This window comes from Anas acuta, chromosome 1, assembly GCF_963932015.1.
Source record: "Anas acuta chromosome 1, bAnaAcu1.1, whole genome shotgun sequence".
Lineage (NCBI taxonomy): Eukaryota > Metazoa > Chordata > Aves > Anseriformes > Anatidae > Anas > Anas acuta.
This window is the reverse complement of record NC_088979.1, coordinates 27784435-27901312: the sequence shown is the minus strand read 5'-3', so window position 1 is coordinate 27901312 and position 116878 is coordinate 27784435. Positions and strand designations below refer to the sequence as shown.

Below are 116878 nucleotides of genomic sequence, written 5' to 3'. Positions count from 1 at the left end.
AAATGATTACAAATCTGCTAGTTCTGTGCTTAATTTGTACTTAATTGTACTTAAACTGTACTATGCTTTTTGAAAACCTGGTCCCAAACACTGAAATTTCAATATTATTTTCATTTACAGGTTCAGTACTCTTTATAGGAAGAATTACAAATCCTTCATAATAAATGCTAGTCAATTACACTGTCTTCTGTTCCTTCTATGGTGAACCTTCCTTCAATGAAATTAAAGGCTACATTATGCATATATTTAATAAAATTGTTTAAAACAACAACACTTGCAAGGAAAAGAGTAAGTCTGCCACCTGATTACTTCATACACACTACAGGAAGCAGCTGTCTAGGAATCATTAGCACCACAACTGCAAAGATTGTAGGCATATACACATTTGAGGAAAAGCTGAACAGATTTTGCCACCTAAACGTTTAATAATCTGAGCCACAGCTTCTGATCAACTTCATCATGCTAGCAGGTAACTGACTGAAGTCAGCTCACTCTGTTCAGTATCAAGGTTATCTGAAAGTATCCTCCAGGAAGGCCAGGTTTTCAAGCACAGCTTTATTTCTCTTTCCTGAGGTCTTGAGAACAAAACTGAAGTTCAGTCTAGTCCCAGACTTAGCTATAATCTAGCTGAGATCGGAAGGTAACAAGGAAGCAGCAAAAAGCTGTGAAAAGTTGAAAAGTTGTTCCAAAACTGGCAGAAGGCAGGTAGGAAGTAGATATACCACTGAATTAGTAACAAAAATATTACTACCAAAAAGGTAGTAATACCTACCTTCACTATCTTTTTCTTTTAAATGAACACAGCATAGAACACATTCCTGAAGAACACAAAATGAAGCTAACAGTATATTGAAAAATAGCTTTTTCAGCACCCTATTAAAAGCTAAGATACAGTGTTTTAGTACAAGTCATCAACTGATTACACGATGCATCAGAAACCCTGCCCATAAAGATTTTAGGTGAAGATCACAAACCAACCCTTCAGAAAAGTGCTGCTCCCATTGAGTCAAAGCTTTCCAGAAGTTAGCGAAGATGAAAGACAGAACCAATAAAGTATTCAGTAATAACTCACGTCCAAGATTGCTGGACTGCTCCATTTGTAAACACACAAAAGCTTCTGACACAGAAGTGTGCAGAATTCCTCAGAAGCTACTGACCTCTGCTTTTCTACCCTGTATCTTCATAAAATTGTCATTGATGTCAATGCACATACAGTAAGTTTGTTACTCTATTCACTAAACAGTAAAGCACGAAGTACACAACACTAAGATCATCATCCTACCATAGTCATGACTCTTTTGCTTTTCTTTCGTTCTGATTAATAACAGAATATCCAATGATACAAAACTGCTCATCGTTCAGTATCACGCCAACACTAAGGCACTGTGAAAGGAAGGCAGAAGGAACCATTCCAAGTAAAAAATGTACTCAGTCCTACACAAAGATTAAAATAGAGCTTTTATTGATGGAATAACAAAAGTGCTTTTCTTAAATATTTTTCAAAATACATTTATACAACTTACAATAATATATCCAAAATAACTGTATATACAAAACATTACCTTGTTTTATGTATGTGCTTTTTTTTTTCTGAAAATTACAAAGCAACTTTTTGGCAAAGTTCAACCTTAAGAGGTGATAATTTTGAAGGTTGGATTAAGAAAATAGAACCTGAGGGAAAGTGACACTTAAGTCCATGACAAGCAAGGAGTTCTCCATTTAAATAAAAATGTTTTCGTGATATTTTTCACATTACAAAAATAACAGAAATGAAGAAAAAAGATGATGGATACTTTTCTCATCATTTTATAAAGCAGCTTCTCATTCTTTCCGATACAGAACTTGAGATAAGAGTGCATGTCAAAAATGAATGCAAGTAAGGACAGCAGTGCCCTGCTGTGGCTTTCTCTTGTGTGCAGTTCCTTAGCTGCTGTTGATATGGTTGACCTGATTGGATCTGCGATGGATTTCTTCCAGGAAACTCTCTAGCTGTTCTATCAACATTCGTTTTTTAAACCTGCATTTAAAACAAAGCATAATAAATACACATGGTAGTAAATAAAACATTATTCCCAAACTTTTACTGAACCCTGGAATCTTCAGTAACTATTTTAGGTACAGTGCATGATGACATTACATATACTGCTGTCTCCTCAAGTTCTGTTAAGCTACTAACTTGCTTTCAATTTAGTGAGAATATAAAACTAGGGTTACTCGAGTCTATTCTAGTATGTAGAACATCACTCAGCCTTCAGAAAGCCAGAAGAAATTCTTAAGTGTTCACTATTTCCATCAGTGAACTTCTCAAGTACAGAAATAAAATATATCCCAAAACTACAGTCCTAAAGCTAGCAACAGCTTTTAGGGATTATTTGCATGCCTTCACAGTGCATTCACAAAAGCCAAGTGATTTTGGTACTGGTGGAGAAATAGCCACTGCACACTGCAGAGCAGATATCAAGAAAATACAAATGAAGTTTAAGAAACTAAAGAGAACACAGATTTACTCCATACCTGGAGTCTCTGCACTTCTATTCCTTATTGACTATAGAAATATGGGCAGCAGACCATTTTGTCTCCTTTGCTTGAACCCACTGCAGCATTACTGTCCATCGCTGTTTCCAGCGAACCCTAACCCCCGCAACGTTTCTGCATCTGAGAAGCAATTCTGACTGACACTTTGGCAGCTGTACACATACTCTGTGACAAGCAGCAATGCAAAGATCACACACTTTCAACTCAGCACTTTTCTGAGCTGTACTCAAGAGTTCAGTCCTATGATCTTATTGTCCTATGATCCCAGCCAGGCCTCCCAGTCCATGCTCACAGCTCACTTATAAGTCCTAGTAACTCCAAACAAATCCCACACCAAGTACTGATTCCCCTCCATTCTTTACCACTCTTCATACCTGATCCCTGCTTGTTGAGAAGTACCAGCCCAGAAAATAAGCATCTACTCCTTTTCATTTGCTCTAATAGAAGCCAAATGATTTAAGCTAATAACGAGGTGTTTTACTATAATACATCTTAGTGAAAATTCAGCATGCTTATATTCTGTGAGTAATGTTACTTTTCAGAATACCGGTAAGTACATTTGAAGCAGGATACATTTCTTAGAAAATTAAAGCCTAATGGAAGGTAGGAAAAAAATATATTAACTGCTATCACAATACATCAAAACCCTGTGCCAACATGTGTCACTATGTCAAGTCCCACAGTACATCTCACAAGCTTTTCCAAATGCTGAACACCACAGGAACAAGTTTTCAAGGCAAAAGAACTTTTCATCATAGCAAATGACACTAATTAATACAATTAAACATTGACTTACTTATTTAACTGTCCAACCTGCTAAGAAAATCAGTATTCCTAGTAAAACTTCCTAGGGTAATTGTTGTTATTGAGCACTAAGGTTATTATTTCAAAACTGTATTAATTCTTTCTAGTGCTTTTATTACAAGTTGATATTTCTTAGCATTTTGTCTAGGTACACGCTTTATGCTTTGTTATGTAATTAACAGTTCAAAGCTCTCAGTTTGTAGAATAAATAAAAGGGAATTGAATTTCTGATACTGAGAATTGTCGATTTGAAGAATTTTCATTCATGTTTTCCTGTCAGCTTGTGCTAGACTATTGGGCAAGGTGCTAGATAGTCTTATCTAGGCTCCCTTTTCTCACAAGAGGTTGGAACTATTTTTCAAGGCCCTTTTGAACCTAGGCTGTTTTACAATTCTATGTTTTTATTTAACAGAAAGTGAAAAACTTCTTTCTGGTAGGGCCATAAGTGGCTTGCTATGCCAACTCCAGAAATATTCAAGACCTCTCTAGCCAACTTTTTCCACCAGCATATACAAAAAAGTGTCAGCTACATCGACAGACAGGATTCAGTTCTGGTGCATCTAACAACATTCAACTACTGCCAAGCCTTGTAAGGAAGAAGTCAGCTCAAGATAACTAGAATACAGAAGCAGTGCAACAGAAGTAGTGCAACAGAAGTAAGAATTACAGATCTCAAGAGCCACATTCAGGGGTACAAATACTCCAAACCCACTAATGACTGCCAAAGACTACAGGAGCAATAATATTATATGGATTTGCTGAGATAGTGAGGAAGTATGTACAATCTACAGGCTAAGGAACAACTTTGACAGGTGATAAAGACAGATCAAGCAAAAGCATGATAATAACAATTGTTGTTACAGGGAGAGCATGACCTATCTGACCAATTATGCTGGCAGTAGAAGGCTAGAGGAGCCATATGAACCATGTCCTATGGTCAGTGTACCTTCACCTCGCAGCATGGTTTTATGCTAAAATCACCTTTTATTTCATAATGAATTTTGATCAATAATGCCATAGGAAAAAAGCTGCCTTCAACAAAAACATAAAATCAACTATTCACCAAAGTAAACCTTAAAGTTATATTTACAGTTGAAAAGATGTTGGAATTTCTTTTAAATCTAACAGTCTTGGTTCCAGTCAGCATTACGTTTCTCTTTTCCTTTCTGAGTGGTCACGTAGTAGGCTAGGCAAGTAGTCTGAAGATGATGTAAGAACAAGTGTCACTGGATTAACAACATTTTAAAACCCCAGCAAACCCTACCTCTGTCTGCGGCTGTGGAAATAGGACTTACTTCAGAAGGAAGTAAATCTGAAGAGCAAACATGTTTACGGAGCAAACCTGAATCTCAAAAACTATTTTTAGAACAGGATTTTGAGTTGAAGCAGAATAATGAATTTAAACTGTTTCTGAAAGCTTAGTTCTCAGTAAAATGCAGTACCTCCAGTTCTTCAAATTAGCAGTACACGCATACCTGAGCTCTGGAAGTTGATTTTTTTAATTACCATTGTGCACCTTAGCAGTTAAAGCTAAGCTAAAACTGAAGATGTGATATGAGGCAAAAAGGTGAGCCTGAGCAAATAACACATCAGGAAGCTTACCTATTTCTGTGTTTTTTCCCCCCCTCTAGGAGATTACTTGCAATGCAAAGCTCTGTGTGGGAAGTTTCAAACAACTGCATGGTTGTCAAGCAGCTATGAATAGCAATACACGATGGTGTCATTATACAGGATTAATACAATTCAGTTACCTACCTTGAAGCTTCTTTAATAACATTTTGCAAAAATATCAGACGGGTTTGTAAGCTTCCTTGTACATGTTTCAGTAAAAAGAAGATTCTTTCATACTCTTGAAAAAATAAGAGCAAAAACAGTTTAAGAGATACCAGGCAGATACCTGTTGCAACATTTTGCTTCATGTGAGCAAAATGCAACGTATTTCGTTCAGCTTTCATAACCTTTTAGGATATATCACCTAACAACCAGGCTCATAACATAGTGCTTTATCAATATTAACATTAGCAAATGCAGTATACTGAGAGTTCAGGATAATACTGGAGCACCTAACGTGCTAATCTTAATACCAAGAACATAAAAACCATGACTTCCATAAACACTGATATAGAAAGATACAGCAATGTTTTAATCACTCATCCACACAGTTTTTAATCAATGTTTTAAAAACAAGTCTTTAACTTTAGAAAAATACTAAATCACAAGACAAATTTAAATAGTGATCTAATATTAATTCTTTGTCTAGCTCTCAAGTCAATCATCTGATGAAGATATTTGGTATACTTACTCCTTCCTGGTTTTCGGATTTCTTTCATAATTTGTGCTCTTAGCTCTATGTTAATCTCTGTGGAACTCCTGCAGTGCACTGCTTTTTTCCCTTTACTGGGTGAAGACATTGGCAAGTTTTCCTCAGTACTTTGTTCTTTACTATCCAATTCCTCATGATTCTCCAAAAATCCATCAACGTTCAAGTTATTCCCTAAATGTTCATGGCCTACATCCTCTGTATGAGCTGCTGGTCGATCCAATGAATTGAATGGAGAAGAGGACATTGAGAACTCTGAATCCATGGCATTTGGGAAAACATCCGACGAAAGTGGGTCTATAACATGATTCTCCACCACATCATCCATTGCAATCTCATTATTAGTTTCTGACACTAAAAAAAAACAGATTACACTTGTAAATTTTTTATTCCTTATAATCTGATAGAGGTCAGTGAGCCTATTGAATATTGATTAAATTCTTGGAAAGCTATGCTCCAGCTTGTGTAGTCTACCATATATGCTATAGTCTATCATACATGCCAGACATACAAAAATGTTTGTGGGTTATAACAGTAAGCACATCAGTTTATCTCCTGGCAATTAATGGCTTAGATCACAGGTGTACTCTTCACATGGGAAGGGAAATCACTACGTGTACTATCAAATGGAGCAAAAAAACCCTGTAAAATGTACTTATAACATGTTTCTCTTTTCCCATTAAAGGGACCTAACAAATTTACTGTAGCGCTGAACAGTGAGCAGGACTGTTGCACAGCACCTCAGCTCCACACTAAAGGAATTGAATTCACCCCAATGCAGTGAAATTCAAAGTGACTTCATGCAGTGATACTTTCAAAGCATCCGAATTCCCAGGAAAAAGGAAGAACATTCTACTGTTTACACTGTCTCCTCATTTAATTCAGGAAATTCACTGTTTATACTGGAAAGTTCCTATGAGAGAGACTTCTGTTTGAAGGGCTACATTAACTCTTTGTAATTAGTCCCTGGTGCACACTTAAACACTTCATTTTCAAAAATTGCCGTATTTGGGAAATCAGCCAATGGTACTCTCACATAAACAAGCTTTTTTTTTTGCATAAATAAAAACTGAACTCTCTGAAAACAAAGATTCACTTACTTTTGTGAATAGGAATGGGTTTAACAAGGTCAGGCTGTGCTTGTGTGGTTGGTATCGGTGGCCCCTTTCCTCCAATGTGGTTATTCACAACTGGAGGAGTTTGTGGTCGACCTCTGAGCAGGGGTGACATACAGCGACGTCTTTTTGGAATCCCTTGCATATTTGGTTCTCCGGGTCTTTTATGTTTATTCTGAGGTCCTGATACAAATTCATCTGCTTCATCTATCATCATTCCCTGTATTAAATGGGCAGAATAAACTTTAAACCAGAAACACATAATGTAAAACATAGTGAAAACTTTGATGTTATAATGATGTTTACCATGTATATGGCAATGTACAACATGCCATCGTGTATTGACTTAAGTGTCAACCAAAATAACAGGAGGAAAAAGATAAGAGGGCTGTCAAACTTTTCATAGTTGTAGAATGAAAAAAATAAATATTGAAGGGAAAATATTTAAGTTATATTCACAATTTACTGAAGTCCAAGACAGATGTGGATGAAAGGGAAAGTCCATACTCTGCAAGGTATTTCATCTATACAACAGCTTGAAGGCACAATGCTGGTTTCTAATAAAGACCGTCCTCCATACAGTAATGTTGATGGAAAAACATTTGAGGAACTTTCTTATGGATAGTGCCTTTCCATATACTTGGAAGCATTTTTTTTTTTTTAACCTATGCATGTTCTTTGAATGGCCCAATCAGCAGACACACACAACAACACAACTTAAGAGCAGCATTATAGAAAAGTCACCTTTTTGTCCAATTTGAATGGATTGCCAAATGTATGGAGCCTTCGTGGTTGATCAGGATCAAGTTCTCGGAGCGGAGAGGGTATCTGTTTTAGATACTCCTGGTAGTTTCCCATTTGTGCTATAGGTACACTGTGAACTTGATCTGTTTCAACAGAAACATTTATTAATATACAATACTGCCCACCTTACAAGAATTTAGCCTATATCCACTTAACTCCAATTTTCAGTCTTTTATCAAATACATTAACAAAATAGATGTGCGAAACTCACCATTATTCTCACCTAACTGGTATTTACAGCATCAAGTTTGGAGTGTAGAAAGCTTGCTTAAACGAATCAGTATGTGTCTTGAGTTCCATCATGACATGGAAATAGAAATAGTTGTCATGCATGGATTTTAGCTTTCCAGTGTCCCATAGCTTTTCAACGAGGTAGATGGGTAAAAAAATAATTGCAATAAATTTTATCTAAAACATTACTACAAAGAAAAACTACATTAATGCAAAGTAGTAATGCCAAGCATATAGATTTGAAATAGAACCATCTGAATTTAGCTAATCAAAATTTAATTGTTGAAACTAGCTTGACCTTGAAGAAGTACTGATTTTTGACCACTGGAATTGATAAGATTTTAAAATCCATAGGACATGAACAATTCTGATGGATTTAAAGCTGCCAAGCCTTTAGTCAAGTAGCATATATACTACCAGAAACAGCATGAAAAAAACCAACATTTTTGATGTGGTTTAACCCGAAACAGTAACTTTGCTTTTCAAACAATATTAGTTATGTATGAAAACATAACATACACTTTCACTTGCACTGCCCTTCCCATTTTCTCCACTTTTTTCATCATCTATGTTAGATACCATAAAGTAGCACCTGAAGACACGGCAAAAAGAGAAAGGAGTAAGAAGTATGACTAGAGTAAGGAACAAGGTGGGTAAGGAATAAGTTGTACTACTGAACTATTCACTGTTGGCCTTAAGGGCAAAAGAATCACACCAGTAGCACCCAGTAAGCCAGCTTGCCTTTCTATTGTTCACAATGTACTTATTGTATGGAGAAAGATCATAATGTTCAGAACTGTCCTGAGTTTGTTAGGATTTATCATGAAGGTTGGGGAAAAAAGATGAACTAAGAATCCTAAGCAAATGACCAGGTCTCCTCTGGATAGACTAAAGGATAGACCAGTGAATTTATCTTCTCTATCCTCAACTATTTTTCTTCCATTAAGTTATTTAAGGAAAAAAAGTAGGTGTCTGTTGCCATAATCTCCTAAGGTTTTAAGAACTTATCTATTTTTTTTTTAGTTTTCATTTTTTAGTACAAGCCATATCACAGGTAGGCAAAAAAAAAAGTTATCTAACCTTCATCTTGTCCTTTGAGGAGCTTCCGAGTACTCTTCAGTAAATTAGATCTCATTCGTGTTAACTGATCCAAAAGATTTCTTCTAGGTATGTCATAAGCATTTCTAAAAGTCTGAGGTTTCAAATCCTGCGGTTTCAGCAAATAAAGTTTCAATTAATACAATGTATGAAACAATATCTAGCATTTCAATGGTAGTATATTGAAAATAACAACATTACACACAGTGGTGCTTACCTTATTCAGCAAAGCTATTTGGAACCCAGCATACTCCTTCATATTGAGGTCTAGAGGTCTATGAGGAATTTCCCCAGTAATCCCCTGTAGCAGATGTTGAAAATCGTTCCTATGTGCCATAGACAGGTTGTGTGATCTGCTTCTGACCTTAATTCCAGTCTCTTGCGCTACCTTTTTGCCTACAGAGCCAATGACTCTATCGGACTCTATTTTGGCCTTAATTTGAAATAAATAAATAAATAAAATTGACAATATGCTCTTAAAAGGATTAGTCAGACTTATTCATTTTAAATTCCTACCTAGAAGATTCAACAATGTGCTAATACACTATGACGACCATAACCAGGATGAGTGCTTAAGGAGTGCTTAATACAAAACCACTTAATGTTTACTACAATTTCAAATATAGTGAACAGTTTGTGCCTAGTTCTTCTGCATATTTCTCCTCTGCTGCCCATTATGGTATCTAAGCACCAATATGCATGCAATGCTTTTATTTTCACAGAAAGCCATAATTTGACTAGCAACTCTCAGCAAATCTATCTGTACTCAAACTTTTCTGCTATAAAGCTAAACACTAACTCTCAAAAGACCAATTCTCCCACAACTATAGTTGTGATCTGTCATACAATGGTATCAACTTCCTAAACGCTCAATACAGATAGTCATAATAAGTAAGAAATGAAATACATAATGCCCAATCCTGTTTGACTAGACAGACCTAACCCCCAATATTACATTAGATTTGTACCAAAATTAAACATGTTCATAAATGCCAACTCTTTGGCAGAATACAACTGAACAAAGAACTAAAAGTAATTTGGTAATACATCTGCCAATGCTTTTTCATTTTCACAAATGTATAGATTACTTAAAATCCGAATGTATTTAAGAATACTTCTGTCTCTAGTGGCAGATTTTTTTCAGAAGTTAGAAAAGCTTTAAGAGCAATTTGCAGTGTACATCACTGAACTTTAGAAATGTAAAAAGGCTAAGTTGAGAGATTAGTTCACTTAGCAAAATACTGAGCAATGTGACCATGATTTCCTAAAATATACTCTAGACTTTAGACTTCAAGAAGCTTGCATCCTCCTTCAAATAACACTTCATATCAACGTTTTAAGAAAGTGTTTCCATAAATATTTGTTAGCTGGGTTAGAAGTACTTGCACTACTATTTCTTACAGTTTCAAGCCTATTGCATTCTTTTATTCCTGAACAAGAAAGCTTAACATGCACAATTCAACAAGTTAAAAGTGGAGGTAGCAAGACTGAAATGCTTTAGCTGGTGCAGGGGACCACCAGCACTATTCTGTATAGTCAACAGCTTCATAATTTTTCAAAAGGTCACTTGCCACTTCTGTCTTTCCTATTTGAGATTCTGAATTCTGTCAGTTTACTTTATATTTACTGAACGCTTCCCATTTCACAGGACACTGATTCAGATGCACCTAATATAAAACCCTATTTTCAGAAAAATGCTAGAACAGCTTTACAATCTAAGGTAAGACAACATGTTTTCTTTTGGACAAAAGTATAATACTAACTATACATGTAAAAATGTTCCTTAAATATAAAAAATAGTTTGTACCTCCATACCTATCTTTATAGTCCAGTCTATAAGTCTGTTTAAATGCTTTCCTTCAATTTACAAAACCAAAATATTTTGCTAGTTGCTTAGGGAATGCATTAACTTGATCTTTCTGCTTTTTTCCTTCAAAGCCATTGAACTTGAATATTTTAAGATTATCCTGATATTACAAGTTTTTACTGCTCTTTTGCTTCAACATTACCTGCTGACTCAACTTTTTGAGATATGAAATGACACTGTAACTAAGTCCATATTCCACATTGTCAGCTATAAGGTTTGGTGCTCCCATCATTCTCACAGCTTTCTTCAAAGGCTGAAACATGGAATATATTGTAGAGTCATATTTAACTTTACAAAAGTTATAAACATATTTCAACTAACTATATCCATTTCATACAGAACCTGAAGTCCTTAAAGACAGAAAATAAAAGCTTTTCAGGGCAGGGTTTTGCTTATAAACATCACTGTACATAAAAAGATTAGCCATTCTCTCAAATTAATATACATTTTACTTGAAATAGGGAAGAAAATACCCATAAGTAGAAAGATAACTAAAGTTACATAATAAAATAGAAACATGAACACAGTAAGTCATCTTACCCCAAGATAATAAGGAGGCATTGTCTTCAAATAGCTTTCAAATGACTGCAGCCATTTTAATGTTGGCTTTGCCTTGTGCACTTTAAACAAGTCATCTGATGGTTATAGAAAATAGAAACAAAATGAAATATGTCTATACATGTTTTTCTAACAGAAGAAATGCTCAAGAGAATGTTAATTCCTCAACTCTTGAATACACTTTAACATATATGCAATTAAATATGAACAAGAGATTAAAGTTGCAGCCAAAAGATGGAACATGACAAATTATTTTATCAAACTGAATTGATAATGAGACAGACTGGCGAAAATAGCTACTGAAACAGTAAAGAAGAAGACTACAACATATCTGAAAGAACGATTACATTTTTCTTACACTTTGGATGTGATTCAGTATTACTCAACTATTTACTAGTGAAATGAGTTAACAATATAATACATTGTTCAACGTTCTAGATTTCTACAGGCATGTGACTAATACTGTCATTTGGAGTAATCTGTTTGGATCAGATCAAATTTTCAGTTCTCTACTAAAGGATTTCATGAATTGGTATTTACCTAGCAGTGGAAGGAGGACTGGATAATTGTAAGGCATCACAAATAAATTCACACAATTCAGCGCTGTACTAGCTTTCAAGTAACCAAAAGGATGACCAAGTTCACTGTATTTTGCACTATTGCTCACATATACCTGCAATAAAGCACATTATATGTAAATCCAAAATATTGTGTTTAAATTTTACATCATATTTTGTTTCTAGAAAAAGTTTATGAAAAACATGTTTCTTTAGATAAATGAATTTAAGCGTGTATTCTACTTGCCTGCCAGCAGGTCTGAGGAGATTTCCTTTCCAGGATAAACTGGGTCAGTGGTGAAGGCTCTAACTCGTATTTATCAAAAGGCAGTTTGTCAATGACCATTGGTTCACAGTCAGTGCAGGAGAATTTCACCACAGGATGAGATGTGCGGGGTGGCTAAATAGAAACATTCTGCTGTTAACGAGTCTGCACAACAACTAAAATTTAATTGTACTACAACTAAGGTAATACAGATTCTTTGAAAACAGACATTTAAGGAGCCTATTCAATACAGTATTCATACTTATTGTTAATAAGCCCTAAATACTCAATTTATGGCATCAGCACTATCTTAAAAACTGATGGAAGTTAATTTTCTAAATACATAGTAGTCACTTTACGAAGTCTAAAACAGTAATATTTACTGCATATACACAAACTTCACATATGGAAATAAATCCTTGTGTGGACAAAAATAATCTTCAATGCTACCCTGGGGCATGCCCACTTTTATTCACTGTAGAAGCAAGCACTGCAATTTCTCATTTGCTGACTTCCTTTAACATTACATTTCCTGGAAAAAAATTTACATTCAAAATTTTAAACCTGATTGAGAACAATTTATATAATATGAAAACAAGTTTTACAAGAACTCACATTTCAACTGCAACAGTGAAAACCTATTTCAGTTCAGGCAACTTTTTCTTTTTTTTAAAATCAATCACAGGGAAGATGCTGTGATTGATGAAAATAAGAATTTAAGTATAAATTGATAATATTTGAAGTTTCTTTTGCTTAAAGCAAAAGATCCTGTTTTAAATTAGGAAAATTGGAACTATCTGCCTTCTGTTGAAGGGTTTTCAGAAGAGGAACTTAAGCTTTTAATACTTACCTTTAACCTTGTTCAAGCCCAATTGGGAAGCCTCCTTCCACTTAGTCTCTTTACAAGAAAGCAACTAATACATAAGATGAGCTAGGGAAATGGGGTTTCTTGAACCTTCCTACCACCTCACCTTGAAAGTAATTTTTCTACAAACCTACAAGTTCTAGCCTCTTCCTTTTAGGATAAGCAACACAACGTTATCTGCCCACAGAGCTGCTCTTGCCTTGAGTGTCTCCACTCTGAGGAAGGTGTACTGTCCAAGTGCACACAAAACAGGAGGCCCAACCAACTGAAGGAACTGCAATTCTCTTCAAAGAAGATGCCTCCAATAAATAGTTGTGGTGGAGTTTCTGACCAAGCCATGAAGCAGTTATACTAGGAATAAGAAGGCTGCAAGAGAAGTTGAATGCTAAGACTTCAGAAGTCCAACAAGTTTTGTCTGGACAGCAGATTTATTTATTTATTTTTTTAACCCCAGCAGTGGGAGCAGCCATTTAAATGGTGTACCAATAGAATTATTAGCAGACTTTCACACACATTTAAGAAAGCCTTGATAGTACTGTAGTACTGTCTACATTATACGGAACAGTTGTTAAGGTAGGACTGTTTTTGATAACTCCACTTTGGAGCAGGGGACAAAATGAAAAATAACCACAAATTGTTAAGTCGATGTTGTAACTCTTGGCTAAGTTTTAACACTATATTTTCAGTAAAGACAAAAATAAAAGTCTTGGAACTATCAGCAAATGTAGCTCCCCCACATTGCGTAATGAAGTTTGTGAAATTCCAATTGACATCAACAGAAATTTATCTGCATGTGCAGTAATTCAGTGGTTGTACAGTTACGAGAACTATCCTTGCTAGAAGTGAGGCAAATATTTTCTTATCTTTCACAGTTTAGGTGAGTTAAAATTTGTAATTTTTTTTTAACATCAACTTTTCAGTGGATTTAGAGCCATAACTCTTCACTTGGTAAAATCTGTTTTAGTAATCTCAAGACCTACTGCAGCAGACAAATTCTGAAGACTCTACACAGTGAAATGATGCAGATATACCATTGATAACTACAAGGAATACACAGGGTAGTTCTCTTACAGAGCAGCTTTTCAATACCCAATGGACAATGGCTTTTTGCTTTTTAAATGACTATACAAGATTTACTTTTATTCATACATTAGTTTGATTTGTAGTTAAGAACAGCATCTGGATCTTTCACTGAATGTGGCTATAGATGCCAGCAATACCCAAGTCTATAAACATGACTTGGGTATATATGTAAACATGACTTTTATACTTGTATCACTCTGGAACAACCTGTATTTCAAAGGACTCATTTTTTCAAGGGATATACAGCTCAAGAAAAGCTCAATGATCTTGCTAGTCAAACTAATTTCAGATCAAAAGAACATGAGAGGCAGGGAACAATTCCACTTTAATGATTTTCAAAGATAAGCAGAAATACAAAAATATACTAGAGATTAGCTTTCATATCCAACAGAAGGCATCAGCTTACTCTTATGAAAAAAGAGCAATGACAACTAATTCTGCAGGCAGTATTTTAGGAAAAATCAAGTTTCTCTACTTGGGATAAATTAAAAGTATAGTTCTACCAAACAACATTAGATTAAGTTGCATTCAATTGATGCTGTGCATACAGAACTATCACAATGATTCAAAACTTGGAAGATCATACTATGTTCTTTTAACACTAAGTAATAAAATTTAGTAGTCCATTATCAAAATGCCACCTTATTTCTGGTATTATATGTTAAGAGTTCAAAAAGAAAAGCTACGTGATATACAACCAGTTTCTTTATGCTTCAAACTGAACACCATATTATCTCAGATTACTTATGAATAAGTGCTCACAGTGACATTGTCTTAGTTCACACAGCTTTTATGGTGCCCCCAATGGAGTACATCTCTCAAGACTTTTTGAAGTAATAAAATAGGAACTCCTGGAATATTTGCCCACGCATAAACCTTTTGCTTCATCTAACTTCAGTACTTACCAGCGTTGGAGAATTTTGATCTGGCCAAAAGGATTCAGGAACAGGCCAATGACCTATAGGAACCCCAGTTTTAGGGTTTGGTCTGACATAAATAAGTTTGTGACAGCTGTGCCAAGGTTGGGGTCCAAAGGGCCTAGCTATTTCCACCTGTCCATCTACAAAAGAAAAAGGCTTTATAAGTCAAGATAGTGTTAAAGCTCAAAAAGCATTAAGCAACTTCTGTGAAGAGTTCAAGAACTACAATCCTAGGGAAGCGTTTAGTTAATATTATTTCTACTGATGTGATAGCTGTTAACAAGCATTTCTGCAAAAAGATAGAAACGATGAGAAACCAAATAAGCACCGAATGTCTACAGTATCAGAGTTGAGAACCAAGTATCTCAAGCCCTTCATAATGTCTTTCTCCCATTGTTATTCCCAGATAACCTTCAAATCTCCATCCTTATAGACAGTATTTAATGCACACAGCTGAGACTGCTGAGCTAACTTCTTACTGCAAAGCAGGTTTAGAAAGTCTCACAAAAACATGTTTCTCCCAGAAACATCCTAAAAGGGTCCTAGGTTTTCATTTAGAATGAAAAGTTAAGGATACAAAATCATAATTGCTATTTTAAATCTTAGTGTGTACTTTACTACATTAAGCAAAGAGATAAGCATAAAAACGCAGTATCTTCAACATCAAGCTATTTGCATTTCTAGGTGGTAGCAAACTACTGCTTAAAACCCATGAACCCATTTTTATACACTTGAAGAGAATAACTGCATTTAAGACTACCTCAGTAACACTACCAAACGTAGAGGTTTTATAGTGTCTAATAGCTACATTGCCAGTATTTTGAAAGAAATTACAAACATGGTAGAACCTTTTTGTAGCAATGTCTTTGAAATTGCTAGTTTTCCTTTTGTTTTGACAGCTATTAATATTAACTTCACTAAACTATATTGACAGTTATCACTGCTGTTTGCTAACAGTATAAAAATTTCAAGTACCATCAATTGGTGAGGGATCTGGTCCAGCTTTTTCAAAATTTATTACCACTCCACTTTGCACTTTTTGCACCAATGATTCGAGACACTGATTCAGCATTCTTGGAGAGCATACACAGTATGATCGACCTAGAACGAAACAGCCAAGGTTAAGGTTGCTCAGTGTTGCTGCCCTTATTTTCAGTTAAATCATTCAAAAATTGTTGCCTTGCCACATCCAATGACATCTGTACGGATTACTGATCTAAAGCATCTACCAAACATCCTCTTTAAGCAGCAAAGCAGCCTAGCAAAGCAGTGGCAGTGTTACATGCACCTCATCCGAAACATTTGGGTTTTAGCCCCATAATGACATTATCTCAAATTCTTGGTTGGATTCATGGAAAATGGGCTCCCCCTTGTGACAGACATCAACACTCAACTGTCCACAGATCTCAACACACCAGTTAGGATAACCTGCATTAGTCAGAAAGTAGTTGAATCAGATCCTTTTGGAATGCTTTTTAAAATCACTTTGCTTATTTTCAACCACATCCCCTCCAATGCATCATAAGAATCATTATGCTTTTAGAATCATTATGCTTTTAGTATGTGATGCAATCAAAGCCTTTTACAAAGGAATTATAGAACTAATGCCTGAGTTTGATCTTGAATATAATTTGAGAGATTAAGAATACAAGTTATGATGGTGAGAGAAGTATCAATTTTGCAGAATTCTGCATTTTGCAGTGCAGAAATTCTGCATTGCATTCTCTGATAAAAAAGCATTTCCCTCACTTTTGGCTTACTTATAGTACGGTTATGCTAAATTTCTGGCATACTCTAAAACGGACTCAATTGTTACAATTTCTAATATCAATTGAAACATGCTGGGAAAAAAATAAGTTCTCTGATAATAAATTTATAAAGAAAATAAATTCATGCTCTTCCGAAACAGGTTACATTAAATTATCTATAGCTTTAATGCAGTAAACATCATGAGATTTATTATAACTGAGTTTTTAATAGTTACGCCACCACACATACCTGATTAATAAAGCTAAGTTCAATTCATTTCCAAAAGCACGGTTTTATCAAAGGAAGCCAAGGCACCTACCTCCTGTGACTTCACACATCGGTGTAATTGCAGAATCATCCACTGGTACCCCTGTCATCTGCTCTGATTCTGGTGATGTGATACCAGGCAAACGAAGAACTAAAGCAAACAACCTCTGATCCCATCGAAAGGGTTCCTTAGTCAACTCACTTCCAGGAAGAGGGGAATTGAGAGGTAAGTGGAGCTGAAAAGGAATTAAAATCTGTGAATACACTGCTTTTAAAAAAAAGAGCTACATAGTTATGGCAATTCACTCTATTTAAATACACCTGTAATCTTTCCACAGATATTTGTCATTTTCTTCAGCTACCATACATTAGAAGCGGAGACATTGTTATTTAAACAACATTTTTAACATATTTCAGGGCAACACAATGCCTAAACTTGAGAACTACAAACCAAATATGAACAAACACCTTTTGTACTAATACAAGCTTCAGAACCTACAGGATATTTTCTTTAGAATTTCAGCAGTAACAACCGCTTTACTGCAGCAGTCTCTTGTTCAAATAATGTTCTGCAAAATAGGCCCATTCTCAGCTCAGTCTTTCCTTGGATTCTTGGAGATAAAAAGGCACAACCAAATGAAAAGGTAATTTTAATTTAAGACTCCTGCAGAAGAAATCTGTCTCAGGTACAGTTGCTCAAAGAAATCCAGCTGCCATGATCATCTTCAAATAACACAGCTCCAACAAGCAAACTAATGTGGTAGTTACATTACAGCATCAGAAAGCACAGATTTTAGGTAAGTTGGGCATATCCCAGAATTAAACTCATGCCTCCTCTGTTCTCTAAGAAAAAAAAAAACACTTTAAAATCAATACTGAAGTGTAAAATGTATTCTCACTTTTACATAATCAGTAACAGCTACAGCTATCTATACAAGAATCGCCTGCCATGTGCCATTGTGTTGCCTCTTTCTGGGAAGAGCTACATAAATTTTAGTTTAAAATATTACAGATGCCATGCTGGGACATAAAACACACAGGGGCATTTCGTTTTCCTTTAATTCCCAGAAGAAATAGCAAATATTCAAAAGCTTCTGGCTTTAAATGTAGTGCACTAAAGATAGAGGAACGGTCAGGGCATTATTTATTAGCCACCAACAGCCACAGAGACCAACAGAACATTAATTCTACAGGTAGCCCTAGGAATTTTATAACTACGTAAATATAAAGAAAATCAGTGCTTTAGCTTCTCAGGAACCAAACACTTAGATTGTAGTCTCTGCTTTTGCCTACAGGTTTTTCCCCACTGATCTGTGTGAACAAAGTTTATCAAGGCATTCAACTCTAGAAACCCTGTATACATGTAGATATACTGGGCTCATAACAAGTAACTACAAGTTTCAGAAAAAAATGATAAACCCCTGTCAGATGATACCATTGTCAGTACAAATAAAACCCTTGTTTTTAAATCTGGAGTACTGCAGCCATAAAGACAGGACAAAGTCCCCAAGCAATGACACGAATGGTAGCAACAGTTCTACTACCTGGCCTAATTCAGGGGTTAGGCACAACAGCAGAAACTCAAAAATGGCTTCTAGGATGAAACTTTCTCACACAGCATTCAAAAATTTCAAATCTAAATCTTATCTGTGCCAGCAAAGGAAACCATTATTGATGCAAAACTTGATGCAAGTTCACAAAAACACACTTTTCAGTTCATAGTGGCTGGTTAACAAGTTTGCAACAATTTGTTTTTAAAGGAGATGAAGCCTCAGCTATTCCTATTTACGGAACTGCAAGCATCTCATATTGGGAAAAATACATGTCTTTGTGCTTGAAAAATAATTTATGCAGACCCAGGATCAAATATGACAGAGCCACTCACAACATATGAGCAACAACCAGAACATTTTGGACTTCTTGGTACACCTGATGCTTCCTCCTGAATGTGTTTTTGCTGATGCAAGCAGACAGCACATGAGAAGAGCAAGATTTTCTCCAAATGTTTCACATCAAGTTTTTCCAAAGGCACTCGTCTATGTACATGTTTTATTACTGATCAATATGCAGGTCCCTCCACTTTTTGAACAAGCAGCCTCCAATGCCTGTCTGGCAAAGGTAACTTGGTAAAAAGAACAGCCACATAGCTCATGAACAGACAGCCTTGATCCTGACTGTAAGAGGATCCAATTGCAAGCAGCACTGTCATCATCTGCAGCTATTTAGGAGTGCCACTCACCAAACTTTGCTACATAGATCTGAGCCAACAGGCAATGCTTAGAGGCTCTGCAAAGCACATTTCATCTACAAAACATACCTGTGTTGCAGCACTGTACCTCTCCAGCAGCACACACATTATAAGGATCCCATCAGACCCTGCCCCAGTGCTATTCTGAGTTCAGCTCATCTCAAACTACAAAACCTTTCTTTGGCTCATCCAGTTATAGTGAGTTTTTCTTGATGGGATTTTATAGAGAAGTTGCAGATTCAAACCAGGCCTCAATCTCCACCTGATAGTAACTCGATCTTTCCACACTGTTTTTTGTTTGAAAACTGGCACTGTATTACTGTAGCAACCACACACCTAACAGAAAATAAGACAAGCCCAGAAACATACAACTAGCCTTTTATTTCTTTCCCCACAAATTTCACATCTTTTCCTCTGCCTTGTCTTTCAAATTGGTTGTTGAGCTTAAGGTAGAATGAACAAGTGTAAAGGAGGTCACTTACCAACAGTGGTCACCAACATGTTGAGTATGTAAAATCACGCATGAGAGCCCTCACAACTCAATGCTAGAAAACATTTGTTTTGTCTCAAAACTTATTGTAAGAGCATGCACAAGACCTACCATTCCTAATTGCCATAATGCTACAATAAGACAGCAGCATGTGCCTTATGGCCCTCTTCTGTCTTCAAATTCACTGAAATGTACAGGAATCTAGTGGAAGAGGTTAGGGGTCAACCTCTAACATGACAATATGATAAAGAAAATTTATTATTGGTGAGCTGATCTTTTGTCTGAGCACTCATCTCTACACAGTCGTGCAGCACAGCCTGAAATCCTCAAAATATCAGAGGACCTCTAGGTTAAATAAAAAGTAAATCACCATTAGAGAACTGTGCAGTGACATGGTAGCTGGTGAAAACAGTGCAAAGCACTCTTGGCAATGACTGAACAGAGACTCATGTTACAAGGAACAGCACTAGTGCTGCTTAAGCTTTAGCACACAGGTAACTACAGGCAGCCACATCATACTGAAACTGATAAAAGGAAATGAGTGCTCTTATTGTTTTCTATGCAATCATTTGCAGTTACAAAACAGACAAAACCACAAATTGTTCTTCCAGAGGAAATAGTTTCAGGTCACAGAGACACCAAGCCAACAGACAAACCATGCTAATGACATGATTGACTTTGCCATCCTGGTAACTAAGCTGATAGTTGCACAGTATTCACAAGTCAGGAGCTCCAGGACTCAGTGCCAAATACTGTGATCCTGGAAACTGCTAACAGGAACAACATGGATGAGGAAGGATGGGAACACAGTGAATGGGATCTGCCACATACTTATTACACTATTTGATTAGAAATCAAGTCTTGAGCTGGAAGAGCTATTATTAAAAAGATATGGAGTATTTCTAGTTCTTGATTACTGTTGAAAATAAGGAGGATCTTGCCACTTTTTACTTTTGTTACAGCTAGGGTGTGAGAAAAATCCTGGAAAGAATCAATGGGACAATGCTGATGGTTCATGGATAAGGGGTTCAAAATCACTGATACCTTCCACAAGAGTCTCCTGTAACATGAAGATCAGAAGAATGGCAACAAACAGAAGCAAAAGAACATCCCTCATGTGATCAATGGCTCAGTTATCAATGGATCAATAACCCAGACTTGCAAACAGGAGTTTAATGCTTTTAATAAAACGGAGTGCATGTAGAAGACATAGGGAGATGGCCCAAGAGATGCAAAACTGGAGAAGTGTGACATCTGATTAACTAGCCATGAAGTTACTGCATCTCATATTGCAAAGAGAAATCCTTTCAAACAACTGAAAATTTTCTAAAGAAAAGTTAAGGAAAAGCCAAGACCAAATTTGGAGGACCATGACAGAAGCAAAAGCCGATTCCAAGAGGAATTTATAGCATCAGACCAATCATTAATGATGGTATTAAAGGTATGACCCCATCTTTCCTCAAGTTACTACTATGACAAGTGAATCCAAGGAAGCATCTACTCAACACACCACGCTGAATGTGGAACTGATGCTGGCACTCCGTGCTGCTTCATTAGAAGCCAGTGCCAGAAAGGACAGGACTGAAAGTCCTATTAAGTGGTGCTGGTGGTAATTGTACAGACTGCACCATTTTTGTCTTCAGCCTGAGACAAGGTAGTGCTGAATGGGTAGAATCCTTATCTGCAAAAAACATTAAACTCCACAAAAAGACAGGACATCTGAAAAATTCAGCCAGAGCTCCAAAACAGCATTGAACTCGACTGCTTCACACCAGGGCAAATGACAACGTTCCCACAGTAATAAAGCCGATTTCATTGGCAAGAATGCAAATGTCCATCTGAATGACAAAGTTCTGAAAAAACTTATCTCCAGCTTCCATACTGGTTTCAAGGCTTTCCAAAAGCAAAGTTTTGTCAGTTCTCTTGCACAGAAGACTTGAGAACTATAAATATACTGCCTTAGTCCATAAGAACTTTCCACGGGAAGTAAAAGCACTCTTGTCATCGCCACTCAGGGGGATATGATCACTTCCAACACTGTAAAGCCTCTCCAAAGTCAAACCCAAAGAACATCAGAAGCATTTCAAAGAGATCAAAAATCTATGTTATTGAAGAGAAGAGCAACAACAGATCTCAATCTCCTGGGTGATGTTACTGTAATTGTTTCATTTCTGCATGTCCAACTTGAGAGGCAATGGTAATAGGACATTCAAGCTAGACTAGAAAAAATTCTGATCAGTAGGAAACACATTGACAAAAGCAAAAATCATCCATGAAAGACAGAAGCACTGCTGGATGTTAGCCTACTCTTTGGTAGTGTTAGGACAGTTCACACTGGTACAGCGGCAGCAAAAAAAAGTCACATCCAGTGCTGGGTACTAAATATACACCCTCTAAACATATGGAAATACAAAAAAAGCAGTCAAAAACTTGCATTGCACCTTTCAGGAAGTAACAAGTGGTCACTTTCAGAAGACAACATGTCTAATGTGTTCATTTACCAAACAAAATCATTAGTGGAACAGATTCTGCATCTCTGATCATCATAAAATCCTGTACCATTTTTGGCTAAATGTCATGTTCATGCCACTGTGACCACTATGATCCACACTGCTCCAGTCAGTACTGTTCAAGAGCTAAGTTTAAATTTAGAAAGTAGCCATGAGAAAACCCATTTCCTCACCACAACACAGAACCATTTAAAGATGTGAATCTGTGACCAAATGGCTGCCTGACAGTAAGAAGTCCTCTTGTGAAGTCTAAAGGTGAAGCAGTTGTACTCACATTTGAAGGAATACAAACCCAAGTAACTTGCTGGCTACAAAAAAATCCAGGCTCTTATTGTAAGAAAGAGCTCATGACAGCCAATAGATCTTTCTTACCTAAATCATTTAAGATAAATGAAGATGAAAGGAAATAGTGTATAATGAATTTAGTACATTAGAAGGGGCATGTCAAAGTTTACAGAGTCCAGAGCCTTCCATTTGCTCGGGGGTTTTGTCCAAACAAGTTTTGAGCATCTCCAATGATGGAGATTTCAAATGTCAGTATTTAATCAGCTACATAATTAAAATTTCTATTAATATCCAGAAGGGTTTTCCCATGTTCCATCCCAGCCCTGCACACCTCCAAGAAAAGTCAGGCTCCCTCCACCATTGAGCAGTTGCAGGCAGAGGTGGGATTCCCCCCTCACACACACACCACCCTTAGGCTTGTCTTCTAGAGACTGTACAGAAACAGCTCTCAACCTCTACCCAGCTGACAATTGCTTCACCCACTGATCACATTCCCTCACTCCAGGATGTCAGGGCCTGATTTTACAAGTCACCTGATAGCAGAGAAACTCCTTATCCTCAAGGAAGGACTTACACAGCTGAGCGATTACCCAATTTGCTCTTAAAAAACACAGTATTGTGCTGTTAGCAGTACTACATGGTGAGAGCTCTCAGTGTCTACTCTTTAGTTAACACTTGCTCACTGAGCTTCAGGGTTAATATCAAGTTGCTACTCTTCTCAGTATTTTGGACTACACTCAGTTACTTTTTTGCTGGAAATAGCTTGCATGGTTAAAAATACTATTAAAGTAAGGTTTTATAATGGTAACCTACTTGATACCTTAAATCCAGGCATTCCCTGTCAGTTACCAGCTGTGACTCTTCTCAGTCCATACAGAATTTTCAAGTCTCTCAATTTTCTTCCTCTAAGTCAAATATGTTACAAAAGCACTCAAATATCACTTTCTAAACATACAACTTCTGTAATTGCTCTAAGAATGCAGTATAACAGAGTAGAAGTTCAAGTAGCTAATGAACACTGATATCTGGCAAGTTGACCTGTATGCATAAATGTGGCATACCACATGGAAAAGTCTGAATCTTTTCCTTAAGTTTCAGGATGGACCTTTGGATATTAACCTTTTCCTGAAAAGGGAATAAGCTTAGGTTTTTGTTTTTCCTACTGCACAGAATGGGCACTGAGGCTGCCAGATGAAGCCTATCCCTATTGACCTCTTACATCTTTTTAAGGAAAGAATTAAATGCAGTCAGTAAATTAAAAATAGTTCGGTGCCTCTGCATTTGCTATAGCTCTGAATCTGCTAGATGTCTGATCAGATACTCCAGTATATTAAAACCTGGTGCTTTAAACTGCACTACAGATTTCATTTGAAATACATTTCTTCAGCTTTTATTTTTAGATAAGGGCACTAACTGATCCTAGTTCAATCACTTTAAGACCCCTTTGTGAAAGATGTATGTACTGCACATACTCCCTAGCAGCCACTTCCTTTGGGAAATCACTACATTAACTTGGATCTATCTATATGTAAAGAATTTACATCTCTATCAGTTAAAGACATGCATGCTTTACAGAAATGAATTTCTTCCACTAACATTTGAAATGCAATGAACTCACACGCTAGAAATAGTCAACTAATGAGTCTAAACAGATTGACAGTTGTACTACATGCTTCTGTCACATGTGATGAGAGCTATTTCAATTTTTGCAGTACTATTGCATAAAATTACCCTAAGTAAAAGGAGAAAACATGCGAGTTTAAGCTGTTAATGAACATACTTCTGAGGAGTCATCTAGGATCATGTTATAAAACAGCATTTGACTATGTTTTTAATACATATCACTACAAACAGAGGTCTGTTCTTACCTCTTCCTGTATTCCACTGGTAGTAGTTAATTTACTTCCATCAGTAACTGTTATAATTATTGCTGGCTCCAGAAAGAATGGGTTTCTTCCCTAAGGGGGAAAAAAAAAAGTAATTTCATTTAAAATGCTCTAACAGATTTGTAAGCTTCTGTTCAGTCATTACACAGTCACTGATACCCACTGACAAAGCAACAGGGCCTGAGGAATGTACTCATATACTACAGAATAGTGCTACGTATTTCTTAGCCTTTTTGTAGTTTGGTCATGGAAAGCTGGACATTTAATATCTCTATTCAAAAAAACATACAAAAATACAGCAAAAATGGTTAACATGTGACCAAGAATAACACATACTTGAATATTCAGATAACCTTGCAGCTATTTAGAGGAGCAACTTGCTCTTCAAACCAAAAATACATCCTGCTCCCCATTCCAGAGTTGATTTTATTCTCAATTTAATTAGTGTAATGAACTAAATCATTTTCACAGCACCTTGTGATCACGATTCTAGGGTTAACAACTGATGTTTACATATTAAGGAAAATTTTGAAATTAATATTCCCAGTTACATTTTTACCAAAGGGGTTCAAGCATAACCATTCAACACACAAGAATACTTCAGAAAAAACTTCCTATAATTATTTAAGATACGAACATACACAAGCTAAGACATTAAGCAAGTTCAGTTGTAACAAGAGAAGAGTCTTGGTTTGCTATTGACACTTCCTTTGTGCTACTGTGAGTATGCTAACAGCCTTCATTCCCCCTGAATAACAGGATCCCAAATTAATCCCTTGACACTTCAGCTCCAAATCAAGTTAGTATGTTATATCCTAGCTGGGGTTAAAGACAGAACAGCACAAAGGCCACCACAGGCTTTTGTTTAACAGGTCCTACTCTCTACTGCCAGTCTTGAAGCCTCATTTTTCTTCTTCAGAATACAATAGATGCCACTAGACCCACAGCCAAGTTCCATTTACAAACACAAACTCTCATGAATGTTAGTAATTTACTCTAAAATAATTGACATTGAATTAAGTTTTTAATAAAAAACTTTTTAAAAGCATTTTTAAAAGTTAATTACACAGGATCATTTACCTACTACCTAGTGTTTAAAAACAAATATCACTACTGAATTTGAACTCCATTTGGAGAGGGTTACCCATTTTTAAGTGTCAATGTCTTTACCACAGACAAAATTTAGTTTAAGACAGCAGAAGAAAAAGTTATTTGCTCTGTTCTTCTTTTAAAACAGCACACCACCACTACAAATACTAGGCAAAAATCAGAAATCAATCAGTGAAGATCCACTTCTTCCACAAAAGGTAAGCTAGTTCATAATCCTATTTAAACAATTACAAGAATTTAAGGATTCTCCAAATACAGTTTTAATTAAAATAATTTAAGAATATTTAGCCTTACTTAATTCTGAAGAACAGTTACAGTACGTTATTCTGCCAACTAGTACTTCACCCCAACTGCAAAATATCAGCTGGAAGCTAATTATGTTGCACTGGAGTAATATTTAAAACAAGAGTTTCTACTAGAGGAAAATATTTTTCTCATGAATATGGAATATAAAATACACTCATCCTAGCACTACAAAAAGATTGCGAAGGGGAATAAAAATACAAGATTTTAGATTTAGAACATTATAGGCAGTGTTCTTCCAGGTGAATGCTCTGCTTCGATTTGAAATCTAATTATTAAAAATTTAGTCTAACCTTATTATCTATATTTCCTCATTGTCTTAAATGCTTTTGTGTAAACCAATTATCACTTCTCTCAATTTTTCCCATCTAAGATTTAAGCCTTAAGTTTAAATGCTTTGGACTCAGAACTATAAAATGATAAGGATGGAAAGCAAAATTCAACCCCCTTTCTTTCCTTCCTACAGTCCAAAAAAAAAAGTCTTTTTTTTTAGGCAGATTATCTAGGAGGAAGATTATCTGAATGACGACTTCGACCTTACTCTTTCATAATTTCACAAGTATTTTACTTGTAAAATAGATAACCAAGATACCATCTAGAATGGAACTAATAAAGCAACATATTTACAAAAGCAAGACTTTTTTTTAAGCCAGAAAAACAGCAACATTCATTTATGGCCAGAGTAACAACGTATTTGCAAAGCTCTAACCCCAACGACCAAGTAACCCATTTTCACATGTATAACCCACATGTTATCTGTGGAAATAATTGCAGTGCACTGCTGCAGAATATTTCATGTATATAAGTAATAAGGAAACGTTTCCCCTTGAAATCTCATCTCCACTTGTGGAAATTACTTGAGTAATCTTGAGTTCGTCAATAGAGCTATAAATATTAACCTTGCTAGAAAGGATGTATGAAATCAAGTCAGAGTACACAATTCATCAATTAATTATTTAAAGTCACAAGTTCGCTGAGCTGCACTTAAGTTCACAGTTCCATGCAATTTAGAAGCATGAAATGAGTATCTACATTCCACCTAGAGGAGCAGAAATGTAATTTAAATATACCAAGAAGGAATAATTTCAGATGAAATACCAATTTTTGAGGTTTACTATTTTTGACTAAAAAATACCTTAGAATTCTTAAAGAACACCACAGATTCTTTCAAACTTCCTCAGCCATACAAAGGCACAGAAAACCAGTACTGTCAGGCATTCCTAGAAGTACCCTCTTATAAGCTCTTAAAATTCAGAGGTGTATTAAAGAGTCTGAAAAAATTAAATTACCGAGGACTTATATTTATAATTTCCTTTAAGTAAGATGTAGCAGTTTGTCAATTACTAATTTAGAATTTCATTTCAAACTATTAACTTTCCATTGCTTTTCCTTGAGAAGTATACAATTTATTAATTTATACCTTAGAAATATTGCATTCTTGAAAACACCTGACATTCCTATACAAGAAAGTCAAAGATAAGTGTGGAAAAGTCAGTTCTTGAAGTAAATACGGTAAAGATAGCTCTGCCTCAGTACCAATAACCTTGGAAACAAGAACCTCACTCTCTATTTAAGCTAGTGTTATATAGACCTATTCTAACTAGCATACAAGCAGATATTCCTGTTCTTGGGTTCTCTGTGTTCAGACTGATTATAACCACTTATAGGGCATTAACATTTCACAATCTAGAAACTCAATTGCTACATTTGAACTGTGCCAGTTTGAGTCTCAATTTACTGCTCAGGTTACAGTAAATAGAGAGATATTTTCAAGTTTTATTTTAAATTCTTATTTTTGAATAAATTTGTTCAGAGAGAAGCACCTTGGAAAAAATATTTTTCTAGCTGAAAAATCAGTGGCAACTACCTCCCTCAGGGACTTCAGCTAATTGCATGATATCAGTAAATTCACTTGATATCCTTTTTAGTTCAAATAAGTTGAGTTAACTGACTGCAGACTCTTAATACAGTCTTCTTTCTGAGGGCTCCTAGCAGTGGTGAAAAATGTACTGAGAAACAAGCACCAACATTTTTAATAGTGATCTGTTTAACCCCCAAGTACTGCAAAGTGGCACAAGAGGTTTTTTTTTTTCTCATTCACCTACAGTTTGCATTTTTTAAGAAAAGATATGCACCAAAAAGACAAAAAAAAGCATGTTTTGGAAGGAAGTTATTTAAAAATGAATATAAATACCAGGGCTGTCTTGTAGGTTTACTAGGCTAAAATTAGATAAGCAAGAGATTCAAAGTCCTAAAAAACTAACTTCTGTGATGCAACATGCATACTTTTGAACAGTTGATAGCTAGGAGACTATTTGTTCCAACTCACAACGCAACTCCAGTTACATTAGACATTTCTTGTGTCCAGATGAAGTAATTCTGTGCTCACATCATGCAAAACAACCAAAAAAAGCTGTGAACACCACAGCTTCTGACCTCTCCCAAGTCACAGCAAGAGGCACAGCCAGCCCACACTGGCTGATGTGACATTTTTGGTTATAAAGTTATCAAATCAAATTGTCTGGTTACGACCATCAGAACTAAAACCTCAATTTCACAGGTAAGTCCACCAACCACTTCCAACATGATTAATACATTCACGGATCTTTTTCTTCGAAGTGCACATCCAAAGCAATTCAAGAGCTACTGTGACTTTTGGATGAGCAAACAGTATTTTACGTTATTACACATGCAGTAAGCCAATATTTACTGACAACTATCATGCATACATTTAAATATTAATCTCAGTGTCAGAAGTGTTGAAAAATTTAAGAAATAGCTGAAGTAGAAATATGGCAAAAAAGCCACGTCAGTACTGAAAATAGCACGTTCAACAAGCAGCTACTATTAAAAGTACAAGATAGTGCCTAAGAAAAACACATGTAAATTGCAAAGGCTTCAAGTGGAAAATAAATGCAAACTGAGCTAAAGTAAATACTTCTAACAGAATATATTAGTAATCACTGGAAAAGTTTTCATGGAAAGCCCTTCTCACACATTTTCAGATTATGATCAAGTCTCTGAGAAGTATGCATCCATTTTAGTAAATCACAGACTAACAGAAAAACTAAACTTCTGTTGTTCATCTATCACATATTATTGCAGTAACCCCTTTTTATTTTCAGAAATACCAGCCCTAACTGTCAGTAAAACGAATTTAGTCATCTGACCAGGAAATACAAGAGTGCACTTTTCAATTCAGTCCATTTTTTTCAGAATTTAAAAGGTCAAGATTTTCATAAATGGTGATGAGAATCTGTGAACAGCCATGTCTCAAAAATGACTGCTTAAAATGAACTCTAAAAAAGTCAGAGTTATGGTAGAATTATTACTAAAATCGGAAGATCTGCACATTTTAAACTGGTAACAACTTTAATAATATTAAAAAGACTGAACCTGAATTATAGTAAACTGAAACAGATGATCCAAATCTATCATGTTTTTTCCTCACTTATCTGTGCAATATCAGTTGTGTTCTAGCAAAATTATGAAATGCCCCAAACATTAACACTTATTAGAGACTTCACCCTTCAATTACTCAAAGCAGAACATCATTAGTCAAGTAGACAGAGGTATTTAAGAGCTGTACTCAGAGCAATACAAGCATTCACAGAAACTTTGCCTGTAAGATTTTTTCAAGTCTCTGTAGCCATACTATAGATAATGTACATGGACATACAGACTACGGTCCTCTGTGGCCAGGCTGAAAAGTGCAACTCTGAACTGAATCATGGTGTTATCCAAGCAAGTGAAGATGCATGATGAAGCCAGCTTTGAAATTGGATTTGTTTGTTACGGAGGTCTTAGAATAGAGACTGATCCCATGAAAGTTGGGTAAGTGTTAGACTTCTGTAATTTCAGCCTCAAGAACGAAGAGTTGAGGAAGGCACTGGAATTCTGCATGGGATTAAAATCTGACATGCAAGGCTTCACATGAGAAAAGAACTGCTAACTCATCTGTTTTGCTACCCGTAAGAATTTGCTATATTCCCTTGACAGTGTTGATCATTCAGTAGACAGTACAGCTTTGTAATAGTAGCAACTGTTTCACTATTACAACATCAGGTATTTGTACAGCAGATGAATTTCAAGATGACATTCAGAAGCCTTACAAGTTTCAGGAAAGCTGAACTGGTTTGAATTTTACACAGGATATAAGTGTTTTGAAGTCCATTATGACATTTCCCTTGATGTCTGCTCAATAACAGAGATAAACAATGGATCAGTAAGAGACCGGGATCTTAAGAACCTAACGAAACACTACTCCAGGAATTCTCTACCACAAGGAAAAAGCACCCAGCATTTTTCAGAAAGGGATGCAGCACAGAAGTAGGATTCTTACCATTACTCTAGCTCTATAGTCCAAATAAGCATCTGCAGTATGGATATCCACTCTCAAACACAACACAAATCTTTGTTCTCCCCACAGTATCCAAGATGGGAGGATTTACACTCTACCTTCTGTTCCTGACAGGCAGCTGGGAATACTACTTCACCCTTAAAGACAGGTTTCACGAACAACATAGGTAAAGCAATCATGTCTTAAAGGTAATTTGAGACTCCTTACTAGAGCACTCCACATCTGGAGGAGAAAGTGAATCAGAAATGCAGATGACAGTAGCAGATTTTAGAAGCTCAATGCATAGCCCTCAGTAGTCCCAAGAAACACAGATCTAGCTCTTCTGTCAAGGAAACAATTTAACAAGTCCTTACAGATTTCATGCACATGGTAGCTAAAAAACACCAAAGTGTCTTTGACAGAAGGATGTGGGAAAAAAACAAGTTTGATTAATGCCAAAGGAGTCTTGACTGAGCCCACGACAAATACAGTATGAAGAAAACTCCCAGCATCACCACCGACTCCCACAGATTGGGATTAACAGGTTTTTCATTACACTTTTACTCCCATGGGACTGATTTATAAATTAGCGTTTGACTAAAGTAGCCTGAGAGTAGTACCTAGGCAAACTTTTTTCACTTTGCAATTGGAAAGCTAGCCAGCAGAGGGGGCACAAGTTAGTAAAATTTATCCTCAGGAGGTGATTGAGGAGTAGCGATATAACCTGAGGCATGTTCTGTATGAATACTGTCTCAAAATATATAGAAAAGAGCACTTACCTGTTGCTATGATTGTGTATACCAGAAAAAAAAAAAAAAAAAAAAAAAAACAATTGAATAAATACAGAGAAGAAGCAATCAGTCACTTGACCCTAGTCTCCTGATCTATGTTTAGCTCATGATTTCTAACACAAGGAACAGCACACAAAATTAATAGTTTTTTGTGGGTGTTTTGTGTTCTTCCTCCCCCCCCTTTTTTTTCCTGAAGCTAACAGATACAAAGAAACATACCTTCTGGAGAAAGCCTTAAGAATCGTATTAAGAAACATTCTTCTAGAATTTATCAAGGTGAGAGCTCATACTTCCATTAACTCACCATCTTTTCCCTCAAGGCATGGGAAAATGCTGTTCCAGCAGACTTGTTTTGTCCTGCACTCATTCACACTCTGGAAGTCGGGGTATTGATGCCAATGATTTTGCAATAAGGATGGACACCACAAAGGATCTTTCCTCCATGAGGTGAAGGGAATTCAAAACCCAAATTGAGCTGTGTACAGCTATCCTTCCCTATAGGCTACAGCAAGGTTATTAAAGACAAAGTAATTTTCTGTTTCCTAGGCAATTCTTCTTTAGTTAACTACATCACAAATATTTAAGAGTTACTCATCCGATGCCCAATACATGCAATAACCAGTTTCTTATTTGAAGTGTCTGAAAAGGATTACAAGGTAGTTACATGTGTTTTGCTTCATTTCTTACTGGAGCTACAGAGTAACAGATTTAAGTGATTTTTGCACACACAGTTAGGACACTGACTCTATGGTAAAACTGAAGCTTTTTGTATTTCTGGTGACTGGAGCAAATAAGTTGCAGGTTTAAAGTGCTAATATGAAACAACTGGCAAAAAAAGTTTTTCAAAGGAGAACAAGTGTAACAACAGACTTTTCCTAAAGCCAGGAAAGAAATTACACTCAACAGCACACCAGTTACAGGCTACAGAAGTAAAAGGTGCATTCTTGAAACAACTGCCAACTCCATAACATCAGTTACGCAAATTCCACTTAAGAAATGTAACATACTTAAGAAAATTGGATGAAAAATAACTTTCTCCAGTATATTTTTGAACAGATCTTAAAATTATTTTAACTATTGAAGCTCCAAATATACACTACCATATATTTTTTCTAGCTAACCAGGAAGCCCTAGAGCAAGAATTCCAAGGCCCAATCAGGTATTACTTAATTACAAGTATTTCAGGGACAAAACATCTCAATTGCATAAGAGATATCAAAACCTTTGAAAAAAGTCACAGAAATGTATTTAAATATGTATTATTATATATCAAGCATATCTGCTTGAACTTGTGAGCATACCTGAACTTGTGAGTTAGATAGCCAATAAATTCATTGCAGATCCATCTCAAAATGTGCAATGAAAGCTCTGTGATGAGCATCGTTTTTATAGATGCTAATAACTTTACAAATTCTGGGCTCCAAAATCTGGCACTAAATGTACTGAAGACTGATGTGTTAAAGACTTAGTTGTGCAACTTCAGTCATCTTAGAAAGCTAACAAAAACATTTGCCCTAAGAACAAAACCAAGACAAACAGCAAGAAGCACCAAAAAAAAAAGCTATACAAAACAGCCTAAAATGGAAACTCAGAACTAAAGATGATCATTCTGTAATAAAAAAAATCTCTCCATTGAATAGTGCACATGTGAAAACAGAAGGAAGCATTTTAGAGACCATGTTCATGCTGAGTAATACAGAAATGATGAATACAAAGTAGGATGTACTAAGACATCAGACTTCAAATCCCGGGATTCATTGGTGTTCTGAAGTTTCTAAATCACTCAGATGCAAACATTCCTAAATCAGCTTCTAAAACACTCCATTATAAAGCTTTGTTCTGTTCCTTTCTCCTAAGAACAAATTTAATTGAGTTCTAAATAATACATTATGTAAGTGATAACTTCTTGATTAACTTCTAAGTGCTCCAATTTAGATTAGGTCCTTGATAAGTTTCTGAAACAATTCACTCCTTAAACCTCACAATTTATGACATACCTATGTGACATTCTCAAATAAATTGAAACAAAACAATGTTCTTTGTGACCCAACACATGAACTCCAGTAAGGAACTGAACATGAAGAAGCAGCAATGAAATGAAGAACAAAAAGAAAAGCTACAAACGTTTTCAACATGTAAGCACTGAAGTTTATGAAAATCACAAAAACAGAAAAATTACCATTTCTTTGTATGAAATTAATTGGAATATATAAGCTGCAAAACAACTGTGATTGCATCTTGTACCTTAATTTTAAGGTAATGGAAACAGTTGTTTAAAAAAAAGATGCACCTTATCAGTTAGTTACAGATTAGCAAATGAATCACTCCTGGAATCACTTAAATTGGATAAATCAGCCAACAAATCCTGGTGGTTTCCAGAGCTATTTGGCAGAACACAGTAAATACAAGCTGCTAAAAAAATACATTACATTTGAGCTTTTACACCCTTTTAAAAAACAGCTAGAATAACTATTCATACTAAACATAACTACATCTTCAGAGCCAGCCCCAAAGAATCTGGGTTTGAAGATGATTTTGGTCATATTTTCTAAAAATATTTCCGAATGTTTTATTCCAAAAATAATTGACCTTGTCATGCTTTGGACCAAGTCCCTAATTACTGCAGCTTTTCTGCCTCACATCAGTGATTTTACATAGCTAGTCCTGGCTCAATCTGTGGAATTGAGAGCGCTAGGCCAGGCCTCTGCTCTTCATATACTGGAGAAGGGTAATGAATTTCAGAATTGCCAGCATACCAAGCAGGGAAACATCAAATAACCCAAGTGGAAAAGCCAAAGAGAGGGATGTATACAAAATTCTCTACCCTTCGGGAGGTTATCAGCACAGGGTACTGACAAACTGACTGAAGGTAGCTTATTGACTCATGAATATAGGATGATTCTGCTGAATGATTGCTACCCCAACGCTTCCCAATGATTCTCTCGCGGAGTTTATCGCCACTTCAGCAGGAGCAACCTAGCTGTTAAAAAATTGATTCTGAACCACTTCAGTTCGCAGTCCAGCTTATTAAGGCACCTGAATCAATCATTGGTTTAATTTACTACATGAAGTTGCAGTCACAACTTGCTTCAGGTTCGGTATAACTACGACCTTGTGAGAGGCAATAAGCTCAGGAGTGGAGGAGAGCAGAGCACTAGGATGGATGTCACTTCAGCAGTCCTACAGTAATGCATGCAATTAAGCTGGTATTCTGGGATCCCAAGCCCCAGGGGTGAGGTAGGGCATTTGGTGAAGGAAAAGACAAACATACAGAGTATGAGAAGTGGCTTCTTCAACAGAAGCAAGAATGTCACCTTATGTTGATTCTAATGACAAATATTCTAGATTTGTTCAGTGTAGTTTTTTGGCTTGACATTGACAAAATGCACATCGTATTCAAGCCATTTATCCTCAAGCACTGTTAATGGGTTAAATTAGATTAACACTCAGCTCTCCACAAGCAGTAGCAATTGCATATAGACTGAAAAATGCACGCATTTAAGGAAACAAGGGTGGCTACACTGGACAGCCACCAAATATGATTATTCCGGTAAGTTTCCTGGCCAAGTTAACAACAGGACATTAAACATGATTTTCAGTATGTACATCCTTGAATTACTGTCAGAACCACATATTAGAGAACTAAACTGCACCAGTTTCTGCTAGATCAGTCTTACCAAAGGCTTCTGCCATTAAAGCCGTGTAATGTCTAGCATAATTCCTTATCTATTATTCTCATTACCTACCACTGCAGTGCTGCAAGATCCACATTTCAGAGCAACTAGAGTAGAATCAGATTTTGTTAAAACCTCCTGTCCTCTCCATACAACCAGAAGCCTTTTCTGTTCCAGTTTCCCAGTCATGCTCACTCATGTTTCCCCGACTAATGTTAGTATAATGCCTTGCAGACAGCAACTTCTTACCTATTTCTAGTCAGCTATAGACACTAACCCAGTTTTCCCACTGGAAAAATGTAGGCTTTTATCTATAGTAGACTGTAGGTTTATGTAAGCTAGGACAAATCAATTAACTGAGGCACAGACACTATCTCTAGAATGAAAACAGGTACTTAACATATTTGAGTTCTCATTATTGTAGGATTGAAGTGGCCTATACATTTTTGAGAAATCTAGTCCATTAGGGGTCAACATTACAGTACCAGAATGATTGAATACATCCCTTCCATGTTAACTTTTTAAGATCAAGTATACAAGCAATGGCAAAGCACATATTTGCTATCAGTGTTCAGAAATATACTAGCACAAACATGTTAAGACATCCAAAATATTTCATGAACATCTGATATTGTTTGTAGAGAGCATTATACTATAGGATTATCAGCAATGTCCTATATCTTGTATGTTTGTATCATTGGCTAGTCCCATTTAAGAAAAACAAGCAAGGATCTTCTAATATGTAAGATTTACCCTAAATACACACAACCACCATCTCCTGTCTGAAGTAGTTTTTGTTGAAGTGAGCCTGGCACACACTTGGACAATTAAACTTAGCACCACAATCACACAATGCAAACTGTATACTCCGTGGAGATCTCTATTAGCCAGATGCTAATGCTCACAAATTATATGAAATTCCAATCTATTGCATAAGCAGATGAAAACAACTTGAATAAAGGGCCACACAGTATGATGCTAAAAAACACATGAAGTGCAAATATGAATGTGTTCAAGCGGTAGCTGCATATACAGACATACTCCATGAACTAAAGGACTCACTCACTATGTTGTTACAGGCACAAAATACACTCCAAAAAGAAAAGCAACAGCAAGCAGGACTCTCAAGCAACACAACCAGTTTCAATTGAGCCTCAGTCAAGTAAAGTCAGATGCATAACAAGTCACAGCTCTTCCCTTCAAGCTTCAGGGGTACAGACTGTCTACCACAAAACTCCAAGACTGAGCATAACTATTCAGTAAGAAAAGGAGAAAAATTTAAAGAGAATAAATATAACAAGAGACACTGGGGAAAATAAAAATACTTGTGCTTCACAAAAAAAAAAAACCACTCCAGGCTCTGTATCTATATGTATTTGCTTCACATCCATGACAAGTGGCTGCCATTTGCCAAGTGCAAACATTTCCCAAAAAAAAAGAATACTTCAGCTATGGGACACATACCTTTAAACACCTAAATAAGAAAGCTAACATATTCAAGGAGTCTATGACTAACAGAGGCTGTTACACTGCTCAAGGCATAAAGGCAAGAGATACAGTTTTGCAACTCCAAACTGTCCTCGGACTTTCTCTGCTGACTTTTTAGTGAGGCCAAGTATCAGCCTGAGACAGAGAGCTGTATCAGCTGCTTAAGCATTGGCAGCCTGCCCCCACCTGATCCCTAAAAGTCAAAGTCACTGCAGACATGTTATGGTAGTGGCCCTTCCAGAACTGATTTATTGAAAATAAAGCACTTAAAGAACCAAACTGGCCAAAGCACACTTGATATTCAAAACATGGGGATGCATCTCACTTCTTTCTGCTAACAAAACAGATGGATGAGATCATTTTGGCCAAGAAAAAATATAGTGCTTTGTGTAAGCTTGTTTTAACTTTTTGTCTCTTCTTTAAAGATACATTGCATTAGAATTAGACAAGTGATTTTAATAACATCCAAGTCTGATGTGATTATTACTCTTGAGACTCAGTGAACTTGGTTGGTACGGGACAGCTGAAAGCAACGCAGTTCCACCTCATGTGGAAAATGTGGGGAAAAAGGACGGTGTAGCTCTCATTAAAGGATACCCTGAAACAAAGCTACCTAAAAATTAAAACATTTTAACAGTGAACAAGATGGCAGGTTTGTAAGTTACAGTATAAGTTGTATATATTAGGAAGCATTATTCTTAATTTCATCATGTATTACATGAGGATTGATTTTCATCAGCACTTCACATATAGACCTTGGACATAACAGGCATGTAAATTTACATTAAGACCATTTCTAATCTACAAAAAATAGGCAACTACAAATAATCCTTTCTTCCATATTTCTGCTATTGCCATGCTTCAGCTTGCTATGTTGTGCTCTGTTGCCTGAAGTTTTCCCATTTAGTTTTGCTGGGGCAGGGGAAAAACAGAGGACTGGAGAGCTACACTAGGAGTGCAAACCTCTGCCTCTACCAACATGAAAAGCAAACTGCTTGTGCAACCATGCCAGGATGACAAAGCAGGAAACCCTAATCTAAACTTTAGTTCCAAATTTGGATGCACACCCAACACAGGCCATTCCAGTGCAGTGTTTATGGCCCCAGAACGCCAAGACAAAAGTCATGCTTGAAGGATTTTGACTTTAGAAAGCAAGGAATTCCAGTAACAACCCTCAAAAAAAAAGCAATCCAAATATAAAACTGCTCAAAATAACAGGTCACACAAAGCATAACATATACAAATATTGTCCCCGATATTTGTATATGGGTATTCTGTTTTTTAAAGCTCAGTGTATCTTAGATGTAGATATGCACATAAGCAAGGAGTTAGTCTGCAATTCATGACATAAAACTAAAGCTGAAGTGTGCCTAAATGCACAATTAGAATTGATCTCCTAAGCATGTTATCTACGTGTATTTCAAATATTAGAATATTTAAGCTATTATGGCAAAACACCCTGATCTCTAGAGACCAACGCTAAGCTTTACTGTGTGAACACATCAGCAATACTGTAGCTACAAATTAGTCTAACCATATATTCAGAGAACTATAAAGTAGCAGTTAGCCTAAGATTAGATTGTTTGATGCTCATATATGGTGTGACTAAAACCTTCAGAAACCAAAGCAATATTAAAAAAAGTCATCCAATGCAGGACACCTTTCAACTTCCAGGTCAGAAATAGGTCTTTCTAGCCTTCTGCATGTTTTTGAAGTCTCAAAAGATCCATAATCAATTTGTTTCCATTTGGATTTTAGTTTGCTTCAAGATTCGTTTCACTTTTCCACATACATGAAATACATTGCCAAAAAAAGGCTCTCACCAAGACTGGGCACAGCTTGGTAAGCCCTCAAAAAAGTACTTCTGCTGTTACTTTAAATACAGAGTGTACCTTTCCCAACACTGCAAATGAAAAATACCTATCTCAAGTCCCCTTGGATTACAGAAGCATCATAGTTTGCCTCTTGGTTTCAAAACAATTATGTTAGCATGTGCTAACAACTGTGTAATATATGTTTAATATATTTAGTTATATTTGTTTAACAAGACCAACTCACCTCTAAGCAGGTTTTACCATACTGATACTTACAATGCTGAAGAATATGTCCAAGATACTCTAGTTAGATAGAAAGCTCAGAAAAAGCTTCTGCTACTGAAAAGAGCTGTTTCTAGTGGCAATATTAAAATGAAGTTTCATCCTGAGAAAAACTGGAAGAATAGCTTAATACATCAACACTGAAATCCATTAAAATAAGTACCAGTAGGTTCTTATTTTATCTTCTCAAGCCGCAGTTGATGCAATACTGCACACAAAAATCTAGTAACAGACCCTCATTATACAAATAATAGGGAGGGTGAAACACATGGGGTTTCAGGTAAGTTTTAGAAGTTTCAGACATCCATCAGATTCATTTTGGTAGAGCTGCAATGGTGCTTTGCATGTAGGTTTCAGAACTCCAGTGATACATTTTTACCTACCTGAGTTTACATCTCATTCTTAGAAACTTTGCTACAGATTGCAAGTCACTGAAGTAGATACTTAGTTCCACTCAGCCACTTGGTTACATTTTACTGTATTACATAATAGCCACCTTCGTGTTTTCTGTTTACACAGAAAGAATAATTCCAGAAACATCTATTAGTATTTAACCCTTCCATTAACTCTAACAACCTGCATCCATTTGCCTTACTCAAAAACACTCAGTTGAATTGTGACTGCATGCATCCTGCTGAGCAAGCCATATCTGTCAGATGTAGGAGTGTATTCCAAGAGGAAGGAAAACCTGCTAGTTATAGGTTTGGTATTTCAGACCACCAGAAATAATGGGGAAGCTGAACTGGGGAAAATATGGCAAAGTCAATTAGCTAAGTGCAGACTGAGCCTATAAAGTGTTTTATGTGATGACTGTGAGTTTACTGAACTTAGCATGTTTAAATTGCATTCTTCCTGAACACATCCAAATCCTGTGTTTTCTTCCAGCTTTCTGTAAAAAAATGCAGAAGGTGAAGAGGACCACTATTTTTAGCAAACAAAAAGCTGACACCTTATTTGAAGGTTCATTCTTCTGCTATCGTAATCAGCACAAAACACAGTATGCAGACTCAAGAATAATACAGAATTTATCCATCTGGAAGTGCAGTAAAAATTGAAATAGTCACCTTAAAATATATAAGCTTCCTAAAATCCTAATAAGCTGACCTCTAAGAACGTCACATGATTTTCCTTTTATCTGTTTTACTGCCTCCTTGCACATTTCTTGTGCTGTTGATAAAAACCATCAAAAATGTAGATCTAAAAAAAAAAAATCCTAGGTAAGACAAAGGGTTTAGAGGAAAAAATAATATAGCACTAATATCAGAAACACCTTCTGAAAAAATCTTCCAGGTTCTTGATAATCTAAACATGTTGACAGTGCCCCTTTAAGACCTGAATGTGAAATACTGTAATCAGCTAATGTAGTTGTACACTCGATCATTATCAACTCTATGTATTTACTGAAAAAGTAATAGCAGTAAATAGTCATATTAAAAATATGAACATCAATGTTGCAAGAACATATGAAGCAGGAGATTTTCCTCAATTTCAGAATGACCATTCACCCACCACAGCTTGTTCAGGAGCTGAGCTGATGGAGAACTCTGGTCTACTTTGAAAGAAATCAAGTATAGTGAGTCACACTGCCATTTAAACAAACAGTTCAAAGTTAGCAGGGGGACAAGACATCTTGCTGTTGAATGACATAACCAGGCAATCCCACTGAGTCCGTATCATGTCTTGTCATTTTTACATATGTTTTACAATCCACATGTGAAACAAATGGATCTTAGCAAATACCGTAGAAGCTTGTCAATGCAACCAAAAGCCAAGCACGTTAGTAAAAAGATATTAAGCCAGATCATTTTTCCAGAGAAAAGCTTAATAAATGTTTAGATTTATTACTTCATGCAATACCACACCTAAAATAATCTGTCGCATTTTCTAAAATTATCTGCTCCTCCCACTCTGAGATAATCACTCTTCAAACATCTGCTATATTGAAGTAAACTACTCAGTTGTTCATGGACTTAATATTTTAAACTGCTTAAGAAGTGAATCTGAGTGAAATATTTTCAAATGTAACTGAGCATTCCGATCATTTTTATTACCCTGAATTTGTAAGTTGCTCATACTGTGTATGTTTAAGATCAGATTTATCTTAAGCTAATTTTAGGTAGTAGACTTCAACGATAGGAAGTTTGACAGATATGACATTGTTCAAAGGCCAATGTGAATCTGAGGCATCTTAACTGCCCTGGATATCATCCTGTGAGTGCTGATGGACCAGTTAAGTGCTTCAGAATTTAATTTTATTTATGAATAATCTGCTACTTTGATCAGTAGAGCCAGAATGGGAACCAGAGACTTCAGCAGCAGACGATTTGGCACTTGCAATCCATCCATCTACTTTTGCAGATGCTAAAAGAGGGCAGAAGTTCTGTTCAGTCACTTGACTGAGCATTTGAACACCTCTCCAGCAGTCTGTTCAACATGTGGACAGAACAAATAGCACGCATAACCATGGTGGGTTCAAGCTGAGAGAGATTTGTAACCAAAACAGACCGGACAAGAATTGCTCGACGGACAAAACAGCAACAGCCCACAACAATGAAAACTAACTAGTCAAGAGAGTGACAAGTCAACTTGCCTACTTGACAGGGCTGTTGAGCACAGCTTCGCTCAGAGCAAGCTTAAATACTTGGGTTTAAACACTGTATTATCACTAGCAAGAGCAATGGTAAAGAGCAAGTATTCCTTGTACATGCCTACAATGGTAAATGTTCTAAAAAGCTTCACATAGCTCACGTAACTAAAGAAAAATGTCATAAAATGGGAAAGGTTAGCACACAGATGTACAAGAGGACAGCAGATGGTAATAGACAAAAAAATAGCCATGTGTGGAACTAGCACTTTTTTTTTTTTAAAGTTTCATCACCAAACTGGCATTTTAAAAATGTTTAGACTCACTTGATCACCTAGTGGCAAAGCCATACAATGCAACATGAGAGAGAAATTTCCTTCCCAAACAAACATGGCATGTTATCACAAACTCTGCTCAGACTGGAAAGGGGAGGGGGAGAGAGGGGGCTTATTTTCACAGCCACATTCCCATGTTAAATACCAAGAGCAGTAACTAATCCTCAGATAGCAGATGATGCATTACATGAAAAAAAAAAATCAAACAAATGAAAAGGGGAGATTCAAGTTAGCATGTCCCATGTGAAAAATACATGATATACTTTGCCCAATACTAATAACGTGCTTTATAAAAAACAAATCCAGGGTTTGATCCAGTGCCAGAAAGTACTGGATACTCTTCCTAAAGCGCATATTTAGGCTAGAGTCACTGGCTTATAGGAACTCACTACTGAGCAAGAGAATTCAGGCCCACCCCAAAAGAAGTCCTGCTTTAAAGGGACAGCTGCAACACAGATATTAGGAAACCACAGCTACTCGAGGCTCAATACAACATGCAGGTCTATAAAAATACAGGTATTCAGAGAAAAGTTGTAGTAATCTCATTAGAAATAGTGTTTTGAAAAAGGTGTGCTCCACTCAGTACTTTTGGAACATGCAGTGCTGCTCAAAAACCAGCTCATCTCCCAAACCGTACTTATGTGATCATACAGCACGGTATACATAAAGCCAAGTTTTCATGACCCCCATCAGGCTCATCAGTTAAGGTTCTGAAACATAAGACTTGCTGGAAAAAAAATTACAAAGTTTAACTGAGAAGATCAACTTGGAGGCTACATCACCATTTAAGAACTGAGTAACTGGGGGGGTGGAAATAAACAGTCAGGTACAAAACTATCAACATCAGCTACACTTCTTCAAACTATCTGATCTCTGCTTACTTTTGAAGAAGCCCCCACATCACGTATTTCACGAAGATGCCTCTTTGGACATTTAGTTAATAGCTGTCCCTGAGAAGTTTGTGTTTTGTTTTTTTCCACCTATTAACAGTCAACCTACCTGCCCATAGTTGTCTATGCCAGTTACTAATCTATTTAAGTTTAATAAATCAAAAGCTGTCCTTAGGGACTGGCCAAGAGTCGTAAGTCCTTCAGCTTGAAGGTTTTTCAGTTCATTCATAAACGTTGCATGGTTTTCCTTCCAGCCAGCCTGAAAAGAGAAACGTGAGAAGGCATTCTTCAGACAGAAGCTTTGTAAGGAATCAGGGTTTTCTGTTCAGCAACTAAGCAAGACACTTTGTAGGTGCATGCAGCTCAGCAGAAAGGCAAAATACCTTGGAAGTTATGAGTATTTAATGCCATTATGGAAAGCCTCAAAACAGTTTGAAATCTTCCCGAACTGTATCTACCTGATGTTCCAAAGGGCGAATTTCTGTGAAGCCACCCGTGAATAGCCCTCGCAGCTATCTGAACTCCTCTGCCCAGCCTTGAAGCGATCTCCAACAGGTTCACAGCCCTGTGTCATGCGGCCCCACCACCCCCTCGCCTCGCTTCCCCCCCGAAAAGGACAGGACAGAGGGAACCTTCCCCCCCCTCCAACCATACAAACTCTCCTCGGAGTTGCTGTCACTTCTCCCAACTCGAATTAAATATCCCCCACAGTTCATTGCTGCTCACAAACCACACAGGGGAGGGACAGAGGAGGGGTGGGGGGGGGGAAAGAAAAAAAATAATAAAATGTCGGCCATGTTGATGTCAGCGCTGCCGCTGCCAGAGCCCGGGCGTGCGCTGAGCTGCCCGGCCGGGCCGAGGGGGCAGGAAGGAGGCTGGGGAGGGAAGGGAAAAGGGAAGGGAAGGATTAGCAGGGGAGGAGGGGGGGGGGGTTACCTTGATAGCGTAGGGAGGCTCCTCGAAAGTGACCAGCATGTACCTGTCTCCCCTGCTGGCCGGGTCCCGGGCTCGGAGCTGCGGTGTAAATGGTGGTGGGGAGAGGGGGGGGACACAAAGCAGAGGGTGAGGCGAGAGGAAGAGGAGGAGGAGGAGGAGGAAGGCGGGGGTGCAGGAGCCCCCCCCAAGCCCCAGCCCTCCCTCCTCCCCCTCCCCTCCCTCCCTGGGTGCCCGCACACCGCCGCCCTCGCCCCCCGCAGCCCCCCCCTCCCTTTTTTTCCCCTCTCCCCCCCCCCCCTCCCCAATTCGTTTCTCTCCCCTCCTCTCTCTCTCTCTCTCTCCTCGCCTCCTTGCAGCCGGTACCTTCATGAAAGTCTCTACAGCGCCTTTGGCTATGTCCAGATAGGTGGTGCCCAGGTGGGTGCGCTGGTTCATGGAGGCGGACGTGTCTATCAGGAAGAGTAAGATGGGCATAGTGCGGAGGGGCCGGCGGCCGGGGCGGCTACATGGACCGGGGCTGGGGGGGGGGGGGGGGGAGGGGGGGGAAAACCAAAGGGGGAGGAAGAGGAGGAAGAGGAGGGGGGAACGAGTGGCCGTGAGTGCTGTGCACGGGGAAGGGCGCCTCCCCGCCGCCCCTTCCCTCAGGGTGAGGGGAAGGGAAGGTGGTGGGGAGGTGGAAGGGGGGTGGGGGGGGGCAGCGCTGCCTGCCCTGCCCTCCTTTGTGTGCGGGGCCTGCTCAGCCCAGCACGGGCTGGCTCATGAGGGAGCGGCGGGGAGGGCTGCGCCGCTGCTGACCTTCCCCCCCGCCGCCGCCCCGACCACCACCACCACCACCTCCTCCTTCCTCTTCTTCTCCTTCCTCCTCCTCCTCCCCTCCCCCTGTTGCTGCTGGTGCTGCCGCCCCCCCCCCCCTTTCCGAAGTTTCGGGCGGAGCAGCCGCAGCACCTCCGCCGCCCGCCCCCCTCCGCCTCTGACTGAGGCGCTGCCGCGCTCGCCGCCGGCTTTTATAGCCGCCTGGGCTGGGCTGGCCACGCCCCCCGGGCACGCGGCCACGCCCCCACGTGACGGCCTCCCCGCCCCGCCATTGGGCCGCCGGGCGGTGCCTCGTTAGCATATTCAAATTAGGGGCGGGGCGAAGGGGATGTGGGGGGGAGCGGGCCCGAGTGGTGCTGCTGCGCATGCGCAGTGTGTGTGTGTGGGGGGGGGGCGCTGGGTGCGGGCAGGGGGGCGCCGCTCGTCAGAAAATGGCGGGGGGGGGGGTGGGGGGAGCGCGGGGCGGGGGGTGCCGCTCGGCAGAAAATGGCGGCGGGGGGGCTGCGGTGGGGCTGAGGGGAGGGAGGCGGCTCGGCCCCGCCGGGAACGGGCGGGGGAGCCGCGGGGTGAGGGGAGACGCTCGCCTTGAAGCTGAGGGGGGGAGCCCTGATCCCGCTGAGGGGCTGCGAGGCGCCCCCTGAGGCAGCGCTTCCCCCGTCTTGATGGGGGGGTGGGGGGAGAGGCCCCATGAGGCGCTCCGATCCCCAAATTACCCCTCGGGACAGGAGGCCGAGGGGGGGAAACCCAAAGTCGGGCTGAAATCCGCCGGCCTGGCCGAAGGGGGGCTCGTTTATCAGGGAAAAGTTCAGCCTCTGGCAGCCCGACGTGTCCAGCGGGGTTCGGCGTGTGGCGGTGAATTCCGACAGGCTGGGTCTGATCTTTCTGTGTAAAAATAAATAAATAAACAAATAAAAATGTAAAAAAAAATTGGCCGGCCCTCGCTGTGACCTTTTCCCCTACGTGCAGGCGGAGATGAACGTTAATGTGCCTTTGATCCGTGCTCAGGCACTCTTTTGAGTTTACTTCCTATAAATCATACAATCGTGGAGCGTTTCCAGCCAATTAACGATGAAGATCTGTCCTCGGTTTTTGTTTGCTTGTTTTTCCCCAACAATTGAGTCTCTGCCGCTTCTGCTCCGCTAGCCTTCGAGCGCTAACTCCAGAGCCATTTTTTAGCATAATCTGTTCAGGGGGTTGCTCCGCATCCTCTCTGCCTGATGTTTTTCCCCCGATCCGGCTGATGGGCTCCCACAGCCGCTGCTCTCGAAGGTACGAAGCCACTGTGCTCCCTCTCTCAAGACAAAATTGGCAGTGGCCTGGTTTGATTCATTTTGTTCTTCCAGGCAACGTTTCTGTCTTGTTAGGCAAGAGCTGTTTCTGGCTTTTTTTTTTTTTTTTTCTTTAAGACTAATGAAAGATTAGCATTTAGTTTCTAGGAAGGCTGGAGAGAGAGGGGTGGAATTGTATTTCCATTGCAGTTTTTAGGCATTCTTAGGCCTGTGAGCGTGGTATTTTGATATTTTGGCTTGCCTGTTGGCATCTGCGGCCTGTGCCATCCGTTCTGAGGCGCTGGAGCAACCCCAGGGGTGCTTCCTTTTATCCCAGGTCACCCCTCGGAGTCCTTCTGAAGGACTTTGGGGGTTGGGAATGAAACTTGATTTTTGGAGTGGGTACAGGCAAGTTGTGACAACTGTATTTCTTCAGAAGCAACATCCTCTGCTATGAGTACTCAGCATGGATCCTGCGGGCAGCGATAAGCCCAGCCAAGCTGGTGTGAGTCTGAAGCCGCTTGTATCTTTCCAGCCTTTCAATTTCGGAGCTCCAGTGGTGGGGCTGTGTCCTGTGACTGACAGCAAGGCTGTGCTGGTCCAGGGTCTACTGCTTAATCTGAGCCCCTGCTGCTAGAGGAAGCAAACCAGCAGGTGCTGCTGAGGCCACGTTGCTGGATTGCCCTGGAACCCAGCTGCATGCCAGCCCCCATTGTACAATAAAATAGTTGGTCTGTTGGAGAGCCTTGGTACAATACAGTCTCTTCCTGTCTACATCTGTGTTTTGGGATGCCTTTTGTCCCCTCGGCTTTCCACAGAAAGTTGCACGCGTCTTCTGGCACCCTGTTCAGGTGTGCGGCTCCTGAGGAGGTCAGCAAGGTTACCTACTGCTAGACTAGTAATTATCTCCCTAAGGTGGTGGGATTTGAGTTGTTAAGTAAAGGCCGTGATGCTACTGTAACAAGTCATGCCTTGGGATTTGTAGCTCCTTTGGGGAGTCATGTTGAGTGAGTGTATGCTGTTGGCCTCTTAATTGGCTTCCTTTTAAATCTCTTAGACAGGCACGTTCCTCAGACATGCCATCTTCTCTCCTATGTGTAATATCATTGATGTTTCATTGACTGGCCTAATAAAAGAGCACCTCTTTTATGTGTCAAGCATCCATCTTCTTGGAGAGCATTGTAAAACTCGGAAACTTCTGGAAAGTAGCCTTCTCCAAAGTGCAGGGAAAAAAAAAAAAAAAAAAGGCATTTTAGAGCACTCGCCTTACTAGGAAAATGTTGTGAAAGGCAGCCTGGGACATGCATGGAGACTTCACGTAAATCCTGGAAGGTCATTTGGAATTTTTAATTTTTCTGTTTGTTGCCAGTAGGGGGGGCGGGAAGAGAGGGAGGAAGGCATTAACTCTTCGTGGTAGACTCGGTCATAAACCAGCTTGAATTCTGGAGTCACCTTGAAAAGTGGATGCAGTAGGCACACCGTGTTTTTCTCACCAATGTGAGGGGAAGGTGGGACCGAAGCAGCTGGGCCTCTCCTGCTCCTAATCCCCTCAGTCCAGGGATCGTCACTGATAAAGGAATCCCACCGACAAAACTTATATACAGCTCCAATGGGATTTATACAAGCAAAAACACTTTATGAATTCTGTACGTACTCTCTTTTTGCTATTATCTTTGAAGCCATTTGGAACATTCAGTTCTCCCTGCTCCCGTGCATGTTATATTAGATCCATATTAGATCCCCTATAGGGCAGAATCAAGGCTGGTTTTGTGTTGTCTGTGGTAGGCATTAGTACTTTTCTGCTGGGAGCTGGCCAATTTGATTAATATTGAGAAAGATTCTTTCAAAGAAAGATAATCAACCCAAGCCTAAGTCTGTATCAGCCTCTTAATGCGAGAGTCATAATGGCTAGTGCTGCCATCAGAGCCACATTTATAAATCTGTACAAGGGATTTGCTATGAAGGAACAAAACCCAGTGATATTAGTGCTTATGCTCATTACTGGGAGAGCTGATGCAGCTGAGCAGGGAGAGAGCTTGAGACTATCACTGAAAACAGATGCGTTTTTGGATTCAGCCCTTTTACATGGTGGGCAAAATTATACCCCTTGTACAGGCTAAATGAGGCAGTTCTGTCTTTTCTCCTAAATCTAGATGAATTATTTCAGCATGGTTCTGTCTGAAGGAATACCTCTGCTGTATTGATAATGCAAAGGATAATTACAAAGGATTCCTGCATATATCCTGCAAAGGATTCTTTCATACATGATTTTTGATTGTTGTTTTTCATGCATCCATGAGGGAGCTTGAACACAAATCTATATCCATGAACACCCATTTTCTGATCTTCAGAGTGGGCATTGTCCATTTGAGGACAAATAAGACAGTATTAAAAGTGCAAATTTCACTTAAAATTTAATTCTAACTCAATAAAGCAAAATATGAGGATAAAAATATGCCTGAAAAAACATCATTTTAAAAAACAACTTTGGTGTCATTTAGTGTTATTATTTTTATATATATTTATTTATTTATTTATTTTTGTCTTGAAGATAAACAACAGCTTCTCCCAGTTGATAGCCGTGAAATTATTGTTATATTATCAGATTGTGTTAGGCTTATTTTGTCTGTTCTGAACCACAGGCCTGAACTAGAACTGGCAGTTCAGCTTTGATTATTTTTTTTTAATTGGCTTTCTCCTTCAGACAGAATTGTTTCACAAAGATACAAAGATCTTGATCAGCCCACGTTCTAGTGACACAGGTAAATTTTTCAGAGCCCCCATGGGAATGCAATTCCATAGCTTTGTAGATTATCATCATTAAACATTTTTTTTTCCATTCTTAAGAGTCTTAAATATTCCATTGGTTAATTTTATTCTACTGTTCATCACTATGTATATATATATCATTCTGAGTATTGTTATTTTTTAATACTTGTATCCTACTCCTTTTAGCCTTCCTTCAGCCAAGTTCTGTGCATTCAACTTATTTGCTTTCTCCATAAATAAAATATTATTTTCCACTTGTTTTGGACTTGAATAAATGAGAGCTTAAATTGTGGTTTGGGGTTGTTTTTCGTGAGTTTCTCTTCAGTGATTTTTGACCCTGCTTTTTTTTTTTTTCCCTCTCCCTGAAATTGTTACCTGTAATTCAGGTAGCTTAGATACATGTATAGAACTCCTCCTAGATGAGTAATTACTGAGAAGACTGGGATCACATAAGTTGTAACCCTCAAAATTTTTCAGAAAAGTGGCATTGAGAAAACTGGATCTCAAATTTTTGTGTGTATTCTAGGACTTTGCCCATTTTTTCTTCTAAAATTTGCAGAAGCAGCTGTCTGCCTTTGAAACCGTCTAGCACCTTTTAGAAGTCTGTACTTTGGCTTTCCCAGCACCAGAACACGGCGAACCTACACCGCTTTGTGGAACGATGACCCCTAAAAGCAGTTGCTTTCTGGCTTCTGTTGGCCCATCTTCAAAGACAGCTTCGTTTTCATTGCCTGGAGATCGGGAAACCCAGAGGATAGCCTTTGAAGCTTCCCAGGGATTTTTGTATTCTCCACCACCGCTTCAGCCATCCAAATCCCTTGCTGTTTTCTGGCTCAGTAGTTGGAAGCAGAGTGAACAGCGGTGTGCCATCCAGGGGCAGCATAGCTAATGCGGGTTTGCAGGGAAAGCGGGATTAGAGTAGTCTGAAGTAGTTTGTTTTCTAAATGTCCCGGCTGAATGTGGGCACTGAGAGATGAAGTTCATGAATATTTGTGAAGTACTTAAGCTCTTGGAAAGTACGTTATGGTAGAAGTGCACGGTAAGATTATTTTCAGAGGAAAAACTAATCTCTTTGAGGACCATCTGTGCTGTGACAGTAGAAGTCAGTCAGTTAATGATTGAGAGGTTGGAAGGCACCTGAGTAGAAGAGAAAGATAAAAATCAAATTAAACTGTATATTTGATACACGCTTTTCCTTTGGTATTACTGGCCTTAGATTGAAAGGTCTTCTAGGCAGCGTGTTGTCTTCATATGTATTTAACAGTGTTTAACAGAGCAGGACCTTTTCTACCTGGTACTGGGAGGGAATATGAAATTTAACGTGGAGATAACTGCTTAAAACAAACATGGCAAAATTTGAGTTTTAATAAGGTAGCGCGTGTGAGAATTCAAATAGATTTACTGTCTTCATATATCCTTCCTGATGCTTTACGTTGCTCCTTTCACTTAAGGTAGGATCCTGGTCAAGAACAAAAACCTGTCTCAGCTCTGAGCCTTTAAATTTATTCTGCCCCTTGGGTATTTCAGCTGGCAGTGTCAAGACCCAAAGAGAACAGAAAACACTCCCTAGCATATAAAAGCTAAGGTATTTTTACCTTTGTTTTTTTTTTCCCCCTCCTTTCTTCTTAAACTTATTTTCCATCCCTGAGATGCTGGTAGCAGCAGGCAGCAGCAGCCCACTTGATTCCTGCTAAGACCAGAGTGCCCAGGGAAATACAGGTACAGACTTCTCATCTTCCCTCCTCTCCCCAGGCCATGAAAACAGGAGGAGGCTTCTGCACTTGCTAAAACAACAGGTCTGAGGAGACCTTTGCTTATTATGCCAGGGAAGTAAGAATCCTGTCATCGGTGTGGCCAGAGATAATAGTTACATCAGTCGGGTAGGCTGAGATTGCTTGTAGCAGCCCAGCCTGGTTGTGTTTGGTTTTTCTCATCTCATTTTTGCAGCCTGGGCTGAAGGCTCCTCTGTGTATCCTAACGGGTTAATTCAGCCCTTCCTTCGCACAAATACATGCAACACACGGTGTTGCCATGTAGGCTCTCCTCAGGATGTCAGGAACAGAACTAGGATAATCTTCCCCCACAACACCATTTTTAAACAATTTTATTTTTTTTTTCAGAGAGCTGTTAAACCTTCCAGGAGGAAAACTTTCCCCGGGAGGTCAGTGCCCTGCCCGTACCCGCCGATCTGCCTGATCCCACTTGTCGCCGTTCCAGAGATTTCTTTTGTTTGCTCCTTTAAGCATTCTTTCTTGCCTTCACTGCAAAGTTTCAGTAGCCCCGGAAATCATATCCTTTCTGAAGGGTTGGACCCTCCTGCACATTTCATAGCATAGCAACGTAACTCTATTACCATGGATCCCAGACACAGGCGTGCAGAATTTATCTAACTAATCGAGTGGTTAAGGGACACCAATCCCAGCTACAGGCAGCTAGGAGCATAAAGTGGTTTACAGCTAAAAGATATTCTACAAGCACTTCCCAGAGAAGCAAAACATGTATTTTTTTTATTATTATTTATTTTTAATGGCCAATGTAATGGGTATTGTCTTAGTAAACAAGAGGGCAGAGTTATTCATTCATCCCTAAAATGTTTCCCACTGAGGTAGCACACCTGCATGTGGTATTTGAGAGCTGGGAGCTCTTTCCCTAAAACACTGCCATGCTGTAGAAGTTTATTATCCAGCCTTTACTCTAAACGTGATTATTATGCCTTGCCATCTTTTGCCCCAAATCACAGCGCTGTAAAAGAAAGATGCACTTGGTTGCTCTCCGCAAGGCAGCTGGCACGACTGGTGTCAAAAGGCACATATACCTCGCGGTCTGACTTTTGCCATTTAGCAATTAATGAAAACGTACCAAATCTCAACAAGCAGATAATTGGAAACCTGAACAAAAGCCCTCCCTAAAGCACAGACGTAGGTCTTCTACAGTAAGACAAACCTGATAAAAATATAAAAAAGCTTCTCATCCAAGGAAGAAACCTGTCCGTCTGCATTCTCTGACTTCTAGCACCTTTGGCTAGACATTTGGGACCATGTGCTGAGCATGTTATTCAGAAGGTACAGGTGAAATGAAAGGAGAGGGGTTTTATTTCTGTTTTTACATGCACTTTGAAGCCCTGATATAAGACCTACTTGTTTAAAAGGTCGAGAGCCTTGCACAGGGAAGTCAAATGGATGCCACGGCGGGCAAATCTGCTTTGCACTGACTTGCAGAAAAAGAAGTGACTTGTAGAAATACTTCGAATGGGAAGGAAAGACACTTAAAGCGTTGCTTTGAAAAGTGCAAAAGGATCATTCTTACCAAGTTGAAATCACAACCGCGTTTCTCATGAGGAAAATTTTAGAACAGAGTTGAGACCAGCTTATAATGAACCCTGAATTGCAAGCGTAACCCTGCTTCATAATAACAGCCTGCATCCAGCAGCGCTGTTTGGTCAGCAATGGTTCTTTTGTTGTTGGAGATGGCTTTGAATTTCACGATGTTGCAATCGGAAAGCCTTGACCGTTTCAGGATCAGCTCTAATATTTTCCTGTTGGTAAGCCATTTGAAAGCCAATATACACTTTATGGTTATTTTCCAAGCACGGTTCCAAAACAAAAAGCCCAAGAAAGCCCATCCCGTAATTCAGGCTGACGCTAAGCGTACACTTGGCCAGTTTTGGCAAAGCTTATTGTGTACACTGGTTGTGCGATGAATTAACGTTTCCTCTGAGATTGTTCTGTGCCTTCCCTCCCCTGAGATATTTCTATTTGCTGCTGTTTCTCTTTTGTGAGGGCCTCGACTCTGTTACAGTCATTCATGTCTGACTGGGTTATGTGGGTTGTGAATGCACAGCTCACACTGATCGATATAACTGTGGTCTTGAAGGAAGATGGAGGTTAATAAAGCAATGGAGGCAAATCCAGGCTTTTAACCACTATATCCATTGCACCTATTCTCAAGGTATTGTGATTTTATTTATTTGATTTTATTTGATTTTCCTTGATCATTTTTTTTTTCTTCATGTCTTCCATCTCACATCCTCTCTATCTTACCTTTTCCTTCAGAAAAAAAGTTACAGGATTTTTTTCTCGGTGTTTCAGCTTAGATATTCAGCATGCCTCTCCTCAGCTGGCTGAGGGAAAAAAAGCCAAAACTACTAATTTGCCCTGACAAGTCTTCACTCTCTGTGTTTTTGATGATTGGTTGTGCTCTGTGCTTGACTTCAGCAGCAGCTAATAAGTAACTCCTGATCCAGCAAAAGCTTCCAAAGGTTGACAGATATCACTTGAGCTCTCATTTCAGAGGTAAGTGACAGCCCTTTAACCCAATTACAGTACAGTGCAACACAACTGGGCTCACTTGTGATCTTCTCCCAAGCAGCTGCTGCAGTTAAGTTACAGGGAAAGGGGCACTATTCCTTTCTCAAGGGGAGTTGAGATCTGTTGTGCTTTAATTATATATCACTTGGAATGCTCCAAATTCCACCGTAATGCCATTTTTTTTTTCCATTGCTGCATCTGCTTGTCATTTCCTAAGTCCTTTTTTTGTATTGAAATCTATTACCTGTGTGCTAACGTGTTTAACGGCAGTGTTCACGAAGACATTTGCAAATTTTACTTTTGTCCAGCTAGCTTTATCACAGTGTTCCTCTAATTACCATGACCAATTTTGCCATAATGTCAGTTACTTTGTTGAGAATGGAGCTGTAACTGTGACCATCATCTAAAGCTGTTCCTTATCATGTTGGTAGCAATCCAGCAGACCACTGTCACTAGCACCAAACTTTCCTGTAATTCTGACATCATCGTGAATTCCTCCCCGACTGGCAGTAAGAGGGTCTTGCATGGCTTTTTCTCCGCTTGAATTCTCTGTTTTCTGGATTGTGAAATTGCCCTCTGCATAATTCAAGAATCATTTCATGATCTATGTTTAGCAGAATTTGTTACCCAACAGATGTCTGGACAGTTAATGGCCTCTGTAAATACAGCCCTGTGATTTCTTGCTATTGATGGCCCAAGAATTTTTAATCTCTTCTGCTTCAAGTCAGCACTAGGGCAGCATGTCACCTCTTAGTTAAAAAGAAAAAGAAAAAAAGCACAAAAAGTGTATAATTTCCCCTTCAGAATCATTATGCCTGGTCAGAAGGGGTATTTCTTCCTTGTTCTCTTTTGAGTTTTTATGTTCATCTATGTGTACATACAAAAACATAAACACTTACTTTTTTTTCCAGTCAAAAAAGGACATGAATTTTAAAAAAATAAAATAATATGAAAAGAAACAAAATATAACTCAAAGAAAAAGCGCTGCTATAACTACAAGCCAGAACTGACACTGTCAGCCCTCCAGCTGGGGAAGGGGTAAATGCCTAGAAAAGTCCAGTTCAGGAAAATCTTTGACTGTCACCTTCATGTGTCTGGCAAATGTGGTACAAGAGGATTTCAGGGCGCTGGTGCCAGATCATTAGCCCCAGGTAGTGATGTGTGCACACTGTAATATTGCACTGCAGCTGTACAACCACCCCCTCCGTCCTCCTCACCATTCAGATCAGGAGCTAGCCCTGCACAGGAAAGTTGTCCTGGCTTGTCATCTGCTTTTATGCTTTCTTCAATTGCTGGCACTAGGGAGAAGAAAAGTGTCAGGCAGGGCTGTACCAAGGAGGAGGTCAGAGAGTCCCTAACATCTGGCATTCGTCTCGCAGGGGAGGGAACAGAGGAATTGGCTGCTGACTGATAAAGGCCTGCTCAGACATCTCTACAGAGGGATTCTGCAAGCCAGATGCTGGAGTTCCTAAAACGTGAATCCGTACAGCAAAATGCTTCAGAGGACAGCCCGTGCTTTGCTGTGTGCCACTGAGAAGGAGCTAACTCAAGACTGCCCACACACGAGCACTCCTGCAGCACTCAAGTTCACTAGATGCCTTGCTGGTACCTGTTTCTGTGGTGGATGGGTCGCTGTGGCCAAACTGCTGGGTTGAGAGGGACCAAAACTATGGAGAGATTCATCACCAGGATCTACGCTGTAAACTGAAGAGGCCAATGCTCAGGCAGTGCTATGCAGAGCTCTTAAAACTGAACTGTGGGCACGTTACCTGGCAGTTCTGGCACGTAACTTTGGGCATTCTCTGAAAAGGTATCTGGATATGGCATAGAAAAAAACATGGGGGGCTGGAACTAGATATCTTTGAGGTCCCTCCCAACCCAAGCCATCCTATGATTCTGTGATGGACTAGGCACCATTCCCCACAGGCAGTTTTACAGCACCACACTGTCTTGGGGGAAGATGAAAATTTAGTTTTGTGATGTTAACCGGGCTGTGCTGGTACAAAACCAAAAGAGCAAGGTTTGGGGAAAAAAAGGAAAAAAAGAAAAGAAAAGAAAAGAAAAACTACTTACTGCTGCAGTTATGGCCTCAGGCTCTCTGGCCTCTGGGAAAGGTTTCTTCATTTCAATGTGTTTAGGTATGTGCATACATCCATATATATGCATGGGGCTTTTCAAATGAAGAAACCTGTTTCCAAGACTGCCTCATTACAACTCGAGGGTCTTTACATGCTCTTAATTACTGCCTGTCCCTTATCCAAGGTCTTTGCATTTGAACACTTCAGGAGCACTAGCATGGCCAATTTTTACAGTGTATCTTGCCATGGTTCAGTAAAAAAATAACTATTGCCTTGTTCCCTCCTATTACTGAGAGCTGACCTAACTAACACAGCAGATGAGTTCCTTTGACCTCAGAGCATCACTTGCCCTCACATGGAATCTTTTGAGCATCTTCTTGTTGACACTGATATCTGATTTAGAGCCTCTGTGTGAAAATTTTCTTGTTCTGATATTACATATGGAAGCTATTCTGGTGCCAGTTAGCTTGAACATCAAAAGCTAAACTGAAAGTGTCAGACTTTTTTTTTAGTTTGTCCCAAATGAACTTTTTTTTCCCTCCACTTGGACTTTTCTTATCCACTTTCAGGGGTATGAGATGCAGATTCACCAGTTCCTCGGTCTTCACAGAGGTAATTCCACTCAGTCTTCATTGAGGTAATTGTCAGATGGTATTTTTGCACAAGGAAGTCACCAAGTTACAGATGAGGACATGATTGAATAATTGGTTTTCCCCTACAAACATGTGGCCTCTTGTCTCTAGAGCATTTGCTTTTTTAAAAATAAAAAGCATTGCTCTCACTTTCACAGATTTTCTCATTAGGTGTCTGCCCTGGAACGGGCCAGTGCTTCCGCACCCACTCTTCTCCAAAGGACGTCTCCCCAAAGCAGCTAAATTTGAGTTAGATATGGTTATCATTTCAAAATCAAAGTGCACTCCGTAGATTCTGACTACAGACATATGGGCCTACTACTGTGCAAGATGTCCAAGGCAATCAGATATTCCGGCTGTAATCTATCTAGAATAAAAAAGATGCTGATCGGGAATGGCCGTGAGGTAATCAGAACCAAATGCTCCACAACACCATCTGCAATAGTGCCATCTGAATCCAGCATCACCGGGATGCACGTACATGCTCACAGACTGAGAAACTCCTTGCTCCAGCGAGGGCCAGAAATGCTGGCTTACCTGCTAGCGTGGAGGTGACTCATAACATTTGCACAGAACAACACATGAACGAGTTTGATTAGATGATCTGGGATGTTTTTTTAACTCCACAAACAGCCCTATCATACTGAGTCATAAGCTGCCTCTCAGGACGTTTTTGCAGGAATACTTTTCCACTTAAAGGATGACTTTACCCACCCTGGTTCAGAAACACAAGCTTTTAAATAAATATTTTGTTACAGGTTTGAGCTGAAAAAATTTGACAGCTTTAGAGGAGGTCTACCTATTTTTTTTAAGACTCAGATGCTGGTTTTGTACAATTTGAAGCTTTCCGTGTAAATGCAGTAAGAGGTAATTTACAAAGTGGTTCAACTTCAAGAAAACTGTTCAGCTTCATAAAACTTCCTCTCAAAAACACAATAGCACTGTTGGGACCTTTTTGTACCAGAGTTCCTTGCGGGTTTTTCTGTTTGTTTTGTGGTTGTTTGTTTTTGGTTGGTCGGTTGGTGGTTTTTTTGTTTTGTTTTGTTTTGGCTTTGTAAAATATTCCACCATTCTACTTCTAACTTTCAATATTAGCAATCAAAAACAAACAAAAAAGCTGGTTTTCTCAAACCAGACTTCTATATGCTCAGTATCTTGTCATCCACTGTTGGGCCACATGACTGGCCATAGAGGTAAGAAACTTGAAGAAAATAATTAAAAGACACAAGTTGTAAGAAAATGTTCTTTGATATTCCCTAGACACACTCTTAATTATACATATCAGGAAAAAAAAAAAAGGAAATGCTTCAAAGCTTTCATACAGTTAGTGTATTATGTAAAAGAAATTTATTTACCTTTCAAGCAAGTTACACAACTTAGTCTATTTTCCAAATAGAAAATATATTTATTGATGCTACTCCATGATTCTTCAACATCACAGAGGGAAGGAAGATTTAGAAAAGCAACTTCTGAGGTCCCAAAGCCTAGAAAAATACAAGAATAATGATCTTAGAATTAGTGATCAGAGAGTTCTACTAAAAAGACAGTGAATAAAATTAGAGAGATTTTTGACAGCAAGTTGGAAGCCCAAAATGTGAGTAATACTATAGCTGGATCAGTGAGGACAAAGAAAACAGCAATAAGACTGCATACAATGCCAGAACTGCTTATGGGGCAAAATGCATGAGCCAGGAGTTCTCATTTGCAGCCCACACACTGACACAGCATCACTTTTTTGTTCTCACATGTTCACAGTCAGTTACAAAGCCAACAGCACTTGCACAGCAGCTAGAAATTAGTGTACTTCTCAGTAAGGTTCTACAGAGGGTGCCATGTACAGTGCCTTGCCCATAGTTTAAAGCTTTTTTTTTTTTTTTCCAGAACTTCGACATATAGCAGATTGAATTTTGGATCAGTTTTTGATAGGTCCCCATTTTCTGAATGTCAACACGAAACAAGAACTAAAGGTCCTCATTTTCTGAATGCCAACATGAAGCAAAACTAATGAAATACAGAAGAAAACTGTCATAATGAGCATGTAGGGTTTATTATCAGAAATGTGATGGGCAGTGTTATTCGTTGTGTGAATGATAAATACCTGGAGCAAAATAAGGGTGCATTTTTACAAGGTTTTGTATTTTTAAGCAGGATGGACAAGTGTATTTTCCACAGAACGCTTTGGTACTCTGTGAAGTTTGCCTTTCTATATAAAGAATGGATCTATATTTGTTTCCCACATGCTTCTAAGAATGATGTAGCAACTGAAATTAAAAATATTTTTTAGTAACTATCTCATGACGGCTATCACTGCTGGCAAAACAAGGGAACTGCAAAGGAGAGTGTTTTAAGCACAAAGCTTTGCAGTTGCATAGCTCATCGAGTTTTGAAGAAATAGTAAATTCCATATACTGCAAAGTGGGAAAACATTTAATTTACCAACAAGCAGAGAAGAAAAGCACGAGAGAGGGTAAACTGCTGCTACATTCGATGGCTATTGAGAGGTGGCTCTATTTGTTGCCAAGTGTTTTTACCTTTTTTATGTGGTTATCCTTTGTGTGTACAGGCCTTTTGGTTTTGCATGGGTAATTGAGGAAGAGGCCTCAAAAGCTGAAATCTGGCTCACTGTCAATGGAGCACTTCTGAATCTAAGCACCGACTCGGGCAACGTGCAATTTCTCTCCCACATTGGTCCCCATCTTGCAGAGGGAGAGCAACTCCAATCAGTTTACGAAATGGCTCAAAGGTGCACAAGTTAAGTAGTTCTTAAATTTTAATCACCATAAAATAGCTTTTCCTTTATGAAAGGCTTGTTCCTGGGGATATAAATATTACTCTAATTATTGTTGAGCACTTTAGAAAAGAGGACAGTTTTTGTTAGTACCTGCAAAGATGCCAACATATTTATTGAATTGTCCCACTCCTACTGGGTGGCCTCAGTACTTGCCAGTTTTAGCTGAAAGGTTTGCGAGATGTCACGATGCTGCCAGATCATGTCACGATCATAATTTTGCAGAACAGTTACCTTTATGCCAAGACAGTGCTTTTGGGGCTTGGGATTTCTCCTCTTGTTCTAACAAGAAGAAACAACCTTGAAGATACAAGTATCTAAAAATAGGGCTGACAGCAGAGCTGGGAGAGGTCCAGGTCCCTCCTCCCTGGGCCCCCTGCTCACCTGCATGTCCAGATCCTCTCCATGTTGCTGCAACTGTCACACGAGAAGTGATTGCCTACTTTTCAAAAGAAATTTAGTTCCTAAAACTCAGGAAAATCTCACTCCGATATACCGAAATGAGAAAACAAAACCAAAAGTCAGCAAACAAGATAAAACAGAAGATGGAGCCAGAGAGCAACTTTTAAAGCAAAGTGCCAAAGATATGGGAATTGATTTTGCTCCAGCTCACAAGACTGCAGATGAGAAACCGGAGAAAGTAGCCAAGACTCTGGTGTGGTACGAGGGCATGGAATTGGCTCCACTGTGTATGAACACAGTGGTTCAGAGCAGCACCCTTTCCCAGAGCTGTTCTATCCTCACCCAGTCCGTGAAGACGTGGGCCAGTCTTATTGCTAGCAGGCAGGCAGGCAGGCTCAATCCACTCCATCCAAATCAAAGGAGTGAAAGTCAACCCATACCAAGAAAAAAAAAGGCTGAGTGCTTCATTTACCTTGTGGCATGCCAAAAATGCAGAGTAGGAGAAGGGACACTAAGAAACAAAGATGAGGCAATATTCATTTGATATAAAGCCGCCTTTTCCAGTTTGTTTTTTTCAGCCCATGCTACTGGCAGATGTGTTCTTAGAAGACAGTTCAAATATTCCAAGCATACCACTGCAGTACCTGAAAAAAAAAAAAAAAAAAAAAAAAAAAGAAAAACATAATTTTTAATCCTATCATTTTTATGAAAGTTGAAAAAGAATTGAATATGCTTGCTTTGCTTGGCTTCTAGTTCAGTTACAAGGAGTCGTCCTAGAAATATTTTCAACCCATGCAATTTTCCCATAAAGCTATGATAGAAAATGAAAAAAATATATATCTGCTAATAAGTATTGGTAAGATTTATTTTCTTGATTTTTTTTCCCATTATATGGGGAAACACTTTTCTAAACTACCCTAATTTTGTTTCTGCAGGTAGTCATTAAAATTGATGACTACAGCTATTCTAGCTTGAAGTCTTTTTGTCCATTAGTTTATGTGGTTATAGGAAAATTGTTTCTCAAAAGTGAATCATTTTTGATTGGATTTTGTGTGAGAATGGTAGATCTGGGAAAACATTCAGATCTTGTTGGTAATTTCAATGCCTTTTCCACCATTATGACCACATTCTTTTAGCCTGTCGGGTACAATGCAGGAGTAAGCTCCAGGTTTCTGCCTTACTCTAAAATCCTATTTTTTCTCTGCTTTCCTTCCTCCTTTCCCCAGCTTTTCAAGCAATGTCCTTTTTCTCTCAGTCACAGCAAGACCATTATTTGTGTGCAATAATTTCCCAAGCATATTTCTCTACCTTATAAGGGAGATTGAGAGCACTGACCCCAGATTTGGACACCTGCTAAAGTGATGTACCAGAGCTCAGGATTTCGTTTTCTATTATTTAAGTACCTTCCTGGTCTTGCTGAGGAAGTCACCATTAAAGATAAGCTTTAAAATAAGCCCTTACGATTTTTATCTTGACTGACTATAAGCCCACTGGAGCATCTCTTGCGTTGTGGGCTTTTTTTTAAAAACAGGTAAATCATTACCAAAGATTAGACCTTTATATAAAGCATAGATTTCATTTCAGTGTCATTATTTGATTTTGATCCAAATGCATGCCCCTGGCATCCGAGCTGTTGCTGCCTGTGAAACCTGCATTCAACGGGTGCACCTGAACTGTCATAGCCACCAATTGGAGTTTCTTGTGCACCTTTTTAGAAACAGGATAGTTAAATAAAATGTCCATCTAGGACTGTTTTTAGTGTTTTCCTCCAGAAGGGCTGTGTGTTAAATGTTTAAAGATAAAGGAGAGGCAAGGGAAACAATGTCTCAATAGGCAATTGCTGAAAAAAAAAAAAAAAAAAAAATAACAGGTAATTTGAGGGATGCATAGGACTACTGGTCCCATAACCCATACCTTATTAAGATACTCATCTCCCCCTTGCTCCTTTTCTTGAAGGTCTGTTTGGCAAAAAGTATTCTACGTCTCCCTAGAGCCTGCAGTATGTTGCCTCCAGCATACTTTCAGACCATGTTTATCTATGAATAGTGCACAGTGCCAAATCCTGAATGCAAACAAACTGCAAAGACGGCAGCCCTTGCCAGATTTCTTCAGACTTCAGTTTTCCAAGACATTTTAAGGTATACATCCATTCTGAAAACTGTCAAGTGTATCAATGTCTTCAAAGAATATTTCATACATTGTGTAGCAATGCAAGGTTTTCTAGCTGTAGGTCTAGCCGAGGATTGCAGGGTCATCTGTAGCTGTAAGAGGGCTGGTTTCCATCTTTGGTTCTCTAGTAGCAATTCCCTTCTAAGAACTGCGAGAATGGGATGTTATCTAATGTGATCATACATCCCCTGGGAAACAGCTTGAGATTGCAGATGCATTTCCTACAAGCCATTATCTCTTGCTGACCAGACACTTCCCTCCACAGTACACTTGTGAACTTCAAATAGTTCAGTCAAGTAGAGCTTAAATGCCTTGCTGTGGTCCTGCCGACCTCCAGACCCTGTTTGTTTAGCATAATATGGCCGGTTTACTAAGCACTATCTGGAGTTTAGCTTTCACTTCCACAAGTGACAGTCACAAATTGCACAACAAATATAGCCCTATCTGCTAAACTCATAAGCCTCCTCAATTTCTCTGCTGATGGGAAGGAGCCCTATTATTTATTTATTTTCAGAGAACTGCTGCTCTTCATCTTACCATGGGTTAAGCTTGAAGTTACACTTGAAGCAACGCCTTCCAGGCTGCAAAACACTTCTGCGATGTAGGACAACTGTTCAGATACCTACAGTTGTTTTCCAGAGTTCTCCAGACGGATTATGAAAGATTGTCTTTGGCACACACTTCGAGAGAAAGCGTGTTAGTTTTTTTGTTTGTTTGTTTTGCTGACTTTAGCACAGAGCTTTGGGCACGTTACCTGCCCTTCTCAGACCTCAATGTATCCACCAGGAAAAGCGAGGAAAAAGCAGAATCTCACTGAAAAGCAGTTGCTGGAGCCCCATTGCATTTCCCTTAAAAATTCACCAAGAGAGAGTTTGTAACCTAAATACAGACAAGCCTTGAAGCGAGGAGCTTCCCAACCAGCCGGCCACCCTGTGGTGACGGGGCAGGGGCGGGGCTGCTCTCCGGCACCCAGACCCGCACCCCCTCTCGGCAAAGCAGCCATCTATACCCGTTTTTTAACCACCATGACCTGCTTAAGGCCTCCCTTTAGCAGCCCGGCTCCTCCGAGCAGGTTAACCCTCCCCACAGCGCCCGGGCAGCCCGGCCGCCGGGACACCCCTGGGGGCGCTGCGAGATGGCGACGCCTCCGGCCGCCATTTCCCCCCTCAGCCCCCCGCAGCGCCCGGCCCGGCCCAGGGGGGCGGCCCGGCTCGGCTCGGGGGCGGTGCCGCCTCCTCCTCGGTTCCTGCTTCCCGGGGAGCCCGGGGGATGAGCGACAGAGCCCGGCACCGTGCACCGAGTCCCTCCTTCTCCTCCTCCTCCTCCTCCTCGGTGCGGCCGCCTCCCCTCGCCGCAGCCTCCCCTCGCCGCAGCGGCGGTGCCCATGGCGGCGGAGCCGCAGCCCAAGGCGCTGACCCGCAAGCCCCTCCTGCTCAACAAGGTGGAGGGCTCGCAGGAGGTGGTGAACATGGCAGCGATCGTGCCCAAGGAGGACGGGGTCATCAGCGTCTCCGAGGACAGGTAGCGGGAAGGGGCAGCTGGGCGATGGCTCCCCCGGAGCAGCCGGGGGTGTAGGAGGGAGATGGTGGTGGTGGTGCCACCCTGCTGGTCCTGGTGCTGATGGTGGTGGTCCTGGTGATGGTAGTGGTCTTGGTGGTCCTGGTCCTGCTGGTGGTGGTCCAGGTGCTGTGGTGAGGGTGCTGGGGGTGCCGCAGGGATCCTTCCTGACCTTGCCCGCAGGTTTGCGGCGCTGCTGGCCAAGGCAGCGTTCCTTCCCCTCTCCCCCCTCTCCCAAGTGTTTCTGGGTGGTTGTTTAAAAATGCCCTTTAAAAATCGTGGTGATAAGATCTCAGAGTTCGGTCCCGTGCTGTGGAGCTGCCAAGGAGCAGGATGTTTTCGGGCCCATCAGCTGTGCGGTGTGGGGTGGATGCGTGGCTGGCGCTGCCCTGCAAGAGCCCGAGCTTCGCACAGCCTTCCCGCTGAAGTTTTCACACCAGGTTGTGAAGGTTCCTTTAAATCTCAGTTTTCCTGCACCATCCATCCATAATTATCTTAAACAGAATTAATTTACAACTCAGGTGCACGTAACCCGGGTCCCCAGCTGTCTGCTCAAAGGGCAAACACTGGCCAACGCGTGAATATGTCGTGGTTCTCAAGGGTTTTTGGGGGGACTGTTTCTCTTGGATACCCGTTATCCTGTTTAGTGTCTGCTTTTATTTCTCTCTCAGCTATCCTGAAAACTGTGAGTATTTCTTTCATCCTGTCATTGTCCTCACTGTGCGTTAGTTTTCAGCTAGTTGTCAGGCATGTGAACCGTGTAAATCCAAGATGATTTAAGTTCATCTAAGCCGTGGTCTCCAAGTGAGCTGTCGTGCCTCATAGCGAGAAGAAAAGAGCTGCTACAAACAAGTACACTGTAGAAGAGACTTTAAACGGAGTTTTAAAGTGCTACATGGCCGTGTTTTTATTTTATTTATGTTTTTAGTTGACTGTTGTGAAACTGAATAGCGCTTACTCAGCTAATTCTTTTTATCAGTAAGAAAGTATTCCTGATATTAATTTGCTCTCGTATGGGTCTCTCTCAACCTCTGTCTCTCCCCCCCACAGCACAAAACAATTAGTGTCTAGCTTCTGCTATTTTAGCAGGTATGAATTGCTGAGAGTAGGTGGGTGCTGCAAATCAATACTTCTTGGTAGAGAAAGGGATTGGTGACGTGTTTGCTTCACTAACAACTGAGATGTTAGGTTCAACAAAACAGCGGTGAAGCAGAGCTCAGAGGTTTCTTACTCAACAACTTGCTAGTTCAACAGCAGCACCCTCTCTGTCCTGTCCCAGCACTAACCCCTTATGTAGGACCCTAATTTATGTCTGTCCTGCTTGCTGCTGCAGCTGGAGAAAGAAATCTGCTGCTAGGTGTCTAAAGGTGATATGGGATAGCTCAAAGGAAACAAGAAGTATTGTGTTAAGTCCAGGGGCTCAGAGTTCATTCTCTGTATAAAGGCATTTACGAGGTAACCTCCTTGCTCATGGGCCAGTTTGTGGTGTATGTGAGGTGCTATAAGCTATGATCTTGCCTTTTATTTCTTAAGGCATGAAGATGTTAATTGATGCCTTTTCCTTGCATTTTCCACCTGCATTTCTATTTTGATTAGAGGATTCAGGGACCAAAACTTATTTGGAAGGCCTAGCAGGTTGGAATTCAATCTTGAAGGCTTACCGATACTTGGGGTTGGTGAAAAGTTTACCAGCCTCTCAGTACCTGTGCCTTATGATCAGGCTTTTGCAGATCCTTCTTGTTTGGACCTGCCTCCTGGTGTTAGTGTTGAGGTTGTTGTTTAATGGCCTTGGAATGTGGAGGGCTTTGAGAGATTCCTGGAAACTGCAAAGGGTGGTTATGGAGATGTTATCTGTCTCTTTTCTTGGGGAAATAAGAGAGTTTTGGCTGAGTTTACCAGCCTGGGATATGTCGGTCATATGGGAGAGATGCTCTGAAACTTTTGCAGAGGACTTTAGCTGGAAGGACTTGCTGTTCCCAGCATGTGCTTTGGACTGGGGAGCTCATCTGGAAAGAGAAGGCAATTCCCTGTTGGCTCACTAGCTAATAGCTGAGCGTATCGAAGCTGAAGTTTCTGGTAGTCTTTTAACATCACAAGTTTTAACACAACACATAGGCATCGCTTTGCAGTTTTCTTTACTGTGTTATATGGCCCTATAGCTGTAAATCCTTCAAAGCAGGAGCTTGGCCTCCAGTCTGTATTTCGTGTGACACCAGTGGTTTTATCTGGTTTTAAAAGACTGCGGAAGTGGTTCCAGCTGTAGCTTGCAGACATAGCCATGCATTATGTAGCCCTGAATTGTTTGTGCTTACAGCACACACACACACATATTTTCAGGAATAAAATGAAAACTTAGTAATAATAAAAAAAGAGAAAACTATGTAATAAACCAGAGTTTGGTTGTTCCTCATAAAGAAGGGCATAGGTGAGAAAGAAGGAACCTCAGGAGGGTTTACGTATTTAATTAAGACTATCTAAATTATACATAACCTGCAGGGTTAGAGTTTGTTTTCAGTGTGCATATCCTCTACATACTTTCTCTTCTGAACCCTACTCAGAATCACAGTAGTTGAACAGCGTGCATCGTCTCCTAATCTTAATTGTTTTAGCTGATTCCTTGTTAGGGCAAAGTAGATCGAGCCAGTATCAGGACAGCAGGCGTACTTTGGGAAGGACAAGATGTAATTTTATTTTCTGTTTTCCTTCTAAGGGAAAGGGATGCACCTGTCTAGGCAGGTGAAGGTTAAAGGAGTGGCGGCATTTGTTGTCCAAGAATGTACGTACCTGATGCAGTAGGGCTGTAAGAAAGAGATTATTAGCTTTCATGCATGCTCTTTTCCTTGGCAGCGAAGGGGTGGAATTAGCAGGCACGTACATCAAACGTGTAGAGTCTTGAGGGATCCAGAGCACTGAACACACTGGGTTCTACACGGGGAGCTAAAATGGGATTTTCCTAATGTGCACAGCTGGCCCTAGGCTATCCTTGGCTTCCTATGTAAAAAGCATGCGCCACCATTTCAAAATTGCTGAGTGGCCTCGTCTTTTGTTGACTTCAGAGGGAGATGTGGGTGTTGGGCACTTCTGAAAAGTAGGTCACCGGCGTGTCAAGTTCAGGCACATCCACGCAGCGCTCCGGAGAAGATTTAGTATCGCTAATCTCACCTGAGCATGGCGATACGGTGGGAGCAGTGTACTGACTCACCCAGCTTTCAGCACGAACAAGTCCCTTTGGCGTTGGCACGCTTCTGTATTTCCCACGAGTGGGATGTATCTCATTTCGCCAGTGATGTGAGTGCTGTTTCAGCTGGGTGCCCGATGTGCTGAGCTGGTGTCACCATGAACTGGTAGGAGGTGGCTGGGTGTCGTGGTGGTAATCCTGAGTTTTCCTTCTTTTTTCTTTTGGTACCACTTGCTATATTGTAGGAGAGGAAATCTTAGATATCTGCTGGTGCAGACAACTTCCCTGATAAATGATAACTCTGGTCTGTGCCCTACTTTAGGTGGGACTTCTGTGCTAGCTTCCATGCGACAGACCTTTAAAATGTCAGTGTTGCAGTCAAGAATTGTTTCCCTTAAAGTATTAAAAAACCTTCGTAGCCTGCAACTGAAAGTTGTCAAAATTCTTTGTGATTCTTTTTAAAAAACAAAACCCAGGCACTCTTGTCTCCTAGAAGGAGACAAAATCCAGGAGGAAAATTTATGCCACAGGAAATAGTTCTGTATTTTTAAATAAGGGAAGAGAAACCTTTGCCGTCTGCACTACCCTTTATCATCTGAAGTTCCTTCTGTGCTGGGATGTCTTGGCTTCTTTGTAGGGATCACTGTGCAGACACAAGTGGCAGTGAGCCCAGGCTGTTTGTCATGTGCGTTCATATTAGTGGCTTTGTCTCACGTGGAGAAAACGGTACAGAACTTGTCCTGCTAGGTTTGTCTCACAGTTTGTGGTTTCTAAACTCAGATGCATGCTTAAGCTGTTCTGGTCGAGCTAACCAGCATTGTTTGTAGGGGTAGCAAAGGTGAACGACAGCCCGGAGTTATAGTTTGTGCCCAGGTGAGGTGGGATTCATCACGCTGTCCTGCATCCAGGCAGGAATTAAGGAACTGCAGGCACCTGGTAAGCTCTCCGAATTTCCCTTCTGCGCTGGAGCGATGCAGAGCGATTGCTTTGCAGAGCAGTGGTTGCAGAATGGGTTTATCGTGCTCATCTCAGCGCAGGGTTATGCCCCCGACAGCAGCTCTGCCTGGCGTGTGGCTGTTGGCTCGCAGCAGAAGTGCAGGTGGTGTGAGGAGGGATTCTGCTGGGGGCTGTTTGTGTGTCTTTCAGTCCAAGCCCGTCAGTTTCACACCCAGGTTAGTGCAGTACAAACAGCAGCACGCAAGTTTGGACATTCTTCATAGGTGCAAAAAGACTTGTTCTTTAAATTTTGATTAAAATCATCAGGCACAAATAAGATTGTTGAGAGGAAATGGAGGAACCCTGCAAAAACAGTGTCAAAGTTTGAGGCCTGTTGTTGCAGATGCGAACTTGTTTGCTCAGACTGATTTTTTTTTGTCAGCTAATTGGACGCGTTGCAACTGGATGGCTGCGCTTGGACTAAAGCTCGGGGCGGAGGTTAGTGCTGGCTGCTCCAGTGGATGCTGGCAGGGCGCGTAAGAGAAGACAGGAGGCCCAACAGCTCATGGAATCCGAACTGGTTCCAGATGTTGAAGAGCGTCTGTTCCTGAGTTAACTAACATGTATCCCGTGGAGATGCCAAAACCCGGGGACTAGAACATAAAATGTTTCGCTGAGCACTTGCTGGGGATGAGGAACTCTGCTTAGGAACTTGTAGGGTCCTGGGTGACCTTGCGATGCACTTTGTGCCACTGGCACATAACTTGTTGGAGGCTGGCAAAGCTTGTATGTACCTTGCCTTACCATGCTCTCCTCTGGGCATTATTTAAAGATTTAAAGCACAAGGATTCCCTCTTGTTTTTCTGACATGAGCTCTCCGGCTTCTGCAAGCTCATTTAGGTCAGTGCACAAATTGCTGCAGCTCCTGCAGCTGTGTGAAGTTCATGCCTTAACTGCAAGGTGGCAGCTGCAAAAACGTGATATGAAAGCATGGCTTGGACCACAACTCCTGCAAACCCAGCGTCTGTGCTGTGGTTGGGCATCAGAATACAGCGGGAGATCAAGCACTTGAGCATTTAGAGTTAGAGGTGTGGTGGTTTTTAATCCCCTTTCTGATTTAAAGATTATCCTTTGTAGAAGAAGTGTAATGTGTGTTTCATATCGGAAAAGCTCTGTTTGAAATAGAGAGCTGCTTAATACACCTGCCGCTTGCCTGGCAGCAGCCGAATTTTCTGCTGCTTGCTGCACAGTGCTCTGCAAGTTCTGGGATGGCACACCCATCTCCCACGTTAACTGGGGTTTGTTTTTCTTCTTGTCTTCCCTGACCCCAGCTTAATTTCACCGGCATCTCTTTACGCAGATCTCTCATCGCCACATCTCCCATCCGTCAGGCTTCGCTGTGTGGCTTGGTGACCTTCCCCTGCACTTGCTCCAGCTCTGCAGCCGAACAATGCCCCTTGCAGAGAGGGGACAGCACAATGCCACCTCTGTGCGCCCTGAGCCCTTGGCAGAAACACAAATGGGCGTTACGGAGTGGCTGTGCAGCACGGGGCTGGCATATAACTCAAAAGGGACTCTGGCAGAAAACCTGCTGGTTTTTCTCCTAAAGCTGAAGATGTTTAGAGGAGACAGTGATGCCGCAGTGTTAAACAACTGCAATATCATAAAATAAATGCATTGCAATGTTTTTGAAGCTAGCAGGCTAGTGTGGTAAGGTTGGCTTTTCATTGAAGCTCAGTTAGCAGATAGAAGCTCTCAAATATTGTATGAAGTTGTGGCACCTTAAAAATATGTCAATAGCTTGTCTGGCCTGCCTGGAAGGATTTGGGTTGTTGAGGCAGACTCCTCTTTTCTTTCCCTCTCTCCAGCTGCACTGGTTTCTACAAGCTGTGTGTTGCCTGTGATCTGTGTGCAGCAGCTGCCATGTACATGATAATGTATGCAGGAAAACTGCTGCAAAGTAGTGCAGGAGTGCTTCCAAAAACCTCCTGTCCCTTGTTTTGCAGAATGCCATTTGCAACGGTCTGAAGTCAGAACATGCTTGGTGTCTCGGAGAACAAATGGGGAGGAGAATACGGGACAGCGTAATGCGCTGCTCCTGTGCTAGGAAGCCTTGAAAGCTTCGTACACAATGGAGAGTGCCCCAAGGAGAGAAGCTGGCTTTTGCACACACATCCTCTGTACATCACTGCATTCTGTGCACTGTAGCCTCTCGGATGTTGAAGGGCCATTCGCATAAAAACTCTCCAGAAGCTGCATTTTAATTGCCTTGCCCGTGGTTCTTCCATCACACACCTGCCAAATACGGGTGGCTTTATGTAAAATGCTGCAGCTATCTACATGATCTCACAGTAATCCCTACCGTAAGCTCTTGCAAAACAGGAGTGAGAAAGAAAACATCTGTTTCCCTTCTGCATGTGGTTCGGGGGAGTGATGGATGCAGCCCCGGTGCTGTAGGATGCAGCAGGCTGGGATGGTGGTGGGCACAGCCTCGAGTGGTGACAGGCAGGCTGCTCAGCTGAGCTTCATCCCACGTCGGTCACTTTAGCAAAGAGAAAATACAATAGCCTTCTTTATCCTTTCATGAGGTGAGGTATCAAATGCTGTAAGTGTTATCCAAGGTTGGGTGAGTGGCTGGAGCAAGCCTGGAGAATGGGAAGAACAATTACGTGAAAGGAGAAGCAGGCGAGGGTGAGTTTGCCAGGCAGCCCTCCAGGGAGGGAGCTTTGCATAATCACATAACCATATGCATCTCCTAGGACCCTTGTGTGTCATAGCCTGTGTGCCTAATGACTTGAAACTGCAAATAAATAATGGTCAAAATGAATATCTGTGTATCAGAAAGTGGATAATAAGCTTTGAACATTAGACTGCGCTGAAATTTTGTAGAGTCAAAATATAGCCTTTATCCTCATTAAAGGGAGAACAGTTGTGGGGGCTGGGTTTAAAAAAAAAAAAGTGGTGTTTTAATTTTTCTCTTAGTCAGGCTGCAGGAAATACTGTTGTGTAACTAACCTTGGCCAGACTTTGAACATATGGGCTTTGCTCATCATACCATGTGTATTCTCCATCTAAATCAAGTTTTTCAGGGAACTCTTAAGGTTTTGAGCACTGAATCTAAGGCGATGCCAAAGCACAGTCCTGGGTAGAAGAGCATGGCTGTTCCGCTGCCAAGTTAACTTCAGATCAAACTTCTCAGTAGTCTTTTATTCTTCAAGTTGCATCGTTCCGTCTTACTGTGAGGTAAAGATCAATGATCCTAGCAGGTTTTTGAAATAACAGGGGTGGTCGATCAACCCCACAAGGCAATGCTTTTGACCTTTACCAGCCTGTAGCAGCAGTTTCCTTCATGCCGAGTCCTGCCGAGAGAAATCTGAGAAAAGGCTGTCCTAATGTGAATTGGCCTATTTTGCCACCAGGTTGGATTCTCTGGATTCAGATGATGGAGCAAATGCATTGCGCTGTCTCGAAGGGGCACAGAAGGAAGATCCATCCCTGTGTTTAAAATGTGATAGATAATGAGATTTTGCACCTCCAGCAGTGAGTACAAATTTGATGAATTTACCTTCAGCTACAAATTCCCTTAAAATAGCAAATAAAGGCTTAATTGTATTTTTAAGCAGGCAGTGCATCTGCCTTGTGGAGTACTTTAGGGTCTTAAAGTAAACAGCTTTTCTGCTTTTGAAGGTTTAGTAAGGTCTCATCATGAGTTGGTGCTAAAGCTTTTACTTAGCTTTAAAGGTAATAAGGTAGAGTAAACACACAATTACGTTGATGCTAACTAGTGTATGCCAGCAGATGAGTGATGAGAGAAAGCTCTGGTATTGCTTCAGGATACCAACAGTGGGGCATATCCTCTGTGTGCAAGGATTTCAAGATTTCAAGATACAGGTACCAGCGATCTCCTACTTCCACACTACTTAGCTTATCCATGGCTTGTAGGGTTTTTTGTTTAAAAAATCTATATATATTTGGGCAGTGATTAAGAGAAGAAATGGGTATGTTTGTTGTGATGCATGATACGATGAAGCAGGAAAACACTGAAATTCATCTGCTATGATGCTTTCCTTTGGGTTGCTGCTCAGCCTTTCTGAAGCAGCACAGCAAGGCTTATCATACGGATGTCCTCTGATTTGCTTGCTTCTCTGACAATGTACACATCGAGGTTTCTTTCTATACAGATTCTGGCTGAATATATTGTCAGACTCAATATATTATCTGTAAGGTATTTGCCTATCTGTGTTCTTTCTAGGCCTGTTTATTATTCAGAGATCTAGAAGGGATTGCCTGGTTATATCATCGAGTTGCCTCTTATCTCAGAAAACCACGTAAAGTAATCTCTTCTAATAGATGGCTCCTTATTAAGTATTTTGCCCCCTTTATGTGTGTTGGAAACCTGAGGAATTTCAGCGCTGTGAAACTGGAAATGATGGCTTACATTTTATTGGTCAGTAGTTGGCACCCATTTCATTTATGTGCTGAATTAACTTTAAATATTTCTTCTTGGTTCTTAGTGTTATTAAGCAGTGTCTTCACATTTTGTTACTCCATCCCTGCTTCTGTGTTTTACAAAGGGTCAGCTTGGTTCCCCCTTCATGTTGCTAGAGCAGATGTAGGCTACAGCAGCATCCAAAGAGTGGCTCAAAAATTGATGTTGTGAAAGCCTCTTGTTCTACAGCAGCACGTGCAGAGGATAGTTTTGCACGCACAATATAGTAAAAATCTAGTAAAAATCACCCACAGCATTTTTTGGGGGGGAGGGGTTCTCCTCATGGTGTCTTGGTTGGCATTACGAGTCATGTCGTTCACTCCCCAGCTATTTCAGCAGCTCCAGCCCCAATAACCTCCTGTCAAAGGCTGACCACACTTTCACAATTGCCAGATGACCAGTAGGAAGTCTTGGGCTTGGACATGTAGTCCCTGGGGCCACTTTTGTCCCTCTGGATCCCTTCAGGATCCCCTCAGCAGCCAGCAGCCCCCCTGAGGCCTACTTTCTGCAGGCCGGCAGCTGAGGGGGAGGTGGCAGGGCCTTCTTCAAAGAGTCTGGCATTTGGCTTTCAGTGCCGAATGACTGCTTTTAATAAGCCGTTATGACAATTGTTGTTGTTTGTTTTGTTAGTTTGGTTGGTTTTAATCAGTTTCTGCTTGTGCTAAAAGCCATGGGGAGGAGGAATAAACCAGCTCTATATTAATCGTGCTGAGGAAGAGGGATGAAAAAATAACGTATCTGTCAAGTCAAAATGGACACCTTTGGCTTTATTGTACCCTCAGCTTGGGCTAAAGTTATTTAATGACTGGAATTAAAAAGTTGATACTTCTTGCTTCAGGGAAACGATGCATTTTATTCTCTGCCACAGAGCCCTATTTTATGTTCCACCCGGTCAGTCTGTCTGAATTATAAAGCTCCAAAAGTGTGTGTTAGGTCCACCAGAGCCTTGCCCCACCTGTGCTGTGTGCTGCCTTAACAGTTAAGGCTTTTAGCACTGTCTGAAGGGCAAAAGTCTGTCTAATGGCACATCGTTTTTCTAGGTTGCATTGCATCCGAAGTCAGGAGTAATAGGGGTTTTGAAATTGTATTAGCTGCCATTACCAGCTAAGAATAGACATATGCTGGATTTCTTCAGGCAGGAGGGAGCAGGGGAAGCAGTTAGCTTCAGCATATCAGCTCTGATGCGTGGTAGACCACTGTAATTGGCACAGTATGTTATGTAGAAGGGGCTGGTTACACAACATATAGACACTAATCCATTTCCTAAGAAGAGCGCAGGCTCTTCCCTTCAGGAAATGAATCAGACTTCATAAACAAATCTCTTCTCGCTGACTTCTGCAACTGCCAGTAAATGAACGGGAATAGTTGAATCTGTTACCATGCTTCCAAAATACCAGCTAGCAAATAGCTCTGTCAGGCTTCAGCAGGGACATCGGCTCAGTCTCATACAAAAAACTTACTGAGCTACATCCTTCAGGTTCTTATTCATGTTGTCGTTACATTTATTTGTAGCCAAAAAGCAAAAACACTGAAAAAATGTAGAGAACTTGTGGTGCTTGGAGTCCCGCAGCAGCTGAAGCTGTAAAGCACGGGCAGATGAGGAGCCCTGTTGAGTGCAATGAGCCATTGCAGGCATGGTTTCTCCAGGCTGCACAGATGGGCATGTTGCTTTGGGAGGCATCAGTGGGGCTTTGACACTGATGTTTGGCACCTTATCTTCCCCTTTCTGTGCTCTTTCCTCCCTGTAGTTGCTTTCATGATGGGGGAGCACAAGACCAGCGGGAAGGTAGGAAATCCCACAGTAGGTTGTACCACTAATTCTGTTCCAAAATCTTAATTTTGGAGTAGGAGATTAAAAGGAAAGATGGGGGTTTTCTGTTCTAACCAGAAATTCTGTGAGTACTGGTTGACCTGGTACTTAAGTTTCCAGTCATTATTATTTATTTTTTTAAATGCTGTGGCTGACCCATATTAGATACCAGAGAAAGCAGTAGGGAAAGAGTAATGAATGTGCTGATTGTTTTAAGAAAATACATGCTGTAATGCTTGGAAATGCATCAAATTTATCTGAATTCTGAAAGGTCCTCTATTATTTGGGTTGTTTTGACACCTCCTTTCTTTCTTCCCAAATAGGTTCTTTGGTAGATAACAGGTGAGCTTGGTGAGGATTTCCCTAATAAGTTTTTATTGACAGAAAATCTAAGAAGTCTCCATCCCCAACTAGTTTCATCCATAGCATCCTTTAGGTAACAGCTTATATTTGTCCTTCTAAAGCTATGATGATTTGAAAACCATTTCTGAATAATCAGGGATGAACATAGCTGTCTGCTTTTTATGGGGTGTAAGCAAGTCTGAATGAATGGCCCAAGTCCTGTGAACTTTGAGATGTCCAGCAGGAAGTTTGGGTGAAGCTAACAAATGGCTTGGAGCACCTAGGTCAGTATCTCTTATCGTCTTTCCTTTGGTTTGCTCTAAAGCCGAGCTTGTGTTCACGTGCACTTTTTTATGTGAACAGATGCTTTTACGTGGTTTATAGAGTCAGATTCATTTAGAAACAAGCATAATCGTTATTCATCACTTAATTACAAAAATGTGTCCATTAATACGTAGGCAAGTGTTTTTCTGTAGTGGGTGGTAAGGAAGAAGTAGGTAAATGACTGTTTTGACCACCAAAAAAAAAAAAAATTGGATATGGGACAACAAATGACATGGTATTTTGTGCTCAAAATTGTTGCATGCAGATTAAAAAGTGCAAAATGTGGTTTCAAAAAGTGGTGTGTGTGCATGAATTTACACCCCAGATTCAACGGTATTCTTCCAGAAACAAGAGACATTGTCTCTGTCTGCTGGCAGGCTCCTGATTTGCAAGCCAGCTGTTGATACTCTGAAGCATTATCCTGGCAATGGTCTGCCCTTCTTTTGCTGTTGTTCTTGTCTGATTTTTCCCTTTATGGCTGCGAGTCATGGCTCTTTTTAATCCAGAAATTGCTGCTTATTCAGTTGCTGGCTTATACCTTTACAGTGACCTCAGGCTAATAAAAATGAAGGAGGAAAAATGGGAAAATACGGACCACCTTGGTGTATTACTGTGGTACAGTGTAACCAGAAAAGGAAGGCTGTTGTGAGTAGAGACAATAAGCCCCACGTTGTTCCAAGTTTTTAGTTCTTATAGATGAGCACAAAATTGCAAATAGCAGTACATGGAGGACAGACTTCAACAAGATCAGTATTGCTCCATCTTTCCAGTAACTACATCAACTAGCTGGGAGAAACAGGCAGCTGAACCCAGAGCCAGTAGCTATAATGGATAATTTCTAATAAGAATAAAAGTGCCAGTGTATGTTTTCAGGCAGGGGAATCTGGCTGGCTGTCCTGCCTGACTGTTGGTACCAGGCAATGTTCGTGCTGTGAGCCGATCTACTTGGTCCCAAACCACCCAACCATGGAAATGAGGTTGGGCCAGGGACCATTCGCAGTCCACAGCTTGGATGCAGCCTCTGGTTTCTGTGTCAGATGGCCTCACTGCCAGAGTCCTGTCCAAGGCCTATATCATTAATTAATCTAGATAGATTTCACACGTCCAGGGCACCCAGCTCACGTGGCTACCCCTGTTGATGAGGTATCAATTTGCCTAAGAGATATTGGTTCTGTGATTAAAAAATAAAATAAAATAGCTGGTTTAAACAAGGCATGGGCCTTAATAATGGTCAATCTGAAAGCATTTCTGCTGGTTTGAGATGTGTAACAATAAGTTTGAAAAGCCTGAATTTGAGACCAAAAGTAGCTCGAGATTCTTAAGATTAACTTTAACCAGATGTCGAGGCTGCAGCACTGAGCAGAAGTGCAGGCACTGCCAAATTCCTGCGTGGGACATCAGCCAGTGAAGGGAATCTCTCTGCGTGAGCTCTTTCCTCTCATGTGATACCCGGAGAAGTACGTTTGACTGGTCTGAGCGGAGCATTGCTTCATTGTGTCCTGGAGATCGGAGAGAAGAGATGGGAACTCATCTTTGCACGCCAGCTCGTGCCCTGCTTGCATCGTCCTCAGGTGGCATCTTCATGGCAGTGGGGCTGCTCTGAGGGCTGCCAGTATGGAGTATCCATGCCTTATTCCAAGCATTGTTTTCACCTCAATCATCTCTTGCTGTAACTCAAGGCTTCAGTAAGATCTTTGGTTTTGCTGCCAAGTGACTGTAGAGAACTGTCCTACATAGGCTGTCCTAAAACTTCAAGATGGACAGGAGATAAGAAACTTTTGTTTCCTAGTCAAAGCTGGTAATGCCACACAAGAACCACGAAGAGGAAGCGTGCAACTTCCACGGCTTGTGAGCTTCTCTACCTGAGAAAAGCACGGGAAATTTTGAGTACACAAGTTAAATGAAGTATTTGGGAATGTGTTTGCAACAGAAAGCACTGTCCAGGTAGTGACACTTGTTCTGCAGGTCTTTTTGCCTTGTCTAGTTTGCCCGCCACTGATAAAATTGTGAGGATAAATTCTCTTTTCTGTAGTCTTTCATAGCTTATTTTTTTTTTTACAGGCTGCTTGCCTACGCCCACACCACTTCATTTTGCTTTTTTCAATTTTGTGCTATTAGAAAAGAGTCTGGGAGTTGGGGAAGACCCTATCCTGAACTGAAGCGTGCTTTATCCACCTCCCATCCCAATAACCCTGATAGGTCTCCTGCTAGGAGGAACAACTAATTTGCTTTGCTTCCACATGTAAACAAACACGGAAGTATCACGCTTGGTTTCACCCCACTCCGATGTCATCTGAGAGTTTTGCTGCCGACCTCGTGAGCAGGATCAGATGAGTGCTGCTGAAGCGCTGCACGAGGCAGGGATCGCAGGGGTCCCTTACCTTCCACTGCCACGGGGGAGTGATCTGTTGGAGGAGCCTTTTGTCTTTATTCCTCTTCTAGGGAAAGTTTCTTGTTTATTTTTTAACATCATTTTAGCTGTTCCCAGGATGACTGATCTGAAACTATCCCCTGGTCTGGGTCCTCTGATACCAAGGAGGTTGTGTGAGATCATTTTAGCTCAGCCAGCTACAAGGCTTACTGCCTCTTCAAGGTCCAAGATCAGAGGATCAAGAAAATAAAAAGACTTCCTTAGAATCCTGTGTACCTTGAATACCCAGGTGATAGTGGTTTTACGGCAGTTTTTATAGCGTTTGTCTACAAAATCTGCTTCTTTTGCTGTACCACTAAATTGCACTTTCTCCCTCCAGATGCACACAGAAGTTCTCCTTGAGGACCGATTGCATCAATCTTATGGAAACAATTTTAACCAGCTAGTAAGAGAGAGGGGAGAAGGTTTGGAGTCAACTATACTTAACTGATAGCTACTCATAATTTATGCATGAGTAACATGAAAATAAATAGGACAAGATGTCTAGCCTGGCTCCCCTTTCCTCCTATGCAACCAAATTGATATGATTTCCAGAAATCACAGATCAGAGTGACACTGGTGTTGCTGTTTGGCAAGGTTATCTAGTACCTGGAAAAAAAATCAAGCAGCTTGGGCAAAGAAGGGTGGAATCAATTGCTGAAACTGAAAGTTTCAGAAACTGGCTGTCCTGCCAGGCGACTTAGTATCAGTTATTCATTTAATTTGTTTTTATTCCCCCAGATTGCTTGAGCTTCGATTCTGGAGAGTGTGGTGTCAGTGCCTGCATGCTGAGGAGATCTCAGAGCCCTCCTGGTCCTCCCCGTTACCTGTTCTTACAGCTAAGCTGTTGTGGAGTACACGAGGAGGCAGGTTGGGATCGCTGTGCTTATGCAGTCCAAACTACAGCTGTAGGATGTGTCAGGGTCTGGGGAAGACTGTGGGATTTCACATCTTTTTGGCATTTTGCAGTGGTTGGCTTGAACTGCCCCATTTTTGAGAACCTGCCTCTTTTGTCAGGGCAGCGCTACCAAATCCGTGCACTTAGTGAAACCTGCTCACGTTTGGTATTACTGTGCCTTAGGTTCTCCTGTGGAGCTGGATCCTGGTGGATCCTTTCTCTACCCACCCAGGGCTGATATAAAAGAATCTCAAATATCTATGCTTTCATTTATTTTTGTTTGTTTTTGCTTTTTAAACTAATATCCATATTTTGTAAATATTTTCTAGACAGGACCAAGTCTGATTCCACGGTGTATGCTTCCTTATTGTTAGCTAAGCTCTTTTGAACAACAACAAAAGTTTTTATTCTTGAGTCTCAATAGCAACTTGACTGAATCTGGGAGGGCACAAGAGGAGGAACTTCCTACCAGCCAGTGCTGAAACTCGAAACTTTCTGTGAGCCCTGCAGAGGAAGCCATTTGGACTGAAGCTTTTTCTCTCCCTGAAAAAATGCACAGTGAAAGTGTTTTCTTTCGAGTACAAATTTCACTGTTGGGGCAGGGGGGAACAAACCTTGGATTTGAATTTGGGTAAATAGTCTTCATTAGACTCCCTTTTTTTAAACTTTAAACTATTGCTTAATTTTCAATATGCTTATTTCACAATGATGGATAGTGAACCTTTGTTTGCCTTAAATACCATTCCCCTCCTCCCACTCCTGGAAAAAAAAAATAATCCAGTTAACCTGTTAGCCAAAAGCTAATCAGCCTGATGTGTTTCCTGTCCCAGGTAGCAGTGTCCCAACCTCCCATTTGTGAAGCACTGAGGTAAGTGCCAGCACAACACGCAGAGAAGCCTTAATGGAGGAAATACTTTCCGTGTTACATACTTGGAGATTACAGGCAGGGAAATATTCAGTTGTTGAGTGCAGCTGGAAGGGTTTTCATTACCACGTCTGTCACCACCAGACTGCTTCATAAACACGAGTTGAGTTCTCCTTCCTTCTGGTGTTGGGGTGACCTCACACACACCTCCTTGATGCCCCAGCCATCTCAATAACTGGGGTGCAGGGCGAGTCTTGGGGCTCGGAGGGTTCGTCTGCAGCCTGTTGCCTCAGTTGGCTAGGTCTGTTGTTATCAGAATACTGTGCTGGTTTACTTTCCTTGCCTAGGGGTTGCTAAATCAAATGCTCACTGCCATCCTTCCTGCAGGCTGTGTGTCATTTGTAGTTTATAACCTGCTCCCTACTGCTTGTTCTTCCCATTCATGTTCTATCAATAATACATCTCCTCTCACCTCGCTCTCTCCTTTTCCTCACCTTCCTGTTTATTCATTCTTTCCCTGGCTCTGTCTTACCCATTTGAAATTCAGAAGAGGCAGGCTGAAAAAAGACTTCCTGCATGAAGTCCTGGAGCAGTTGCACATCCTTGGTATTTAACAGCATTCAGCATTAGCAATATTCAGCAGTCATCTGATACGAAAGTGAGATGGGACAGCTTGGATCGAAAAAGCACTGGCACCAGAAATCTGGTTTGAAAACAACACCAAAAGCCTCGTGCATTGGTGATGTGAAAGGTATTTGGCACGTTCAGCTGTTGTTATCTGCCAGATGTCACCTGAAAACCTGAAGTACCGTTGCATCTTTGTGTTCCTGCATCCCTTTTCCCACCAGCAGCCCGCAGCAGTTCCCAGTTTAGCAGTGGACTTGATTAAACCTGTTTATTATTGAAATGCATTCATATTTTTTGAGACAGCAAACGCGTGATGCCTCTCAGGCAACGGGGAGTGGGCTGGGATGCCGAGCTGCATTTTCTACTGTTTTTAGATGGGAAGGGATTTTCCTTTGCAGTGAGATGAGATGAAGGGGATGGCAATATTTACCTTCGCCTTGTAGCTTCCAGGCCGTGTTTGAGTTGGTGAGGAAGGGGACAACAGCTGCTGGAGCAGGTATGGGGGCTACCACTGCAGTTATTTGGGGATGCACCAATGCTGAAACCTCGCTGCTGCCAAGGAGAGGGGTGACCTTGGTCCCTGGTTGATGGGCGCTGCTGAAAACAGGAAGGCTGGGATGCAGAGAGAGCGTCTGCGCCTTTCCCCCACGTACACACACATCTGAAATCTATGCTCTTGCCAATTGTGTGAGTGTTTTCAAATGGCCGAGCCTAGCAGGACGTGTAAATCACTGTCAGCCCTCACATAACCGGAGTGCTGGAGCCAAAGCTCTGGGGAGAGGAACAGCATGGCTGAAATACGCGTGAGCGTGAGGGGTGCCAGAGGAGCAGGCAGCGTGGGCTGGCTGGGAGAACTGATGGGAGTCCAGAAAAATGGCTCTAAGCTTTTAAGTGATTGATTTGGAAGGGAAGGAGACTAATGGACTGTCTTTGGTGCCTGTATGTCTTAAATACAAGTTAGTAGTCAAGCACTGGGGAAGTCAGGATGTAAATCCCTAACAGTCAGTGCCTTCTGATTAGCATGGAGCTGCTGCACCGTGAGCTCTTGGTTCTGTACCCTGAAGTATTTTCCTTTAAACACTTGATCAAAATAAACTTAAATTATCAAGCCAAAAAAAAATAAAAAGTGAGTGGGAAAAGCAAAGACAAACCTTGACTTTTCAGACTTACATGAGTGAAGTAAGTATTTAAAGGTGCAGTACAAGCGAGGGGAAGATGTGTTTGTGAAATCATCTGCTTGCTGCATTTTTAGCTTGCCCTTATTTATCCTGTGCAGTGCAGACGATGACAATCTGTGTATATTTCCAAAACAACCCATTTGTTCACTTCAGTGTTCAAGGTCATAACTGTTTTGGGTCTTCTCTGTAAACTTGCAGTTGCTGTTTGTTGGTGTAATTTAGAGCAAACTGTCCAGCTGATCTGTTTTAGGGGCCAGATCCTACCCCCGGGACAAACAAAAATGTTTAGCTTCCAAAGGCCTCTGAGTAAATTATTAAAACATTTCCACCACCCCATGCATTGCCTCCCTCCAGATGCTGTAGTTGGGACATGGCTGAATTAAGTAAACTGCTTAATCTGCGGAAGGCTGTTAATGATTTACATTTTTGATAACTGCTCCTGGCTTGCACGTATCCCTCCAAAGCTCTGGGTGCTGCTGATAACCAGACAGGATTCACTCCTGGAAGTTATGAAACATGGAAGAGGCTGACCGGACTGTCAGGTTGTTTCACCTGGATGGCTTCGGCGTGACTCAAATGCCAGAGCAGGAGAGTGGGAGGAGGCACTGCTTGATACAGCACAACATGTGTGGAGTTTGAAACCAGAAAGGCGTAGTTTCAGCCTGTGGGAAGCACATCTCCTGGCTTGAGGTAACTGGATGTATCCTCTCTGACTTTTTGCACAGTAGCTTAACTGTCTGCAGGGAAAGCTGTTCGTCTCCCCCGTGCCCCCCACTTAAGAAGCAATCCTGTCTGATCTGTGAAGAGCTGAGCCAGAATTACAAACCTGACTTGGTTTTTCAGGCGGCGCTGAACCTGCAATTCAGCAGAATCGCAAAGTAGCCTTCCCATATTCACTGCCTTTACCTCCTCTCAGTTCATTTGTCCCCCAGCAGATGCTGTGAGCTGATTTGGTGCTTTAACTGATAACACCCCGCTGGGTGGGCTCTAGCTGGCTCCTGCCTTGCATTACCACTTAAAATCTGGTGTCCTCTCTCAAGGGCAGTGATGGATCAGGTCTGCTTCAATCTGCTGCCATCCCCTGGTTTTGATGGCTCTCAAATAGCCCATGTCATTACTTCGGGCACTTTTCTTTGCATTTCTGTGCTAACTGGTAGTCTTTTGCTGGAAGGCAGCATCTGTGAGTAAAGCGGTGTCGAAGAAGCTGTGACACGCAACACCTCTGCATGTAATTCTGGCCACCGTGAAAATATTTCTTAACCCAACGATCTGTGGTGTGTATTTGTCTTGTTTTACACCACGTTGCCCTTTTGCTAAAAAGAAATCCTACAAGTCATCCTCCAGTTGCTAGCAGAATAGCTCAGGACCGCCTTTTGTTCATAGCAGTAACAGGCAAGGCACCACGCTGACCATGCTGTGGATACTGTGTGCTGCCTCTAATGGTGTTGCACAGCTGATGATGTGCTGTGCTGGTGTTACAGGCCAGCTCTGTGTTGGTATGAAGTAGTTTGCATTTGCTGTAAGCTGTGTATCTGTTAGCTCTCGGTGTTTCTTCGTGAGTCCAAGAATCCTTATCTGTCTGAATTTGGACACGTTGGGATGGGAGCTTACTGAACATAAGCTTTCTGGTGAGGAACCCTCTCTTTATTCCGGATGGGAAAAGTGGATCGGGTTTCCCATGAAAATATATAGTTGCCCAGGAGCTAAAACAGAAATGAAGCTTAAAGTCCTTGCTTTGAAGTGCTCTGCCTCAAATACCTGATTCCTTTGAATATATAAATATTAACACCTTTATTGTTATCCCTGTGCCCAGTAGCATGACCTTATAAGAACTTTTGGACTTCAAGATGTTGCCTTTTGTATTAGCTTGGAATAAGACTTAAACATGAAGGGCTGCAAAACACAGAAGCAGATCTTCAGAGCTGATTTTATCTTGAGATGTCAAATCTGTTTCTTCTAAGATAAGGCCAGTACTTCCCCAGTGAGTGGCAGCAATCAAGACCTGGAGAATACAAGCAGAGGCAGCGTCTGGGCAGGAGCTGCAGAGGATTCTTCTTGTAACCCTCTAGAGAAAAATTAGTCAGGAGAACACAATGCAGACTACAAGGTATAGTAAGTAGTAAAAAAAATAACGAGGTGCAGAGAGGCTTTAATAATGTTTGATGGTTTTGCCATGAACAGGAAGCTGTCTCAGTACAAAGCAGCAGTTACCTGTAAGGTAGCAATTGGATAAATGAACAGGAGCTGCTGCCGGCATTGCTGGTTTGGTGGATGGCTAACAGCCGCCTAAGCAGTGGCCTCCTGTCAATACAGAGTTCCTCCAGATCCCTTTACAAAGCTGCACTGCAATGCATTGCACCATTTAACATGTTTAAACGATGCATGTTTCCCGACCTGATGGTGGAGCTGGTCTTGTGTCCCCCCTATGCTTATGCAACAGACTTTGCTTTCTGGGCTCATCTTTACAAGGAGACAACATGATGTGTACCATCAAGGTTTCCCCCGGTATGTGACTGCCTCTGCCTGTTGCCCTCATTCCTTATTTTCTTTCCACCTTTCTTGCAAGGAACACGTGGTTCTGGGATTGCCCCTTGGGGCTGTAGCTGGTGAATCCGCTGTTTCCTGCCAGCCTAATGCAGTCTGGGCCAGTCAGCTGCCCCAAATTAGCAGATAAGCTGATTTGGGTACTGGGGAGATGGGAAGAACTGTGGGAGAACATAGCGAGTGGATGACAGTGTATTGCAGAGAGAATCTAATGTTGATAAATATATCTTTCTTTTTCTTCCATCCATATGTTGGAAGTTTCTAAATTATGCTGGTCTGAATGACAAAACATGCGCAGCTGCTGTCAAATAAGCAAACACTGCTGGGGTACATAAGGGAGGGGGGAGATGGATAAAGAGAAGAAAGATAAAGCTCTTACAATTCAGCAGGTTTGTCTGGATTGCAGTGTCTGGCACAGAAGATGCCAGTTCCGTCTGGATATTGCCTTGCTAGAGGGAGTGGAAGACAGGTGAGGAGAACAGGCCACACGAGCAGCATTCCCAAGAGACCGGAAAGATCGATTACATTAAAGAGGAAGCACGTAAGAAATTGTAGGACTATATGTACCAACTAACATACAGAGATAGTGGGGACAACAAACTTCCAATCCTGTAACACAAGTGCAGGAGGATGTTCCGTGAACTTAGCAGTTAACCAACTTCAAAGGTGACAAAACAAAATTAGCTCACTATGAAACTGAATACCGCAGGGTGGGAAAGCTGCAGTGTGGCTGTATGAAAGAGGTGTCTGGATGTGAAGAGGCTTTGCATGTTTGAAATGGATTTATTTTTTTTTAATAGTAACATCTAAAGTTTAAAGTGGGGTGTTCGGTCTCGCAGTACAGGTTTAAAAAGAGATCCTATTGACTGGTGGTGTTTTCCATTGCAGCACACAGCCCTCTTGGGAATGCTGAGGTGACAAGCTGTGACTGCCTGCTAACCCCTCAATGTCAGATCGCCTCTAAATTACACACACACGGAGGTCTGGGCTTTGCTCGCACCTCACAAGGCACTTTTCAGTCTGCATGCAAAGAAGAAATCTGAGAACACCTGGCATGGCACTTCGGGGCTGCAGTTTTGCAGCTGAAGAGCAAGCCCTTTAGGACTGGGTTGGGTTTGTATTGCTTTGCCTGGCTTTCTCTGTTCCTTTCTGCTGGCACTGAAGCTGCTGGGCTTGCTGCTTTCGTTCCCAGATGATCACTTGAGTCCTCAGCCAAAGCTGTGCTGCTGATCGGAGCTTCTGGCCTCCTCTGGCAGACCAAAGCAGGTAGGGGCTGGGTTTGTGCAAGGGCAGTGAGAACATCTCTGAGTCAGGCTGCCCTGAGAACCAAGCAGAAAGGAGCAGAAAAGCTGAGGGAACATTTTATCACCTGTGAATCACGGTTCAATGGTAAACCGGACAAACTGGAAATTGGGGGGCTGTGCAGAAAGTCCTTGATGCCCCAAGGGCAGCATTTCCAGAGGCGTCTTGGTGTGGTGCAGAGCAGGAAAATGCATTCCAAGTTGATGTGTTTGCTGTCTCTGGAAAAACAGTGCCATGATTGTTCATCCCTATGTGGAAAACAGAGCCCAGCTGTGCTTACAGAGGGGGTTTCAGTAAGCCCTCAGCATCTACAGCCACACAGGACAATCAGCTGGTTACATTTGTTGACTAAGGAACTTATCCCTATAGTACAGGTCTAGGGGTTTTCTTTTTTGCACAGAGAAAAAAAAATAAATAAAAATGGTTAATTAAAGTGAAAGTTCATATAGTGATAGAAATACATGTGTAAATTCGGAGATAACAACTGTAACGGGAGCTATGTGGGTGTTAGGACCAAAAGCTCCTTGCTTGGAAAGGAGTTTGTTTGTGCCAGGGTATGATTGATGCTGTTCTTGAAATCTAAGAAACTCGTGGAAACAGCTTTTCCCCTACAACTTTGTTGTACTCTCCTCTTTCAGAGGCCAGACCCCTATTTCTGGTACATTTACACTGGTATTCTCAAATATCTGCGATAAATGGTCATACTCTATTTAATACATAAAGTATCCCTCAAGAAGTGGTGAAGTAGTTCACGACTTAATTTGCTCTTTTGCAACAGATGATGCAGATGACTTACACCCAGGAATTAAAATGCTGCGGGAGCATCATCCTGTGGAAGTGGAACTGTGGGTTCCTTCCCCCGCAGTAAATCCATAATTCACCATGTGCTGTGCTGTATAGTTAACCAAGGGAAGCATTTATATGAAAAATAAATCGAGGCCTAAGGGTATGGCTGTTTGAGCCAGGATCTCTCGTCTTCCTCCATATCCCTTTATTACCTGCAAGCTTTTGTTCTTCGGTGCTCATCTCCCCTCTCAGGTGCTGTGCTGTTTCCTCACTGATGTCGTGGTATCATTTCAGAGCAGAATGAGAATGAAGAGTAAAACCGAGGCAATTCTTTCTGCCCCATCTGTCAGTCATTTTTGTTACAAATTTCAACTAGGGACTTCATTTAGTCCTTGGATCAAACATCAATCTTCACCCTGTAGCCCATACACAAACACTATTTCTTAGAAATGTAATGCTGATGGGTATATTGAAATGGGTGTATCCAACTTTAACTAAAAAGATTTAAAAGCATCTTATTTTAAATCTGTTGTGTAAAGACTTTGTTTTTTTCAGGGTGAAGTATGCATAGACGAATTTTAAAATTGATCAGTAACTTAGCTGTCAGTCCATAGAAGCTCTGGAGGAAAAAAAATGCCAAAGAGGTGTTCCTGCAGGGCAGTGTAGAAGCAGGCTGATCACCTGGTAGATTCTTATTCTTCACCTCTTGCTTCATGGGGAACATAGAGGAGAGTTGGAAGGTTGCTTTCGTGCAAATCACTGATCCTCCAGGTATTTTTAGCGTGGTTCCACTGAGTCACTTATTGCATAGCAGGCCTCTGTTCTAATCTAATGAGGATCTTTCTAATAACTTCCATTACTTAGACGTTTGAATGTGGGAAGGAGGTGAAAGTAATTGGGTTGAAATAATTAAATTAGCCAATGTGATTACCTTCAAAAGGTTCTGTGTTTATGCTTCCCAAATGCAAACAGGAATCGATCAGAGCAAGAAGCACCAAAACTGCATCTGATCTGGAAGAAAATCGTTCAGTGGGATGCAGAGGGGGGAAATCTGTGGGTGAGTGAGTGATGAAATTTATTTTGTTTCCCCCAAAGACCTGAAAGGAAGATTGATGCACAGGTCTTGATGAGGGAGTTAATTCTGAAACTTTGCTGGAAAAGAATTCAAGTGTGATATAACACTTTGTGCTGAATGGTTTCCCAAGCTGTAGGCTGATGCTTACTGAGAACTTCAACCCTGCATTTACCTGCATTTGCAGATAAAATTAGTTTCCCCACAGCATTTATGCAGGAATGTGGTGTAGTCACTGCACTGCTTCGTGTGATATGTGATTTACAGAGCTGCTGTGGAGCTGCTGAAGACCTGAGGCAGCTCGGCATCCTGAACTTTGCGCTGGTAACCTCAAGGTAACATATTATTTCTCTGTGGTTGTGACTTTGAGTCCATTTTGGTCAGTCTGTACTTGCCCATATTCCCTGCGGTGGAAACCGGTCAGAATCTGATTTTGGTCCAGTGCCTGAACAGCAGAGCGCACACAGCTTCCAGGCATACATGCTCCAGTAACTGGAAAAATCACTGAACTGTGCTGCTCGTTGTCCAGAAAGCTGAGAAATGGCTGGAAACTGCTTCACAGCTGAGTAGAAAAACTGTCATGTTGCTATCATTTTTTTTCCTGGATAATAAAAAGCCACTTCTCCTGAGATTGACTAGAAAATGAAGGAGACGCTTTCCACAAAATAACAAACAAACAAAAAAAACCTTCTTTGTAAACCAAGCTGTGTTAAATAAGGAGGTGTCTCTTTCTCTTAGGTCAAAGTACCACTGATAGTCATAAGTTTTTCCTTGATATGTAATTCCATGGTTGCGTATGACCTGCCAAAACTCTGAAATTTTCCCTATTATGCAATATGCATTTGCATTTGGTTTACAGCAGCATGAATTAAATGGGGAAATATCTTGAAAAGCAAGCTTCGAGTTAAAATGTTGTGTCATCTGACTGCGAGTTGCAGCTGTTCTTGAAAATGGCTCGAATCCCTTCAAACAGAACATTGTGTGAAAAAATCCCACCTTTTGATACATCTGCTTGCTTGCTTGGCACGCTGTCGTGTGCAATGTGTTTTTTTCTGAAGATAGGTGGTAGATGTACAGTCCTTAAAGTCTGCAGTTTTCTTCCAAGTGCACTTCAGCACAGAGCTTCATTCCAGGGCTCTTCTGCTGCTTCCCTCCTGAGGAGAGAGGAACTAGCAAAGTGCTTTGCAAGGTCACTAACCTCTGATCTTACTTTGCACAACTCTTGAGTAGTTCATTCCCCGTCTTCTCAGCAGATGTTGGCTCAAAATGAGGTTATTCATGATTAAAAGTTTCATAAAACATATGTCTGTTAGTTTTTGTGGGATCCAGGCTCTTGCTGTGGTATGGCAAGAAACTACACTAGTTACTCAGAATGCATGAAGCAGGAGACATTCACAGGAGGCAAAGCAAGGAAAGTAAAGATCTAATAATGCTATTTAAATTTCACCTAAAAATCACAGAACTGTAAGTGTTGGAAGGGATCTCAAGAGATCATCGGGCCCAACCCCCCCTGCCAAGGCAGGTTCCCTAGAGCAGGCTGCCCAGGTAGGCGTCCAGACGGGCCTTGAATATCTCCAGAGAAGGAGACCCCACAACCTCCCTGGGCAGCCTGTCCCAGTGATCCGTCACCCTCACCATGAAGAAGTTCTTCCACATGTTGGTGCGGAACTTCCTGGGCTCCATTTTTGTGGCCATTGCCCCTTGTCCTGTCCCACAGACCACTGAAAAGAGGCTGGCCAAATCCCTCTGTCTCCCACACTAAAGATATTTGTAGGCATTGATAAGATCCCCTCTTGGTCTTCTCTTTTCAAGGCTGAACAGCCCCAGGTCTCTCAGCCTTTCCTCACAGGGAAGATGCTCCAGGCCCCCTATCATCCTTGTGGCCCTAAAAGTTTCTCTGATAGCCTGGGCATGGATGAAAATTGGAGCAGTGGGGTTTTACATCAGTGGGTGGGATTCGCTGTGTGCTCGAACACTGAAGGAGTCATCAGATTGCTTTCCCTGGCAGAGCTGGTGCCTGTGCTACCTTCTAACAGATCCAGCTCTTTTTGTGGGTTTTGGTGTGCTCGCCATGCTCTTCACCTCTAGGACTGTGCACAGCTGGCTTTGGCTCCCCAGCAGTGGTTGTGTGTCTGTGGTGCAGAGAACAGCTTTGTGCACGGGGATTGATGGACTGGTGGCAATGGTGGTGGGATTTCGGATACACCAGGAGGATGTTCAAGGGGTTGGCTGCTGGGAGGTGGCCCAGGTCGTACCCCTCCTACAGCTTTGTTCAACAAAACCAGTGAAAATGAGGTGAAGCCTGAAATGTGCCCCAGTGTTTATGGTTCCTGCAGAAGCATCCAGCAGAGTTGTGTGGTGGTCTCTGTGGGGACCGCTATGGGTGAGCCTGCAAGGGACAGTCATGGGCTTCCCTGGGATGGTGGTGGAAGTGTTGCGGGGGGGTTTGTAGGGCTTGTTTTGCTTCCAGAAAGACAGAGGATTGAGGATCTATAAGATAAACTTCTCCTGGTGCCTGAGGTTTTGGCTCTCAGCTAGTAAAATTCTTTCTGTTTTCCCTGAAGCACAGGCTGCTTTGGAAATCGGGTCTGGTTTTGGCTTTTGGTTTCACATATTTACTTGCAAAAACTATCAGAAACGAAACTGTCACTGGTCCTGGTGGCTGGCACTGGTCCATGAGCTGCCACTAGACATGAAAGGTCTCCTTATTGTTGCCGAAAACCCCAGTAGTGGCTCGTATCGTCAACTGACAGGAGCCAGAAGCTCTTCACATCTCACGCCCACAAAAGCCCCTGGAGAAGTTGGGAGGGCCGGGGGAGAGGATTATAATGCTGTGGGATCTTTAGTGCAGTGGTTAAATATTTTTCTTTATCTTGCTTCTAATGACAACGTCTGTCTGTTAAAGGCAGTAAAACTGTCAGTGCTGGGCTTGGATTTTTACATACTACTGTTGTCATGTTTATTTAATGACAGCAGATAAAGCTTTTGCTGTTTCCAGTCCATTTTTTTTTCCAGGGTTGTGGCTTTTGAATACTCCTAAATTATCTATTATTGGATATCTAGGAACAGGTAGTATTTTTTATTTTTTTGTTTCAACGCTAAAGAAAACTTAAAAGACTGATGGTGGGAATCAGTTAAATATCCAGTTAAATATGCCATTTAAATATCTAGCTACAACTTTTAAAGAATTCTCCAGACTGGATCCTTTCCCTGTTTGCAAACTGGTCTGTAAGTGGGTTAAACCAGCTCTGGGGTTAGGACAGCTGGCAGAAGGGGATGCCTTTATTTTTAACCATGTAATGTCATTAACACCGATGACCTCCCTCCCTTTCCAAAGAGCAGCAAGAGGGCAGGCTTTGATCTCTGAATGAGCCCGATGCTTTAGAAGGTGACAGGTTGAAATTTCTCTGCTAGGCACTCACGAGTATAGCTCAGTTCATACCTTCTGCTGGGTCTGATGCTTACCCCTCCTTTCTCAGCCCTTTAGTAAGACAGGGGGTTTGAAAATACATATATATCCGATCTAATCTATAAACAATGCTGAAGGGTATGTTAAAATGCTATTCAAAACACCTTCCTGAGGCCCAGGAATACCTACAAATACTACAGTAAATTGTATGTGGTGAGGGCTGCCCCTGCTCTTTTGCACAGCTGGCAGCCAGCGTGTCCCTGGGGCAGGAAGGCAGTGGTGCATCACAGCATGCATCTCCGTGAACACAGACCTTTAAAAAAGGCAGGAGCAAGGAAGGAAAACGTTCACGAAGAGAGGTGGGATCTGTTAAATAAAACCAATACCCTACATTTCTGTACCCACAGCATGTATCTATGTGGCTGGAGCCAGTGTTTCTGCAGGTATTCTGGAGAACTGGAGAGGACAGGATACCTTGTTCCTCTAGGTAATGGTAGAACTGGGTACATACAAGAAATTGAATCAGTTTCTGTAGGTGATGAAGCTCAGAGCTCCTACGCAGAGGTGTGCATGTTGCTGTAGATGTAAGCACCTCCTCAGCAGCACCGTGGCTAGCACCAAGCAGGTGAAGCCCACCTCCTGCACAGCCTAGCCCTGCATTTGAGACCTGCTGGTACCACCACAGTAACCTGGACTCGAGACACCTGCTCTCAAGTATAACAGACTAAAAATAATTTTTAAAATATGCATTTTTCACATGCCATTAATATACGAAGACTAAACCTGTATTTTGCCTGGTAGGATTACTTCTACACAGCCTGTCTCATTTAAAAATAAATCATCTTTTTTATAAAAGCAGCGGAAGAGTATCCATTGATTTGACAGGTTCAAAAAATCTTTCCAAGCCAATTCACTGGCAACAAAATGAAGGGGCAATTCATTTCCATGGTGATGCCAATTGAATCACTCCAGAGCAGTTGAAGGATGGATCCTGACCTGGGTGGGTGCTGGGTTGCAGTCCAATAACCATGCAGCTAGCAAGTACTCTTCCTTCTATATGTCCATAAAAAAGGATGTTTTTGTTCACACATTTTTTCTTTGCATTCTTCAGAAGCTTCAAAAGATCAGGCTTTCACATCTAGTGGGTAGTATTGTATCAAGAGGTACACAAAAATGTGCAGAACTTGAGCTGAAAAAGATGCTCCCTTCTTAGGGCTTCTTCTAGGTTCAGCTGTTGGTGCCGTTTGTTCTTCAGCCTTAGTCTACTTTTAGAAAAATGTCCATTACCCAAAAAAGATTAATGAACCGAGGTCAGTTTTCCTTCTTTCAATACAAGTCTTTACCTAATCCAGTCATCTAAGAGAAGAAAGTCATGCTTCATCATTTTCTGATGTGAGGATTTTTGTATTTTTCTATCTGCTTATACGTAGACATTAGAAGTCTGTTATAATGCTTAACATAACTTTTAAATAGTTGTTTTAAAGCTATGCATAGTAATCATCCTTAATTTAAAAAATAAATTGTTTACAAGACCTTTTGTTTTTCTTTATTTAAAACAATTTGCTGGGAAGATGAGCATTTCTGTAATGAATTACATGAGCTGACTTGCTGATTACGTTCCCTTTCAGACACCTTAGAGGAAGATAACATCTTTTCATACTCTTTGTTCTTATAATATTTTTGCTCATTTTATATGAGCAGTCACTGAATAGAGATACATTTGACTATGTAATGAAATGAATTTACTATGTGCCTGCAGAAGAGGCATACGCTAGTAAAAGTAGTTTCTCTCTTAACAAGGAACCACCACCAGTTATTGCATTTTTTTAATGTAGGCAGAGAATATTTTTGTTTCAGTATAACTGGGTTAACAGTCTTAATTGTGTCATGATTGTCAAATTAAACAGTAAGTCTGCAGTGGGTACAGTTTCAAAAACAAGAACACAACCACCAAAACCTCCAAATTATTGCTATTTTTGTAAATAAATTTGATTTTTATTTCTCCTACCATCTTTTTTTTTTTTTTTAACAAGTTGAATAATGTCTAATATGTCATACCTCCCTAGATTTATTAATTGCCAGAACCTTAACTTGGAAAGGAGAGGTGACCTTCTCTAAGCCTGGGATTTTGGAAACCAGTGGCACTGAATGTATGGATTGGGATGGCTGAGAAATGCTGGTCTCACAGGGTATCAGTGCATTTCCTCAAGGCAGCTTCAAATCAGTTCCCCACGATTCATCCCATTATTTTTTTTGTGCATCCATGTTCGTTCCCACAGTGAATTCAGCTACACACAAGACATTTTTAGAATGATACAGCTTGCATGGTGGCCAGATATGCAGGTCGCTGAATTATCTGCTCAAAAATCAGTTTGGATTCAGGGCACGATGAAGAGAAAACTGATTTGGGATATATGTTATCCAGGAAAAGAGAGCAATGTAGCCCTGAACTTGAAATTTGCACACTAATTTGTTGACAGGGCAAATAACCAGTTTTTGAATTGCATTATTTTATCATGTGGTATCTCTGTTCAGACGTGATTTGTACACATAACATTTCAGATCGATTTATATTAAATTATATTAACGTATTGCTCTAAACTTTTACTGGGTAAAAAGGGATGGAATCTGTTTTTCCAGGGGAAAAAGATAACGGTAGGAATAGCAATGTAGTCCTCTCCATAACCCCCTATTTCCATGTGTTTCAATACCTGGAAAGAGCCATTCTTGATTGATGTATTTATCTTTTTAATACTATTGAGTGCAAGTTATAGATTTGCTGCTGGAGAATAAGGCTTATATTTAACAATAGTTTTGTAGATCCCTCTTGTATCTATTGTTGTATCCTAACTTTGGTAGAAAAAATAAACAGGCATGGATTAAAATGCATTGTGTTAACACTACACTTTATGCTGTCTTGGATAACTAAGTTGTCTAGATAAGGTTAACACATTTAGTGTAAATCAGTAAACATGGAATATGGGTTTAGATGGAGCAATCACTAGTTAAAATTAGTGAAAATAAGGATTTGAAGAGCAGTAAGGCAGGTAAAAGTTGGCAGAAATATAGATGGCAGTGAGATGAGCAGCAACTAGCAGGAGATGACTACGGAGATTAGCTAGGGACTGTGTGCCAGCTGCTTTAACTACTGACACCATTAGTACTCACGTTTTGATGAAATTAGCTGAAGTTTGAGAGAGTCTCGTTAAGAAAGAAGTTTTAGGTTGGGTCAGACGAAGTAAATGATACAGAGAGCTGAAATAATAAATCTTTAATGACCTGGACGGTACATCAGTTCAGTCCTGGGTTCAGGAAACAACTAACAAGCGTCTCAGCTGTGCGAAGGGCGTGCTGATTGAGTGCCAGGGAGCTTCAAATACGATACGAATATGAGAAACCTAAAGACTGGGAAAGTTTTCTAGCTAAGGAAAACCACTGATGTGTTTGCGGAGAGGCTGGAGCACTTCAGTAACTCTGTACTGATGGAGGAGGCGAGGAGGGCTGCCAGGCAGCCAACTGTTACGAGGCGTTCAGCTTAGTACTGCATCATGCCAAGGAACCGGCTACCCTCATCACCATCCGAGCTTGACATGTAGGCCTGCTGTAGGAGTTCCTGCATTTATTGTTCTTCTCAGTGAAATAATTCAGTTTTGAAGATGGTCTTCCACGTTCATCACCGCCACTTTGTTTTCTTTCATAGTTTTCCATTCTTCTTCACGTGTGTTGTGTTTGTTCTTTCGTAGAACTGTTCGTGTCTGGCTGAAGAGGGACAGCGGGCAGTACTGGCCCAGCATATACCACGCGATGCCATGTAAGTATAAGGAAGCATTCATTATCTACTGTGTATTTACACAATGTCTCTTCTGATTTTGATGAAGCTTAATGTTTATGACCATTTGCAAGCTTACCAATCCATGTTAAATTCAATGCTTCAACAGTCCCCTTGGTTTCTGCGAAGCTTTACCAAGTTGTATGCTAATGCTCCCAAGAGACATCAGGGATTACAGCAGCGAAAGAACACAAATATGCTAGCAAGGGATGAGCATGTAATGCAGACACAGATCAACAAATGTGGGAGCTCAAAAGGTAGGCTTGCATTCTGCCTCTAATGGAGTCCATAAAGCTTTGTAAGTCACCAGTATAAATCACTCTGCCCTTCCTATTTCATGTGCTCAGTCCATTAGAGTGCAATGGTAAATGGTTTTATTTGATAAGAACTTAATATCCTGCAGTAGCTAATATGATAGAGGGCATACTAGGCAGATTTTCCAGTGGAGGAGCAGAATCATTTTACCCCTGCAATTAGACGTGGAAAAAACAAGTCTCCCTGATGGATCCTTTCAGTATCATCTGCTGTAGGCCTCCTCTCCCAAAGAGAGTGCTCATGCTTTAAAAGAAACTGCAGATCAATGTCCATTTTTCCAGGAGGCAGCTGAAGAAAGTACTGCCTTGTCATAACCTGGATTGAGTGCAGGGGTATAACTCCTCAGGTCACCAGCAGCAGGAGTATGCTAATATTCCTCCCTTGCCTTCAAATGGGCTGGGTTAGCCCATCTTTAGAAAGCTAATGAAACTGACCTTAAATCAAACTGATCAAGGAGCATTTATCAATCCCATTGAGGTATGCTGTCTGGAGAAGGTAGTATTTTAAGCTCACATGGCTAGATTTGGAAAAGGGCACCTGTCTCCATAATGCATAAAATACTTAATAGCTATAAATGTTAAACAGTTTTAGTAACCCAGCAGCAGCTTGGGACTGTAGAGCAGCCCTGATGTTTGCCTGCCTGCTCATTTGGTAAATGGAGAGGAAGGTCTCTTTCCTTTGGGGATGGGCAAACTCATAAGAATATTTGAAGCCTCAAAATATTTTCCGTTCAAGATTTTACTCAAAAAGGTATTGGAAGGCAACTAATGATGTGGCAGTTTGTGGACCTCTGTCAAATAGTTATGAAATGGTTCTTCTCACAGTTAGGCATTGATGCTTCTCTTTTTCCATGTGGTGTTTTTGCATGTGCTTGCATTTTAAAATCTTGTTAGCTTTTCCTCTGCTCTTAGAGAGGCTGCATTACTGCCAGTAATAACAGCTACGTTGGAAAAGATTGAGTAGATTCAGACCCACTCAAAGGGGGCTGTTTTAAAGCTCCTTCATGAATTTGAACACCTGACACTGTTCCTTCAATTAAGGCTGGTAAATTTTTGAATCATGAGACATTTAAGTTATGCTGAATTATTCACCGGTTTCAAGAATGATCAGGTATAATTAAAGACTGGAACAACATCACTTACATTGTTATCAGTCATGGTTTTAAGCTTGGAAATCATAGCAAGGGCTCCAAGTCAGCCTCTGCACAAGTTTCCGCTTGACTGGTAATGATTGTTTTGATTGTTTCTGCATGGATCACCTTTTTGATGGTCCTCCGCTTTAGGTTCACATTGGTTTTTGTTGTCTAGAGAACAAACCTGCCCAGAGGTTCTCTATGGAAGAAAAAATAGTGGCCATCGTGGTGCCTTTGTGCTGTTTGGCAAGCTGTGAGAGTGGCGGTCCCACCTAGACTGCCTAGAGAGAGCTGTGGGTGTTCAAACCAGATCACTGCACAGCCAAGCCTTTACAAAGAGAAGGGGTAATGGAAACATCCTGTGGTGGATATAGTTTCTGTGGTCTTTTGCTGGCTTTCTCAGCCAGTGTCACGGCAGTGTCGAGCACCAAGAAGCCTTTTTGGAGCACTGCACAGAGCATGGTCACGGAGGCTGGTGGCCAGAGTGGGTTGTATTCAGCCATGCTGAACCACTGGTTGAACTCGGTCTGCTTTCAAAAACGACCACAGGCAGAACCCCTATTTAAAAATACACACTGAATAGTATCAGTATGGCAAACTAGCTGAACTGGAAGTCTGACTAATCTTCTCCTTCATGTCGGAGTTGTCTCAACATCTGTATTAACAATGGACCTCTGATGAGCAAGTTAATCCTCCTCATGGATATATGTGTAACCTTTATGTTTTTGGGTGGTATCTGTACAGGAGGAAAAAAAACACATTGCTTTTCACAAAATTACGAAAGAGCATTGTAGTCTGCAGATGTAAGCTTTGCATAAAAATAAAACACACAGAAAGACCCAAACTAGACAAAAAACTCTCTCAGGTGCAGAACTGACTGAAGGTTTTATTGAGGGACAGAAGAGTACCCAGGGTTTGAGTCAGATAATGACTTATGATGTCTGGCTTACGATGGTTTTTATAGTTAACACTTTGTTTTGAAGAGGAAGGTCAAAAACTGTGCAAAGCAAAATGTGCTCCTTAAACCATGCCACTTCTGGCACTTCATGAGGTGTCCCTGAAACTGCAGATACAGAGTTTATTTCTCTTCTACTTCTGTCAGCCTCTGATTGAGGTGACGCACTGTTGAGTGCATGAAGGACATATTTTTTTTTTTCTTTTCCCTGCATAATTCAGTTTCCAAAGGCAAAAATCGCAGCGTCAGTCTGAATTTGTATTTAAGGTAAAGAATACAGCCAGACCTCTGTGTCAGGCATATCCCACCCATCCTCTGTCATAGTTCAGATCAATCTTTTTCTGGTCTGAAATCCAAATCAGCTAGGCATTAAAGTCAAGAGCCTTCAAAGTGCTATTATGTTCCATGGTTATTATTTTGAAAGGCTCTTAAACATCTTGGAAGCTTAGGGTTTTTTACATTTTTACCCCTCCTTTTAATGAACCTACATGCTAAAGTATCTGAATGGCATTGTCTAATTTTCATCTAAAGCATAAGCTGCTGCAGTGTGGTCACAACTGGGATCACTTTAACCACATTAGTGCAGCTAGTGTGGACATAAGCTGAGTGCTGACATGTTAATTTTTCGAAGAGTAAATATTACTGAGGAATTCCCTTAGGAAAACGATTACAGCAAAATCTCTTTACGCTGTTGTGACTATGTGCACGTGGGTTTGGAACTCAGAAGTGACTTTTTTTTAGCAGCCTGTCTCAAGCAGTTGCTTGCACTTTTTGTATCTGAAGTGTTTCAGGCTGTTTGGAAAAAAGCATACTTGAAATGGCTTAATTTACCTGAGACTTTTTCTTTGTGAAGTGTTTATCATCTTCAGAGTTACTAACAGTTCTTTCAATGTATGCGCAACGTCTGGCATTTTAAAGCTGGAATGTAGAATATGCCTCTTCTGGCATAAAGTGCCTTTTAAAAGGATTTGATGTTTACTCTGCTCAGAATTGCTTTGTCTCTCTCAGCTTTTTCTGCACCTTTCTAATTCTCTACTACCCTAGAAGTCTGAATATATAACTGTAATGCACCCCCATCTGAAGGGAGGCTTTGGGTTCGCCTTTTCTGAGGAAGGGGTAAAGAAAGGAGCAATTTCATCACTGTTAGTAGCCGTAATATACTGTTTCCATCCCGGCAATTTCCTTGAATTGAAGCTTTTTCTTTGGTTTAATTCAGTCAGTCTGGATGTGAATCTGGTAGGCTTTCTGCTTGCAGTTAGTTGTCCTTTAGGAAATGTGCAAGGGGGACAGAAGGGGGACAATAATGAAAGTAGAAGATTATATATATATATTTTATTATTTTTTAAAGAGTCAACATAGACTGTCCTCTTCTTGATACAGCTCTGTGGTCAACTAATGAGGATGAACAGCTGATTTATGAAGTGTTTAATACTAGGTGAGACATTGCTCAAATGGAGAATATACCAAGTACAGCTTACTGTGGAAGAAAGAACTCCAAACTTGTTAGTAACTGAAGCACTGCAAGTCATCATCATGGAGAATAGAAAACAAGGGGTGCAGGGAGCAGAACTAAAAGCACACCTGACTGTACTCTATATTTATCACAAGAATACAGTTTAGAAAACATTCTTATCACTACAGAAAGGGCAAGAATGCCTGCCCCTAGCTACCTGTGGCAACTGATGCTGAAAAATGATTACTGAAGGTTTTGTTGGGACAGCAGGACCCCCAGCTGCATGTTGTGGTGAGCAGTGAAAACAATCCCTGCCTTCTGAAAGCAGCTTCACGGTTTCTCAATTAAGCCAAGCATAGCTCTTGGGTTTTTACAAGAAAAGTCTGTTTTACCCTTGATACATACCTTTCCAGGTCCTCGAGGGACTGACTGATTTATGTGCAATTTAAGAGCGTATCTGAATGTTTATTAGAGTAGTATTGATGTAAGAAATAATGGCTAATTTTCAATAGTCTTGGCCATAGCACGTGCTACTGTAATAGTGTTTGTGGTGAAACTAGAGTAGGGGGCAGCGGGACTCATACTCCATATCAGATATTGGCTGATAGCTGATTTCTGTTAACATTGATTCAAGTCAACTTTCTTACCACAGGTATAGGATGTGAGCCTCTGACATACTACAGTGCTTTCTTTTATTGTTAGCAGAGTAAAACAAAACCAACAATAACAAATTACCTACCTAAATTATTCAACTAAGTAACTGTAAGATTCATACAGGAATGTCAGGTACTGCTTATATCAAGACATCAGCACTGTTCTTGTATGACATACCTCATGACTGCTTTCAGATAACTTTAGTAAGGAAAAATGAAAGAGCTGGAGCAAGAAATAGTAGTTATTCCATGTCCTAATAGGATAGGACTGATTGAATTGCACGAACACTGTTTTTTTTTTAAATGCTTGTCTATTAGAAGGGGGCAAAATGATGAAGCATCATGAAGCATGCTAGCTACTTTTAGGCTTTCCAGAACTTCAAGAAATTGAGAGTCGCAGTTTTGTTAACTTCATCATCATGTTCATTTTTTTCAGCTCCATGTTCATGCATGTCTTTTAACCCGGAAACCAGAAGGCTGTCCATAGGTCTAGACAATGGTACAATCTCAGTAAGTACATACAAAGATTTCTAGTTGAAATGCTTCCCATGTGTGCTGTGGTGAGGATATTTTTGCTAGTGTTTGGGAAAGATAATTTTTACTGCTAGTGGAACTGAAGCTGCAGTGTGGAAAACGGTAGATTATTGCAAACTTTGCTCCAACCCTCACATAGAGAATGAGTGGAGTTTGCAATAAGTTTGCAATATTTATTAGGCAACTAAACAAACTGTCCTAATTTGCATATATCTTAAAAAAAATGCAACAACAGAAAACAGCTGTTGTTTTATTAAATGAGTGCCTTGTTAATCATGTCATACCAAAGTTTCCTGAAAGCAGCAATTAAGAGAGGAAAAATCATCTTCTGAGAGGCAGAAGGTGGTTTTCTGCTCCATATTTAGCTGCTCTTCTAAATTTCAGGGTTCAGATTTTGTTTTCATCTCATTTCCTTCATAGGAGTTGGCAGTGCTGTTGCTGAAAGATTTGGTTCATTAGCATCTAAGAAAGATCTGTGTACATGGAAATGAGACAGGATATTAAAACAAGAGTCTGTCTTTTAGATATGGGACAGAGAGTAGCAGTTGATCTTAATCATTGGATTTTTCATGTGGAATGGTTGGTGAAGTGCTATGTCACCTTGTAGAAGGGAGCCATGGGTCAGAGAGGGTCTCACCAATGCCTCATCAATAGACTCCTCCTTCAGTTTAAGAACCTTTTATCCTCATTTCAGACTCTTACTGCTGTTGTCTCTGCCTTACGGGCTTTATAACTGAATGAATGTTTGCAGGTTGACATAAAGGCAGCTGTCAGCACTAAAACCAAGATGGCATTTGGGAATGGATGTGTGACCCTTTTAGCTGTTGCCTGTGAGCTGTATCAAAGATGTGAAGGTTTTGACCCATAAAAATATTAATGGCTCAGCACCAGAGATTTTGGGTGCCTGTAGGAGATTTCCCTATTTGTATCTAGGAGGTGGGACAGCTGCCAGAGAATTCCCTGAACTTCTGAAATTCCCTCCTTCCCACTCTCTGAAATAGCTTTAATTTTCCAGTCCTACTGGAGACATTTGTTTTTACCAGGCCTTTGAGGAATGTGAATGCGACAGTAAAGAAAGCATTTAAGTACTCCAGCTCGATGGAAGAGATGTGTCCTTTGTCTTTGGGGCATTTTGCTTTGAAGAGTCAGAGAGTCTGAATGGAGTCAAGTATTTTCCATTCTAAAACTAAAGAATGCGATATTCAGATGGTAAAACAACATGCCACTTAGGGTACTTACACTGCCATATCTAAGGCAGATTGTGTTTGTTGCCATACTGCATTTTTCTTTTCCCCTCTTCTGGATACAAGTGCATAGGGCAGGGAAGGGCTGGTCTGTGTTGCTTCATTTAGTCCCTCCTAGCTTTAGGCAGTTGTGTGGTGGAGGCTTTTGCAGAAAATATGCTCCACAAAGCTCCACAAGCAATTAAAAGTTTCCCTCTGCAGCAAACCTAAGGCTTGTAAGAAAAGCCACAACTGTAATATGCTATAAGGAGGGCTGAAGGCGGTGATGGAGGCAGAACAAGGAACAAAGGACTCCTGGTGAGGGCTATATAAGCTAACATAGTTCACATGCTGTCAAATGAATCTTTTTGCAGTGAGAGGGAGTCCTGATATTACTTTCAGATGTAAATAGGGATAAGAAAGTGAAACTGCCTTTTACATGAAACTTTTGAAAGTTATATGGCTTTTGGTTAAACTCTGGTGCTCCAGCAATGTTGATGAGGCCTTTCGAGATGGATGGGCAGCACTGCTATTGTCTGAGAGATGTTCCAGCACTGGCACCATGAGGTGAGCTTTTATGCCCCGCTTTTCCTTGTGAAGCAGGGTGACAATTTTTGCTCCTACAAAGATGAAGAGATTGTTTTCAACCTTTTATAACTCTCAGCATGAAGGCTGCACAAACATTGGTGCAGCACAATGTACTGTTCTCTTGAGTGAAAGTTTGTCAAGCATCTTACTTGAAAAGCACTGGTACCTAAAGCAAAACCAACCAACAAGCAAAAACTCTCCTGTGATCTTCATATACATACACATATATATATAAATATATATGTACCTTGTTTTTTTAGGAGAAATGGCACTTCTGCTACTTCATGTCTTAGAGACTGCCTCAGGTCCCTTCTGGAAGCCAAAAGATGCTACAGTGTTCATAAATTCCTTGCTCTGAATGGGAGGAAAAACACTTGAATGGGTGCAAAGTCCCTCAAGAAATCACAATGAAAAGCAACAGAGGAAAGGTTTATCGCTTGGAATAAACAGGAGACATCCATAGCCATGATGTAACTCCTCACCTAATTTCATCCAAAAGTCGGCTTCCTAGACAAAGTCGATCACTAGGCTCTGCCACTGGTAGAGAGAGGTGAATTGCCCTTGGACATACCCGTATTATTTACCCTTGAAACTGTCTTAGAATGGCATAAATCTCCCTCCCTATTTCTGGGAAGATTTAACTGAGGCATTTAGTTTTTAAATAGCTGAAGCTGAATGACAATGATCTTTCTGGCCCTGCACGTGTCCAACTGAAGCTATTACATGATTTGAGAAGGGCCACAAGGAAACAGGGCATCAGAGCAGCCCCCTCAGAATTATCCCTTGGGGGTGGCACTTAAGATAGATTCACTATCCACATCATTTGATCTTGCAGGTGTCCACAGGTTTGGCTGTAAACAGCACTTGAATAGCTAGGCTCTGTCTGCTGGTGTGCACCTCTGCCACAGTGGGAAGTTTTGTATTTTTTCCCTCAAGAAAACTACATGATAGCTTCTATCCCCTTCCACTCTTTGCGCTTTATAAAGTGAAAACGCTGTAATCGTTTTTCAGAGCTTTCTTTGTGACAGTTGTAGACATGGGCTCTGGCAGCAGATTTAAGGGTCTTCGTTCTCCTCCGTTTATGAAGCCAGTTCCCTGGCAGACGTGGTGAGAGCGCTGTCAGTCACTTGTGTTAATAGGATGAAGTCAAACCTCTAAGGAGATCCACACGGTGCTGTCGAAATGGCAGCATCTATCAGAGCACAGGCTGTAAATTCCCGGGGGTGGAAACTCAGTTGTGAATGGGTAACACATGGCTAATATATAAACATTATTGACTCTCAGAGGGATTCAGTTGCCTGTGCAGAGGTCTCTAGAGCTATTTTGTGATACATCACTTGATATCCACCTGCAGCCCTGCAAAGGCACAGCTCTTCTTCAGTCCTTGGGTCACATCAGTCAGCCCCATGGACAAGGACCCTGAAAAACATGCACCCCAGAATGGGTTTTGTTTACCTTAACGGGAATAATTAACATTAAAAAGATGTAGTCAGTGTTTTTGCAGTGTGGACAACAATGTATGTGCAACGGGGCATGAATTTCTAGAGCAAGGTGCCCCATGTTAAAATACCTGTTAACATAACTAAAGCATTCGGCCTTGAGAGGGATAGGGGAAGGAGGGCAGTGGAGGAGCATGTGACAGCGTACAGGGGAGCAAGAAGGAAAAGAAATGGAGGAAGATTAGCAAATGAAAAGCCAAGGAGATGCCTCTCAGAGTAACGTGTGCTTTCAGGGGAGAAAAGGAGAAGCAAGGAGTCTTTGGGGGTCGACACATGATATCCAATATTCATGTTACTGGGTCTGTGTCCATCTGTTTGTAAGGCGTGGTGCATCAGTCGTATGGAACTGTGGTTGGCATTACAGCAGACATAGGTAGTCAATATCGGGGTAAACATTATGAATTGCAGTTGTGTTTTGATTCAGTGCATTACAACGGAGAGTTTCAAATGCCTTTTTCAGTCTCCCACTGCAGGTAGCTGAACAGACTGGCCACATCAAGTTTGTCAACGGCAAAATGCCAAAATATAGTGAGAAAGCAAACCACGTTCTTCCTCTCCTCTGACGCCCTGGTCACCAGCATCCGTGCGTCACCACAGTGAAATCTGGGGGCAGTACCAGGCCAGGCACATCGGTGGGGAAGGCAGACATCATCTCCCACCACACGCTGCAGCAATTAAAGCTGTTGTTTTTAGGGGCGACGACAGCAGACAGTTAGTGTTCATAGCAAAGCATGTTGCTTCAGTCGGGCTTTGTAGCGAAGCATTTCATGTGGTGGCTTTAACATTCTGCAGGCGGTGGTTAATGGAAACCACTTCCCCCAGAAGGAGGCAGGGAGGTGCAGCAGATTTTTAACGCTCTGTAGTTCGTCGAGTTAAGGTGACCCTGGTATACAAAGCCAGCTGCCCTAAGTGATTTGTTGCTGCTGTTTAAATAACGCTCCCCGGTGTAGGCCTCGGCTGCCGGGGGAAAGCTGAAGGGAGGGAGATCAGAATAAAGGAGGGGAAGATGAAATAGCACAATTCAAGAGAACATATTTATAACTAATTTACAAGCAGAAACCTAGTAACAGCAAAATACATAAATGCCTCAGCCCACTCACAGTTGTTTTCCTGGAAGCTGGGCTCTGTAGCTTTTCAAGAGACGGCTATGGTGGCCTCTCCACGTTGAAGCCAAGCATTAGGTATGATGTGTTAGGGGTAATCCTGGTGCTGGAAGGCCATGCTAATCACCTAGCGACCCCACAGGAAGCACAGAGCAACCGTCTTTGCTCCAGTTTAGGAAATGTGGGTAAATATCAGCTTTTCAGTGGTTAGTACGTCTTCTTTCTGCACGAAGCATTTGGTTTGCTATGATAATAGTCTGTAGGCTCATGAAGCCCAGTCCTCTCTACCTGTCTGCTGCACAGTGCTTTTGGCAGTGCTTATTATACATGAATATTTCACAATTGTGTGCTTTAAAATTCAGTTTATCTTATGTTTAATGACGTTCCTCTTGTTTTCACTCTCTTTCTAGATTAAACAAATTAGGTTTTACTTCTGTCCCCTAGGGAGATTAGCCTGGAGAGTTTCTGTAAAGATTGTTTATAAATAATTAATACGATGTGTTTTCAAGCTCCTTGTTTTTTCTTGTGTTTCTCTGAGTACGTGGTGTGTGCACACAGATACCTGAGAGTGGTTTGAAAGCTAATTTCATGTGGTGGTGCTGCTGAGCCTACCCTTTGCCTGGGTTTTTCCTCCAGAGTGACGTTGCAGGGGTTGCATTGTGGCACTGTAGTTTGAAATGAGCAACTTCAGGGGGCACTCACACAAATTAAAATTAATTATCCTATGTGTACGAGTTGGGGTGTGCATGCACATGTGCACACACATGCATTTATAGCTGGATGCACATAGAGATGTCTGCCCAAGTAATCCTAAACCAGGGGGTGTTTGGTCTGTGCCAGCCACTTTGGGCAGCTTTTAGAACTTCTTTTCATTAGTTCCTCCCTTATCTCCACCTTTCTGTTCAGAAGTACTCATGAAGCTTTCTTAGGCAGTTTTAAAAGCTGAAATAACTTGTGGGGGTTCTTTTAGATTGAGTTATCCCATATTAGCAAAAGTGTAGATAGTACTGTGGCTGCAAAGGGAGAGCTTACATTGGTAACAAATTCAAGTGAAAACATTCCCAAACACTTCACATAGCTAAGCACTGTTTCTCTGTTTTGTGTTTTTCTCTTCCTTCAGGAATTCATCTTATCAGAAGACTACAACAAGATGACACTAGTGAAAAGTTACCAGGGTAAGACCTCTGATCCATGTTAATGAGTCTGTATTGTCATTAATTTTCATTGAAGTGCTCTTCAGGTCTGTGAATTGGAAGAAGCCTCCTTTTCTGTGATTTTGTTTTTAAACTAATATTAATGTTGTTTTTAGCAGTAGATCAATAATGTGCTTTGTTCTGAGATTGCAAGACTTTTAAAGAGCTATTTCATGTTCCGTGTTTCATTTTAAATGTTCTTTAGGAATATCATTCTAGACAGCAAACACTCCAAAATCCAGGCTGTGTGGAGGGAAGGAAAATGTTAATTTCTATTGTGTAGTAATATAGCGTATCTAATGAAGCAATTTAGAAGACTAACCATCTTTTAGGGCTGAGGCATTTAGGACTGTAGCTTTTGGGGTCAGTCTGGTTATATTTCAATAAACGTTTGTTTCAGTAGTCTCAAGATTATCATTGGATACCTGTCACAGTAAAAGGCCAAGAAATATTAAGCCATAACTTCTCTAATTGCCTTCTCATATTCATTAATGTGATGCTTTAAGAAGCCTGGCTATTTATCCTTGTTAAACTTATAAACGATGCTGCACTTGGGGTAGGTATTCTTATAAAAGTAATAAATACATGCTACAGTTTATTCTTTTATCTCCTTAGCTATTAGACTTGGGTGATATATGATGAGCATTATGCTTCTCTATGAAAGTCTCTGTATGAAAATCATAAGATTGCTGCAGTCTTGCTCTACAAGTCATTAGTATCTGAGGTTATGGTTTGTTACACGGTCACCGAAGTTTGACCCAGCTGGGTTTCATGTTCAGATTGTTGCAATGCAGAGTCCTATTATCAGCTCTGCAACTCCCTTTGCAATTAGCTTATCCGGTTGCATGCTTGGATTCAATCCTGCAGGCTAATCATACCCTAGGAAGGGTGGGTGAGCTGAAGTGAGTTTTTGTAGGTATCCCCTTCACACTGGAAACTGGCAGTCCATCCCTGTTATTTATTACTACTAACTCCTACCTCTCTTTCGTTGCTTGGTGCTGCTCTTCATTTCTGCAGCTTTCCCCCAGCAAAACCTCTTGCCCTGCACTGTGCTTGGCTACGTGCTGGCTGTTCGTTGTTTTTTTTCCCTTATATACAGTGCAGACCCTCATGCCTATTTTCTCCAGGCATGGCTCTTCCCCTTTCCATCTTCTCTCCAGCCTGCTCCTTGCATGGCACTTGCTGCTGCTTTCTCTTAGGAGTACAATTCAAATCATTTTTTTTTTCTGCACACCAGCAGTGGTCAAACCTGCGAATGAAGAACCAGCTTTCTATTTTGCTGCTTCATGTCCCTGAGCCTTTACTGATCCCAGGGCTCAGGCTTCTTCCTTGCTCTACTATCAACTTCCAACCATCCGAAATTTTACTTCTTTAAGCCTTGCACGGGCCAGATTCCTTCAATTTCTGTACCCGAATTCCAGTAGGGTAGACGGCAATCTTTCCATATTGTTCCGAGGAACGTCTCTGCATTTCAAATGGAGGGTTTGGGGTGGTTTTTATGCTTCCAAAGACATTTAATCTTTCCAGAGTGTCAGCTTTTACACAAACAAACGCAAGCAGCCTCCTTTGTGCAACACATGTTGCCGGGTCCCAGAACAGTAATAAACCAGTAGGCCTGTGGATTGAGGAGCACGGCAGTCACTGTTCAGCTACAGCTGGGAATAATTCGGCACATCTTTCAAGCCACTTGTTTTATTAAAACGTCAGCTCAATCAGCACTTCACAACCAAACCCACTGGTCATTCATACAAAAAGCCCTCTGTACAAGCCTGGGTTCCATTGCTTTAATGAAAAGCTTTTGAGGGCTTTATTTAGGTAGCAGCAGCAGCAATTTATTCATTCAGCTGGTTTATTCATCTTGCCCAGCTGTGATCTTTTCCTTTTTTTATTTGTTATTTTTTCCCCATTTTCTTTTTAGCTGATTCCCATGCGATGCTAAAGCTTCTCTCTGCTGTCGGGTTGTGCCTGCCCCTAACTCCTCCTGCTGCTGGGGCACCGCGATCGGCAGCGCACAGCCACCAGAGCTCACAGCAGGAGGAGCAGCAGCATGCTGCCACGTGGGCATCTGCTCTGCTGTCAGAAAACCAGCTCAGGACAGGTTTAAACAGAGCCTTTTCCACAATGGCTGCTTTGTCGGTGATGGTACAAGGATGGAAGGAAGACTTGGGCTACCTTAAAAGATAGATGGCTGCTGTAGGCGTGGAAGGAATTAAGTTTTGCTTCTCTTCCTCAAGCAAACATTGAATGTGCAGGGGAGGAACCTTACAGGCTTTCATGGTATCTCATGTCAAGAGGATTATTGACCAGGAGCTTCTTCTATAGGGGAGGGTGAGCAGATGAGTAGGGAATGGCAGAGCTGGGTGCAAGGGGTGCTGTTTCCAGGGGTCTTCTGCCTGCGTGTTCTTTGCAGTAGTACAATTATATGTCTGTCTGCTTCATTTTCAGCTCATCAAAGCAGGGTCATAATGATTCTGTTCGTCCTGGAGATGGAGTGGGTGCTGAGCACCGGCCAAGACAAGAACTTCACGTGGCACTGTTCGGAGAGCGGCCAGCGCCTGGGAGGGTACCGCACCAGCGCGGGAGCCTGTGGCCTGCAGTATCCTTTGCTGAGCTCTTTGGCACATAACAGCCTCTTTGTTTGTTAGCTTTCTTTTTTTTTATTTCCCTAATTGTCCTCCGTTTTTAGTGCCTTGTGTAGGTTCAGTGTTTTGTTAGAGAAACCGTTATCTAAAGCCGATTAAAAAAAAACAAAACACAACAGCCCAACACTAACTGTTCTCCTGGCTTTGTCTCCTTAATACGTGGTGGCATATTTAGGTCTTAGCATTTCTGAGCAAAACAATGGGCAATCTGCAACCTGTTGTGGTCTGCTATTGTAATAAATAAGGACAGGGCCTTCATTCAAACATGCAGTGCATTCTTTTTTTTCCAAAAATTAATGGTAGCAAAGTAGGTCGGCGATCAGGTCAGCATGTGGGTGTGTGTGTGTCTATGCATGGGAAGAATTAAATGACTTTAATATGAAATAATGAGTACTTGTCCTTCATTCTGGAACAGCCCACTGTGCATTGGGAATTTGGGCCAACTACAGAATAAATGGCTCCAGAAATGGCACTCAAGTGGCTTATTCACCTAGAGCTGCCCCAGCTGCCTGACAATAAAAGAAATATTAATTCAGCTTTATTGCAAATGAAAAGGGAAGTAGAAAAGCATGAGCTCTTAGGCTGAAAGCAAGGGTTAGCATAAACAGACTTTTAGTGCCCCATAGCATATGTGCTAGAGATGATGTGTGTTTTGCTAGTTCATGGGAAACGAGACTGACTCAAAATTATACTCTGAGCAAGGGAAATTTAGGCACTTGCTTTATATCTTCTGGCTGAATGAAGGGCAAACTAATCTAAATGGCGTAGTGGGTGAACTCCGTTTTAAATTAATTAATTAATATTTTAGAAAGTGTGATATAGAAATTGGTACTGCATTTCCTAAAGCTCTCTGGAGAGCAGACTGGTTTGAGTGATTCCAAATTTTGGAGGACGCTTTAATTTGGGTCATGAGGTCATGCTGGTGGGGGGCCAGGGAAATGACAGCCATTGACAAATATTGCAAAAAAATTTGGCAGAACCAGGAATGTTTGGGTTTGGTTGTTTGTGTTGTTGTTGTTGCTTTCCCCAGTGTCCTGACTGCATTTGATCAATGTGAAGCAATTGATCCTTTAATATGCGCTATGGAATCTAAATGTGCAATTAAATCAGATGAAGAGGTCAGAACCTGTTGAGATTGTTCCAGTAGGTGGCTGAACAGGTCTGGATTTTATTCTGTTTAGAATATGGTGTGTGATACACCTGGTGTAGCTGGCACTTCCCCAGATTGGACATAAAACATTGACTGGCTCTTGCAACATGAGCAATTGCTATTAAAAACCATTTACGGAGATAATCTTCTGGAGGACTTCTGTGACACTGGCCAGTGGTCTGGAAAAAAGATGAGAGTTTTATTTGTATACCTAAATATAACAAAGAAGCAGGAAACAAGGAACAGTTATTTTAAACAATTTTATGGAAGGAAAGAGGAATAATAAACGCCATCAGACTCTAGCACCTAAGCTAGAGAGCCTGGGGAGATAAGACTCCTCTGTTCGTGGCAAAGAGTTACTTCCAAGGCATTTCATAATTTGTGTTTTTATTATATTCTTATATCCTCAGGAATGGTCTCTTTTTTTCTTGCTCTTCGGTTTACTCAGGGAGACTGCATTATTAATGTGAACAGCTATGAGTTTGATATCTAAAAGTACACCCTGAGTACCTCCTTGAAACTGGAGCACTATTCATGAGGTTGCAGCACACTCATGTTAAAAGCATTAAAAAGTCATGAAAAGCAGTGCATAAAACAAAATTGTGTGTAAACAGTGTATATTCCTCAGCGTTTACCCATCAGATTTGATGTGGAAACCCGGCACGTGTTTGTTGGTGATCATTCTGGGCAAGTAACCATACTCAAGCTAGAGCAAGAGTCCTGCAGCCTTGTTACAACATTTAAGGGACACACAGGTAAGGCTTGAGGAGGAGACCCTATATGGTTCTTCATCTGTGCGTAGCATCACAGCAATGTAACCCTCCTGTGAAACAATAAATAGCATGGAAGGGAGCTCAAACTGTCCCTACAGCTCAGGGGAGTTTGTTCTTTATTGGTGAAAAGGAGAGGGATTAGACTAAGTACAGAAAATACCCCAATCAGTTACTGCTAATTAAAGTAGAGTGAGGACAAAAGTGGCAGTAACTCTGGAAGGTGGAAAAGATGCTTCCTGGGGAAAGACCCATATTGGTAGATGGTACTGCCCCGGTGGGATATGCACATCCAAGATGTGCTCGTTGGAGGAGCTGAGTGGTTGCTTTGCTGCTGGGGCTTGTGCTCCATCGTGCTTTACAAACAGCAGCCCTGGGATGCGAACTTGCTGCCTAACAGAAGAAATGATCATTCCTCAGCACCTTCCCTTCGTGTCCCTCCTCTGTGACTAAATGCTGTGATGCTGTGCAGATTTCTGTACATTTCCCACTGCCTTCTGTTTTGCTGTAAAATCTCTCACCTGGGAGTGGTGGAGATGAAAAGCTGTGCAGTCACACCGTGACCATCGTATGGTGGCTTTCCTGCTGCTGTGCTCTGCTGCTCAGTGGGCTCATCCACACGAGCAGCAGCTGAGCCCTCTGGCTGCAGAAGAGCAGGTTAGGGCTTCGGTAACATTTCCAGGCTGCTGCTTATCAGATGGCCAGTACAGTGGCTGCATGGCCCTGGCTAAAGAGACCACTTTTAATCACTCTCTTTGTTTTTGGTGATATATTTAAATATTTATCTGTATATTTGGTGATATCTTTAAATATGAACCTGTATATTTAGCTGCATTCTTCTGTAATGAAATGAGTGTTCTGTGCATCTCCTGTTTCAGGTGGCGTCACTGCTCTCTGCTGGGACCCAATACAGCGAGTTTTATTCTCAGGCAGTTCTGATCATTCCATTATAATGTGGGATATTGGAGGAAGAAAAGGAACAGCCATCGAGCTGCAAGGACATAAGTACGTTCAAAACCTCTCCTTCTGCTTTTATGGGAGAAAAGCTGAAGGCAGAAGCCACATCTGGAAACAGAAACAGCCCAGAGGTTACAGTTTTCACATGCCTCAAGCTTGTATGTGTGACTCCCTATGGCCCATATACAACCAGAATAAATTGTTTAAAGTGAGTTTTTCAGTCTGGGGCCCACAGGCTAGTTTAAAAGTCTGCAAAGGGTAGTGAAAGAAAGCATAACTACCTGCAGTCCTGAACGTGTTATGCGAGAGTGCACCTCTGCTGGAAAGGAAGGGTCCTCAAACGAAAACAGCTGCAGGGAAATTCTTGCTTTTAGTTGTCAGGTTCTTTCGTTCCCCTAGAGGGAGCATCAGGCTTGGACAATTAGTTCCGTTTTACTCCATGCTAACCGGGTCTTTTCCGTCTCGCTTTACTCGTAATTCAGGCTGGAGGTAATGTGCTTTGCCCATATGGGCCTTAAACATCACCGTAATGCTAAGAGGCTTCATCTCTGCACGTACAGACCTCACACGTGCATTGTACAGTAGAAGTCTTTGAAGAAGAGTAAGCCTGTGCTGGGCATTCATTAGGCTAGAGGTAGACTGGCTGTAGCTGCAATGACTTCTGAGCCTTTTAAATGCTGGCTTACATGTGGGACTGGCACGCCAGGCTCAGGTGTGGAGAGGCAAAATCCCGTGGTGGTTCTGGGCTGGCAGTATTTACAGCTTCTTCCATATTCATACAGTTCCCTCGAGTGATGCTGTGCTCTGCTGAGTGGTTTGGTCGGGCCGCTGGGATTTCAGAGCACTGCAGAGTTCTTGTGGGAATTCCTAGATCACTCCTGAACCCTAACGCTGGCGCTTGCTAATGCACTTGTGCTATATTTATTGCTGTGGAAATTAGTTCTTCTGGTATGAAGTTAGCCTCTGGATCTTAATCTGTAGCGTGGCTGTTGGCTGGCTCCATGCTGTTTACAGACCCGGTCCTAATGACAATGGGGATCAGGAAACATTTCACTTAACGGTGACGCTGGAGCCAGCAGGTCAGCGCTGTGAAGGTAGGCTGAAGGAAGAAAGAATCAAAAAATACTTAGTAGGTTTAAACTGTATTGTTTCTTAAATGCTGCTTTTTCTTTCAAAGACGCAGCAAAAGCACCTAAATCATCCACCGTACCTTGGGAAGGCTTAGAAACAGTTCAGCGATTCCTGTACAATTTTTAAAACTCTTCGTGCTTGTTAGTGCTAAAAGAAAACCTTCGGCAGTCCTTCAGGGCTTTGTTTCTAGATGTTGCAGAGCGTTACCAAAACACAGTCACAGAATGGCTGAGGCTGGCAGGGACCTCTGGGGATCATCTGGTCCAACGCCCCTGCCAAAAATGATCATGTAGAGCACATTGCATAGGATCCCACTCCAGGTGTGGCCTCACCAGGGCTGGGTAGAGGGAGAGGATCACCTCCCCTGCCCTGCTGGCAGCACTCTTCCCAATGCACCCCAGGACACCATCGGCCTTCTTGGCCACCAGGGCACATTGTGGCCGCCTTACTGGGGCCCTCAGGTGTGAGTGGGAGAGACCCTGCAGCTGCAGCCCTGTTCTGGCTTCCCAGCTCAGCTTCCAGTCCCAGGAGCAGTGAAACCAGTTACCAGAACTGGTCCTTCCTTTTGTGGATGCTGCCCAGGTGAGCAACACTCTGGCTCTGGTCCCACCTGGACAGCAAAGCCTCCAATTTGCATCCAGTGAACACCAAGAAAATTAAAAACAAGGGGGAAAAAAATAGAAACAACAGCATACAGACAAACGGGTGATTTATATTGCTTTATTGTACATTCTGTGCCTACTTTTATGCTAGGCTTAAATGGCTGATTAGTAACTGTCTTGTTTCTTTTCCAGTGACCGAGTTCAGTCCCTCTCCTACGCTCACCACACTCGGCAGCTCATCTCGTGTGGTGCCGACGGGGGAATCGTTGTCTGGAACATGGATGTTGAGAGACAGGAGGTAGGGGCCTGCTCTTGCCAATTCGGTCTGAAACAGTCTTAGGAAGAAGGGGTCTTCCTAAGGTGTGCAGCTTTCCGTTCAAACAAGATCTTTCCAGGCATTAAAAATGTTGTTGGACATGCTCCAGTTATTATACAGCAATTATGCCATGCCTTTGATAATACGGTACAGGGGAAATTATCTGGCAGAAAATGTGTATTAGGTAAGCTGCTAAATGGTTTCTGTCCTTTACTGCTCTGAAAGACATCCTCTGAGGAGGGTATCGTGAGATGCTCTGCTTTGTTTTTTCAGGACATCACAAGAAATATTTCAGAGGTAAATGAAATATTTCAGAGATTGATATTTTTTATTTTTTTTTAAAGAAGCAGAATAAGAAAGCTCTTTGTCATCTCTGGAAACCTGCAACCCAGGTGTTTTTTTTCCTTTATTCTTGCTAAAAAGGCGTTTAGTTAGGGCTTCAGTCTCACCTGCTACCAGGTCTTGCTCCCTTCTGGTACAAACACACATATCTGGATAAATGATGACGTTGGTGCCCCAGACAGCGAGATCTCACCCACACACTCCCAATTCCTTTCGTGCTGCGTGGCCAGCAAATGCAGCCATGTGCAGAAACCTACCCTGGCTCTTCGGTGCTGTGGGAGCTGCCTCCGCTCGGCAGCTTCGAAGACCTGGCTCAGCGGGGTGAGCGAGTGAGTCAGGCGTCAGCCCTGATGGTGAAGGTGGCACATTCTGGCAAAATGAGTCACGGCAAGGCTCTGCGCTTTCCTGCACGGAGGCAGCAGCCGTGCTTAGTGCTCTGCCCTGCTCCCACGGGTGGGCAAAGCTGAGGGTGGGCACAGGCATCACAAATACCCCGAATGCCCATGATAGGCAGGTTGGGGTAAGGAGAGGTTAATCCCAGCCAGCGTGGGGCTGTGGCTGCAAGGGATTCAGCTGAAAACACGCTTCTGGGTGCTTTCCTCCACCTCATCCTTTTAGCACAGGATGGGGAAGACCGCTGTAATTAGAGAAAAGCAAGGAGGGATAAGGGTGATGAGTTTCTCCCAGGGCAGCCTGTGCTTGTAGCAGCACCGTCTGTAATCAGCTTTGCTGCCTCTCCACGAGGGTTTTGGTCTCCCCGGGCTGTGCGTGTCTCCCTTGAGCAAGGAGGAACGATAAGTGGAAAATTGGATTTTAAAATTGACTGAAAAAGGCCTAGGCAGGAGCCGAGCTACTCCTGCTCCTTTTTTTTTTTTTTTTTTTACATGAATTAGCATTCCAGTTGGCTCTCTTTAATTGCTCATCTAATGGCCAATTATGTCATCAGCTCCAAAAGTGAAACGAAAGCAAAGCAGGTTCCTCCCTCCCACCAGATGTTTCCTTTCTGCTGCAGCCTGAGCATCCAGAAATGAAAACCTTACTTCAGCCACAAATGAAAACCTTACTTCACCCAGAAATGAAAACCTTACTTAGCCGCTGCCTTCGAGAGGCTGCAGGAAGGTTGGTTTGTTGCAAAACAGACAGAAGTGATGTGAGAAGACTGGAGAAGAAATATAATTAGCTAAATGAGGGCTTAGCAGCAGGTGCTAATGGGTGCGCTGCTTTCCCTGACTATCGCTATTTGGGTTCTTCTTGTCACCCACAACACCATAGGGTGTCTGTCCATTGTGCTAAAACACCTCCAGAATGTAAACCTTTGAGATTTTAGCACTTTTTTTGGGGTCCTACAGCACTTTCTTTTGGATTTTGGCTTTGGTATTTTCCCGTGATTTAAGGTGTTTGTTGTTTTTTTTTTTTTCCACTTGATGTTTGCTCAGCATTCACTTTGATATCAGGTTTTCCCACATCTCTGAGATTGCATTAGAGTGAATTAAGCCATCTTATCCCTCAATTCCTTATTTTAATCTCTATTTTTAAAAAAACGGTGAGAAGGGAACATCTGAAAAATCCTAGCAGCGTGTCTCTGTTTTGATTACAAAGCAATTCCTTGTCATGAGCAAAACATCTTTTTCATGTTTAATGTTCAGATGCTGAAGAGATGAAAACTTCATTCACGCAGATCTGTAGGCATTAATCTAAAATGCTGTTGTGGGTAGAAAAGACAGATTTGCCCTTGCAGAGTGAACAGCCTTCAAAGTAAGTGACAGAAGAAGCTGAAGCAGGCAAGTTGCTTTATTGTTGGAGGTCAAACCTTTTGTGGGAGTGGAGGGTCTCCATCAGCCTTACCTTACCTTTGCCTGGTTGTCACAATATTTAGGAACATGGAAATACATTTAGGAATATTCCTATAATAATAATTCAGGAATATTAATACTAAACACCGTGGGGAGAAGGGTTGCATGTCCACCAGCAGCTCAATGTACAACGTGTCAGGATCCAAGTGTAGGGGAGGAGGTCGTTTGCTCCCTCCACGAGCCCCCCTCTGCCATTTCAGGCATTTTCTGAGATCTTCCAGGATCTGACAAGGCTTGCTTCCCTATGGGGAGTCTGTTCCTTGCTGCTCTTCACAGCAAAACCTGGCTGCAGGAGAGAGAAAGGCCTTTGACGTTTTCTTTCTTTTTCTTTAAATCTTTTTACCTTCTTTATCCACAGCGTGAGTGCCAATCTGTGCATTGCATTAGGAACTGGAAGGCTTTCCTTTCATCATCTTTGTGTGAAAGCAGGGAAAAAAACCTGTTTTGGGTTTCAGGCTTGTTCAGGAGAACCTCATTTTGCCTGCCTTGTGTGATTTGCAGCACAGATACCTCTGACAGCAGGAACGCCTCTTACAGCACTGAAAGAAAGAAAGAAAAGGAAAGAAAGAGAAAAGGAAAGGGAGAGGTGGAGGGGGAAGCCACATTTCAGATACCTCCCCCTTCCCTCCAGATAAGGAGCTCAGCTATTGGAAGTACTCATTGCCTCCAGTTCCCCCAGCAGATGGTAAATGCTGCCCAGACAGGACATTCAGTTTTACACGCCTAATTCCAAAAGTGAAGAGGTGGGGGGAGGTTTGTTTCTTCCTGGGTTATTTTTAGGGTCTTATCATCAAACTCTGCTTCATGTGGTGGGTGAGAAGTGTTCCTCCTGCGTCCTTCAAGGCTCAGAGCCGAGCCCAAATAGACGCCCCCAAGAGCAGGTAAAATGGCTTATTGTGAAAATGGTTTTTAATCCAACAACATTGCTGCACCCCAACACATCTCTCTTGTCCTGTCTCTGGGCTCTTACAGAATTTTGTTGCTCATTCCTTCTGTTTATGTTGCAGACCCCTGAGTGGCTGGACAGCGACTCCTGCCAAAAATGTGACCAGCCTTTCTTCTGGAACTTCAAGCAAATGTGGGACAGTAAGAAAATAGGCCTCAGGCAGGTTCGTATGGGTCCTTTGGTGCATTAATGCGATGCAGTTAGGCTGCTTCTCTCTCATTATGTATTTTGGTTATTTTTTTCCTCCCTAACAGCTTGAGAACTTGCACTTTGTTCTTCTCCTGAGTGCTCAATTGTGATTTCTGCTTGGGAGGAGCACACTGAGAGCCAAAAACCTGGCCCGTCAGAAGCAGAAGCTTTTTCTCCCTTTTTTTTTTTTTTCTTTCTGCAGCCAGTTCCAATAGCAAATGCACATAATAGAGCCTGGGCTGAATAAATTGTTTTGGGGCTGTCTGTAGCTTTAGCCATGTGGGATTTTGCTTATTGTCAGTTGAGGCTGCTGTAGAAAGAAATTTGCAGATGATTTTTGGAGATGGTGCTAGAAGCAAAGCTGTTTTCAATGGGCTTGGGTAAACATCTGTAACTGCTCAGGCTGTGTTGGAAGTGGCTTCGGCTTACTGGTCTGCCTGCAACACGCCGCTAAATTTCCCTGCCCAGCAGGAGGGGGCCGTGGATCCCAAATTTTTAGGAGGAGCAGGGCGTAAGAAAGCTGGAAGAGATGCACCCCCTGGGGAGGAAGCAGTGATTCCCTGGGCAGCGTGTGGTGTCACCACAGAGCAAGAGGGAGAGAAACAGCCCCCCTCGGCCTGTGCAGTGCTTTATCTGCCAGTTCCCAGTGTCCGAGCTGGTGATCAGCTGCTGCTTGCCCCAGGTAGAGGAAAAAGAAAGGGTTTTTGCTTGGTTGGTTTTGACCTATTTATTCCGAAGCCCTTGCCTGTTTTCCTTCATCTCCCCTGGAAGAGTGGCTTTTCTGTGTGCTGCAGCCTCAGCCGGGTCCTGCTGAAGTGAGAAGGCAGAGCTGGCAGGGCACGAGCAGTGCTCTTTTTTCTGGGCCTGTGGCTGAAGACGTCTCTTTGCCCGTTGTCTCCTACAGCACCACTGCCGCAAGTGCGGGAAGGCCGTCTGCGGCAAGTGCAGCTCCAAGCGCTCCTCCATCCCCCTGATGGGCTTCGAGTTTGAAGTGAGGGTCTGCGATAGCTGCCACGAGTCCATCACGGATGAAGAGTAAGTGTGGACAGCCTGGAGGAGGACAAAGCTCCCTGTTTTTAGTGGGGCTGTGGGAGGGAGCAGCCGGTGGGGTGGCCCCCGGAGAAGGGGCAAGAGAAGCCCCTGAAGCGCCTCACAGACTGCAGAGGGGTGCAGGGACGTCCAGCCCTCCTCTTGTCATGCTGGGAAGGTCTCAAATTGCAGTTTACAGGGAGGTTGCTGAGTTGGTGGCTTACAGAAGCACTCAAATGCTTCTTGCTGACACGTTTTTTGCTGATTTTGATCTCTCCCTTCAGGCGGGCGCCCACAGCTACTTTCCACGACAGCAAGCACAACATAGTTCACGTACACTTCGATGCCACCAGAGGATGGCTCTTGACCTCGGGGACAGACAAGGTTATTAAGGTAGGAGGGAGGGGATGGCTTTAGCTCCTCTATTTCATTTCCCCTTTCTCTCCTGTGTGGATCCACGTACATCCTACCTGCCATCTTCCACTCAGAGCTCTCTCTCACCAGCTGATGTAATTCTAATTCTGCTCAGTAAAGAGCAAAGAGGAAGAGGTCCTGGTCTATGAATTACTGCCTGAAGGGACAGGGACGACACTGCAGCAAAGTCAGCGCTCACGGTGACTTCTCTTCAAGGAAGACAAACCGTGTTTTGATGTGGCTAATTAGTTCGTGTGGCCAGATGAAGAAAGGCCCCACAGATGTCAAATCTCCATGCAGAGAAATAAAAATGATGAGTAAGTTTATAACAAAGCTCCAGCAATTAAAAACAAAACCAAAAAAAACACAACCTCATAATCATAGTATGGCTGCTTATCATTCAAGTTAGCAATACAGTGTGGATTTTGCTTAGTTTCTCTTAAAGCCAGCTATAAACTCAACTTGTAAGAATAAAGTGTAAGGTGACAGGAATGTTAGAAAATGAAATTAAGCTTTGTTGGACCATTGGACCTGGTGCATCCAGCCCTGGCCAAGTAGCCTCCCTTAAGCAAAAAATAAATAAATACAAATTAGTTAGATATGACACTACATACTGTATTTTATTGTATTTTGCCACTATTCACTATGTTACTGTATGTTGTTACATCAACAGCTGTGGGATATGACACCAGTAGTGTCTTGATGATGCATCAGTGGAACTCGAAGGGTGACATTGACAGAACAAGCGGATTTCCTAACCCTAATCATACTGCAGAAGATAGATAACGCCGGGCACATATGGCAGATGAGAAAGGAACTAATGTGTTTACAACGATTTTATGTCCTCTGCTTGATCAAGGCTGAACATTTGCACGAAGACTCTTTCCACTTACTCTCAAAATATCCCAGAAGGTATTTTTTTAACTAATGGTTTGTACGACCTGACGTCGGTTGTCTTGAGTTCGTTCGGAAAACCCGTGTGCGGTGCAATTTTTAGTTTTTGTATTTCCCTGTGTCAGGATACTTGCTGCTTTGTACAGAGGGCTCTGGGTTTGTGTCTCACCACGTGCGTTTTCAGTATCGACAGACGGCACAAAGGCAATCGGCTCTCCCCACAGCGAGCACCTCTCCATTGGGGATGGTCCTGCTGACGATGCTCTCTTCCGTGGACGAGCTCCAGGCACGGCACTGCACGTTCCCTGTGTTTGGTGGACTTAAAATTCTTAAAAAGGGCTCTGCCATCCTCTTCTCCTCGCAGATATCAGCTGGCGAGCGCTGTGTTGTTTCGCGGGAGCTGAAGTGCAGCTTCCAGCCGCTCTCCTTGCCGCACAAGTTGCAAAACCGGGGGGCCACGTTGCATAGCAACTCATTTCTACAAAAGCTGAAATAGTTTTCCAGCTCAGAGCGTTGCAAGGAGCACGCAGACCTGCTTTGATGAGGCTGCGGGCTGATTCAAATGAAATCATTGACAACTGTGAGCAGCTTTGGGGAGGGTGTGCATGGGGGCGTGGGGAGCGGATCTAAAGCTGGTCTGGGTCTGAAAAGTCTGTTTTACCTCTACCTCTACCTTGCGCAGCAACATTTCAGCATTTATATCTGTCGGTGATGTTGAACATGAATTTGTTTTTCCTTGTTTTCCATACGGTTAGTCATATTTATTTTTTAAAACGCTGATGGTTTTTATTAATTTCCTCCTTAGATCAGAAACTGATATTGCTGAATGACACCCGTTGTCCTGTTGTCATATTTGACAGTTTCTTTTAAAAAATAAAAACTATTTAAAAACCTGGGTTACTAACTTACCTTTTCAAAAGGAAATCGTCGAGATGAATAAACAGCAACAACACAAACCCACAGCTTTTTTTTTCCAGAGGGATGTTATCTGAGGAGTCATCTTTGAGTTCCTCTGGATCCATTTCAGTATTTAACACATTATTGCCAATGCTTTTGGAAGAAACTGGCATGGACCAGCAGGCTGGGGGTTTCCTGCGTCTATTCTTTAAGCAGGGCTGTCGGTCCCTACCTGCGACACAGCAGGTCGGTGGTGCTCAGTCTTGCCCCATTTTGTATTTTAGTTTTCCCTGCTAAATGGGAAGTCGTGATG

At 41.5% G+C, this 116878-nt stretch overlaps 2 protein-coding genes and 2 long non-coding RNA genes across 8 annotated transcripts; 2 read left to right on the top strand and 2 right to left on the bottom strand.

Annotated features, from left to right (window-relative positions):
- Nucleotides 1–1445: 1445 nt before the first annotated feature.
- On the bottom strand, nt 1446–43989 carry INTS6 (integrator complex subunit 6). 4 transcript variants are annotated; one of them, XR_011093782.1, is made up of 19 exons: nt 43367–43989; nt 43004–43081; nt 42177–42326; nt 24440–24529; nt 17091–17274; nt 15998–16123; nt 15008–15162; nt 12137–12289; nt 11873–12005; nt 11315–11409; nt 10917–11027; nt 9125–9340; nt 8890–9016; nt 7519–7661; nt 6760–6994; nt 5642–6013; nt 5095–5188; nt 4430–4538; nt 1446–2017 (listed from the first exon to the last, which is right to left on the bottom strand). XR_011093782.1 is itself a non-coding variant. In XM_068674006.1 (18 exons), the coding sequence occupies exons 1-18, from the start codon at nt 43475–43477 to the stop codon at nt 1924–1926; spliced, it is 2667 nt and encodes an 888-aa protein (XP_068530107.1). In that variant the 5' UTR covers nt 43478–43988; the 3' UTR covers nt 1446–1923. The 4 variants fall into 4 exon arrangements, 3 of the variants coding, with proteins under 3 accessions (XP_068530107.1, XP_068530118.1, XP_068530125.1); XM_068674006.1 differs by lacking the exon at nt 4430–4538 and having other exon boundaries at nt 43367–43988; XM_068674017.1 differs by lacking the exons at nt 4430–4538; nt 9125–9340 and having other exon boundaries at nt 43367–43988.
- On the top strand, nt 43090–53743 carry LOC137852397 (uncharacterized). Its single transcript, XR_011093804.1, has 3 exons — nt 43090–43420; nt 49974–52145; nt 53540–53743. It is a non-coding gene; the product is annotated as an uncharacterized lncRNA (long non-coding RNA).
- A 2455-nt stretch (nt 53744–56198) lies between these two features.
- LOC137852391 (uncharacterized) lies at nt 56199–61350 on the bottom strand. The gene is made up of 2 exons (XR_011093801.1): nt 60767–61350; nt 56199–58704 (listed from the first exon to the last, which is right to left on the bottom strand). It is a non-coding gene; the product is annotated as an uncharacterized lncRNA (long non-coding RNA).
- A 263-nt stretch (nt 61351–61613) lies between these two features.
- On the top strand, nt 61614–116563 carry WDFY2 (WD repeat and FYVE domain containing 2). 2 transcript variants are annotated; one of them, XM_068674038.1, is made up of 12 exons: nt 61614–61750; nt 91700–91767; nt 96730–96803; nt 102361–102415; nt 104879–105029; nt 106868–106980; nt 107874–108000; nt 109878–109983; nt 113204–113305; nt 114236–114366; nt 114645–114753; nt 115448–116563. In XM_068674038.1, the coding sequence occupies exons 1-12, from the start codon at nt 61614–61616 to the stop codon at nt 115475–115477; spliced, it is 1203 nt and encodes a 400-aa protein (XP_068530139.1). In that variant the 3' UTR covers nt 115478–116563. The 2 variants fall into 2 exon arrangements, with proteins under 2 accessions (XP_068530139.1, XP_068530147.1); XM_068674046.1 differs by lacking the exon at nt 61614–61750 and adding an exon at nt 79386–79533.
- Nucleotides 116564–116878: the final 315 nt, after the last annotated feature.

Excerpts from the sequence above, each read along its gene's own strand:
- INTS6 (XM_068674006.1), bottom strand. The coding sequence starts at position 43,477 with ATGCCCATCTTACTCTTCCTGATAGACACGTCCGCCTCCATGAACCAG. Across the intron at positions 24,530-42,176 it reads GCATAGACAACTATGGGCAG|GGAAGAAACCCATTCTTTCT; the intron begins GTAGGTTGACTG and ends TTTCCCCCTTAG. Across the intron at positions 15,163-15,997 it reads AGATCCCTCACCAATTGATG|ATGGACAGGTGGAAATAGCT; the intron begins GTACTTGAAATT and ends TTTCTTTTGTAG.
- WDFY2 (XM_068674038.1), top strand. The coding sequence starts at position 61,614 with ATGGCGGCGGAGCCGCAGCCCAAGGCGCTGACCCGCAAGCCCCTCCTG. Across the intron at positions 105,030-106,867 it reads GCGGGAGCCTGTGGCCTGCA|ATTTGATGTGGAAACCCGGC; the intron begins GTATCCTTTGCT and ends TTTACCCATCAG. Across the intron at positions 113,306-114,235 it reads AGAAAATAGGCCTCAGGCAG|CACCACTGCCGCAAGTGCGG; the intron begins GTTCGTATGGGT and ends TGTCTCCTACAG.